The sequence below is a fragment of the Phascolarctos cinereus genome, unplaced genomic scaffold (assembly GCF_003287225.1).
Source record: "Phascolarctos cinereus isolate Bilbo 61053 unplaced genomic scaffold, phaCin_HiC Scaffold_726;HRSCAF=1367, whole genome shotgun sequence".
NCBI lineage: Eukaryota > Metazoa > Chordata > Mammalia > Diprotodontia > Phascolarctidae > Phascolarctos > Phascolarctos cinereus.
The window spans coordinates 401,897,779-402,019,674 of record NW_027556098.1 but is presented as its reverse complement, the minus strand read 5'-3'; the positions used below and the strand labels follow the sequence as shown (position 1 = coordinate 402,019,674).

Genomic DNA, 121,896 nt, shown 5'->3' with positions numbered 1-121,896 from the left:
TCTCAGTTCCACTCTCTCAGTCTCCCCTCCTTGTCACTTGTTATCCTCTAAGAATATTCAGGCAAGGGGCAGCTAGGTGGTGCAGTGGATAGAGCAGCAGCTCTGGGGTCAGGAGGACTTGAGTTCAAATCCAGCCTCAGACACTTGACACTAGTTGTGACCCTGGGCAAGTCACTTAACTCCATTGCCTAGCTCCCCCCCCCCAAAAAAAATAAAAGAATATTTAGGCAGAAGTTAGATGACCGCTTCTCCAAGTGTTGCAGAGGAGAAGCTATATTTAAGGTTGGTGTTGAGACCTAGCATTCTACATTTCCATTATTCCATGTTCTACTGTTTCTTCTCTTCAAATATAAAAATGATCTTGTCCTATCTCCCCATCTCCCACTCTCTTTCCTTTGGCAGAATCTGGTTGAACCAACCCAGTCCTGGGGAACACCAGGTCAAGTTAAAAAACAGTCACTTCCAACTTTGAGCTCTAACTGGGCTACTGAGTCCAAAGTTCTCATGGAATGAGATGTTCTAGGAAAATAAAAAGCCAATTGTGACTGCTAAAATTGACAAGGGATCTCCAGTGAGAGAAGAGACTTGTCTCTGACTTTTCTTGCCTTACTTAACGTCAGTTGATCCACCCTATACTTTAACAGGAATCCCCCCTAATAATAATAACAAGCAACACTTACACGGTATGTAAAAAGGTTTCAAAGGTTTAATATGCATTATCTCATTGGATTTTCATAATAACTCTTTGTGTGTGTGTATGTGTGTAAGTGCTATTAGTGTTCCCATTTTACAGATGAAGGAACTGAGTCTGAGAGATTCAGTGACTTGCCCAGAGTCACGCAGCCAATCTGGTGGTGGTGATGATTTGAACTCAGGTCTTACCTGATTCTAGGTTTGTTGCTTTATCCACTGTGTAACCCGGCTGTCCTCAACCACACACCCAAGAAGTGGTCTCTCAGCCTTTGTCTGAAGACCTCTGCTGAGGTAGAACCTGCAATTATCCCCTAAGGCAGCCCATTCACCTTTGCATAGCTCTAATTATTTAGAAGCTCTTCCTTATAGCAAACCTAAATTTATCTTCCCCATTGCTCTGGGGTCAAGTAGAACACCTTGGTTGCCTTTTCCTCAGTGTGGCAGCCCTTCAAATACTTTAAGATGGTCAGCCTTGGTGTCCACTGAAGAAATTGGCAATTCTGACATTTGCCTGGGCCCCAGAGGCATCTTCAGTCATTGCTCTGGGTTGCTTGGCCTGGTTATTGCCAGGAGAAGGAAGGCTGGCTTTCAGGGAGCAGGGGAGGTGAGGTCTACTAGACTATCTAACCTAGGTTATTTAATCCATCACTCACCTGGAGCTATGCCTTTCTATCATGCTCCAACCCCAGACTTGGATATTGGATTCTTCCAGTGGAAGGGATTGAGTTAGAGGCAGACACCTCTGAGGTCTGGGCTAGTGAACTGAAAGGCTCTCACCTCCAAAGAGTGTCTAGAGGATGTCAGGAGGATAAACAGGGCCAGCCCTGGCCTGTTAAACTGAAATGTCACGAACAGCGGAGATGTCAAAAGAAAAGAGCAAATCCTGTTATAACTAGTCCCACTTCAAGCCCCCCAGGGATGGGTCCTAGAGGTTCTGGGTAACATGGCAGTGGCCTGAGGTTCAGGGTCACTAGTTGACTCAGGGCAAAGCTCTGGAATGTCTTTATTTAGCTTGTCCCCATATGCTGACTTCACTTCATTGGGGCTTTTCCTTCTGTTTTTATATTCCCTGCCTATCTCCCAAACTCACGTCTCCTGAAGTCTGCCCCCGTCTGGCAGTTAAGTGAATGATAAGCCATACTGAGACATCTTTCATCAATAGAGGGTATTCCACCGCGAAGAAAATGTGGCACTGAAGAATGAGCGTGGGTTTAGGAGCCAGAGAGAGCTGGGTTCAAATGTTGCCTCTTATTCTTGTGACTTATATAACCTTAGGCAAATCATTTCACTTTTTAGTTTCCTTTCAAAATGGAGGTGGAGTAGATGACCTCTGAGATCCTGTTCAGCTGTAGATCTATGATCTTCTGTCTTAATGTCCTAGCAGAAGGGAAGTAGGGCAGTCCTAGGCTTTTAGTTAACTGCATAAAAGATTTTGGTGTTAGAGAGGGATCTCAGCAGTCAGCTTGCAGGAAGGCCTTCAGCATTATTCCTGTTGGGGTTCTTTCAGATTCTGTTTGAATAGAGCTAGTGACAGGGAACTTACTTCCTCTCAGCTTCAGTTTCCTCATCTGTAAAATGGATCTAAATAATAGCACAGACCTCAGTGTCATTGTAGAAGAACAAATGAGATGTGTTGATGCATGTACAGCCATTGGCAAACTTTAAATCACCATATAGAGAAAGACAACCTTGAAGTAGTGGAGAGAAGGCTAATTTTAGAGTCAGGTTCAAATCTCGCCTATTATAAATACTGCCTATGTGATCCTAGGCAATCCGCTTAATCTATTAGCGTTTCAGAGAACTGTAAGACATTAAGTTGCCCAGAAGGAGCCAACTTGTAGTGGTAGAGGGAATTCCCTTAGTAGGAGATCCCTAGGCTAATAAAATAATAAATATAGTAAAAAGAAGCAACAACTTAAAAAAAAAGCTGCCTACCAGGTGCTATCCAAATCTTTTTTTTCTATCTAAAGGGAAATAATCCATCCCAATTTTAGATGGTGATAATTATGAGAAAGCTCTTCTCCTTATTGAGCCCAAACCTGTCTCTTTATGAACCTTCCCAACCTCCTCCATACACCTTGCTGGTCTCGGTTCTATCCTTGGGGCCACCTAAAGACATTTATTCCCTTTTCTCCTTGACAGCATATCAGATATTTGAAGGCAGCTCTCATGCCTCCCACCAGAGACGCCTCTTCTCCATACTAAACAGTGCAGGGATCCAGGCTGTCTGGGAAGGGAGGAAATGAAATGAAAAACTACATGCAGTCATTTTCACCCTAAAATTTTGTTATGAGTTTGTAATGGAGTTTTGCAATCTAATCACACCACCTCTTCTTTCCTGCAAACCAGGGATTTTGTCAGGCATTTTCATACCTTGGAGAACAGTTGGGGGAGGAAAATTTAGGCTTGATATAGAAGAAAATATAACCATGCAAGCTGACCCAAAGTGGGATGGACTGCCTTGAGAGAGAGGGAGTGAGCTCCCCCTCCCTTGAGATGCTCAGACAAAGGCTGGATGGTCATTTATTGGGGATATTGCAAATAAAGAATTCATTTTTGCATCAGATACCCCTTTGGCAGTTTGGAGAAGCTTATGGACCTCCTTCTCAGAATCATGTTTTTAAATAATTTAAGGATAATTTCAGTTAAAGGTTCATGAAAATAAAGATGCATTTTTTTCCATTTAAGTTCACAGAGCACCTAAAACCAGACCTTTTGGGGAGTCCATGGTCCCCAGGTGAAGAACTCCTGCTGTAGAGGAGGTGTCTTGCTCAGATATAGTTTGAACTAGTTGACCATGAGGTTCCTTTAAGCTATTAAATTCAATGATGGAGCAGAAATGATAAAGACCAAACATGAATTTTGGTTAAAATATGGATCGTGAATAGGCAACCAGGTGCTTTTTGAATCTTTAAGGAACCTTGAAAGAGGAGGATGGGCACAGCATCTCAGAGTTACAAGAGGTTTCTGGTACAACCCACATCTATACAAGAATCTCTACCACATCCTTGATAAGAGGTCATCCATCTTCTGCTTTACCATTCTAGGGAGAAGGGAGGGGGCAGTCTGTTCCACATTTGGACAACTCCCACCATTAGGAGCTGGTTCTCATTGCATTCTAATGATGGAAGAAAATAGTTTCAAGTGCTGATCATAGGTCAACTGTGGTGGGATTTGCCATGGAATCTATTCTGAGACTGGCAGAGCCAATGAAGGGCTGCTTGTATGATCATTGAGCTGGAAGACACCTCAGAGATCATTTGGTTTAATATCTTGATTTTATAGTTGAGAAAACCAAGACCTAGGAAGATTAAAAGACTTAGTCAGGGTCATACAGTAGTAAGTAACAGAGCTGAAATGAACATGCTGTTTTCTGACTCAAAATCTCTCTAGTTCATGGAGGAGAGTCCTCATGTTTAAATTGGATTGTGCAGTCCACCTGTGCTGATGAAGGTATGTGTGAGGTAGTGGATAGACTAGGACTTAGGAAAATTTGAATTCAAATTCCACTTGACTCATGGACATGGCAGCTCTCAAAGTCTCAGTTTCCTCCTTTAAAATGGGATTAATAATATTTTCCCTACCTACCTCAGATATTTGTCATGAGGATAGGTGTTTTGCTAGCTCAACAAGTGTGAGTTTTGAAATTTATCTCCTTTAATTCTGATCTTTCTAATCTGAAATTACTCAAGTAGGACATGGAGTTGGGCTTCCTTTTGTTTTAACTGCAAATATTTTCTAAGAAAATATTTCAATAAGATTACTCGCAGGAGAAATGTTTAAACTACTTTGGAGGTGTGTGGGAATCACCTGTTTTTATAAGTTCTTTGCAGTTTAGTGTTTACATTCCAACAGTGGACATAGTAAGTTCATGCCATTCTCTATTCATTAAAGCAGGTCCTCTAGGGATTTGTGATGGGCAATGCTTCCTCAGGCTAGGTCAAGCTACTATGTATATTTCAAGCTAAGAAGCCAACATTAAAAAGCTTGACAAATGAGATTGAAATGCAATGCTAAAGAATTCCACTAATGTATGATTTAGGAATAAAAGATGCGTTAGTCACATAGCAAGATGGAAGGATAACTAATTTGCTATTTGCCTGCTTGTTCCATAGGTAATTACATCATGTCAAGAGGGCCCCTAGCATGTTGGGAGGACTTCCTGTGGTCTACTTAGGGGATGACTTTGATAAAATTGGAGCAGGGTGGCTCAGATGAGTTGAGATACTCACCACTGGAGGGAGCTCCCCTTTAGATGAGATCACAAATCTCCCGGATCACTGGAGTAATTCACACTGGCTTTTGTCATTGCTTCTCTTAATTACATATTTTAAATTATATTTTGAACAAAGGCAGATAGGCTGGTGACCGCAGGCAGCAGAGATTGGGTTCCTCAGCAGAGAAGTAAAATAACCCAAGAGGTTATAAACTGTAGCAAGGCATAAATGGAGTCCATGTTAAACTAGAACTGATAGTAAGTAGTAAGTAGATACTAACTGGTTTGGAAGTTCTCCACACAGACAGATCCAGATTTCATAGGAAGCTGGACTTTAGGCATATCCCTGACTCCTGTGACCAAAGACAATTTCATGCTTGGTGAGATCCTGCTTGTGAAGATGCCCTTTTATCTCCTGTGACCACTTGTAGTCCTTAAGTCCAGTTGAAACCTAGTCAACCTTGAAAGAGCAAAATTACATACACGAGAAGTTCCCCTTGGGCTCTTGCTCTTCGGTACCTGAGTTTAAGGTGACACCAAGAGACACTGATGACTCCAGCAGCAATCTGGGATTTTGGACTAGGCTGTGCCTCTGAGGAGTCCTAGTATCTCCTGTTCCTATGGAAACTCTCTCTCTTCCCTTACCAATAGCACCTTTAACTTTAGGTCTTAAGGCCAACTACAAGTTATTATGTGCCCTTAATATGTATTTATTTAAAATTTTAAAACGTCTTATTTTTCTCCCTCCCACCTTTCATCCCCCACTGGGTGTGGGAAACAACCTTATAACAAGTATGTGTATCCGTTAATCAGTCAATGAACATATTTTTATTAAGCACCTACTATGTGTCATGCACTAACCCTTAAGGGACTATAAGCCCCAGGAGGGCAGCAGCTCTATCTTATCTAAATTTTGTCTTTCTAGCTAGGTGGTGAAATGGATAGAGTATTGGTCTTGGAGTTGGGATGAACTGAATTTCAATCCTGTCTCAGACACTTAACCAGCCATGTGATTAACCTTGGGCAAATCATTTAACCTTTCTCAGCCTACTGTCCTCATCTAAAAGCATCTGTCTTACAGGGTTGTTGCAATAATCAAATGAGATAACATGTGGAAAGTGCATCACAAGCCTTAATGTGCCATGTAAATATTATTATTTAGGCTAATTTTGGATATCTCAATTTCCTCCTCAAAGAAGTTGACAGTCTGTCAGGAAGAGAAAAAATGGATAACCACTATGATTAAGTGTCATGTTAAAGGACCACCTCTCCTTGCTCACCCTGAACAAAGAAGGATGGATTCTTCTTGGGGGGGAGTGGCTGAGTTGCCTTTAAAGGCCCCCCTCTTGCTGTAGGTCAGTGAATACTGCAGCCCCATGAGACCTCTCTCTTGATTCTCCCTCGAAGCTTCTTCAAATCACTGCTATTTTCATCTAGAAGGAGGCCATACTGGACCACCTTCCATGAATCCTCATAGCGCTGTTCCTCCAAGCAGTGCTGACCCGCCAGGTGAAACATCTGGGCCAGTGGTTTGGGTCCTGGCTGAGCAGACACACTGTGCAGGGCCAGGGATGGAGAGAGCTGGAAGGCTCGGATGAACTCTTCCACAGCACTGGCCTCATCTAAGAGGCCCAAAAACAAACGGCCTCTGGAGCAAAAATCTTCCACCTGTGTCTGGAGGTCATTGGCTGTGTGCTTCTGGATCACTTTGTCCAAGTCTCTGAGGGCCTGGCTGAAGTCCTGAAGGTGGGACAGGCACGATGCCCTCATCCGGAGGTAACTGGGGTTCCCATTGCTGGCCAGGACAGCCAAGGTGTAGTAGCCAAGAGCCTTCTCTGGGCACTGATCCTTCTCTAGGACATTTCCTTCCTCAGCTGCTGCCTGGACAGAGGTAGAGAAAGGGACACATATAGGTTATCTCACTCTTACTTAGCAACCCAAAGGACACTGAAGAATTATAGATACTAAGATTTGAAAGGGATCTCCAAGGCCAACTAGTCTGACATGGAACTGAAGCAGAATCCTTTCTACTTCATACCCTACAAATATGAATGAAGTTCAACTTGTGCTTGACCACCTCTAGTAATGGGGAACTCACTACCTCCTAAAGTGGCTCATTTCAGTTTCAGATAATTTTCCAGTTTCTATTTTTCAGAAATTTTTTTCCCCTGACTTTGGGCCTAATTTTGCTTCTTTGCAATACTCCATTCACCCTCCATCCAAATTACTTCTAGTTCTGGACCCTGGGGCCAGGCAGAGTAAGTCTTTTTCCCATGATGACCCTTCAAATAAGCCCCTCTTCCTTGCTATACTTCACATCTTTCCTCCTTCAGGCTAAACGTTTCATTTTCTCATGTGGCATGAGCTCAAAGTCCTTCATTATTTAGGTTGCCCTCTTCTGGCCACTCTCCAGCTTATCAGTTGTTCAGTTATTTCAATCATGTCCAACTCTTCATGACCCCATTTGGGGTTTCCTTGGCAAAGACACTGGAGTGGTTTTCCATTTTCTTCCTAGCCCATTCTACAGATGAGGGAACTGAAGGTTAAGGTACTTGCCCAGGGTCACACAGCTAGGGAGGGTCTGAGGCCAGATTTGAATTCATGAAGATAAATCTTTCCTGACTCCAGGCCCAGACCTTTATCCACAGCGCCACCTAGCTGCCCTTGCTAAAATGTGGCACTCAGAACTGGACACCATACTCTTTTCTCGGTCTTGGTCTTTTGTTCATTTTTTTCCCATCCTTCTGAGTGTGCACACAGCATAAACTCTGATTGAATTGGGTTGAGGAAATTAGGAGAATTTTTAAGTGAATTGAACCAGATGATGTCTAAGGACCCTTCCAACTCTTAATCTATGAACCACAGTGGAAGACACCAAGGACGTTGGGGGTCAAAGGGCTTGGCCATGGTCACATGGGAAGTGAGTACACACAGTACAATCTGAATCCAGATCCTCTGTTTCCAGGGTCTCCTCCACCAGCCTGTTTCCCCATTACCTCTCCTCCTATGCTTCCTGGTGAAGACATTGACTTTAGTTGAGATGCCTTGGTCTAGAGCTGGGGGTATGGATAAGAACTTGTATAATTTCATTCAGGTGCATCTTAAATTGAGACACATTGAGATCTGGGTACGGGCTTGGATCATAGGATCACAGGAAAGATCTGAAAGTTTATTATTATTAGTAGTATTATTATTATTTTTTGGCTAGGCAATGGGGTTAAGTGACTTGCCCAGGGTCACACAGCTTATGAAGTATTATGTGTCTGAGGCCAGATTTGAACTCACGTCCTCCAGAATCCAGAGCCAGTGCTCCATCCACTGCGCCACCTAGCTGCCCCCAAAGATATGGAAGTTTAGTCAATATAATAGAAGCCTACATTATAATACGATGGATAAGAAAACTGATGGACTTCTAACCTGCACTATAAGAGAAGCACAATGTCCATGAAGAAGGCAGTTATAGTCTTCTGCTGTGGTCTAACTGCCTCTAGAATACTGTGCTAGTTTTAGATGGACATTTAAATTTTTTTTCCCAAGTCATCCTTTTATTTTTATAATTATCACTTGTCTCATTTGAAGCTAGATGATGCTGTGGGTAGTGCACCAGACCTGGAGTTAGGAAGACCTGAATTTAAATCTGGAGTCAGACACATACTAGCTATGGCCAAGTCACTCAATTCTGTGCGCCTCAGTTTCCTCATCTGTAAAATGAGCTAGAGAAGGGCATGTCAAACCACTCCAGTATCTTTGCCAAGAAAACCCCATAAAGAGTTGGACACAACTGAAGTGTCGGAGCAACGATAGTCTCAGTCTCTCATTTCCTCCAACAGAATTTTTTTTCATTCTTTTTAAAAATGTTGAGCTCCCAATTCTCTCTCCCTCCAATCCCTTCCCCACTTATTGAGAAGGCAAGCAATGCTACCCATTATACATGTGAAGTCTTGTAAAACATATTTCCATATCAATCATGCTGCATGAATTTTTTAAAAAGGAAAATAAAGTGCCTATAACAAACATGCACAGCTAAGAACAAATTTCCCTATTGTCCATGTTGAAAGATTTATGCCTCACCATACATCTTCAGTCCTTCATCTCTCCAGCAGTAAGCCAGTAGCATATTTCATCTTTGGTCCTCTAGAATCATGGTTGGTTAAGGCATTGACTGGATGGATATTTTAGCGAGCACATTAAAAAGTTGGAGGGATGAGGACAACCAGAATAATGATCAGACTAGAGATCATGCCATAGTAGGATTAATTGAAGAAACAAGGATTGTTTAGCCTGGAGAAGAGAAGATTTGGTGCTGGGGGAAGGGAAGCCAACATGCTAGCGGTCTCCAAAGTATGTGAAGGACTGCCACATGTAAGAGGGATCAGACTTACTTGGCCCATAGGCTAAGAACTAGGAGGTGGGAATTATAGAGAGGCAGATTTAGACTTCATGTAAGGAAGATCTTCCTTGCTATAAATGTAATGAGTTGCTTTGGGAGGCAATGGCTTCTCCATCCTTGAGGGATTTTTAGCCCAGGCTGGGTGATCATCTGTCAAGTATGTTGGAGAAGGGATTTGTGTTCAGGTACCATTCAGAGCAGATGACCTCTGAGGCTCCAACTCTGACATTCTCCAACTTAGTGTTGATCTAAAAGGGCATCTTAGAGATCAGCTAATCCAAAACTGTGCTTTAAAAAAATTAAGATATTTTATGGATGTCTGTTGTCTTTGCATTATTGCTCATTCATCACTTCCCACTGATCCTTCCCATGTGACAAAGAACAATAATTAGGGGGCAGCTAGGTGGTGCAATGGATAGAGCACCAGCCCTGAAATCAGGAGGACCTGAGTTCAAATCTGGTCTCAGAACAAACACTTGACACTTACTAGCTGTGTGACCCTGGACAAGTCACTTAACCCCAAATGCCTTAAAAAAAAAGAACAATAATTAGACAAACACGTCAAATACAAAGACATTCTCACAAGGAATACAACATAATCCAATGTGTTAGCTATCCCTTCAAATGATCAAATGAGATAATACTTATAAGGCATTCAGCATAGTGCCTGGCACACAGTAGGCACTTAATGAATGCTTATTTCCTTTCTTCCCTTCCAACTTTAGGGCATATGAAAATTTGATAAGCAGTATGCCTGTCTGCCCATAGCCCCTCCAACATTGATCGCTTTCATTTTTTTAAATCTCTGCCAAATTGTGGGGCATCAGATATTTTAATTTGCATATCTATTATTATTAATGTTTTGGAGCATTTTCCCATGTAGACATTTATAGTTTGCAATTCTGTCTTTTTCCAACCTGTCCTTCACAGCTGTCAAAGTGATATTCTTAAAGAACAAGTCTGACCATGTCACTCCTGGATTCAACACATCTCTAGTATCTAATGTATACCCCTTTATTTGGTCCTTCAAAACCCTTCACAGTCAAGGTCCAACCTATTGAAGGAGCGTGTTCTAGAATTAGAGAACCTTGATTCAAATCCCACTGCTGTTTACTATGTGTGACCTTGGCTTACATCCATTGGCCTCAGTTTCCCTCTCTGTAAAATTAGGGAATTGGACTGGATAGCCTCTGAGGTTCCTCCTTAGGATCCTGTGTTGTTTTTCCCAATAGAATACAAGCTCCCTGAGGACAGGGACCCATTAGTTTTTGTCTTTCTATCTCTGGAGCTTAGCGCCATGCCTGGACCCTTAATACATGTTTTGATTGATGGATAAGCATAAGACTAGCATTGGCCAGATGCTAGTTCCCTTCTAGTTGTCCTGCTGCAGATCCCACTGAAATCTTTCCCTCCCAGTAATGTCTTATGCTCCCACAAGGGATAGCCATCCTCATGGGCCCAGAGCTTCCCCTGGAACACCACCTCCTCCAAGACAAAAATACTCCAACCTCTGCTCTAGCCTCCCTTTCCACCTGCTCATCAGTGGCTGTTATAATAAGGTACAGACTTGTTTATTGCCTGGGTTAATCCAAGAACATGCCATTAGAAAAGCATTCTGCAACATTAATGTTGGCTCATTTGTTTTTATAGCCTCAGCAATAGAAAACTGGTTCCAAAATATTAAAGTGTGTTTCCCACAATTGACAGCAAGAACTCAGGCAGAGAACAAGGGGAGAGGGTACTCTGCAGAGGAGGAAAGTGGGCTGCAGGAAAAAAGATGCTCAGTCCTTGTGGGTTCAGAAGAGGAAGGGGCAGCTCCCCATCAATCTGAAAGGCCAGACAGCTTATTGGCCCTTGGCCAATAGCTCTCACCTCCCGATGGCCAAATGCTCCTTCACGAAGGTCGGTGAGGAAAACAGCCCAGACCCTCAGCTCACTAATGGATTTTTCATTACTCCTAACAAGCAGATTGTGCTTTCTCCATGACTTAACCTACAGAAAATGTGTGAGCTGCCAAGAGAACCCCACCAGGGCTCAGTCCCACTCAGCAAGGGAAAATGAGTCCTTGGAGCTGTGGGGGTGGAAGGAGGCAGGGAGGAGGGGAAGGAGTATGTGCATATGGGGCCCCCATCTCCCAGCATTCTGCAGGATGGAAAGTGGTCCCACACACCTTAGCTTTCCCTGCTCAAAACCCAGGTGAAAAAAATATGATTATTATCCATAAAATCCCCAGTCAACATAAAATTAGGAATAAAAGCAAACATAAATCTTTGATATACGGGAGGCAGGATACTGCAGAGTAAAGAGGACTTGACTCATTTCCTTCCTCTAATTCTTATGACCTGTGTGGCCTTAGGAAAGTCACTTCTTTCCCTGGGCCTCAGTTTCCTCATCTGAGAAATGAGGCGGTTGGATTAAGTTTAGACTGGTGACTCTGTGAATATCGTACCAACGTGCTATCTGAACAGAGCAGAAAGGAACAAATAAATAACATGGGCATGCTCTGTTTGAACATTTTGGAATTTGTATTTTATCCTAGAAGCAAAATAGGACATTTGCTCAAGTTTGAATCTGTTTGAAATTCTTTTGCCTTTAGAAAACTATACTTTTTAAAAAGTACCCTACTAACCCTAAAAATCCAACCATATTTGATTACATAAGAGGCCCAGGTCATGCAATAGGTATTACTCTAATGATCTTGATATTTCCTCCCCATCTCATCTAGCTCCCTAGACAGACATTGCTAAGGACCCATTTCTAACTAGAGAAAAACAAGGTACTTATTTCTCTGCAACCCAACCCAAACAGAGACATTTCAAAAGAGGGCTATGTTCAGAAAGATGGAGAGGAGATTATAGTATTTAAGGGGTTGAGATAAAAGTCCCTCCCTCTCCTTTTTTCCTCCACTTGGGGGGGGGGGTTTCAAGACTAGTAGGTTAAGCTTTTCTTATAGATTTTCCAGTAGATTAGGAGTTTGGGCTGTGGCAGGAAGCTTTCCTCAATCCCTCTTAAATCCAGTGCCTTTCCTCTCTTAATTATTTTCTATTTATATATATATGTATAATATATATATATATCTTGCTTTGTATGTGTTTGTTGGCAAATAATTACATAAATTTATACATATAACATACATATATATATACATGAACATGCATCTATCTTTACCTATCCATCCATTAATCCATATCTCTCTCTCTCTCTCTCTCCCTCCCCCTCTCTCCCTTTCTTTCTCTCCCTTCTATTGGACTAGATGCTCCTTGAGGGCAGGGACTACTTTTTGCCTCTTTTTGGATCCCCAGTGACTGACACATTAATAAATGCCAATTTATTGATTAATTGAGCTGGTTATCCAAAAGCTAATACAATTGTTAGCTGTGTGACTAGAGTCCAAAACACAGGAGGTAAGAACTCTATTTTCCTCTCTCTTGGTCAAAACACACCTGGAAGATTACCTTCAGCTTTAAAATGGGCACCCCATTTTAGGAAGGGTATTGATAAGCTAGAGTGTGTCCAGAGGAAGATGACCATGACAGTGAATTGACTGGAGACCGTGTCACATGTAATTCTGTTAAAGAAGATACTTAGCCTGTAGAGGAGAAAAAATGGAAGGGGAGTGGAGATGGTGGTTGCCTTCAAATATCCACTGTCTTAAGGGCTCTCACAAAGAAGACAGTTAGCCTGGCTCAGCTTGACCCCATAGGGTGGAACTAGAAGCAAATGGTGAATATTGTAGGAAAACCAGAACGTAAGGGGAAAAAACTCCCTACCATTTACAACTCTCCTAAAGCAGGATGGTCTGCTTTGGGGACTTGTGAGTGTCCCTCCCTTTGGCCAACAGCCGAATAAGCCCTTGGTAGGGATGTGGTGGAGAGCCTACTTGCTCCAGAATAGGTCCCACTAGATGACCAGCTCTGACATTTTGGGATCCTGTAAATTTTAGCTGGAGACAGTCTCTTTTCGGTAGATTTCTTCAAGCCCTATCTGCCAAGAACCCCATAGCTTTCCCATGAATATGTTAATTCCTCAGCCTGAGCACTACAGAGAGTCGATGTTCTGGAGCTGGCTTTTCCTCACCAATTTTTAATCTCCACGAAGATACCACAGTTTGTGAATGGGCAGCATTTTCTCTCTTTCATCTGCTGGTGTATCTTAGGCCTTTGTCTTCTAATTCCCCAAAGGACTGCACTGTGAAGCAATGTCATTGCCACACCACAAAAAAAAAAATTTCTGCATAATCATGTGAAGGCCTCTTATCTCGTACAACAGATGTGTTCCTGCAAAGTTATACACGTGCCTTATTTTGTTAAAGTGAATCCTAACTCTGATGCATGCTGGGCCATGGGCTTTGTAAAGGAACACAGAGATAACTCCTTTTGTGATGTCGACAATCACCCTCTAATTGGTTGGTTTCATAAGCTGGGATTTTGGTATATTGGATTTTCTTAAAATGGGGCACATAGACCCTAGTGCCTCTCTCTCTTCCTGACTGAAAGATAGCCTGAAAATCAATCACTGCTTCGGTATCCCTTAAAAAAAAGATCTTTTCAATTTGGAATTAAGTAGAGTAGCAAAGATGCCTATACCCTTTGACCGAGAGCATCCATTTACTTGAAATAGACACCCAAGAAGGTCCATGAGAAAACAAAAGGCCCAAATCTACCAACATGTTTATAGAAGCTGTTTTTTTTTTTTGTAAGAGTAGAGAAATGGAAAGGAAGTTGATGCGCATTGATTGGGGAATAGCTGAGTAATTGCAGTACGTGAATATCATGGAATATTGTTGAATTGTAGGAAATGATGAATATGGTAATTACAGAGAAGCCCAGAAAGATTGCAACCTGAGCAGAAACAGGAAACAATGTGACTGCAACAATGGAGCTGGAAAGGATAATGAGAAAACAACACAGTCTGAAGGCTGTGAAATTATAATGGCCAACACGGTGCTGGGAGAACAGACATCAGAAGGCATCTCCATGCCAGCCCACTCCTGGGCAGAGAGAGGGGACTGGGGCTGTAGAATATGGAGTGGTTGACATTATTGGTTAGTTTTACTGAACTGTACCGCCCCACCCCCCAACCTCTTTTTGTTCTTTGTTATAAGGTATGGCTTTCTGGGTTGGAAAGTACGGAGACATACTCGGAGCTGACATAAATATGAAAGATGACAATGCAAATGTATTTAAAAGCAAAATTTTTGTGTGACTGTGTTATATATACATACATATATGTGTCTATACATACAAACATATATGTGTGTGTATGCTTTTATGATCTAAGGAGGTTTTTACATTAGTAAAATTGAATTTAATTGAACCAAACAATTCAGGCAGCTTCCTGCAGGCATCCATCCTTTGCCAAAGTGGAGCTCGCAGTGGGGCATCATCCATTTGTTTTCCTGCCTGAGATAATGTGCAGGACTGGAAAGCTCAAGCCAAGGAAAAGCTTCAGCCCAAATGGCTTTCAGAAGAACCTTGAAGATGTTAAATGTGAGGCCTGTGATGGGTACAGGCAGATTAAATCCCCACAGCCCAGCCTCCTTTCCTCTGCCCCCAGGGCCTGTCTCCAAGAAATGCTTAGCCCGGTCCTGACTCATTACCCCTTCAAGGGGGGAGGCATTTTTTTTTAAAGTTTATTCAGAACATGACTCAGGGTTATCTGAGTGAATTCTGTCTGTGTTCTGATTAATCCACTCTTGTCTTCAGAGGATGGAGGGAGAAAGGGGAGAGAAAGCCAGGGCAGCAAATAAACATTCTTATGATCCTCAAAGATCATGGACCTAAGAACGGGAAGGGACCTCCAAGGCCATCCAAGCTAACTCTCTCCTTTGACTGATGAAGAAACTGAGGCCTGGAGGAAGTGAAATCACCTGTCCAAGATCACCCAGGTCAAATGGTTGAGAGGTCACCTCCAAAAGTCATCTAGCCCGACCCACAGCTGAATGAGAAGCCCCTGCACAGAATGGCTATCCACCCCCTTGACCAAAGACTGATAGAGAGGAAGGAGCTCCCTACCTCCCATGGTAGCCCACTGCACGCTGGGGGAAGTTTCTCATTGTTGGGAGGTTCTTTTTATTCAAAGCTTCAATCTGCCTCTTTGTCAGTTGTAAGCTCTGTCCCTGATTGTGCCCTCTGGGGCATATAATAGGACAAGTCTAGAATTTCCTCCACAGGACAGCTGCTCAAATACTAGAACACCGCTGTCCTGTCTTCTCCTGACCCAAGACTTCTTTTCTCCAGGAGCAACCTTCCCAGTTCCTCCAACTGATCCTCATATGGGCTGGACTCAAGGTCCAGCCTGGTTACTTTCCTTTGGCCAATCTCTATATTATGAGGTTTCTTCCCCAAATTTGGCACCTGAGGCTGAACACAATGCACCAGATGTGGTCTGACCAGCTCCAGGGCCACGCCTGATCCTTCAATTCCTCCTGTTTGCTTCTATTAGGAAGGTAGGTGCAGTGATTGAGTGCTGGGCCTGGAGTCACGAGGACCCAAGGTCAAATCCCACCTCAGACACTTCCTAGATGTGTGACCCTGAGCAAGTCACTTTCAGGGTCCCAGTTTCCTCATCTGTAAAGTGGGCATAATTATAGAAAGTATCTCTTAGGGTGTTTGTGAGGATTAAATAATTAAACGAATTAAATTCATTAAATGATTAAATGTTAATATGTAACATACTTTGTTGCTTAGCCCTTTTCAGTTGTGCTCGACTCTCTGTGACCTCATTTGGGACTTTCTGGGAAAAGATACTCGAGTGGTTTGCCATTTCCTTCTCTAGCTCATTTTACAGATGAGGAAACTGAGATAAACAGGGTGAAGTGACTTGCCCAGGGTCACACAGCTAGGAATCGTCTGAGGCCAGATTTGAACTCATGAAACTGATTCTTCCTGACTTCAGGCCCAGTGCTCTGTGCACTATGGTGCCTCCAAGCTGCCCCTCCTTTGAATATTACCTTCCACTTACCCCATATATATCTTCTGCATATGTAATTGATTTCTTGTTATCTCCTCCTTGAGGGCAGAGACTCTTTTGTCTTGCTTTGCATCCCCAATTAAGCAGCCTCTAAATGTCTAAGGCAGGATTTGAACATGGGAAAATCTGTATAAGGAAAGGATCTTGAAAGTAAAGCCCAAGGACCTGGGTTCAAAGGTCTCACTGCCTGAGGCAGATTTAGGCTTCAGTAAGGAAAAGATGCCTGACAATCAGAGTCTTTGAAACGTGGAACCGAGCTGCCTTGGGAAGGAGTGAGTTCTCTGTCAGTAGGGATCTCCAAGCAGAGGCTGGAAAGCCACTCTTGGGAATGTTGTAGAGTCTTGTTCAAGGGCAAGTGGGATGCATTGTCCTCAACTCTCTTCCATCTCTTGCCATGGGCGTTGGCAAGAGCAAAGGACAAACAACAGCAATGAACTTTACCCAGAGGCAAATGTTGGCTCCTTATTCAAAATTTGGGCACTAGGTGTCAGGAAGACTCATCCTCACGAGTTCAAATGTGGCCTCAGACACTTACTAGCTATGTGACCCTGGGCAAGTCACTCAACCCTGTTTGCCTCAGTTTCCTCATCTGTAAAATGAGCTGGAAAAGGAAATGGCAAACCACTCGAGTATCTTTGCCAAGAAAACTCCAAAGAGGGCCACAAAGAGTTAGGCATGACTAAACAACAATCTTAGAAGGAAGGCTGGGAGTGGGGGGGCAGTGCGGGGGAGTTGGAAAAGGCCTCTTAAAGAAGATGGATTTGGGGCTGAGTCTTGAAGAAGCCAGGGAAGTAAGGAGGTATAATTCCAGGCATGGGGGGACATCCAAGAGGAAATCTCCCAGACCATTTGGTGAGTTCCCTCTGGAAGACTCATGGAAAGGCATGGACAAGCGTCATGCAGAGTAGGTAGGGAGTGAGGAGCTGAAATCTGCATTGGAAGGGATGATACCCACATGGATGAGATTTTGTGTTCACTGAAGTTTCCAAGTGAGTGGTCCCTTTGTTTAAGACTGTTATAGTTCCGAGGCTGCAGACTTGAAGCATGGCCTGAATTATAGCACTTTGGTGGGTTCAAGATCTCGACTCATGAAGGCGGGATGTCAAATGAGACAATGCAGGTAAAAACAATTTTCATTTCTATATCACCTACTATATGCCAGCACTGTGCTAAGTGTACTTACAATTAATTATCTCCTTTGAGCCCCACAACTCTGAGAAGTAGGTGTTATTATGACCACCCATTTTACAGATGAGGAAACTAAGGCAAACAGAGATGATACAACTCGCCCAGGGTCACACAGCTAGGAAAGTGTCAGAGGGTGAGTTTGAACTCAGGTCTTCTTGATTCCAGGCCCAGCGCCCTGGCCACTGTGCCACCTAGCTGCCAACCTCGGAGTTTCCCCTTGGCAAGCCAAGAATGGCTATACAGCCTGAGGCAAAAGTGTGTCTCTGGGATTCAGGTGTCACTGAGCAGGTCACTACTCCAACCTTCACTACAGAGACTTGGCAAAGGGTAGCATCTTCTATCATCTTCACAAGAGTACAGGGGAGAGGGGAAGAGGGACTACTTTCTCGTGGAGGCGTCTGGGGAAAGGGCAGGCTTGGTCATTTGGAAAAAAAAGCTGCATCTGTGGAGAGGATGTGATGGATACCAAATTAATAATGACAGCCCAACTGGAGGAGGCCCCTCCTTGACTGGAGGTCCCTCTCCAGTTACTGGTCTGCCCTTTAGCAGGGTGAGGACCTTTTCTGCATTTCTGGCCAAGCCTGAAGTCATGCAATAGTGGACGGGGGAGGATGGCTAGATTCAGGGCAGGCTTCCTCCTTTCAAGTCTGTGTCTCTAGTCCATAGGAGGAGGGAGTAGAGGTGGGCTGCCTATCAGCAGATCCTGGCCCAGGGCCATCCCACGGAGCCTGCAAGCTCCTTTGGGTTTCTTATTTCCCAGAAGAACACATCAAAGCCTTTAGCTCTAATTTAAATGCTACCCACCCTCGGCCTCTTTTTAAGCCAGGTAGGGATCCTGAGTCCCTAAACCTTTCAAAAGAAAGGCCGATGGCTTAGAGAAGGGGGGAGGGCTTTTACTGTCATCCTTTTTTCCAAAGCGGCCAAACAAAGTAGAGATAAAACCAGAGTCTTCATCTGTCTCATGCAGCTAATCCCGAAAACAGATTTTTTTCCCTTAAAATGTCAGTCAGTAAGGTAGAAAAGCAGCATTTTTAAAAATGTCTCAAGGGTTATATACTAAACTCTAGCACCAGTCGGTCTTGTTCTTGGTTTGATACCAAGTTAGAATGACAAGGATGGGGAAGTTTTAGGATTGTAAGCTCCTTGAGGGCAGGGGCTGTCTTTTTCCTCTTTTTGTATCCCCAGTGCTGAGCCTAATGTCTGACACAGAGCAGGTGCTTAATAATTGTTTCTTAATTGATGATGACACAGCTGGATTCAATCAATGACCAATAAGCATTTATTAAGTGCTAACTACGTTCCAAGCACTGTGCTGGAAATACAAAGACAAAAGCAACACAGTCTTGTCCTCATAGAGCTTCCATTCTAGCTGGAAGGGCTTATTGGCCCCTTGATTTTACAGGTGAAGGGACTGAGGCCCAGAAAGGTAAAATAACCCTCTGAGGGGACACACACCGTAAATAGCAGAACAAGGATTCGGACCCAGATCCTCTAACTAAATCTAACACTTTTTAGGAAGAGTTCCAAGGTTTAGGAGAATCAGTCAATCAACAAACATTTATTAAGCACCTATTTGCCAGGCACTGTGCCAAGCTCTGGGGACACAAAGACACTTGTCAAATTGATGACAGCCTGGGCAAACCTATAATTGCCCAAGGGTAACTCAGAGTCTACAACGGAGGGGGGGGGGCTTGCCCTAAGGTTCAGGGCAGGCCAGACACCTTGGGAAGGTTGATTTCAATGGACATCTGACCTAATCTCTACTCTAATACTTGAAGTGAAGGATATAAAACTCTGTTCTTGAAAGCATATGGAACATATACATATATACACACACAGATATATACACATAACACGTGTATACATAACAATGCACATATACACATAATATATGTTGTTGTTCAATTGTTTGTAGTCATTGTGACTCTTCATGACCCCATTTGGGGTTTTCTTGGCAAAGATATTGGAATGGTTTGCCATTTCCTTCTCCAGCTCATTTTACAGATGAGGAAACTGAGGCAAACAGAAGTTAAGTGATTTGCCCAGAGTCACACAGCTAGGATGCATCTGAGGCCACATTTGAACTCAGATCCTCTTGACTCTAGGTCTAGTGCCACCTAGCTGCTTCAGCTGACAGCTTCCCAGCTGACCTCTCTGCCTCCAGTCTTTCCCCTTTCCAAACCATCCTCTGTCCTGCCACTTAAGTGACATTTATAAAACAAACATCTGACCATGCCACCTCCTTGACTCAACATTTTCAACGGCTCCCTATTGCCTCTAAGCTAAAATACAAAATCCTCACTTAAAACTTTCTGTTCTCTCCCACTTGCCTTTCCACTCTTATTTCATAGTATCCTTCCTCAGGCCCATCTGTTTCCATCAACGGGCAGATGAGCTGGCCCTTGTACATGACCCTCTATCTCTTCCTTCTGCTTAAGATGGTCCCTGTGTCTGGAATACCTTCCTTCCTCATCTCTGCTCATTGGAATCCTTAGCTTCTTTCTAGGCATGTATGTGAAGCCTATTCTGATATCTAACATGCCCCCATTACCTTGTAGCTACTTTGCATATATTTCATATCTACTTAAATCTATATATGCTGTTTCATCCTATAGAGTATAAGCTTCTGGAGGGAGGGATTATTTCATGTTTGTATTTGCATCCTCCATATTCCTAGCACAGGTACACAGTAGGCACTTACTAGATGCTTTTTTGATTCTCTGACATTCCCCCCCCCATACACACACACACTCCCTGAAGTTATTAGGACTCTCCATCTTGAAATCACTTTGTATAAACTGCATATTTATTTATTCATGTATACTTTGTATCCCCTTCCTTCCTTCCAGTAGAATTTTAGCTCCTTGAGGGCAGGGGTTATTTAATTTTTGTCATTTTATTCCCAGGGCTTAACTTGGTGCTTGGCACATAGTAGGAGCTTAATAGGATTGGAGATCTGTAAGTGGAAGGGAACATAAACACCACAAAGTATAAACTCCTCATTTTACAGAAGAAGAAACTGAGGCCCAGGGACCTTGACTTGCCCAAGGTCACACAGATAGTAAATGTTGGAGGCAGGATTTGAACCTCCATCCTCTGACCAGAAAAATGCTGGTTTCATTGAATTGAACCAGAGCCTGACCTCCATTCCCAGTCCTCATCTTTCAACCTCCTCTGGGATGGCTTTCAAGCCTCTTCCTTGGGGAGGAGGAGACATAATCCATGGTTCAATGAGTCCCAGACAGTCAGATGAGATTCCACTGGCTTTTTCCTGGTACAGGGTGTCTCACCCCGCTTCACGGGTACAGAGGCTTCTCTCAGACAAGCTAAGTAAGAAACTTTTACAAGCTGATAAATTAAATCTTGTTTACCAAGCTGTCTTCTCCCCATCAGCTAAAGCCATAACTGTAAATTGCATGCCTATGCTTGCCTCAGAGATGCACTCAGATAATCAGACAGCCGCCATGGCCTTAATAGGGGCTGATGAAGAGCAGGAGTGAATTTCCAAAGGGTTAAGGAAACACAGAGGGGGCTTTTAGTCTTCTGTGTCTGCCTGGGTGAGCAACAGGATGGGGGTGGGGTGGGGGTGGGAACAGGGGAGGCCATCCCCCCTCCCCCGCTCACCTCTCCCACAAAATCATACACAGACAGCAGCACCTGAATTCCTGTTGTTATCCTATAGCACTCTGAGTCATTGTCTTGTCTCCCCTCTTAGACGGTGAGCTCACTGAGGACAGGGCCATCTTTTTTTTTCTCTTTTTCTATCTAGAACACATTGAAAAGTGCTTTGAATGTACATAATTTCATCTGAGTCCAACAAATGCCCTGTATAGAGTAGCTATAATTTGCCCCATCTTGTAGGTGTGGTAGTAAGAAAACAAAACAAAACAAAAAAACACCTCATATTCGTGAGGTCTTTTGGAGATCTGTTGAATCCAATGCAATGTAATGCAATTCAATGTGAGATCAAAAAGATCTAGATTTTGCTCCAAAGGCTTGCCCCTTGGAAAGACAGCAGAAGCAGTGGGGTACAGAGTAATGAGTACTGACTTTGGAGTCAGAGGGTCTGGGTTCAAATCCTTCATCTGTCATTTATAACCTTTGTGACCTTGGTCAAATTATTTCCCTTCTCTGGGCCTCAGTTTCCTCATTTGTAAAAGCAGGAGGTTGGGCTGGATGACCTCTGAGGTCCTTTTTAGCTCTAAGTAGGATCACAGATTTAGAGCTAGGACTCAGAGATCATCCATCTTAACCTTTATATTTTACAGACAGGGAAACTGAGGTCTGTGAAGGTAAAATGATTTGTCTAAGGTCACACAGATGGCAGGCATCAGAAGTGAAATTTGAACCCAGATTCTCCCACCCAGAACCAGTGCTCTTTTCACTGTTTCTCTCCAGCTGGGTAGCCTGTTGGAAAGAGTACTTCATTTGAGATCAGATCTGGGTTCAAATGTTGGCTCTGCCATTTCCTACCTGGATGTCTTTAAGAAAGTTCTTCTCTGGGCCTGTTTCCTCATCTGTAAAATGGGGCTCATAATAGCACCTAGATGCCAGGGTTGATGTGAGGATCAAATGTGATAATATTTATAAGTACTTAGCATGATGCTTGGTACAGAGTAGGCACTATATAAATGCTTGTTCCCTTCCCCTCCCTTCCCTTAACTCTTGGGAGATCCTAAGCAAGATGGCGCCAGCCCCTACTGTACCTGTGAGAGGCTATGCCGCAGCTTGGCATCCAACAGATACAAGAGGAACCCCAGATCCTTGGGGTCTTTTCCAGCCAGGGGCTGCAAATTATGAATGGCAGCTTCAGTGTCTCTCTTCTTCAACTGGAGGAATCCCAGACGGGCCTGGGCAGGCTCAGACCTGGGAGTAGGGCCAAGGACTTCTTGTAGGTGTTCAAGAGCCTTTTCATAGTGACCTGTTTGAGGGGAAATATAGAAATAAAGGTCAGAAGGACTGCTGTACCATTCATGGCAAACTCAGCAACAAGAAGATAGATCAGCTTTAAATTTGGAGTCAGAAATTTGGGTTCAAATCCTCACTCCACTGCTAGGTGACCTCCAGCAAATCACTTAACTTCTACAGCCTCAGTTTACTCATCTGTAGAATGGGGGTTGGATCAGGCAGCTTCTCAGATCCATCCTAGCTCTAAATCTAGGTATTCATCATATGATAACAGTAACAATTGCCATGTTGACACATTTTACATATTACTTTTAAGATGCTTTAAGGTCTGCAAAGCTCTTTATGTGTTATCTCATTTGACCACGTGCATGTTATCCCATTGGATGACAGACATAATCTCATCTGATCTCCAAAACAATACCCTGAGATAAAAATTACAAGCATAATTATTGCTATTTTATAGATGAGGAAACTGAGGCTCAGATGGTGTCAGCAACTTGTCCAGAGTTATATAGCTAGTTAAGTGTTTGACATTTGAACCCAGGTCTTCTCAACTCCATTCAAGGGATTTCCTCTCTCCAACGTAAACTGACTAACAGATTTATTACTATATTGTATATATTGGAAAACTGTCTCAAAATAATGTGTCCTTCACCCTCAGCTGCACCTAGTACTCTATCTCTACTTTTCTTATGCACTTATCCCTTTCTGGTTTTGTCTTTTCCCCCTTTGAGTAGTTATTTTGTCTCTCCTGCTAGACTGTGAGCTCTCTGAGAGTAGAGGACATCTTTTTTTTCTCTTTTCCTTCTAGTATACAGTGTAATGTGCTTTGAATGTACATGATTTCATTTGAGTCTCACAACAGTCCTGGGCAACGCAGCTATAACTTGCCCTATTTTATACATGTGGCATTCAGGAAAAACAAATTTTTTCAAAAAAACCTAATTTTTTGGGTCTCTTTGAGATCTGTTGAATTCAATGCAAGGCAATTCAATGTCCACTATGTTTCCCAAGAATCAACACGGAGAATAAAATGAGGGACTTGAGATCAGGGAGAGAAGACTGGAGGGAGACATCATAGCTGCTTTCAAGTACCTACTGGTTGTCACATAGAAGAGGGATTAGTCTTGTTCTTCTTGGCCCCCAGAGACCAGGACCAGAAGCAATGGGTACAGAGACACAGTGTTGGGTTGCAGGTCAGGGCAAACTTCCTAACAATGACAGCCATCCAGAAGAGAACTGAGAGGTGGTGAGCTCACTCCTTGAAGGTCTTCAAGCAGAGCCAAAATGAGGACCCAGAGCTCCTGATGCTCAGTCCATGGATCATTCCTCTGTACTCTGCTGCCCCTGGTTTCACCTTTCAAGTTTTGTCAAAGGGAAATGCCTCCTACTTAGATCCCACCAGGATCTTCCCTTCCCAAAGTCTGCTGGTCCAAGTCTCTTCAGGCTCTTGCCTCTGAGAGTGGACATTTCTGCTCGCACCCATTGCATCAGCTCTGCTGGACTTTGCCATCTGTCAGTTAGTCAATAAACATTTATTAAGCACCTACTCTGTGCCAGGCACTGTTCTAAGTGCTAGGGATACAAACAGGGGTAAAAGACCATCCCTGACCTCAAGGAGTTTCCAATCTAATAGAGGAGATAACATGCAAACAAATAAATACAAACAAGCTATATCCAGGCTAAATGGGAAATAATTAACAGGAAGATAGCACTGGCATTAAGGGTAGTTAAAGAAAGCATCCTGTAGAAGATGGGATTTTAGCTGGGACTTTAGCTGCCTGCTGCTTCACCCTAACAACCACTGCACATGTCTCTCCACCCTGTAACTGACCTCTCCTTTGTGGGATGTAGCCCACAATTAGAATGTGATCTCTTTGAGAGCAGGGACTCTCTGGTTTGTCCATTATATTCTTAGCACTTAGCATGATGCTTGGCACACAGTAAGCACTTAATAAATGCTTTTCCATCCCATGCCATTCCACATAGAACACTGATAACAAATTCCCCAGGAAAGCATCATTCTCACCTGTCAAAATCAAAACATCAGCAAGAAGGATGCGCCAGCTAGAGTTTGTGGCGTCTATTTTAACGAGCGCTTCCCCGATGGCCAGCAGTTTCTCGAAGGTCTCTTCCCTAGGAAGGCTCCTGTCTGAAGCCAGCTGGTTCAGACCAGCTCTGCAGTGGGAGTAGAGGCCTTGAGTGATGAAGACCTGGGCTTCTTGCTTCAGTGACAAGATCTCGGGGACCACTCCCGCCATGTCCAGGGTAAGAGCAGAAACAATGTTGTCCACTGCTTCCTATGATGACAATCAACAGTGAGGAGTTAGTCACAGGGTTGGGGAGCTCATGCTTGGGCCCCAAATTCTCCCTCCCAGAAAGTTGTGGAATATTGGTAGAATTTCTGCTTTCATTCGTATTCTCGGTGCTTATACAATGCCTGGCACACATCAAGCACTTAATAAATGCTTGTTTACTTGACTTGATATGTATATATGAGGCAGTTAGGTGGCACTGTGGATAGCTTGGCCACCATATTACACTTGACACAGTACTTCAAGATTCACCCAATGTCTTTTTGCTCAACAGTCCCACAAGTCTAGAGGTGTGAGAGCTGTGAGCGCTGTTATCTTCACTGTACAGAAAAGAAAATAGAAGCATAGAGAAGTACACAGACTTGTCCAAAGTCACACAGTGACAAGCATTTATTAAATTCTTACTATGTATTAGACACTGTGCTATGTACTAGGGATACAAAGAGAGGCAAAAGTCAATCCCTTCCTTGAAGGAGTGCACTTTGTAATGGGATGGACCATGTAATGTTCAAATAAGATGTATACTGGGTAAATTGGAGGTAATCTCAGAGATTAACATTCAGAGCTTCAGGGGCCAAGACTGATATTTTCCTTTTATGCCATGCTTGTCTCTACTTCAGAACCAGCCATCATTCATCCATCCCTACTTAGGTATTTTGTTCCCAAATTTGTCAGAGCCTGCTTTCTCCTACTCGGCCATGGCTAGTAATCCATCTCTAAATAAAACATCCATTCTGTGGCATTCCTGACCAAACAAGATTATCTTTAAATAATGAGTTTCTATAGGAAGGATTCCTGCCCTAGGTGATATGGGGAGAGGGTAGAAATATAAGAAACGATCTCTGTCCCATATGAGGTTGTGGGGATCTAATTGTTCTGGTGAAGAATAGTTACATTACCGGCTTTCAGTCTCATCTGACTCTTTTTGTCCACATTTGGGGTTTTCTTGGCAGAGATACTGGTGTGGTTTGCCATTTCCTTCTCCAGCTCATTTTAAAGATAAGGGAACTGAGGCAAACAAGGTTAAGTGACTTGCCTAGGGTCACACAGCTAGTCAGCGTCAGAGGCCATAGTTCAACTGGAGTCTTCCTGACTCCAGGCCCAACGTTCTATCCATTGTGCTACCTAGCTGATCTGTAGTCTCCTGTTAAGTATCTGCAATGAAGATCCCATCTATTTCACCTAACAATAGCAACAATAGCAATAATAATGGTAATAGCTAATTTTTATATGGTGATTTAAGACTTAGAAAATGCTTTACACATGCCTGGCCTTGACCCCTGAAATGAAAAACAAGATTTCCCAAAAACCTTGGGAACAAAAGCAACTTACCTTGGAGAGAGGAGACAGATAATCCTGCCAAACACAGGGATGACCAGGGTTCTAAATATTCTATTCTTAACCTTATTTTTATTGTTTCCCTCCTCTCTTCCATAGAACTTCAACTGCTAACTGAATCAGGAAACCAAAAAAGCTGCATGAAGGGCCTGCTTTTATTTAGAGAGTAGTCAGGTTGGGAAGCCACACACACTGACTTTTTTGCTGATAAACATATTTCTTTCTGCCAGAAAAGGGCAGTTGGTTGGAAGTGCAAATAGGAAACCATATGGTCCTGAAGTAGGATACCAGTCTTGTCCTGCCCTGAAATATCACATCACTTCACATCATGTCATGCCATGTCACATGACATGACATGACATGACATCCCATCTCATCCCATCTCTTCTTGAGCCCATGGAAATGGGAGGTGAAGATGAATAACATATCATCTCTGTCCTCAAAGAGCCTATGGTCAAACTGGAGGAACAGGATACAGATAGTGATAGCTGCAATATACAGAAAACCAAAACAGGAGATGTGAGCTCAAATGAGAGTCTTTTTATGATTCTTTGGAAGGGAGTGGGGAACTCTCAGCTCTTTACTTTGGGTCTTCTTCCAAAGAGAAGCAAGGAGGTGGAGAGGATTTCTTTTTAGCTACTTTCCCCTATTCCCAAACTTATCACCAAGAGTAGAAACCAACTTTCCTTCCTTCCTTCCTTCCTTCCTTCCTTCCTTCCTTCCTTCCTTCCTTCCTTCCTTCCTTCTTCCTTCCTTCCCTCCTTCCTTCTTCCTTCCTTCCTTCCTTCCTTCCTTCCTTCCTTCCTTCCTTCCTTCCTTCCTTCCTTCCTTCCTTCCTTCCTTCCTCCTTCCTTCCTTCCTTCCTTCTTCCTTCCTTTTCCTTCCTTCCTTCCTTCCTCCTTCCCTCCTTCCCTCCTTCCCTCCTTCCCTCCTTCCCTCCTTCCCTCCTTCCCTCCCTCCTTCCTTCCCTCCTTCCCTCCTTCCTTCCCTCTTTCCCTCCTTCCTTCCCTTCCTTCCTTCCTTCCTTCCCTCCTTCCTTCCTTCCTTCCTTCCTTCCTTCCTTCCTTCCTTCCTTCCTTCCTTCCCTCCTTCCTCCTTCCCTCCTCCCTTCCCCTCCTTCCCTCCTTCCCTCCTTCCCTCCTTCCCTCCTTCCCTCCTTCCTTCCTTCCTTCCTTCCTTCCTTCCTTCCTTCCTTCCCTCCTTCCTTCCTTCCCTCCTTCCCTCCTTCCCTCCTTCCTTCCCTCCCTCCTTCCCTCCCTCCTTCCTTCCCTCCTTCCCTCCCTCCTTCCTTCCCTCCTTCCCTCCTTCCTTCCCTCCTTCCCTCCTTCCTTCCTTCCTTCCTTCCTTCCTTCCTTCCTTCCTTCCTTCCTTCCTTCCTTCCTTCCTTCCTTCCTTCCTTCCTTCCTTCCTTCCTTCCTTCCTTCCTTCTCCTTCCTTCCTTCCTTCCTTCCTTCCTTCCTTCCTTCCTTCTTTCCTTCCTTCCTTCCTTCCTTCTTTCCATTGGTAGATTACAGCCTCTATGCTCTTTGTGGCCCCATTTCTGTAGATAATTGAGGACTGATCTTACAATAGGTAAAACACATTTTGTTCATCAGTTAAAATTTTCCAAAATTCCAAAGATCTTTTTATTCATTTCTGGGGAGACTAAGACATAAACTCTATTTAAGCAGTTTTTGGAAATTTCCCAGAGGTACTTCTGTGTGAGGGCAAAATAAATCAAAGAAATCTGAATGGGGGGGCTGCCCTTGAGATAGGACAACCTGAAATATTGGGACACTGGTTGCATCTAAGTCCCCTATGATCCTATGATCTCTGAGGTCCTTTTCTGCTCTAAAAAACTATAATCAATCTATTCACTGAACGGTGTCTTCAAAATGAGGAGCTTCCCTCATGTATTTAAGCTATTTGTTCACAGACCATTAATTGCTTGGTGGGGAGGAAATAAAGGCTCAAACAGCTCTGATGCCAGAATATGAACCATTAGGAAAACAGGACTCAATTATGACAATCTGGTTTGTATTCAAATTTTTAGTAAATTTTTTTAGAGGTTGAAGTCTTCCATAAATTTAAACAGCCCATTTTGATCTTTGGTCAGAGAAGGCCAAGCTTTAGGGTACATCCTGCCCAGTCCAAAGAACTTTGATCCTAATTATCCAAGGAATGAAGAAGTTATCTTTGTAGGTCTTTCCCTAGCTGCCTGCCACCCAAAGCTCCTTACTTCCCCACGGATAGTCATACCTTCTGCTGATTCAGAACCAGATGCATAAATGCCCGACCACATAGAGCCTGCACATTGGTAGGGTCAGTCCTGAGAATAGTGTTGAAGTCATAAATGGCTGTTTTCTTCTGGCCTAGGTGGCCATAGCATCGGGCCCTGGCCAGGAGGGATTCCCTGGCCTGGCTTCCTGGAGAAGAGAAGAGAAAGACAGATTAGACTACACTATGCACTGGAAACTGTCCATCAATGGGAAGTGGCTGAACAAATTACTATATATGAATGCAATAGAACAGAATATTATAGTGTTATAAGAAATTGTGGGGGTAGGTAGGTCACACAGTGGATAGAGCACCAGCCCTGCAGTCAGGAGGACGTGAGTTCAAATCCGGCCTCAGACCAAACACTTCACATTTACTAGCTCTGTGACCCTGGGCAAGTCACTTAACCTCAATTGCCTAAGAAAATAAAATAAAATAGAATAAAAAGAAATTATGAAGGTGAAGTTTTGGAGAAGTTTGGGAAGAATTGTATGAACTGATGCAGAATAGAATGAGCAGAATCAGGAGACCAATTTATACAATAACAACAAAATAGATTTAAGAACTTTGATCAGCACAAGGACCAATCATGATTCTAGAAGCCTGATGATAAAACATGCTACCTGCCTCCTGAAAGAGAGGGATGATTCAGGGAGAAGAACAGAAGATACGTTTTTGGTATAATTAACAAGGAAATGTATTTTGTTTACCTAGGTGTATTTGCTATGAGAGTTTTATGATTTTTTTCTGTTTCAAGAGGGTCACAGTTAGAGAGAAAGAGATGTTAAAAATAGGCCACCTTTCCCTTTCTATCTCACACACTGCCCCACCCCCCCAAGAAAAGAAAGAGAACAAAAGGAAGGCCAAAAAGGAATCACAGACAGGAGAGCTTTGAAAATTACATGATGAATTTATTCAATACTTTAAAATAAAATCAAGCTCTACAGAATAGAGATTTCTTGTCTTGTGTAAGAGGCTTTCCTTCTGTTCTAAATGCTCTGTTTATTTGGTGTTTGCAAAATTCAGAATTTAAAAATAAGGGAACAAAAAACAGGCCAGAGTTGATCCAATGCCTACTAAGAGAATTATGGATTCGTAGGTCTAGATGGGGAAGGGAACTCTGCTAACCTTTGCTTGAAGTTTTCCAATGAGACAGCCCATTTCACTTTGGGAGCACTCTAATGGTTAGGAAACTTGTTCTGTTCTGTTAAGTCCTAGCTCTTCCCTCTGGGGCCAAACAGAACAAAGCTAGTCCCTCTTTCAACGTGGCAGCCCATCCTATCCTTCCTGAGCCCTCTCTTCAGCTTCCTGACTCCAAGTCTAGCATTCTGTCCACCACAGGGAGGACATGAATTGTTGGAGAGAGTAGGCAGGGAAGGTACCTATCCAGACAGAACATCAGCAAAGATATGGAGGGAGGGATAAGCCAGGTAAGTATGAGAAAGAACAGAAATGAAGCCTCAGTCTTCTCTAGACTACTTCTTCCTCTACCAAAGGGACCCACATCACCCTTCATCAACCCATTAACAAACTAATGAGTATTTATAAAGTACCTACTCTATGCGAAACCCTGTGGTAGGGATACAGATACAAAAGCAAAGTCAATTCCTGCCCTCAAGGAGCTTACATTTTATTGGTATTCATAATTGGATGTGTCAGATACACCATCCACAATACTCTCAAGTGTCCCCTGAACCAGATTAAAATATAAATGGGAAATATTTAACAAAATAGATAAAAATCCAACAAAATATAGATAAGATTTTAAAACTAAGTTAATATACACAGAGGGATTTTTATGTACACTTTAGTGAGCCTTGTTCCTATTTGAGTTTGAGACTGATCTTCATAATGGCCAGCCCACTTCTCTATTTCTCCATACCACCTGACTCTATTTCCAGAAATGAGAATTCCTATTTGTCTATGGCCTCATTGGCTAATTTTTTGTTCAGTCATTTTTCAGTCATGTCTGACTCTCTGTGACCCCATTTGGGGTTTTCTTGGCAAAGATACTGGAGTGGTTGACCATTTCCTTCTCCAGCTCATTTACAGATATGAAAACTGAGGCAAACAAGGTGAAGTGACTTGCCCAAGGTCACACAGCTAGTAAGTGTTTGAGGCCAGATTTGAACTCAGGAAGATGAGTGTTCCTGGCTCCAGGCCTGGTGCTCCATCCACCATGCCCCCCTTACTCACCTATGATAATCTTTAAATCTTGAATTCTGTGGTTCTGAGACCCATAGGACACATTTGTAGCAGACCATCTCTGGGCTTCATCTCCTCTCCCAACACCCTTGTCCTGACCTTTTCCACAAATTTCCCATACCCCAGAATTATTTTTTCCTTATTATATTCAGCTGGAAACTGTCCTACGAACAACTAGTATCTCCCTGCCTCTGCTATGAGATCATAGGATCATTGATTAAGGGTAGGAAGGAACCTTAGAGGCCATGAGTCCAAGACCTTCATTTTGCAGATGAGGAAACTGAGGTGCAGAGAGGTTAAATGAATTGCCCAGGGTCACCTAGCTAGTACTTATCTGAAGTAGCATTTAAACCCAGGTTCTCCCTGACTTTATCTCTTGTTCCCTATGAAAAATCAATCAGACGCAACCCTGAGTTAATTTAACTTATGATGGGAGTCCAGATGATGAGATGGTTGCTATGAGTTTGGAAGATTGCATGGTCCCTGGGGAGAAGGTAGAATTCACTGGGGGAAGAAGAGGAATCATATGGGCTATTTCTGAGCTACTTTGATTTCTGTATGTGTTTTCCATACTTTTGGTGTGCACCCAGGGAATTATAGTAAATTACTTTCTAAAGGCGAACCTTTATTAAATACACAGTCCTGAAGAATACTGTTTTTATTCACCAAGCTAAAGAAACAAACAGTTAACTAAATTTTAAGCATAATTTATATAAAGCAGCAATTTATGCATCAAAATGAAAGTAATTAACTAATTAATGCACAAAGCTACCCTCTTTTTGAAGGCATTAGCATGCACCTGGGCATAACAAGCACAATTTACATGCACACCTATGTTTGACATCCATTATAGTTTTCAGTGCTTGTATGGGAACTGGAGATCTTGTTACTTACATCTAATATAAGCTATAGTCGAGATTTCCCAGGATGACCTATGAGTGGGGGTAAAAACAAGCCACAGGCATATAATTTAGGGGCTATCTACAAGATAGGAGCCAATCTCTTTAAACCCAAAGCCTGGGATAGTGGGTTACATCAGAAACCTCCTCCAAGTTCCATTACTACTAGTGAAGACTGACACACCGTCCATTATGTAGGTTATCACCGTCTTTTTTTTTAGTTTAATTCACAGAAGGCATCAGGCATGATTGCAGTTAATCTGGCAGGCAGAAAGGAAGGAAATAAGGAAGGAAGGAAGGAAGGAGGGAAGGAAGGAAGGAAGGAAGGAAGGAAGGAAGGAAGGAAGGAAGGAAGGAAGGAGGGAAGGAAGGAAGAGGAGGGATGAATAAAGGGAAGGGATAAGGAAGAGTGAGGGGAATGAAGGAAAGGAGGGAAGAAGAAGGAGGGAGGGAGAGAGGAAAGAAGGAGGGAAGGAAGGAAGGAAGGAAGGAAAGAAGGAAGAAAGAAAGAAAGAAAGAGGAGGGATGAAGAAAGGGAAGGGATAAGGAAGAGTGAGAGGAATGAAGGAAAGGAGGGAAGAAGGAGGGAGGGAGAGAGGAAAGAAGGAAGGAAGGAAGGAAGGAAGAGGAAGGAAGGAAGGAAGGAAGGAAGGAAAAAGTTGGTAGGAAAGGAAAAGAAGGGGAGGGAGGGAGGAAGGAAGGTAGGGCATGGTTTTGAATTCCAGAAATTCAGAAACATGACTGAGAGGGGAATTGAGCCAGACTTCCTTGGACCCCTCCATGAAATGGGGGCTTCAGGAGGAACTCACTAATGGGAGAAGCGGGTGGGTGGGCCTCACAGAGGAACATTCCAGGATGAGCAGGCTGCAGGGATGATGGACTATTCAAAGGCAAAGCATGTTACTTACTTGAGAGAATGGCTAATTTGAAATGGTAACAAGAATAAATTGTATTATACAATCACACACACACACACACACACACACACACAAACACATACACACATGTTTAAAAATGCAGTTCTAAGGTATTGAAGCCAAAAATTACAAACTTGGACCATAAAGTTACCTAGTAAAGTTCTTACCTGCTTTGATGAATAAAAATGTTTTGTAATTAGAATAGCCAGTGTTCACATGCAAGTAAGTAAATTGTTTTAAAGCTCTGGAAAAATGCATCTGTTAAATAGGTTAGAGATTTCCACTGAAATTATTGGCATTAGTGAAATATTTGGTAAAACTTTTGCCTCCAAGACAGCAAACAAAGTAAACTTTCACCCAGCTTTATTACTAGAAACAAATTAGAGGGTTCTAAGTTAATGAATTGTGCTGTAAGCATTCCCCTTGATCGTGTTCACTATGCACCCTGGCAAAGACATTTTTTATGTATTCATTTTAAATTATTATTGATTTTTGGCTTTGTTTTTATATCACCTTCATTTCAAATCCCTCTCTCCCCTGTCCCCTACCCAGAGAAGAATTTTTTACCAACCAAGTATAAGAAAGAGAAAATGTGTCTCAATAAAATTAACCTGACACATCACCCAAGTCTGATGGTACCTGTATTGTGCACGTGTAGTCCCCAACCTCTGCAAGAAAGAGAGAGGATGCATGCATTTTGTCCTCTCTTCTTTGGGAAAAAGCTTGGCCATCACAATGTCAATGTTCATGCTCAGTGGGTATTTTTACCTCTTTGTTATTGTTATTGGGATTTCCATTGTCATAGTCACTGTATATATTGTTTTCTTTGTCTTTCTTATTTCTCTCTGCATCAGCTAATGTAAATTTTCTAACACTTCTCTGTGTTCTTAATATCCATCATTTCTCATGGAATGATGAATATACACAGTTTGTTTAGCCATTCTCAATTCTGTGGACATCCACTTATCTCTAGTTTTTTTTTTTTCAGGAAAAGTGCTATTATGAATATTTTGGTAGATGTAGGGGCCTTCTTTCTGTCTTTGATCTCCTTGGTGTATCTACACCTAGACAGTAGGATTTCTGAGTCAAGGGATATAATAATAACAACAATATTTTTTTCTGTTGTGTCTGACTCTTTGTGACCCCAATTGGGATTTTCTTTGCAAAGATAACTGGAGTAGTTTGCCATTTCCTTCTCCAGCTCATATGACAGATGAGAAAACTGAAGCAAACAAGGTAAAGTGACTTGGCCAGAGTCACACAGCTAGTAAATGTCTGAGGTTGGATTTGAACTTAGGAAGATGAGTCTTTGACTTCAGGCCTGTTACTCTATCCACTATGGCTCCATTTAGCGGCCTATGTTTAATGATAGTTCTCTGGCTTAAGGGAATCCCTCTAGGGAGGATGTAGGGATCACCTATTGACCCTTGCTCTCTACACCCGGACTCACAGTGCCATTCTCCGCTAGCCATGAACAGGTTAAGTCCATATCCTAGGTCCAAGTTTTAAGGGAAGGCTTGTGGGCCCTCCAGGGATTATCGGAAAACAACTTGTTAATGAGTTTGGGTGTCAAGAATAATAGGTAAACCAATGAGAATCAGTTCAGTACCAAGTTTTATTGGCAAACAACAGGTAAGAGAGGGAGAAGGGGACCCAGCATACAACTCAGAGACACATACAACTCAAACTCAATTAAGGTTTCTGCTATGTTGGGGAGGACGGAGACATGGGTCCCTTGAGCTGGGACATTGTACTCCAATGGGAGCATGATGCTTCTGCAGGAAGAGAGGGCGGGTGCCAAGTGCTTTTCAGGAAGTGGAATATGTATACACTGATTTTGGGTGGCCACCTGGAGCTGGCCTAACTGCATGTCAGGGATTGGGGTACACAGGATTTTGGGGGGTACACAGGTGCAGGGAAAAAAAACAAGTTGTTGGAAAGATCTTACTTTTTGACATGCACACACTAACCTCAAAAATATTATAGCCAAGACTTTTACATGGGTAGATTCTATAAGCTCACAGTCCCTCTTAAGGGGAGACTAATGATGACCTGATGACCACCAGGGCTATTCTTATAGCAGTGGTTTCAATGCATTGATTCCACCACCTTCAGCTCCCCTTAAGAGGAGACTGTCATGGTCACCAGGACCAATCTTTGACTGAGCCTTATTAATCCTGGTTGAGAATCATCTTGGTGATTAAGGCACATTCATAGCATTCTTTGCTTCCAAGTGTGGAACCTAGCAGCTCAGAGAGCTGGGCCTGGCATGCCTCAATAGACATAGGGCAGGGCTTTGATTCAGGAAGTCTTGGATAACAAATCTTCCTAGCTGTATGACCCTGGGGGGTTGCTTTATTTCTACCAACCTCAGTTTATTCATCTGTAAACAGGGCCAATAGTTTCTTTAATATCTGCCTCACAAGGTTGTTACGTATGTACAGCTCTTTACCAACCTGAAAACACCACAGAAATTCTGGCTATTAATAGTCTGTTTCTGTCTCCCCTTTCTCCCTCTAATTAATAATGACAACACACACAGGGGAAATAGAGTCTCAGAGTTCTGAGGCTGGCCTTAAAATGCCAGTATTTGCTGCAGTTAGGATACCCAAAGGAGACGTCAGACCTTGAAAACATCTGAAAAGCAGCCCCTGCTTTGGAGGGGCCCAGCAATTTGGTCTCCGTTAGTGAAGGCCTTTGGAATTGGCCTTGACAGGCAGATCTCTAATCTCTGCAGAGCACAGATAACAAGCTACAAGGCCATTTACAAAAAGAGAGCTGAGTCTGCCATGGATGACTGTGGGGAAGCTGGCTGGCATGCTAATGGGTCTGCATCCAGCCTGTCTTCTTGCCTCCTGCCTCTCTCCAGCAGCCAGATTTCCAACACCCTGCACTCTCAGTGGGAGGAAGGGGTCTTTATCTTCAGTAAGTATTTATTAAGCACCAACCAGGTGCATGTACTTGGCCCTGGAGACACAAAGACCTTTCCTCTCAAGAGCAATGGAGTCCTTTGGGTGGAAACAACACCCATACCATAGGGTCTTTACCTTTTCTGCATGCTGGACCCCTTTGGTGGGGTGAAACCTAAGGACCCTTCTTGGAATCATGACTGATTGCCTATTTATACTGTAATTAAAGGAAGTGCTAGTTTTGCCAGTAGGGTAATGAAGATAAAGATGTAATTGTTTTTTCCTGTGTAACTTCATTATCCCACTGAAATCTACCCATGGGGATCTGTGGACCCCCCAGTTAAGACTCCAAATCTATACTGCTAAGAAAATGAATACAAAATGTATGCTGCCTATAAGCCATGTAAATTATGTGGAGAAGAAGGGTCAGCAACAGGGGCCTTGTGGACAAAGGCACACCTGGGCTGAGACTTGAAGGCAGTTAGAGGAGGTGGGAAGGAGAGAGGGCATTCTCCCTATGGGGACAGCTTGGGCAAAGGCATGGAGACAAGGCCTCTATACCATCCTTTACACCCTCCTTAGTGTCGAGGGGCCGCTAGGTGGTGCAGTGGATAGAGTGCCAGGCCTGGAATTGGGAAGACCTGAGTTCAAATCCAGCCTCAGACTAGCTGTGTGACCCTAGTCAAGTCATTTAACCCTGTTGGCCTCAGTTGCTTCATCTGTAAAATGAGATGGAGGAGGAAATGGCAAACGAACTTGACAAGACCTAATTGGGGTCAGGAAGTGTCAGACACAACAGAAACAGCTAAACAACAATACTGTGGACATACATTGCACTAGTCAGGGCAGAAAAATGCCTACTCAGTAAATGAAAGCTCTTTAAATCCTTCAACAGATTAATTCACGTTAACAAACACGTTCAGGTGACTCCTCAGTACCAGGCATTAGGCTGGGTTCACCACAGATGTGAAAACAAAACCTCTCTAGTGCTTTTGCCTTGCCTGTATGCAAAGGACTGTACTAGAGCTCATGGAATCACAGGGTCATCAATGAAGGGACGGAAGAGGCCTTAGACACCGTCAAGCCCAATTCCCTTGCTTTACAGAGGAGAGAAACGAGGCCCAGAGAGCTTTAGCTAGTGTGTGCCTGAGGTTGAATCTGAACCTAAGGACTCCAGGACTGGTGCTCTGCCTACTGCTATACTCTGCCCCAGTGAGGTCATGGCTAGAGTATTATACCACATTGTTGGGAGGGTCACTGCTTAGCTGGAGGGAGGAGGACAGCCAGGATGATAGGGGAGAATATGCTGTGTTATGATTGGTTGAAGGAGCTGGGGAATGCTTAGCTCTGAGAATAGAAGATGAGAGGGGAGAGGAAGAGAAAGGAGGAAAAAGGAGAGAAAGAAGAGACAAGGAGAGGAGAGGAGAGGAGGGGAGGGGAGAAGAGGAGAGGGAAGAGGAGAGAGGAGAAGAGAGGAGAGGAGGGGAGAGGGCAGTCAGGGTGCTAATGGGCCATGAAATCATGACATATTAAGATTGGTTAGAGGACCTGGGAATGCTTACCTTTGAGGGCAGAAGAGGAGAGAGGAGAAAGAGGGGGAGGGAAAGGGAGAGGCAGAGAGGACAGGAGGAGGAGCAGAAGAGAAGAAAGCAACCAAGATGAAGAGGGGCCATGAAATCACGCCATATCAAGAAATGCCTAGCCTGGAGAAGAGGAAGTGGTGGTGGTGGTGTGAGAAGTGGGAAGAGATAACTGACTCCCATCTTTTCCAGGGCTGTGATGTGGAAGAAGAATCAGCCTTGTCCTTCTTTGTCCCAGAAGGCAGAACCAGGAATACTAGATGGAAGTTACAAAGAGGCGAATATAACCTTGACATCATGAAAAACCTTGTAATTAAATCTATCCCTAACATGGGATGGGTTGTGCCAGACGGCAGTGAGTTTCCCTCCTCCGGCAGTCTTCAAGCAAGAGCTGGAAGGGTTTATTTGACTTGATTGTTTTTCAGGGATGGGTTGTACTAGATGGCCCCTGAGGACCTTCTAGTGACAGCTTCAGTCCTTGTGGCTGGGGAAGGTTTTGTAGGAGAGATGACCATTGTTCTAGGACTTAAAAAATAACTGAGAAGATGCAGACAGGTGGGAGAGAAAAAGTGGGTTAGGCTGCAGAGGTAGGAAGATAGCAGCCATGTTGGGGAGCACGGAGAGTGGCCGGGACGGAAGGGAGGGCTCTCCTTCTAGAATCACAGAGTTTTCAAGGGAAGAGGGGTCTTAGCACTCCCTGAGCCGACCGCTTCCTTTGGGAGGAGAAGAAGAAGACATAGGAAAGGAGAAATACAAGGAGAGAAGGCTACTTTCAGCTGTTCTCTGCCTGGGTCAGAAACACATCTGGCATCCTATGCCCCATGCTGAGCACTGACCTTCAGGAAGGTCATTCACAAGCCGGAGGGGTCTCCAGCCTGGGGAGAACATGGAAATAATGCCACATTCTACGGGAGCTTCAAAACCACTAGAAAACAAAATAAGATGAAATGATAGTGTAAAGTGTCTGATAATTGCTTTCAGGCAGATAATGGCTCATCTAATGTTTGACAGGAAGCTGCTAATTGCCAGAGGAGGCTGAGCAAGCAGTCTAAGATCTTGTCTTTAGGGGGAAAAAAAGATTGGAAGACTTCTCTTTATAAATAAAACCATACCCAGGAGCCCCTTATAAGGCAACTAAAAGTGACTTTGCTACACTGGCTGGCAAGAGTGTGTTGGAGACAAGCTATTGTTAATTTTTTTCATGTGAACATTTATACCTCAAAAAACATCAAAGGTTATGAACCAGGGCTTTATTTATTGTTTCAATGATTGCTTAGACTTAAAGAAGAGATTGAGAAAATATTAACAATGCATGTAACTTAAAAGTGTATTGTGCACACATTTTTTACTCTGGAGAGGTGGTTGTTAAACATATATTAGTACATCACTAAAAACTGGCCAGAAGTACTACCCACAAAATGACAAAGGATGGAGGGTCTCACATCCAGCAGGTATGGAATTCAAAAACTGACTTTAATGGAAGTGTCTGAATGCAATCGCTGAACCACTGTCAGCAATATTTGAAAGACTGTGGAGAAAGAAAGAGGCACAGAAGGAAGAGAAAGGGTCAGATGTTGTCCTGATTTTCCAAAAAAGGGAAGAGAATGAAGTCTGGAAAGTACAGGCCAGTGCCTAGAAGGCTGTGATGTGACAAATACTTCTTAACTCTAGAGCAGAGGCTCCCAAACTTATTTGGCTTACTGCCCCCTTTAAAAAAAAATTACTCAGTGCCCCTCTGGAAATCTACTTTCTTTAACCCTTTAAGATTTTTTAAATTTGCATCATTTTGAAAAATACTATATATATATATATATATATAATACATATATATACACACACACACACACACACATATATATATATATATATATATATATACATATATATATATATATATATATAAAATGACACATCTTAAATTGAATAATTTATTGTAAATTTGTGGGGTTTTTCCTGTATTGAAATTCTGATGACACAATATTGTGTCATGTAACCATATAGTATTATATTGTAAACAAGTCGTTACATGCACATGTTCCTGCCAATGCATGCTGGACTTCCCTATAATGCATGACAGGCTCACCTGCCAACATTTGCTTGTTCAAACCTGTTGGCAGACTTGACCACTGATTGGTTACAACTTGCATTTTGTGTGTTTATTTGGAAAATAATGTAATCACTATGACTTTAATGCTGTTATACAACAGATTAAACATGTACAACTGTTTCAAAATTTTCTTCTCCTCTTCTTTCCTTATGCTCCCTTATTTTTATTCAACGCCCCGCAATTGCAACTATCACGCTCCTGGATCATTCCAGCACCCTACAGGGGGAGGTATTGCCCACTTTGGGAACCTATGCCTAGAGGTTAAAACTAGGAAGGAAAGGCGAACGCTTAGAGTGAAGTAACAGGGTAGAGGCAGAGCCAATTGAAACCCAAGAGAAGGGAAAGGACAGAAAAAAAGAGAAGCCACCAACTGAGATGAACAACATCATTGGGCCATGACAGAGCTGGCGAGGAGGAGTAGTTAGCCAGAATTTGGGTGGGGGGGGGGAAGGGAGGGGAGAATAGGAGAGGGGTCTAAGACCTGGAGATAGAAAAACAGCAATGACAGCCCAGGCGACCTGTGAGATCTGCTCCAGTACATATTAAAATGCAAGGGACTGGCATTCTCAGGACTCATGTCCCTGGTGCCTGGAATATAGTAAGTGTTTTTCTAATTTGTTAATTGATTGATTCACTAATTAATTCACTCACATAGCTGCCATCTTGATGCAGGGCTTCATCCCCAAGCCCCCAGACTATTACAGGAGACTCCTACTTGGTCCTCCTGCTTCCACTTCTCCCCTCTCTCTAAGTTATCACCACATATAGCTACTTAAACACACACACACACACACACATACATGTAGGATATATACATATACATATATTTAGAGAACAAATCTGAGCACATCACTGTCGTACTCAAGAATCTTCAAAGATTCCCTCTCATCTCCAGGGAAAAATACAAGCTCATCAGTCTGACATTTAAAGCCCTTCGAAGTCTGGCTCCAGCTGAGATTTTCAAATTTATTTCATGCCCTCTTCACACACTCTTGCTTTTAGCCAAAGTGCTCCCTATCTTGTTCCTCTGTGCTCTTTCAAAGGCTGCCCTCACCTCCAATCCTGGAATGCATTGGCTCCCCATGTCTTTCTTTTGGAAGCCTACTTCAAGGCTCAGCTTAGATGCTCGCCGTTTTCAGAAGCATTTCCTGATCTGTGCATGAGTTGGATTTTGGCTTCCCCTCCCCCTACCATGCCACAGGCACACACCTGGTAGAAAGGAAGCCTAGTGTGGGCAGGGACTGTTTAGTTTTGTCTTTGGATCCTCAGTGCCTTATACAGTAGGAACTTAATAAAAATCTACTGACCTGAATCTAAAATTCTCACAGTAGTGTTTCCTAAGGGGATTGACGAGGATAGACAGCTACTACCACTATCCCTATGGCCATCGATACAGAACTCCAAGGCTTTCAAAGCACCTTACATACTTATCCCATTTGATCTTACAATCTCCCTTTGAGGGAGGTGTTATTATTCTCCCCTTTTTACAGATGAGGAAATTGAAGTCCATAAAGGTTAAGTGATTTACCTAAAGTCACCCAGCTAGCAAATGTCTGTGGCAGAATTTGAATTCCAAACTTCCTGACTCCAATGCCAAAATTTAATCCCTACCATACCACACTCCTTTACATAAAAGAAAATTGCAGAAATGAACTGGGATGTCCAGCCTACAGAAAGGACTTTGTGAGGAGAGGGGCCTGACAGCTGCCTTTGAGTGTCTGAAAGACATTTATGTTGAACTATATTAGCCTTGTTTGTTTGGTCGCAGAAGGCATAATCAACAGCAAAGCAGAGCATTTCAGAGAGGGAGATTTGGAGTTGATAGAAAGAAAAAACAGAGTAGATGGGGACGCCTCAGGAAGCAGTGAGTTCCCCATCCCTGGGGATCTTCAAGTGGCAGTTAGGTGGCCACTTTTGGGAAGCGTTGTAGAGGGGATTTCTGTTTACATACAGGTTGCTCTAGAATCTTCTAAGGTCTCTTCCCAATCCTAAGGTTCTGTGGTACTATGAGATTTAGTTTGGGACCAGATTGTGGAGAGCTAGGATCAAGGAAAAATTAAACAAAACAAACTCTTCCCTGTAGGTGAACAATTCTCAAAATTACTGTTCTCAGGATTACTTCATACTCTTAAAAATTATGGAGAATCTCTCCCCTAGAAGCCCCAAAAGATTTTATATGTATAGATTTGGGTCAGAAGACCCAACTCAAGAAGTGGACTCAAATCCTACTTCTGTGACCTTGAGCATGTCACTTAACTTCCCTGGGCCTCAGTTTCCCTATCTGTAAAATGAAGGCATTGGATTCAGTGGCCTCTGAAGTCCCTTTCTCTGTTGAGACCTATTATCCCTTATAATGAAGAATATAAACAAACACCTAAACTAGTACTGCAAAATGAACCAACACTGAGGTCCCTTCCAACTCTGAGATATGAATATTCTCCAAAGGAGAATGGTGGAGACACCAGCTTCTTGGTATGACACTAAGGCAAGATGGAGACTGAAGATGGAAACAGACCTAATGAACAAAGCAATCTTCCCATGTCTAGATGACCATGGATCTACCTTCCACAGCTAAATCCCATGATTCAAAAAAGGTTCCTGGAACATAGTAAGTGCTTAATAAATGCTTGCTGACTTGACTGTCCTATGGGAATAATGAGGATAGGATCTGGACCCCAAAAAGGAAAAACCCTGGACTTTCCCACATGGACAAATCTCTGGCGTTCACCTGAGGCTACAATCCCACCATGACCTTTCATTGTGGCTATGCCCTATCTCCCAATTCTCCATTAACTTTAACCTAGCCTAGCCCTCCATTATCTTACCTCCCTGGGGCCCCTGGCCACTTCCCACCCTTAATCCTAGCTAGGCTCCATTCTCCTTTGGCCACATGGTCCAGGTTCCTGGCATTCTATTACCTCACAATCCCCTGAAGACTGCTTGGCCACTCCTAGATCCTTCCCACAGTCTTTCTGTATACAAAGTCCATCTTGTCTGCATTAAGGTGATCAGATTCTTAAAATCTAGCCAATAGCTCACTAATGTTCAGAGTCCTTAAGATTCTGACCAATATGGTGGATGATCACTAATGTTCAGAGTCATTAAGAGTCTGGCCAATATGGCGGATGTTCTAATAAGCCATATCTTTGGCTGAAAGAAGGCTTGGGTTGAATTCTTTTGGTCAGGACAAGTGTGTTGTGATTTTGTGGTCCCAGCACCCCTAAACCCTTTAACTTCAACAAGAAGTCAAAGCATCATCTACTTTTGGAAGAGTGTTAACATATTGTGTTGACTATGAGTATATGATGAAATAATTATAATTAAATGAAAGACATCATTGGTTTAAAGTCAGAAATGTCAGCAGACATAATATATTACAAACTTTTATAGTTAGAAAGACCCCAGCATAAAGCCTGGAATTTAACCTCAAAGGATCAACCAAATTTAAGCATCAATTGAGGCTTCTTGGACCTTCTGGTGATAAAGGACTTGGTCAAATTCAAACCCAGTTCTTATGATTCCAAATCTACTGATCCTTCCACTATCCCAGGCTGCCTCTAAGAAATGGTACTCAACAGTTCTAGACATGTTTTATTTCTTCAAAATTTTTTTTTACAATGTTTTATTTCTTGTTTATTTTTTGAAACCACACAATGCAAAAATTGAAATAGAATGGTAGAATTAGAGTTAGAAAGTTCTGGGTTTTGATGAAATGGAGTGAGAACCAGTTACAAAATAGAATTGGTTTGTTGCAGTCTAGGGGTGCTAGGAACCCCAAAATGCAAGTGTACATGGGGGTCTGCCTCAAAAGAATTTGACCACTTAAGCCTTCTTTCAGTCCAAGTAGTTTATTAAGACACCCATTGGGTAGGTAAGATTCCTGGTGAGTCTGTGCTTAATGGGGTTGAGAATGAAACTTTTATACAGAGAAAGGGAAAATGGGCCAGTGAAAAGATCTTGATGGGATTAAGGAGTGGCAAGTAGCCAGAGAATAAAGCACTGGGTCTGTAAGGGTGGGGAGAAAGGCACAAAGAAAGGACAGTTGAAAGTATTATACTGGGATGGTGTGGAATGGATACCTCAGGTGAATGCCTGGGATCTGGGCTGCTGAAATTTGTCGGAAAGTTTAAGGACCCTTTCTAGAGGTTCAGGTCCCAAAGCCGATCAGGTTAGGTGTGGGAATGGAGAGAACCAATCGGATTCTAGCTCATGAACACTGACTCCATCTTGTTCTGCCACATGTATTATCTTCCATCTTGTTTTTTTCTGCAAATCATCTGTGAAAATCTAGATGGTATAAGCCATCTATTGTTTCATAAACGTCAGCGGATACAATTAGTCAGCAGCTCTTGATTCTGGGAAAAGAAAGACCCTGAAACCTACTTGCCCCACTCCTCACTCAACTGAAACTCATTCTTCTCTCTTCCCAGATTGGAAAGCCCCTCATCTTTCCTCCAATAGAAATCAGATTACCTACTTTTGTATCCTGGTTTATATCTTGTTAATTGCTTTCTCTTAATTAATTGGTCTTATTTGATTAGTTGTTTTTAATACATAAAAATCTGTCTCATTTTATATTCAGGGTCTATGGACTGACTGGGGAGTCTATTGACCTGTTTATTTAGTCTGTTTTTTTTTTAAATCTGGCTTCAGACCCTTGCTAGTGGTGTGGTCTTGGACAAGTCACTTAACTTCTGTATTCCTCAGCTTTTTTCTCTGTCAGATAGCAGCATGGCTTTACAGGCCACATGTTACAAAAATCAAAAGAAGTATAGCAGGAATGAGATGAGAAGGAAACTTTCAGATATGTCCAAAGGGGAGTGCTAAAATGTGTAAATAGTTAATTAAATGCAAAAGAATTTCAGCAGGGTGGAAGGCCCCCATAAAGGATTGGGGAAATAGGGATAACAGCTGGGTGCTGGTATCTTGGGTGGTGATTCTAAGATGCAGAGGGGAGAAGACAGCCTTCGGGACCTGGTGATGGCAGCAGGGAGAGAAGGAGAAGAAATGCCAAGCTCCTCATGTAAGACACCGAGCCAGTTTGGCCAGGAGCAAAAGCGAAAGCCCGGGAAGGTGGAATGAAGAGGAGATCTCTCTGAACAGCAGGATACAACCAGACTGTACAGTGCTGCTCATTTTCATAATCTCATTTGTTTCTCCTGTGAAGCTGCTGTCATAACATTTGCTCTACAAAAGACAATATTTTCAAGAGAATAAAATTCAGCTGTACAGCCTGTGTAAGATGTTTTCCAATCAGCCCAGCAGGTGAGCTCTTCTGTATTTTGGGCATGTGGATTTAATAAGTAGACTCAGAAGTGATGAGGAGACACTCAAGGCAATTTAAACACATGTATTAAGCACCTATTATATACAAGGCACAGTTCCAGGTGCAGGGGAGACAAAGCAAAAAAAGGGAAAAAAATCCTTGCTCTCAAGAGGCTTATATTCTATGGGGGGGGGGGAAACAATTTAATATGCAAAACATGGAAGTATGGAGCCAAAACCTATCTTCAGACTTCATTCTACTTAGACCTTGAATGGCCCAGAGGAGAGATGGAGAGTTTGAAAATAAAGGAAATAATCTTCTAGGGAGTGGAGTCAAGTAAATTAATTGGTCAAAGGGGAGAGAGCCTGCCATCTTGGGCCAAGAGATGAAAGGCTTCAGAGCTGAGAACCAGAGGAAACAGAGCAAAGGAGGAGCCTGCTGATTTCAGGGTGAGAGTTCTGACTATTATAAAGCCATGAGATTTGCAGAGGGGCAGACGATCCTGACAGCTAAGTCAGTTGTACAGCCAAATGTAAGGGGACTGCTGTGTCCTAATATGTCAACTGTAAGGCTGCAGAGCCTCCAAGAGAATACTAAAATACCAAAGAAAGAGGGGTCCAAGCGAACTTGGTACCAAATTCAGGTTTATTATGTTTTGTTAGATTAATTGGGTTGTTTGGGGGAGTTTACTCACAAGACCCAGTCCTTGGCAGTGGGAGAACAGAACTATGGGATGGATCCCCACAGCAACCCTAGGCCAGGTCAGGTATTATGTAGAAATATAACAAAGGAGGCATAGTTCCAGAGATGGCCTGGGGTCATCTGCAAGTGTTCCCATGGGATGGTGGGAGCTTCTTATGCTGTTTACTTAAGGTAGTTTACATTCTCTGTGACACCTGAGGTTACATTCCTAAGCTCTGGTCTACCTCCGGACAACTCTCTAAAAAAAAAAAATCATTGCAGGACCTTCACCAAAGTTTCAGCTGAGCTGGAAGCCAGAGACTGGAGGTGATGGTGAGTATGACACAGGCCCTTGGCCTCAAATAGATGCTTGAGCATGAGGTCATCAGAGAGGGTCTTACTGAAAGCATGCCACTTCAAAGATACAAGGGCCAACTGAAGGTCAGTGCATTGTGGACATTTGCAAATGACCATTTTTCAGGGTTTTTTTTTTTGACATGACTAATATAGAACTTTTTTTATTTTTAATTTTTTTTTTGCTTTTTGGTGAGGCAATCAGGGTTAAGTGACTTGCCCAGGGTCACACAGTTAGTAAGTGTCAAATGTCTGAGGCTGGATTTGAACTTAGGTCCTCCTGACTCTAAGGCCAGAGCTCTATCAACTGCACCACCTAGCTGCCCCCATTTTTCAGGGTTTTGAAGGAAAGAAATGGTGGAAAAATTATTAATCAAAGAACAGTTTGTGCATAATATGACTATTGCGCTCTAGAAAATTATGTCTAGGGGCAGCAAGATGGCGCAGTGGATAGAACACTGGCCCTGGATTCAGGAGGACCTGAGTTCAAATCTGGACTCAGACACACAACACTTACTAGCTGTGTGACTCTGGGCAAGTCACTTAACCCCATTGCCTAGCTCAAGAAAATTAAGTCTAGAAATGACGATTTGGAGTTTCTCAACTTAAGCTGTTGTTGTTTGTCCTTTGTTCTTAAAGAGGACCATGATATCAAGAAGGTGATGCCATGACTTACAAGTGAAGTGGATTTAAGTGAGGCAGGGCTGTGCAAGGTCACCAGCCTCACTCTCTCCTCCAGAGCCATCTAGGTCCAGTGGTGAGATACAGATCAGAATGACTGGAGATGGCCCCAACTTAGGTTAGAGGTGACAGGTCAGTACTCACAATGAGAGTCCTGATTTGAGGGGTAAGAAACCATATCAGGAAGGGGTGAAGGTGGGGGAGAGAAATATCAGAGATCAGAAGAGGAGATATGAAAGCCTTCAAGAGTGAGATGGGAACAGCAGAGGCAGAAGAAGATCAGAGTGTCTCCTGACGCTCCAAAGGAGCAGAGCAGAGGATGCTTAGAGGAGAGGAACAGCTCCTTAGGGCGAGGCCCCGAAGAGAAGATGACTGAAATCAGGTGAGTTCTGTAGTTGCTGCTGAAAGCCCATTGGAGGAGAGCTTTGGAGTTGCTTGGAGACAAGAGAACCCTGGTGGGACAAGAGTGGCTGGGATAAGCTGGATTGCTCTTTCACACCGTCTACAATTTGAGAGCTGAATAAGGTCAGACAAGACCTCCAGTGGCTCTGGGAGGACAGACAGCACCTTAGCTGCTGGGAGCTCACAGAAGAAAGCAGAATCCAGATCTGAGGAGTTTTGCAATTCTCTGACTTGAGGGAATTATTTGTTATCAAAATAACTTAATATTCTTCAGAGCTTTGCCAAGGCACAGGTGTGGAAAACTACAAACCCCAGAAGCAGAGCGGCTATTTCACTGAAAGAGTATAAGGTTGCTGTTTATTGAAAGAAACTAACACTACTTCTAAGCCCTAAGAGTAGCTGCTTTGTCCAGCAGGACAGTGGGAACACAGAGGATGAACAGGTTAGGCATGGTTCAGACAATTCCCCAAAGGGCCCATAGACATTCAGGCCTGTAGTAAATAGAGGCATGAATTGCTTGCAGGCACATGGGTTTCTCTCTTCGTGGACTTCACTGTTGTTTCTGTGTGCACCCAACGACACCATGTATATAGGTAGGAAAGCGTGGGCCAGGCTTGTGGGTGGACTGAACCATTTGGGAACCATTTACAAGAGAGATGTTAAGTGGAATTTTATTCCCATGGAAATAGAACCCAAAGCATCAGCACCTTAGGGATAGGGTCCAGACCTCCCAGATGAGGACCCTCAGTATGGTGCCCACTCTGCCATTTATAGACTTCTAAAGCTGCCTAGAGAGCTGAGAGGTTAGCTTGCCCAGGGTAAGTCAGAGGCAGAATTTGAACCCAGGTCTTCCTGGTTCCATGACTGACTCAAGTCATGCTATAACTTAATATATTAATCAACAATAATACTGAACTCATTGATGGAGAGTGGGTATGAATAGACTGCAGTGTTACTGATAATGACTGATGTGCAAGATGGGGCATGAAAATAGCACTTGGGAAATAAGGAAGTGACCATCAATGGTCAAGGGCCCAAGGGCTACACTGGAACCCATGGAACCATTCATGACCTTGAGTAATCCCTCCAGCTCACTGGGTGTGTCTTCTCTGGGGAATTTATGGGAGGGCCATAGCTAAGTAGCTAAGTGTCTATGGCAGCTAGGTAGCAGAGCAGATAAAGTGTTTGAGTTGAAGTCAGGAAGTCCTGAATTCAAATCTTGGCATAGATACGTATTAGCTATGTGACCTTGGCCCAAACTCAGTTTCCTCATCTGTAAAATGGAAGATGATAATAGTGCTGTCCTCACAGGACCATTGTGAGGATCAAACTAGATTGTTCAGCAAACCTACAGACCTATATGAATGCTATTGTTAAGTGTTCCAGAGGATGAGAAAGCATGGATGGGTTATGGTTTGTACCCATGGAGGCAGCATTCACATCCTTAGAGATTTGGAAGTGGAAAAGAATTCAGCAGTCACCTATCCAACTCCTATATTTCCTAGATGAGGAAACTGAGACAGAGAGAGAATTGAGTTACCCAAGGTCACACAGATTTGCCATCCATTGAAAACACTGAAAGAAATGATGTATATACTTCCCAGATTTGCTGTGATAAAGTCACATTAGAACCCATGAAATGCTTCACGGAGTACTGTCCCCTTGTATCTAGCCCTTATCAGACTGAATCTATTATGTATAGCTCTGGGTGCTGCATTTTAGATGATGATGATGATTATGATTAATCATTATTATGAATAATAAATAATTCTGGGCAGCTTGATGGCGAAATGGATAGAGTGCTGGGCCTGAAATCAAGAAGACCTGAGTTCAAATCTGGCCTCAGATGCTTATTAGCTATGTGATCCTGGGCAAGTCACATCACCCTGTTTGCCTCAGTTTCCTCACCTGTAAAATGAGCTGGAGAAGAAAATGGCAAACCACACTAATATCTTTGCCCAGAAAACCCCAAAAGAGGTCACAGAGAGTCAGATATGACTGAAAACAACTGAACAACAGCAAAGGAATAGTAATGGTATTACTCAGCATCAGGGGAAGGTCATCTGGCCCAGCCCCTTCACTTTATAGCTCATAGGATAACTGGATCAGAGAGGCCAAAACGGACCCAAGAACTTATCTACCCCTTCATTGTACAGATGAGAGTAATTACTGAAGCTCAGAATCTTGCCCGAGGTCACACAGGCAGTGAGAGGATAGCTTGGATTCACATCTAGTCTCTGACTTGAAACCCAGATCTCTTCCATTCCCACCAGGGAGAAAGCTCTTTGGCCACACTCTGAATCCTTTGATCAGCCAGCCCTTCATGTGCTCGGGGCAGGTGTCATTAAGAGATCAGAGACAGGAAATGGATTCAGCTTTCAGAAATACTGCACCCTGGACTCTGGCAAATATGGTAAATGCCAGCCAAGGCATCAGCACATTAAGAAGTAATCATAAGAAAAATTGAGAACTCTGACCAATGTGATGATAGATCTTAAGTCCAGAGGATTGAAGATGAAATAGCACTCATCTCCTGCCAGAGAGGTGATAAGCTTCAAATACTGGACATTTTCATGCATGGCCAAATGGGGGAATTTGTTTTGCTGACCTAGGGATGAATGTTTATGATGGGAGTTTAATTATTATTTCTTGTTGTTGTTTAATTGGAGTACTGGAAATAGGAAAGGGAGATTATAAATGCATGTGAAAATAAATTTGTTTTTTAAGACCTAATAATATTCATCCCAGGAATGCATGGTAAGTTCATTTAGAGAGCTTGCAATATGCTCCTTAGACACAAGACAGCGCAAAAATATTAGTCAGGAAATATATGATTGGGAACATGCGACCTGATTGTTGAATGACAAGCCTAGCCTCTTTCTAACTTCTTGCTTACTGAGCCCGGAAGGTAAAGGGTAAAGCAGAGAAATGTCAAAGTCTTGTGTGCTTGCATTCATAGGGGTGTGTGTGTGTGTGTGTGTGTCTGTGTGTGTGTGTGTCTGTGTGCATGTGTTGGTTTGAAGAACAGTTTGCTCCATTCTGGGATTTCATCCTCTATCCCAACAAGAGGGGATGAATTTTATTTTGTGCTCAGTTTCCATCATTTAAAAAAAAGGAGTGTTCAAAAGTAAGAGATGCAGAAGGTCCTAATTCTTCTTACAACATTACTAATGTGAAAATAGGTTCAATATGAATGTATATGGAGAGCCTATACCTGATCGCACACCTTCTTAGGGTGGGTGGGAAGGGTGAAAATTTGGAACTCAAAATTTTATGGGAGTGAATGTTGAAAACTAGAAATAAATAAATAAACAAACAAACAGATAAATGAATGAATGAATGAATGAATACATAAATGAATAGATAGATAAATACAAAAAATAATAATCAGAAAAAAGTAGGAGATAGCTATCCTAGCTGTACTAGAGGCATCTCTTGTGGAATCCTGGGTCCCAGCTGGCTTTTGGGAGGGTGGAAGAGGGGTTGGGAAGTGAACAACTGGGAACAACTGGGAATGGTGAACACAGGGAAGCTTTACCATCCCTGGGCTTTCTTTGCATCACACTCTCGCCCTCTGCTGGTTAGTCTTATAGCTGCACACTCATAATAAGGAAATGGATTTATGGATCTGAAACAGATCCTATTTTTTACAGATGTAAAGATAAAAGGGAACCCTCTGTAATGTCTCTCACAAGTGGTCTTCTAGAGGTAACCCATTCCAATTTTTGACAGCCTTAATTGTTAGGAAGTTTTTCTTTCTTTCTATTAGATTTATTTTCAATTAATAAGCATTTATTTTCTCTTTTTCACACCTCCTTCCCCTTCCCCTGAAAACAAAATTAGGAAAAACAATATCTTTGCAACAAATATGCAGAGTTGAGTAAAACAAATCCCCACATTGGCCATGTCCAAAATAGTATGTTCAATTCTACATCTTGAGCGTTAAGAAGTTTCCCTTGACCTCAAGCCTAGATCTTCCTCAAAACACTGCTTCTGATTCTGCCCTATGGGGCCAGGCAAACCAAGTCAAACCATTCCTCTATATGATAATCCTTCAAATACTTGAACACCATGATCATGGCTCCCCTTAATCTTTCCTTCTCCAGGCCAAATGTGCCCAATTCCTCTGATGGACCCTTACATGACATGGATTTTTTATCATGCTGGGTGTCTCCTTTGGACACTTTCCAGATTACTAATGTTCTTCCTCAAGCGTGACCCTCAGAATCACAGTTGAGGTCCAACCAGGGTAGAGCAAATGGGATTATTGCATCCTTCCTCCAGAAAGCCTTGTCCCTCTCAAGGCAGCCCTTCATCACCCAATGGGTAGATGATCCATTCCACTACTGTCTCATACTGGACTTGCCTTCCACAATGGTGCAGCGGAAAGAAGGAGCCCTAAGTCTAGACGTCTGAGGAACTAGATTCAGTCCACCTATGATGCTTACTTGGACAAGTCACTTAATCTCATTTGTCATCATGGATGTGTGGCATGATGGAAAGATGGACACACTTGGAGTCCAAAGACCTGGGTTTGAATCCTGGCTCTGATATCAACTAGAATGACCCTAGACAAACCATCTAACTTCTCTGAGCCTCAGTTTCCTCATCTGTAGAATAAGAGGGCTTGGAGAGATGCTCTTTCAGGGCCCTTGCAGCTCTAAGCCTGGGATCTCATCTTCCTCCAAACATACCTGAGGCAATGATGGCGAGAGAGAGGTAGGCAATGGCCTCTTTGGTGTACGTGTCCCCCTGCTTATTCTTCAGGATTGTCACAGCCCTCGAGTGGCAGTGGTTTTGCAGCAGCTTCCGGTCCTCTTCCCTGAAGATCTCCATGATTAGCTGGAGGCAGGAGGTGTCCCCAATCTGGATAACTTTCTTTATCAGCTGAGCAAGGTAGGGAAGCAAAGGGAGAGTTATCCTCAAAGGAATAGGTTGGGGAGCCTGATACACAATCTTCTATAGCTCCCTATTTCTTACTGCAGAAAATCTCATTTGTCATCCAAGGTCCTCTAGGCTGGTCTCCTCCCACCAACCCCAATCTCTACATTGCACAGGATACCAGCTGGAGATTGATGGGGTGGGAAATTATGATGGATATGTTGCAGCCCTCACTCAAATGAAACATTTAAGCAAAGGCTAAATGAACATTTTTTTTGAGGGGGGCATGTGTTTGATGCAGGAATTCTTGTCCATGTCTGGGTTAGCCAAGATGGATCAAAGGACCATAGATCTACATCCAGAAGGACCCTCAGAGGCCAAGTGGTCCAAACCCTTCCCCATTTTATATATGGGTAAACTAAGCCCTAGGGAAGTTAAGGGACTCGACTAAAGTCACATGGATAGCATAACAGGAGCATAAAACTAGAATTGGAAGGAACCTGAGAAGTCCTCTAGCCCAACCTTGCCCTACTTTACAGAGAAGGAAACTGAGGCCTAGAGCAGCCAAGGGACTTACTTGAAGACATCCAGACTGCATTAAGTAGCAGAGACAGTATTTGAACCCTGGTCTTCAGACTTCAGAACCAGTGACTTCTCCCTTCCAACTTTGATTGAGCTAAGTGGCTCAGCAGTTAGAAGCACCAGGCCTGGAGTCAGGAAGACCCAAGTCCATATCGGGCCTCACACATGTATTATGTCACCCATATTAGGTTGAAAGTGATGGATTCGCTGCACCTCATAATTGGCAAAAGACATTTACTAGCTGCGGAGCCCTGGCTAAGTCACTTAACCTCTGCTTGCCTCATTTTCCTCATCTCTAAAATGGAGATAATAATAGTACCTACCTCCCAGAGTTGTTGTGAGGATGGAGTGAGATAATATTTGGGATGCACCTAGCCCATAGGAGGAACTTAATAAATCTTTCCTTCCTTCCTTGCTACTCAGCTTCCTCTCTATCCTACTCCCATTTTCCCTTCCCTACATGGACCCAACTAGAACTATGGAAAGTATGTTTCCAAAATGAAAACTTACAGAACCAAAAAAATTCCAGTTTACAAAATGGTTTTGTCTCAGGATTCCTGAACAGCCATTTCCTCCAGAATGACTAAATTCACTAATATCTGATTGACATGCAGCTTTTCAGGCATCTTGAGACTTGAGTTCTAATCTTGACTCTGGTGGAAGTCTAATGTGTGACCTTGGATGAATCACATAACCTCCTTGGACCTCAGGTTTCTGTTCTCTATGGTTGGAGCTAAGGGTGGGGCTCCAGGTAGGACTAGACTTCCCCTAAGCATGGCCAACTCTGAGTCTAACTGCGTGGTCCTAAAGCTTCCCATTGTCTCCATAAAGAGGCATACCTGGACACAACTTCTGGTCCTAATGTCAGCCTCAAGCTGTAGGCTGGAAACCTGGGGGAAGAGGATTCCTCTCCTCTGATGGATTCTCAAATGGATTCCCTTCATTTCATCCACATAGGACCATCCCTTCCCATCTTTAGAGAAAGCTCAGGTGCAGGATCCTCTAAGGCTTCCAACCCTCAATTCAGGAGGTCAGAAACTTCTGGTAGCATCAGGAGATTTAGATAATGATGATAACAATGATGATTAACAACAATAATGATAACACCAATAATAATAATAATAACAGCTAGCACTTATATATCAGTTTGAGGTTTGCAGAATACTTTAATACATTAATTATCTCATTTTATCCACACAAACAGCCATTTTGAAGTTGAGGAAAATGAGGCAGAAAGAGGTTCTGTGACTAGTCTAGGGTCTCACAGCTAATAAGTATTACAGGCTAGATTTGAACTCAGGTCTTTCTGACTCCAAATCTGGCACTCTGCTCAGTGCGCCACCTTGAGGCCGAGACTAAGTTAGTGGCAGGAATAGTCACTGGTTTGATTTAGCCCACCAGCCAGGTTTCCTGAATCATGTTCCAGGTTCTTTATCCCTCATCATTCTGCTATCCTAAAATTGTGCTTTCTGGGACAAGGGGCATAGTTTGTGAGCCAGAGTGGGATCTGGGAATATGGGCACCATAGCTCATATTGAGTGATTCTCCAAGTGTCGTCCACAGACCCTAAGACTCAGGTCAATATTATTTTTTATGATAATACTAAAACATTTGCCTATTAAAATGCTCCTCTCTTTTCTAATCGTATATCTGTATTAATCAGGATTGTCATCATGTACTTTAACCAAAACAACATATCACAACAGATGGGATACAGAAGCAGATAGCAGAATCCAGTTGTCTTTTATTAAGACAGATGTCAAAAGGATTTACAAGAAGGTAGAAAACAATGACCCTCTTTGCCCTCTATTTTTTTTTGGGAGAAAGTATAACTACTTTTCATAAATACATATTATTTATGTTAACATGTTTATCACTGTTACGTGAAATAAATTAGTAAATAAATATTTTAAAACTATCCATTTTAATTCCAAATATAGTAAATATCAATAGATAGAAAGTTCATGATCAAAAGCTCTTTTAGGTCCTCAATAATCTTTAATAACATAAAGGGGTGCTGATTTGCAAAGACATGTTAAACAATGACACTTCTCACTAATTATTTTTTGTTTTAGAAAATATAGTTATTTTCCACAAAATATATTATTCATGTTAACATGTTTATTATTGTTATTTTAAATCATTTAGTAAATAATTTTTTAGCTATTAGTTTTAATTTTGACTAGAATAAATATTGATAGATATTACTCATATAAACAAAGCTCTTTGGGAATCTTCAATAATTTTTAAGAGTGTAAAGGGTTCTGAGACCAACAAGCCTGAGAATCACTGGTCTAGTAGGAAGAGTCCCAAAGCGATGGACAACAGGAATTGGTGCATCTTTTTTTTTTTTTGGTAAGGCAACCAGGGTTAAGTGACTTGCCCAAGGTCACACAGCTAGTAAGTGTCAAGTGTCTGAGGCTGGATTTGAACTCAGGTCCTCCTGTTTCCAAGGCCACTGTGCCACCTAGCTGCCTCAAAATTGGTGCATCTTTGTAGAAGGGATATGATACCATACTGTGCATAAAATCAGTCCAGTATCTTTGCCAAGAAAACCCCAAATGGGGTCATGAAGAATGGAACACAACTGAAAAACAGTTAAACACACAAAAAACCACAGAACGTTTGTGCCCTGGGACACTTTTCTCCAGCATCTGTTCAGTTCTGGGCACCACACTGTAAGAAGGACATTGAAATTTGGGAGAGGATTCAGAGGAGGGAAATCAGGATAACGAAGGGCCTGGAGTCCACGGACATTCAGTCTGGGGAGGTTTAGACTGAAGAAAAGCCTTGGGGGAGGGGGTGGTGGCTGGGAGCTATCTTGGAGCATCTGAAGGGCTGTCAGGTGTAGAAATGATTAGCCTAGCTCTGCTTGGCCCCAGAGGATAAGCCAGGATCCACAGGTTTGTAGAAGCTGGCAAAGATACCAGTTTAAGTCAGAGCCTCCCCAAAGTGGAAAGGGCAGCATGGAGGAGGCAGCTGGGTTCCCCTTTCTCGGAGGTCTTGGACAAAAGAAGGTGCAGTATTCTTGGAGATGTTGGAAGTAGATTCTAAGTCAGGTATGGGTTGGGCTAGATGGATTCTGAGGCCCTTCCAGCTCTGAGGTTTGGTGAGGACAGTTTTGCCAGGCTTGCATTGGCTCCCTGGGTAGAATGTAAGCCCCTTGAGGGCAAGGATGTGTCTCTTTTATCTTCAAGTCCCTAACACTTAGCAGAGTGTGAGCAATAGGCTCTTAGTAAAAGATTGTCAATCCACTAATTAAATGTGAATTTACATACTTTTCAAAAACAAACAACTCCTAATGAAAATTAGCTGTTTTCTGTTCTTTTTCCTTTTTTTTTCTTTTTTTTTTTTAGGCAATTGGTATTAAGCGACTTGTCTAGGATCACACAGTTAGTGTCAAGTGTTTGGTCTGAGGCCGGATTTGAACTCAGGTTCTCCTAATTTCAGGGCCGGTGCTCTATCCACTGCACCACCTAGCGGCCCCTGTTTTCTGTTCTTTTTGTGGTTGCTGCTGTAGTCCTTGTCTATGTAACTGCATTCTTGGCATTTGCTCGTTTTTGTTAAATTTACAATAGAACAAAAAAGAAAGAGAGCAGATGAGGCCTCGGGGACACTTTTTTTTTCTGCCATGTTTGATCCTGAGTCCTCCCCAGCTCTGTCAATGAAGCCAAGCACTACTACCATGCTGCCTCTGGAGAAATGGATCACAGGTAATTATAGCTAATAACAATAATAACTAGTATTCATGTAGTGCTTTAAAGATTACATAGCACTTTATGATTTACAAATACTATGGCATTTTGTCCTCACAACAACTCTAGGGGACAGAAGCTGTTATTATTCTTATTTTACAGGTGAGGAAACTGAGGCAGATGAAGGTGAAGTGACTTGGCCAGGGTTACACAGCTAGTAAATGTCTGAGGCCAAATATGAACTCAGGCTTTCCTGATTCCAGGCCCAGTGTTTGTATACACACACACACACACACACACACACACACACACACACAGATGCATATATGCAGTACAGTGTATATGTATATGTGCACACATGTGTATGTATTTATGGTATGGGGATATACAATGCATGTGTATGTACGCATGTGATGTACATGCACACATTTATATACACAAATGCATGTATATATACACATATTTGTGTGCATGTGTATATATACACATCTATGTATATAGCTATACATCTATCTCTCTATATATACATATACATACATACACACATACATGCATGCATACATACACAGATACTGGGGCCCTGAGTCAGTAAAGACCTAAATTCAAATCTGACCTTAGACACTTACTAACTGTGTGACACTTATTTCTGTCTGTCTGTCTGTCTATCTATCTATCCATCTATCTATCTATCTATCTATCTATCTATCTATCTATCTATCTATCTATCTATCCATCCATCCATCTCTCCAACTATCTATCTATCTATCTATCTATCTATCTATCTATCTATCTATCTATCTATCTATCTATCTATCTGCCTATCTGTCTGCCTATCTACCTACCTATCTATCTATCTATCTATCTATCTATCTATCTATCTATCTATCTATCTATCTATCTAAACACACACAAATATGTACATGCATATATAAATTATATACATATATAAATATATTCACACATATGTTATATATGTAGACCATATAGACATCCTATATACATTTGGGGGATAGTTTGGGGCAGATGGAACAGGGAAAAATAACTTAAACAATGTAAGTCCCGTTGTGGGACCTTCTCTGTGCTGGTAAGACCTGAATATGCCCTCTGCTGGTTAATTGAATTCCTGCACCCAGCCTTTCACCTGGACTGTGGCCACCATCAGCAAACCTTTCTAGCTGATGGATCACACACTTTAGAGCTAAAAGGGACCTTAGGGTGGACCTCGTCCAGTCCCCTCATTTTACCAAGGAGAAAACTGAGGCCCAGGGGTGTTCAGAGTCCTTACACCAGGTCACAGGGTTGGAATCTGTACCAGGGATAAAGTAGGCTGTACATTTTGGGGACATGCCAAAGAAGACCAGAGCTCAATGGCTTTTGGTCTCTGGAGGGCCTGGCCTAAGACACGAGAGATGATTCAATGACCCTGGCTCAAAGTTTGACTCTTTCCTAGTCGAGTTACTATATGGGCTTTCACCCCATGCCTCCATCTTCCCCCTCTGAAGATGATGTTGGATACAAAGAACACTGAATTTTAAACCAGAATCAGTCAGTGAACTAACATTTATTAAGTGCTTGCTGTATGCCAGGCACTGTGGTAAGTTCTGAAGACATAAAGAAAGACAAAAACAGTCCTCGCCTAGAACTCACAGTCTAACAGGGGAGACAAACTGTAAACATCTAAGTACCTAAAAGATAAAGGTGGAGTAGACAGAAGGTGATCAGAGAGGGGAGGCACCAGTGGATAGGACCAAGACAGTCCTTCTGGGAGAGGTGGTGCCTTGAAGGAGGTCAAGGAAGCTAGGAGGTGGAGGGGAGGAGGCAGAGCATTCTAGGCATGGGAAAAGGCACAGAGACTGATACCTCTGAGGTCCCTTCTACCCCTGAAGCTATGGCCCTGTGATCCCTTGACTCCAAATCCAGGGCTATTTCCCCTGACCCTCCCTCCTCCCTAAATACCAAAGCTAGAAGAAATTCATCTAGTCCCATTTTACTGATGGGAAAACTGAGGCACATGTAGATGCTCAGCCTCTTCTATGTGAACCTTGCTATCTGATTTCTCTTACTCCTGATGCCCTATTTCCTTACGCCTTTTCCCCCCTCTACCTTACCAGGTTGGCATCATAGAAAAAGCCTTTCCGTAGCTGCAGCAGGGCCAGGCGGGCCAGGATGGGGGCCGTGTGGGGGCTCTTGGAGAGTGCCACCAAGAGGGTCTTGTGGGCGTCTTCGATACGGCCCATTTGGTAGAGGGCATCCGCACTCAGAAGCCTGGATATCTCATCACTTGCATCCAGCTCCATCAGCAGGGCTGCCAGCTGATGAACCCCACAGGCATCCCTTGGAAAAGGGGAATGAGAAGTCTAGGTCAGCTGCAGATGGGCCGGGACATCCATCTTGGGCTCCCTACTCACCAGTGAGGCTCCTCTGCTCTCCTCCCCACCCCCCTCCTGCCTGACGATGGCCTCCTCTGGCACATACTGATTGGGTGACCCTAGGAAAGTCATTTAACCTCTATAGTTAATAAATATTTATATGCTTAAGTATTTATTTATATATTTAAACTATAGGCAAGTCTCTAAATCTTTAGGCTATAGATGACATGCTAATCTTCATGAGAGAGAGAGAGAGAGAGAGAGAGAGAGAGAGAGAGAGAGAGAGAGAGACAGAGAGAGACAGAGAGAGACAGAGAGAGACAGAGAGAGACAGAGAGAGACAGAGAGACAGAGAGACAGAGAGCGAGACAGAGACAGAGCCAGAGACAGAGAGAGAGAGAGGGAGAGAAAGAAACAGAGAGACAGAGACAGAGAGATAGAGAGACAGAGAGAGAGACAGAGAGATAGAGAGAGAGAGACAGAGAGAGAGAGAGAGAGAGAGAGAGAGAGAGAGAGAGAGAGAGAGAGAGAGAGAAAGAGAGAGAGAGAGAGAGAGAGAGAGAGAGTATGTTGGAGCTCCCTAACCCAATGAAACCACAGGTCTGTACTTTTTGAAGAGAAAGTTTGCCTTACAATACTATTAAAGCAGAATGAGAAAATGATAGCTGGTTATTTTTTTAAATGAGATTTACAAGTTGCAAATCACTTTGTCTCCATTTTCTCCTCTGACCTTCACAAAAGTTTTGTGAGGTTGGTAATCCAAGCATAATCACCCATATTTTAAATATGAGAAATTTCGTGATTTGCCTAAAGCCCCACGGCAGGAATTGAGATCTCAGGCCTCTCGACTTATCATTTCACAGGGTTATAGATTTGGACCTGAGAGAGAGACTCTCATCTAATTGTTAGTTTACAGATGAGGTAAGAGTCCTAGTGAGGCTCAGGGACTTGCCCAGCTCCCCTAGTGAAGATGAGGTTTGAACCTAAGCCCTCGGACTTCCGGTGTGCCTTGTAACTGTGCCACAGTCTCCTTGATAATTTTGTAGGATTTAGAGTTTGAAGGAACTGAAAAGGTCATGTAAGGGCTGGACCCTATGACATCCACGGTCCCTTCCAACTCCAGCTCCAGAGCCCTGTGGTTCTATCATCCCACCTTTTCATTTTATGGAAGAGGAAAGTGAGGTCCAAAGAGGAAATGACTTGCCCAGCGTCATAAGGGTAACGACAATTAAAAAGAAACATTGTTAAGGGCTTCTAAGGTTTGTAAAGCATTTTACCTATGTGTTCTCACTTAATCCTCACAATAAGCTAGAGAGACAGCCGTTGCCATTATCCTCATCTTACAGAGGAGGAAACAGAGTCTAAGAGACGTTAAAGTAGCTGGCCCAATACATGGTCACACATGTAGCAAATGACTGCAGAAGGATTTGAACTAGGGTCTTCTTGACTCAAAGTGTGGCACTATGCTACCTCACTAGGATTTGAACCCAGGTCCTCTAACTACAAATCCAGTATGCTTTCCATGATATCCCATCTGCCTGAGATTACAGAAGAATCAGCCTGTTGTACAAATGCAGGGTAGTAAAAAACAGAAGATTTACATCCGATTCTTAGGACATTAGATTGGATGCTCCTTGAGGGCAGGGACTATCTTTTACCTGTTTTTGTATCCCTAGCACTCTGCTGGGCACATAGTAGGTGCTTAATAAATGTTTATTTACTATCTCTTAGTCCTGCCTTTATTCTGTTCTCTGGCTATAGGGAAGTCACTTAACTCCTTTGCCTCATTTTTGTTGTTGTTGTTGTTCAGCCATTTCAGTAGTGTCTGATTCTCTGTGACCCCATTGGGGGTTTTTCTTAGCAAAGATACTGGAGTGGTTTGCTATTTCCTTCTCCAGCTCATTTTACAGGTGAGGAAACTGAGGCAGACAGGGTTAAGTGACTTGCCCAGGGTCACACAGCTACTAAGTGTCTGAGGCCAGATTTGAATTCAGGAAGAGGATTCTTCCAGGCCAGGCACCCCCCAGTTGCCCCCAATGGTTGGGAAAATACCTGCACAGACTTCAAATAAAAGGTGAGGGATGTTAGGGCGTCCTTTGAAAGGGTCTTCATTCTCTACCTCGTTGTACATTACTTTAAAGGTTAAGGATGAGAATCGGGATTACCCCTCTTTCGCAGGCAGGGTGCCCTCTTCCTCGGTTGCCTTCTTGCAGCAGGTGCTGGTACCTCCCGAGGCCGGCTCCGCCCTCCTCTGCAGCATCTTCTGCCCTTCCTCCTGCAGCACCTTCAGCAGCAGCCCCCGCTGATTCCAGGGGATATAGGACTTGACGGTGAAGACGGCTTCCTGCAGCCTCAGCCTAGAGGCGGTGATGTAGTCCAGAGTGGCCAGGTACGGACTGCCGGCCAGCAGCCGCAGCAGCCCGCGCCCGCACAGGGCTCTCACGCAGCTCCCAGGGTGGGGGGCTTCGTGTTCCACCACTGCCTGGAAATCTTCCAGGGCTTGCCCGGCCTTGCCTGCACGGAGGGTGCAGAATCCCCGAAGTGTGAGCAAGGTGCTGAGGTAGGTAGGGTGCTTGGACCCAAGAAGGCGATCGCAGAGCCCCAGGGCCGAGTGGCTGTCACCGGACAGCAACAGGCAGTCAATAAGCCGGATGGTCAGCTCCCGCTGGGCCCCGAGGGGAGCCACACATAGGAGGAAGCGCAGGGTGTGGACGATGGGAGGCAGTAGCTCTGTGCCCCCATCAGCTCGGAGCTCTACTCGAGCTCTCACTGCCTCTCTGAAAAGGGAAAAGTCCCTCTCCAGTATCTCCTGGGCCTGCGCCAGGATCTGATCCATGTCCCTGGGTGAGAACACCTCTTCCAGCTGCCTCTTGGCGCGGTCTGGGTTCAGCCGGAAGGCTTCCTGGAGGTCCTGAAGCATCTCCCGGCTCCGGCAACGAAGGCAGAAAGAGGCTGCTGCACGGATAACCAGCAGGATGGATGCACACTCTCCTTGGGGAAGAGCAAGGTGTGCAGAAGGGGAAAAGACAAATCAGCCTCGGGTGACTGTACTTACAGCTAAATGAATCATCTGGGTCTTTATTTAATTCACTACCTCCAGTTATTAGTGGGGCAAGATGGCCTCATACAGAGCACAAGGCCATAACCTCTGAGCTCAGCCTCATTATTTTACAGATGAGGAAACTGAGGTTCAGGAAAGATAAGGGAGGGACTTGCCTTCGGTCACCTGAGTACCAATGATCAGGGGTAGACTTTGAACTCCAGTCCTCTGACCCCAAAGCTGAGTATTTTTCTACTGCACCCATGTTGTCTCTCTGACAGACTAGGATTCCCAGCCTCTGATATTGTATGAGAAAAAGGGGCTCAGCCACTCCATTTGCTTTCTATTGTCCCATTTTCATGGTCTTTGGAAGCCTTTATCAGGCACTAGTTAGACCAGATGGTCCCTAGGGGGCCTTTCCTACTCTGACATCCTGTGATTCTATGAATCAAACCCTCTACCCAGGGAGATAATTTTTGGCAGATATGGAAAATAATCAGCTATAGGGCTCTGGTTTCAAAACTAGAGATCAAGACTGGCTCATATGAGGGAAGCTGGGCATCACTTTCACTATCCTTAAGCCATTCTATCCTAGACTCTTTGTTGTCTGACTCTCCATGACCTCATTTGGATTTTCTTGGCAAAGATACTGGAGTGGTTTGCCATTTCCTTCTCCAGCTCATTTTACAGATAAGAAAAGTGAGGCAAACAGCATGAAGTGACTTGCCCAGGGTCCCACAGCTAGGAAGTGTCTGATGCTGGATCTGAACTCAGGTCTTCCTGACTCCAGATCTGGCTCTCTGTGCACTCTGGCACCACCTAGCTACCTTTCAGTCCTATCCAATGAAGGCCAACAATATACCCTATTGAGGCTATAATGATCTGAATCACTGACTGATCCCTTAGATAATGATAATTAATTAGATAATGATAATGAATCCATAGATACAGTTGGAAGAGTCCACCCACTCCCTGATACAGATGGGGAAACTGAGGCAATGGAAGGGTAAATGATTTCCCCAAGGTCACAACAAAGATGGGATTGGGACCCATAGATCTATAACTGGAAGGTCATTGAGTCCAACTTGCTTCTTGTACAGATGGGGAAATTGAGGACCAAGGAGGTTAGATAACTTGTCCAAGGTCACACTGTTAAGTGTATTTACCTTTCATCTATAGGGGGAAGAGGAATGAACTTTATACGGCACCTACTATGTGCCTGACACTGAGTGTTAAGCGCTTTGTAATTGTCTCATTTGATCCTCACAACAACCCTTGGAGGTGGGTGCTCTCATGATCCCCATTTTATAATTAAGGAAACTGAGGGGAAGTGACTTGCCCAGGGTCACACAGGTAGTCAGTGTTTGAGGCTGGATTTGAACTTTATATCTGGGACTTAATAAATGCTTGACTGACTGACTGACTCCCCTTGAATAAGACACTCAATCTCCCACCCCCATGCCTTTGTACTGGTGGTCCTCCATGTCTGGAATGTTCTGCCTCCTAACCTCCAACTCCTGACTCCTCTGGCCTCCTTCCGGACTCAACTCAAATCCCACCTTTTTCAGAAGACCTTCCCCAGCTGGTATCTGGCCATTAACCACCCACTTAGGCAGCTGATGTTAAGATTTTTCTTTTATCTTCATGGTTAATACTTAAAAAATTGTCTGCTAGTACCTTGGAGTTTGCCATCAGTTGGGGTTGATTCAAGCATGCGGCTGCACATGGTCACACACTCCTCCCATCTGCCTGTCCTGAGCAGAGACGCAGCCTGTGTGGAGGATCCCTGGGTCTCTCTGGGGGCCAGGGCAGCTAGGAAGCAGTGACAATCACTGGCCCACTGGCTTCCAGCTGCCTCTGCCTTGTGCTGCTCCAGGAGGTAATCCTGGCAGGCACGAATGAGCAGGGGGAGGTGGTCCCGTTGGTGAGAGAGGATAAAGCCCAGAGTCTGGTTGGCATAGGTGACGAAGGCCTGGAGATACTCAATGACGCCATCACCCACTTTGGCCCCAGACATGATCCAGGCCAGAGCTCGCACGAGCCGCAGCTCCAGGGATCCTGGGACGTGGACCTCCAGAAGAGCGTTACATCGACTGGCCACTTCCTCATGCCGTCCCTGCCCCATCAGGGTGGTCAGTCTATAGAGGGAGGCAGCCAGGTTGTTGGGGTGGAGGGCGCTGAGGAAGGCGGCAGCCAGGGCCACAGTGAGGGAGACCACGGCCATGCCATCCCAGTGGATAGAGGGGATCTGGGCCTCTCCCCGGCACCAGGCCTCGAGTATGGAGACCACCTGCCCCGTCTGCTCCTGGCTCAGCGACTGCTGTGCCCTCTGCACCACTGAGGATGGGTGGCAGCTGAAGGCAGCCAGGTAGAAGGCAGTGGCCAGGGGCAGCTCATCCAGGGTCAGGTGGCGGTCTCCCTCCTGCCACAGATGGACAGTGAGCTCCTGGGCTGACATCCCTTGTGGGCCTCTTACGGTCACATCTCCTGCTCCTTACCCTAGAGGAGTGCCTGTAGAATGGAGAATACAGTGGTCAGTGATGAAAGGGAGATGTTAGTCCTTCAGCAGGGCTGTGTTCCTCAGTGCTGACCCACCACAATACCCTCTGCCAATGTTCCCCCACTAACACTCCCCTGTAAAGCCTCATCATTGCACAAAAGTGACTCCAGGCTCATGAAGGCACTGGTCCCTGACTGGCTGCATGGTGTAGTGGTGATCACATCTGCTCTACACATAGAAAGTCTTAGGTTTGGACCCAAATGGGGATATATATATTTTAAGGGGTACCCTCAAACTTGCAGTCTGGAAGACCTGGTTTGAATTGTCCCAGACACTTACCAGCTGTGTGACCTCAGGTAAATTGCTTAACCTTTCTGGGCCTCAGTCTACTTTTCTGTAAAATGAAAGAGTTGGATGCAATGGCCTTGGAGGTCCCTTCTACCTGTAGGTGTATGATTCAATCATCCCATGGGCCTTCCCTGGGCCTCAGTTTCCTCTTCTGTAAAACAAGAGGGTTGGATACCATGACCCCCGAGGCCACTTCCAGCTCTAGGCCTAGGATGCTATGAGAAGAAATAGGCTTAGGGGCAGCTAGGTGGCACAGTGGATAGAGCACTGGCCCTGGATTCAGGAGGACCTGAGTTCAAATCTGGCCTTAGACACATAATGCTTACTAGCTGTGTGACCCTGAAGTCACTTAACCCCATTGCCTAGGAAGAAGAAGAAGAAGAAGAAGAAGAAGAAGAAGAAGAAGAAGAAGAAGAAGAAGAAGAAGAAGGAGAAGAGGAAATAGGCTTGTTCTGCTTGGCTCCAAAGTGGAATTGACACCCCTTCCCCCAAGGAGGTTAGTGGGATCCTCTTCATTACAGGTTTTCAGGAAGAAGCCAGATGACCACTTGTCTGGGACCTTAAAGGCCACTACGTCCAATCCCCTCATTTTACAGATGAGGAAACTGAGGCCCAAGGAGGCTGAGGCACAAGGTCACATGAGGGACATGGTCACATCAGAGACAGGCTGGACGCAGCGGCCTCTGAGGCCCCATCCATCTCTGAGGTTTGGTGAGCACAGGCCTGGTGACCACTGCCTGCACAAAGCTCTTGTCTGAGGGCCAGCCTAGCTTATGAAAGTGACTCATCCCCACCTCGGTGGTGGGACTGTGGGCATTTCCGCCGTAGAAACTCTAAATAGATGGTGCTGTAATCCTATCATCCTGCCCTGGCATTTTACAGGAAAGAGTTGGAAAACTGTACGCTAACAGGCGGGAGGAAGCTGCAAACATCTCCCAGAGTTATTGTGAGAATCAAATGAGGTAATACTTGTAAAGTGCTCAGCAGGCGCTGTATAAATGCTCATTCCCTTCTCTTTCCATCCTCCTTTGAAATTCAGAACTTCTGAGCTCAAGAGATTCACCAGCCTCAGTACCTCCACTAGCACATGGCACAGGTATGTGTCATTGTGCTGGTCTCCCACAGCTAGTATCAGAAGGAGAATTTGGACTCTAGTCTATGGGTCTTTCTGCCACCTTTCAATTTTTTAAATGACTACCTTCCTGAGTACAAATTGAATGACCGTGAGCTGAAGGAGACATAGGCTAATTGGAGGGGCAGGGAGGGAAATTTCAGGAAGTCCCCTAGCTAGAGAGGAGGGAGAATTTTATCTTCTTGCTATGGGGCATTCATAGGATCACCGGAGGGTCTAGGGAGAGACTGGTGATTTCACTGATATACTCCCTCTACTAAGGAATGAATTAATGAACAAAAAATCATTTATTAAATGCTTATTATGTTCCAGGCACTGTGCTATGTGCTGAGGACATAATTACAAAAAATAAGGCAGTCTCCGCCCTCAAAGAATTTATATTCTAATAAGAGAAGACAACACATATAAGCAACTCTTCTATAACTTAGAATCAGAGAATTGTCTAAGACATTAAGTGGTATGGCCATGGTCCCACAACTAATATGCCAGGGCTTTGATGACCCACTATCTATTGCACCACACTGCCTTGCTCGTAGAGTCATAGAAGCAGTGCTGGAAGAGACCATCTGTTCCAGCCCCTTCCTCAAGGAAAGAAAAGAAGAAAAAAAAAGAAAGTCACATGATAACTTTACTATATATTTAAAAGTAATAGCAAGCTGTACATAAGAGATTTGCAGTTTCATGTACAATCATCTTTTTTTTTCTATTCTACTATGTTATGGAAATGCTTGCTTTATTTCTTAAGTTCAGATAAAAATAAAGATTCTTTTAAAAAGGAAATAGATTCAAATAAAACTTTCAGATCCACAAAAAAAAAAAAGTCAGGCCCAGCGAGTTGGGTGGCTGGCCCAAGGACACACAGCTAATAAGGCTCGAATTTGGGCTTTTCCACTTTCTGCCTCTGTGACTGTGAGCTGATCATTTAATCTCCCTGGGTTCAGTCCCTGACCTGTTAAGTGAGGAGGTCGTGCTAGCTGACCTCTAAGGTCCCTTTAATATCTAAATCCATTCTTGCCATGGACCTACTCTCCCCATAGGAAATTAGGACCCCAATCCTGGCTCCTCCCTGACACTGCTTGGGTTGAACCTCGTCTTATCATCCCCAGGAAGCAGGCTTACATTGCTCTGCTAGGACTCCTCCCTATTCCTTTCTCTCCCCCTTTTTCTAGTGCAATTTATAGGTTGCCTTCCTCATCAGACTATAAGCTCCTTGTGGGCAAGCAGTCTTGCTTGCTTGTATTTGTATCCCCGGTGCTCTGCCCACTACCTGCCACATAAGAAACACTTAATAATTACCTAATCCATCCTACTCTCTTATTCCTTTGCTCACAATACACACCTAGTAAGTCTTTATTGAACTGAAATGATCAAAACGAATCATTAAACAATGATTACTCACGGTTCCTCATTGTTGTTCTTGTTGCATGTATTTTAAAAGAGATTCTGGGAGGTTAGGTCCCAGCTCCCAACCAGCTCCCAGCTCCCAGGTCTGATAGGAAAAGTACTGGCCCAGACCAATGACCCCCACGCCACACCCTTCAAACGAGCCCTGCCCAAGGCAGGACCATGGAAACTGTGACTCCCACCCCCATTAGCAGGTTGTGTTAGCTTTGGAGTGGGAGACTGGCTTGAGCTTCTGTATGCCGATTGGCTTGGGTTCTGGTCTCTTGGGGCTGGGGCTGGGGCTGGAAAGTTGGTGGAGCAGGGATGGATGGAGGGAACCACTGCAGAACCATTGATGGGAATCACAGAGTGCCTGAGGTAGAAGGGAGTTCAGAGGTCATTGTCCCCCGTCCCCCCTTTCCTCTTAGCTGAGCTAGACTCTTCTCTGTACTAGCTCCAACAAGCCATTAGACAGCTTCTGCCCATGGCTCCCAGGAAGTGGGGCAAGGTAGGGGAGTCCTCAGTCCTTACGGTAGAGAAGAAGACTGGGCAGGCTCACTTGGGAAGGAGTTTTGCTTTCTGAATGAAGGAAGGAAAAGGGATAGGAAGAAAGGCAGTTGGAGAGAGAGTGAGAGAATGGTCTCTGAGGGGCAAGGGAAATAGATGTCAGAAAGATTCATGGAGTTTTGGGCTATCTACAGAACTTAGAGATTTGGAGAGGCAGTGAAGTCGATGGTTTCCCAGGCCATGCCTCTCTGTGGCTCTCTTCCTGCTGTCTCCTTTTGCCCTAGCCCAGCCTACCGCACTGAAGCCCAGGCCAGACCAGTGTATCGCAGTCTAGTGTACCCCGGTCCAGCCTAGCTCTGTGTAACCCAGTCCAGCTCAGCCCTCCCAGGCAGAGAGCATCTCAGCTCAGCCATACTACAACTCAGCCCAGTGCTCTCCAGTTCAGAGCACCCCAGCCCAACCCACAGTGCAGTACCTGTGCTTCCTAAGCACTCAAGTCTGGAGGGGGGGGGGGGCTTCCTGTGGCCCCTGTGCCGAGAAGTAGGACGCACGCAGCCTGCGCGCCTTGGGGGCAGAGGGGCAGGAGGAAGGCGGCACTCGCTTACCTGCGGGTCTGCCAGCCCAGGATCTGTCCCTCCACGTGGGATGTTTCCCGGGAGATCATCAACAGTGTCCTGGTAGTTGCTCCCTAGCTTAGCCCAGCCCTTATTGGCTGCAAGCCCAGCCCCAACCCTTGCTCCGCCCAGAGCACCCTATCCACTCCATCCACACCCAAGGCGTCCAAAAGAGGGCTTCAGAGCCTCCGCAGTTCCTCCCCTCCTAGGACTTTTCAGCCCCAGTGACCCCGCCCCTGAAAGGAGCCAGAGAAGCTCCAGGTGACTAAGGAAATATCCAAGCAACCCCAGGATTTGCAAAGATTCCTGCCTGCCGGTGCTTTCACCCACAAGAGGACCCAGCAGAGCAGCATTCCGGGAGAGAGATGTCTAGCCTGCTGGGAAGAGTACTTCACTAAATGGGAATCCTGTCCCTGCCGCTAGACACCTCAGCTAGTTACTAACTCTCTAGCCTCAGCTTTCTCATCTGTAAAAAGGGAGTGGTGTGGCTTATGTTGATGGCTGAAGTCCCTTTAGAATTTTAAATCTATGTATGGCCTCATGAAACTGCACCTGGACCAAATTCTGGTCCGTCAAACCTTCATCATCCCCAGGCAATGGCCATTGGCTTAAACTAAGCCTACAGGGAAGGGGACCCTACTCAATGTGAAGGCTGCCCATACCACCCTGGGACAACTTCAGCCTTTAGTGAGTTTGTCTTCTGTCAAGCCTAGATTTGTCTCTGCTCCCACCTGCTGCTCCTAGTGCTGCTTTGGGGGCCAAGAACAAATTGAATACTTCTACGTATTCCACAACCCTTCAGACACTGGAAGCTAGTTATGATGTCCCCCCACTAGGTTTTCTCTTCTCTCTTTAAACAATTCTCATGTGACATGGACTCAAGGATTTTCATCATCCTGCTCACCCTCTGGGGAGAATCTCTAGTTGATTGTGGGACCTTCCTAAAACACAGTGGTTGGGAAGGGGCAAATGGCAGAGGGTAGTGGGGTCTATAGTCACTATAGCCCTGTATGCTCTGCCTCTCAACAGAATGGACAATCCTCTTGCCTTCCTGGGCTGCCATATCTAACCTTGAGCTTGCAGTTCACTAAGACCCTCAGATTTCTCCCCCTCGACTGATTTTCCTTTTCCTTTTTATTTGTGAAATGAATTTTTTCAATTAAATTTTTTTTCAATCAAAGAAAATCCATCTTCTTTTCTTTCCACCCCAGCCCCTGCCATCCTGTTGAGAAAGCAAAACAAAACCCTTGTTACATTGTCAGGCAAAATAAATTCCTGAATTAACTATGTCCCCCCCAAAAAATACATCTCATTCTGCCCTGAGTTAATCTCTATCAGAAGGTTGGTGGCACATTTCATCAGTGTTTGGAACAGTGTTTGGTTACTGCATTGATCTGAGACGCTAAGTCTTTCAGAGTTGTTTGTCTTTACACTGTTGTTATTGTATAAATTGTTTTCCTGGTTCTGCTGACTTCATTCTGCATCAGTTCATATGCCTTCCCAGGTTTCTTTAAAATCATCCCCTTTATCACTATTTTTTTTTTACAGCACAACACTATTCCATCAAATTCATATCATAACTTGTCCAGACATTCCCCAATTGATGGACACCCCCTTAGTTTCCAATTCTTTGCTATCACAAAAAGAGCTGCTATAAATATTTTTGTACATATGGGTCCTTTTCCTCTTTCTCTGAATTCTTTGAGGTTATAGACTTGGTAGTGGCATCTCTGGGTCAAGGGATATAAGCAGTTTAATAACTTTTGGGTTGTAATTCCAACTTGCTTTCCAGAATGGCTGGGCCAGTTCATAGCTTCACCAATAATGCATTAATGTATTTGTTTTTCCATCGCTCCTGCAGCATTTGTCATTTGTCACTATTTTTTTTTTGCCAGTTCTGTACATCTGTGGATATGGGGATTTTTAAAAAGTGCATTTTTCTAATTATAAGTGACTAAGAACATTTTTTTATGGATAACTGTGGTATCCATTTCTTCCTCTGAAAGCTACCTGTTCACATCCTGTGACCATTTATCAATTGGTGGTAGCTATTGTAGTCATTTCAGTCATGTCTAACTCTTTGTGACCTCATTCATTTTTATTTTGTTGAGGTTTTTTGTTGTTTTGTTTTGGCAAAGATACTGTAGTTGCTTGCCATTTTCTTCTGTGGCTTATTTTACAGATGTGGAACTGAGGCAGACAGGGTTAAGCGGCTTACCCAGGGTCATACAGCTAGTAAATGTATAATGCACACAGCTAGATTTGAACTCGGGAAAATTAGTCTTCCTGACTTCAGGCCAAGCACTCTATCCATTGTGCCAAGAACAGTTCCTATCCTTATAAATTTTAGTCCCTTCCCTATAAGTCTTAGAAGTGATATCTTTATCAGAGAAGCTTACTTCAAGGATTTCCCTACCCTCTTCCGCCATTTACCTTCTCTTCTAATTTTAGCTGTATTGGTTCTATTTGTGCAAAAACTTTTACATTTTATGTTAGAAAATTATCCATTTTACATTCTGTATTCCTTCCTATCCCTTATTTGGTCATGGACTCTTGCCTTATGCATAAATCTAAAAAGTAAATTTCTCCCTTGCCCTTCTAATTTGTTTATGTTGCTACCTTTCATGTCTAAATCATGTACTCATTTGAAGTCTGTCTAGGTACATGGTGTCAGTTGCTGGTCTATACCTAGTTTCTGCAAACTGATTTCAAGCTTTCCCATAAGTTGTTGAATAGTGAATTCTCAACCAAACAGATCTTTGGGTTCCTCAAACACTTGGTGACTGCTATTTTGTTAAACTGTTTTTAAAAATTCCTCTTTATGAGCGGTGTTTCACTGGGCTGGTGGAAAATCCCTGGGAATGGGCTCGTACCAGAGCCAGCCCAGCTAAGTTCAGGGAAGCTAATTGCCAAAAGGATGGCCACTTGTGAAGAACATCGATTATACCCTGGAGAATCACTATCTATGGAGGAACAGCCACAGAAATTTGAAATATTTATATTATCTCAAAGATGCTCAGAGCACTGGGGCAAAGCTTGGGGGTGAAGAGTGAACAGAGTCATCGATGAGCAGCTGCCCCATCTTATTCTACCATTTTAGGGGATTGTGGATGAGATCCTACTGGCCTCATTGATGGTGTATTTTCAGATTCAACCATCTCTTTCTACTAGGGGTCATGTGGACTACAGAGTTCACTCAATCCCAGAACCACAGAATTTCAGGGCTGGAAGAGATCTCAGAAATCATCTGGTCCAAGCAATAACTGGATAAGAATCTTTTCAACACCATGCCAGAAAAGTGATCGTCCATCCATCCATCCATTCATCTATCCATCCAGTTATCCATCCATCAAATCGTAGCTTAAACACCACTGCCTCCAGAAACAGTCTATGCCATGCGGAGATGGTTCTGTTAGTGGTCCTCCACTCACTGAAACAAACACAGCAGCCCAAATGCAGTCTGACTAACCTGTTCGTTCAGTGCTTAGCTGAGCAGCACAGTGGATAGAATAGCAGGCCTAGAGTCATCTTCCTGAATTCAAATCTGGACTCAGAGACTTACTAGCTGTGTGACCCTGGGCAAGTCACTTAACCCTACTTGCCTCAGTTTCTTCATCTATAAAATGGGCTGGAGAAGGAAATGGCAAACCAGTCTAGGATCTCTGCCAAGAAAACCCCAAATGAAAAATGACTGGACAACAACAACAATAAATGTTTGCTGATTGATTGACCCAGGTAGAGGAGGTAGGACTAGATATTTGCTCTAACCTTGGGGCTCAAATATAACAGTGGAGGTAGTGTGGTTCAGTGGAGAGTGTCCTGACTCCTGGGTCAGAGAACTTGGGCTAAAATCCTGTCCTTGGTACTTGGTGCCTGTGTGACCTTGCAGCCACCTCACCTACATCAGCCTCTATTTTCTCAACTGAAAAATGAGTAGAAGAAAGGAACAAAAATTTATTAAGTACCTGCTATGAGTCAGGAACTTTAAAACCATTCTACCATTTGGTCTTCACAGTAACCCGGTAGTATCATGACCCCCATTTTATAGCCGAGGAAATTGAGGCAGACAGAAGTAAAATGACATGCCTAGGGATATGTCAGTAAGTATCTGAGGTAGGATTTGAACTCAGGTCTTCCTGATCTAAGCACAATATTCAATCTGCTGAACCATCTGGCTGCTTTGAGAGTAGGGACCATAGTTGATGACTTCCTTTGCATGTCTCACACTTAGTACAGTGCCTGGCACATAGTAGGTGCTTAATAAATACTTGTTGACTCGACTTATATGGCACTCATGATCTTCTACAACTCCTAGGACTGGTAAGAATGCAATAGCTGAAGTCAAGTGAACTGGACTGAATCATGGCTCTCCTACTTACTAGATGTGTGACCTTGGACAAATTGTCACAGCTTCCTCATCTATAAAATGAAAGTGTAAGACTAGTTTGTCTCTGAGGACCCTCTTAGCTCTCCATTGAGGGTCCTATTATGATTTGCTGGCTGACCAGAACACCTCACAGGCTCAGAAGGCAGTCCCCAGAGCACAAGCTCAAGTGTGACTCATGGCCATGTCATCTGTCACCCACAGAGCTGTAACTAGGGTGGAGTGGCTGGGATCTTTCCCCAGGGACTGGCTTTCTCCTCCCAGGGGCTCTACCCTTGTGCCTCACGGTCTTTTACTACCCCTAGCAGAAATGGCAGGAAAGTAATGGTGATGGGTTGTTGGATTTCAGAAGAAAAGGGAAAGAGGTTGGGTTATTCCCTCTCATTGCTATGGGTAGGATTGTTTTGCACAATTTAACCCAAAGAACCGAGATTCCTAGTCATCGCTCTGACCATCAGGTTTCATCGTAAACCAAGCATCATAGATTTGTAAATGGAAGGGACCATGGAGGTTATCTTTTATTTTATTGATTAAGAAACAAATACAGGGTGAGGTAAAGAAACTTTATCAAGGTCACATGGCAAGTGGCAAACCAAGCTTCAATGACATCTGATTCTAAATCAAATAAATATTCCTTTCTCTCCCCTCCCTCCCCTTCTCATGGGTCCTCATCCCCTCCCACCTGGACTATAGCAACAGTATCAGTCTCCATGCTTCTTGTCTCTTTAATTCATCCTTCGCGCAGCTGCCAGAATATTCTCCTTAATTAGTTCCAGTGTGACCACGTTATTCTCCAGCTCAAGAAGTTTCAGGGGCTCTGTTACCCCAAGGATAAAATCCACATTCCTTAAAGACTTTCACATTCTATAGGGAAATGTGATTTTTGAGTCCCTTCCTGACATAATCCCACCTTGCCTCAGTATTAGGGTGGGGCTACTCCTAAGGAATAATCTGCACCTTTTTCCCTCCCAAGGCAGGGGATGCTTTCAAGGTAAAGAGCAATGAGCCCTGCTTATGGAGTCAGAGGACCTGGGTTTGAATCCCACCTTGGCCACTTACTACCTGTGTGACCTTGGACAAGTCCTTTCCCTTATGGAGGGAATCTCTGTAAAATAAAAAATAGAGCTGAGATAATTTCTGAGCTTCTGTCTAGCTCTAAAGAGGAATGGGGATGGGGGAAGAGAGTATAATATTTGTCTGGCCCTCTGGAGGGTCTTCTAAGTAGCCTGGACATCCTCTGGGTAGCTAGGAGGCACAGTGGACAGAGTGCTAGACTTGGAGTCGGGAAGACCTGAGTTCAAGTCCAGTCTCAGACAATTACTGATTCTGTGACTACAGGCCCTCTGGGACAAATTAGTGGTGCAGTGGTTTAGAGTGCTGGCTTGGAGTCAGGAAGGCTCATCTTCTTAAGTTCAAATCTGCCCCTAGACACTTACTGGCTGTGTAAGCCTGGGTAAGTCACTTAACCCTCTTTGCCTCAGTTTTCTCATCTGCAAAATGAGCTGGAAAAGGAAATGGCAAGCCAGTCCATTATCTCTACCAAGAAAACCCCATACGGGGCCATGGAGAGTCAGACACAGCTGAAACAACTGAACCACAACACAGGTCCCTAGAACTTAGCTTGGTGCCTGACACATAGTAGGAGCTTAATCAAGGTTTATTGATTGATTGATGGACTTTGGTAAGTCATTTTACCTCTGTCTCCCTCAGTTTCAACTGTAAAATGGGGACCATTAAAACATTACATTTCAAGATTCTTGTCAGAGTCAAATGAAATATATATATATATATATATATTTGGCAAGGCAATTGGGTTAAATGACTTGCCCAGGGTCACACAGCTAGTAAGTGTCAAGTATCTGATGTGAGAACATATTTGAACTCAGGTCCTCCTGAAAAATCTAGGGCCAATGCTGTATGCACTGTGCCACCTAGCTGCCCCATGAAATAATAATTGTAAAGAGCTTAGCGCAGTATCTGCACATAGTGGGTGTTTAATCAATGCTCATTCTCTTCCCCTTTCCCCTTCCCTTTCTAGCTATGTGGATGACCTTGTTAGTAATGGGACCGTGGCCTCAGGAGCTTGCATGCCAGCAGCATGAATGATGAGCCTACCCCTGACAGAAGCACAGACTTCTCTCTGGCCCTCAGACTCTTGGGTTATATAGCCTGACCCTTTTTCTCAGCTCTGTTGCCACAACTAGGGTTGTCTCTCTCCCTCCGCCCTTCCCCTCTGCGCCTCAGTACGATTGATGAAGTTTGTGACAGTTTATTAAGAGATTTCCCATTACTTTGCTTTGATTACTTTCATTTTAATTACCCTAATTAGCCACCAGGCTATAATTGAGAGGGGCTGTCACTGCCAACCATAGATGATATTGTCAGGAAAGGGGGGCTCAGCTCAGAGCAGGGCCATTCCACATTAGAAATCACATTAGGCAGAGCCGAGCTGATCACACATCGCATGCCTGGCCTCCGGGGCTGCAGTGCCAGGAGGGCCCGAGGGTGCCAGCCAAATGAGCCTGGCAGTCTCAGTGGATCCTAAGCGTGTGACACAGATGCATTACCCCTCCCTTGCCACGAGTCTGCCAAGCGGCCCTGTCACAGAAGCCCGAAGGACATGGAAATATGATGCTTTTTGAGAATGTGTACAAGTCCTCACAAAGTCCTTTGAAACTTTCATCACATCAGGTGAAAGGATTGAAAAGAACAGGCAGACAGAGGACCCATGTTTGAAGCCTACCTCTCATTGACTGGTTGGCACAGTGAATAGAATACTAGGCCTGGAGTTAGGAAGACCTGAGTTCAAATCCAGCCTCAGAGACTTATTGGCTGTGTGACTCTGACAAATCACTTAATCGCTGTCTGCCTTAGTTTCCTCATCTGTAAAATGGAATTGGACTAGGTGATAGGTTCATTGATTCAGAGTGGAAGGGTGCTAAAGGCCACTTTTTCCTCATTCTATAGATGAAGAATGAGGACTATGGAGGTGACTTGGCCAAAGAGATAGTACTCATCACAGGTAATATTTAACTTAGGTCTTTTGACCACATAACCACTGTAGATGGTCAGTATAATCTGTGACCAGCATCTCAAAATAGACTTATTAAAGTCCAGGATTACCATGTGTGAGGCAGCATGGTGTCATGGACTGAATACTACATATTCATTTTGTGGGTCATTTCCTGGCCAAGTATTTGCTCTCGTGACCCACATGGAGCCTCCCAGAGTGGACAGAGAACCAATCCCGGAATCAGAGAACTCGAGGTCAAGTCTTCCTTCTGCTATCTATTACCTACATGACCTTGATCAAGTTGCTCACCCTTCTAGGCTTCAGTTTCCTCATATGTTAAATGAGAGCATTGGTCTAGACAAGACTTCTATCTCCAAAGTTATGATCCTATGAAGTAACTTCTCCTCTCCAGGACTCAGTTTCTTCATTTGCAAAATGAAAGAGTTGAATTAGATGACCGCTGAAATCCCTTCTGCTCTAGATCGAGGACCCCATAGTCCTCAAAAAGAAGCCCCAGATGTCACTAGTCCGCTCTTGAAATCTTTTCAGGCGTACCCCACCAGCTCATCCTCTACTGGCAAAGCCATTGGGAACCCAGGCTCACTCCAGGCTGTGGTGAGGCATCAGAGAAGGTCTTTTAAGATGGAACTCGACTGACCAAGATTCAATCTACACACACTTATCTCGTGAGTACAAGATGAGGAAGGCTCTAACTGCTTCTGATTTTCTCCCCCTCCAATCCAACCCACCTCTTTCCTGCTGCCTTGAACACTACTATCCAATCAGCATTGCTAGCTTTTGTCCTATTTCTCTCTTTCTCTTTTTGACTAAATCCTTTGAGAAGGCCATAATAGACACCTCTGTTTTTCCTCTTACTCTTTTTGAGACTTTCTGAAGTCTGATTTCTAGCTTCATCAATTACTTGAAGCAGCTCCAAAGTTACCAGTGATCTCCTAATGGCCACATCCCACAGCCTTTTCTGGGTCCTCATCCTTCTTGACTCCTTTGCAACCTTTGACCCTACTGGTCATGCTCTTCTCTTGGGCACCCTGTTCTCTCTAGGTTCCTGTGATGTCACTCTCTTTTGGGTCTCCTACCATCACTTGTTGATCTCCTTTGGCCCTGAAGGCTCTATCCTAAGACCGTTTTTCTTCTCTCTTTTTACTATTTTGCTTTGTGATCTCATCCGGTCCCATGGATTCAGTTCTCACTTCTATGTAGACCATTCATACATCTATTTGTCCAGTGGTAACCTCTTTGTCTTACATCTTCAACTTTCCAGTAGCCTCTTAACTGCTCCCCCTTCCCTGCCTCTCTCCTCTTTCCCATCCATCCTCCACTCAGCTACCAAAGTGATTTTTCTGATGAGTTCTAGTGGCTCCCTATTATCTCCAGGAGTGAATAGGAAGTCATCTGTTTGGTTTCTGAAGCCCTTTCCAACCTGCCCCCTCCTACCTTCCCAGTTTTCGTATACCTTACTTTCCTCCATATACTCAACCATCCAACCACAATGGCCTCAGGGCTGCTCATCACACTTGATGCTCCATCTCCTGACTCCAGGTATTTGTCTTGGCCGTCCCCTGTGGTCACCTCCATTTCCTGGCTTCCTTCAAGACTTGGCTCAAATTCTGCTTTCTGCCAAGAGGTCCCTCCCACTGTTAGTGCCTCCTCTCTCAGATTACATCCCACTTACACAGCATATATCACGTATCACATATCAAGTCCATAGTTATTAGCATGTTTTCTCCATTAGCATATACGCTCCTTGGGAGTAGGAACTACTAGGAATAGTCTTGCTTTTCTATTTATCTTTTCAGTGCTTAGCACATAACACATATTTAATACAGGAGTTATTAATGTGAATTTATGAATTTAAAAATATTTTTATAACCATGTTTCAATCTACTTGGTTTTCTTTGAAATCTTATGTGTGGTATTTTATGAATTTAAAAATATTATTTTGAGAATGGGTCCTTCGGCTTCCACAGAATGCCAAAAGGGTCTGTGATGGTTTAAAAAAAGTTAAGACCCCTGGCTTAAAAAAGGCTTGTTGACTGACTTCCAAAACACTCATTTCTTTCAAAGGGGATAGAGCAGCCTGAGATGGAGGGTAAGGGTGTTGCGATGATCTGGTGCATGAAGGATGGGCAGGAGAGACGGTGGTCAGCCCAGGAGCAGAGCCAATGCACCAACGGTCCATAAGGAAGGACACAAATGACACAGGCCCCCCCCCCCACTAGGTGGGACTCCTGAGCTGTGAATCTTCAGAGACCACTTCTAGTTTGAACTTGGAACTTGTAGCTCATGACATAGATTCTTGGGTCCATTGCTATGAAAGAAACACTATTACATAGTGGGAAGAATCTCAGGGACAGATCTCTAAGTTAGAAAAGACCTCAGCATTCATTTGGTCTAACATATTTGAACAAAATTCCCCTTTACAATATCCGCCAAGGGCCAATCCAGCCTTTGTTCAAAGACCTTCAGGGGTTGTTTTTCAGTCATGTCTGATTCTCTGTGACCCCATTTGGGGTTTTCTTGGCAGAGATAATGGAGAGGTTCTCCATTTCCTACTCTAGCTCATTTTACAGATGAGGAAACTGAGGCAGACAGGATGAAGTGACTTGTCCAGGGTCATGCATCTTGTAAGTGTCTGATGCCAGATTTGAACTTGAGGAGAGGAGTCTTCCTGATTTTAGGCCTGGTACTTTACCCACTGTGCCACTTAGCTACTTTTGAAGACCTCCAGTGGGGTCCAGTGCATCTGCCACAAATTTGACCAAAAAGAAACAAACAGAGAAGCAAACACAAACTTCTGGAAGCATAAGCCTACCCGTGTCATCCACAGCTCAAGAACCTGCCTCCTGCCTCTAGGGTACAAGGCCACCTTCTCGGCTTGGTATTTAAAGCTTCTCATCCTGGCTCCAGCTAAACTTTGCAGACTTATTTCTCATTACTCCTCTTTAAGCATTATTCCACATTCAATCAATCAATCAATCAATCAATCAACATTTATTAATCACCTACTGTGTGCTGGGCACTGTGCTGGCTATTGGAAAGAAAAAGACAAAACTGAAACTGTTCCCAAAAAGAGGTTCCTTTGTATTTTATTTGTGTCCCAGCCTATATGGCTTACTCATTATTTCCTGAACTCCCAGTCCATCTCCTGCCTCCATGTATTTTCCTAGGCTGTCCCCCCTGCCCGGAATAGCCTCCCTTATCGCACCTACCTCTCAGAATCCCTAGATTCCTTCAAAGTATACTCAGGTGTTGTCTCCTCCCGAAAGTCTTTCCCAATCTCATTGTAAAGGAGCTGAACAAAATGCTTAACAGTTCTTATTTTTACTGAAAAGCACTGTAGCATAGTGGAGAGAGTGCTGGAGTTGTAAGAGACAGAGAGACCTGAGGGTGAAGTAGGAAGCACCTTGGCATGACTCAGAAAGTGCCTGATTTTGAGTCAAAGGATCTGGGTTTGAATCTCAGCTCCACTACCTGTTTTATTCTGGGTGAGTTAAAGATCTCCCTGGGCCTCAGCTTCCCTCTCTGTTAAATGAAGGTCTTGGGCTAAACAGCCTTTGAAATGTCTTCCAGAACTAAATTTTGGATCCTCTGTTGGACCTTGGACAAGTGTATTGACCTGTCAGGGCCTCAGTTTCCTCACCTGTAAAGTGAGGGAGTTGGATTAGATGGTGTCTGAGAATCCTTCTAGCTCCGAATCTGTATACTACACTTGACCTCAAGCAAGTCAATTAACCTTTCTTCAGTTTCTTCATCTGTAAAAAGGGATCATAATACTCACTTAGGCTATTTCCCTCCTAGGGGTGTTAGGGGGAAGATGCATTATTAACCTTAAAGCCTTGTGGAAAGTGGAATTAGGCTTTTGCATAACTTGGTTACATCCTTTGAATTGTCATCTGTCCCCACTCATGTCTCCCCTGAATACATCAGGGTATGGTTTGTATCTAGGGCTCTACAGAAGAAGTAACTGGGACCTCAGCTCCCCTGCAAGCATTCAGGCTCACCATGCATCACACAGAGGACAGGCTTCTTAGTTGGCACCTTTGCCTACAAAATCCCGAATACCTTTCTGAGAGGCAATCAGTGCTTCTAATACTGTCTAAAACTTAAGGCCCAAAGAGGAGAAATGACTTGCTCAAGGTCACAAAAGTAGTCAGTGACCACTGCTAGATTCATATCTGGCCATATCTTTTGACTCTCAATCTGGTGCTCCTTCCATATTCTATGCAAGCTCTCTCACTCCATCTTTCTCTTTCTCTCTCTCTCCCCCTCCTTTTCTCTATCTCTGTCTCTATCTTATTCCTTTCCCCTCTGTCTCTCTCCCTTTTCTCTCTGTCTCTGTGTGCGTCTCTGTCTCTGTCTCCCTCCATTTCTTTCTGTCTCTGCCTGAGTGAGGAGATCTCTCTTTGTCTCTGCCACTCATCTTCTGTCCGATTTCTTCTCTCTCTCCTTGCCCCCTCTTTCTCTCTCTTCTCCTCCTTTCCCCTTCCTTCTCTCTCTCTCTCTCTCTCTCTCTCTCTCTCTCTCTCTCTCTCTCTCTCTCTCTCTCTCTCTCTCCCCCTCTCTTTCCTTCCCCTTTGCTTTCTCTTTCTTGCCCTCTCTCCCTTCCTTCTTTCCTTTCTTCCTGCCCTCTCTCTCTTCTTCTCCTTCTCCTCTGCCTTCCCCTCCCTCTCTCTCCCCCTTTCTCTCCTACTTGGTTTTTGTTTTTTATCATCATCAGCCATGCATATGTGAGCATGTGCTCAGGGACCTCAGGTTCAGTTTGATATTAATGTACATAAAGACAGCACATCAATTTAAAAAAATCATATAATTCATTTCTAGACCTAATTAAAACACTTATTTATGTGTTCCCTGTTGCCATGCACCTTTAGAAGCACTGATAATTGAGACTTATGTTTCTGAATTTCATGAGAAAATGCAAAGAATCACATGAAAATTGCTGAAATGTAAGGTGACCCTGATTCACATGGGCCTTTCTATGGGCCTGAGAGATCAAGCCAGCTTTCTGGGCACACCTGAGATTGTCATGCTAGAAGTCTAGAGGCCTTTATAAGTCACTAGTGGAGGTGAGGTTCACTAAATAGGGAAGAAAGATTTATTTTGACTTTTTGGAGGCTTGGGTTCAAGTCTTGGATGCTCTGTGGGTTTTTTTTTTCTGGGTAAAATAAAGTCTGCCTTTCATTTTAGCTTGAATGTTTGCAGGGGAGCTGAGGTCTTTTTCATATTTTCTGTACAGGCTTAGATACAAGCCAGATTCTAATGTTCCCAGGGGAGATTCTAGATGGGATCCAGCCTCCAGAGAGATGGATCCAGCCTCCAGAGGGATAAATCCAGCGGGATTTGTCAGGAACTCCCCCTGAACTCTGTCTGAGCTGGGTTGGGCCACCAGTTACCTCTGTGGAACACTAATAATCCTCCTCTCCTTTTCCTCTCTCTGTGTTTGTGGAATGATGGAATAGTAGGAAGCTGAGTTACCTCGGCTGTGAAGGTCCAGCGTAATTAAGATGTCGGTCTGCAGGTCAGTTTCCAGGCAGTGTCTCCAGGCTGCTACTCCAAAGACCCAATTGCTGTCCTTATTTCTGGGCTGTAGTTTTCTCGGAGACACAGATCGACACTCAGGGGGTCTGAGGTCTGGTGAAGCATCCCACTTCCTTGATTACATCTGCCAGGAAGCTGAAGATGAAATTTCACCCTTTGTCACCAGCTCCTCTCATAGCAAGTTCGATGATTAGGAAGATAACTGGGATGGAAGAGGAGAAGGGGAATCTCCTTCTTGGAAGGAAGCCGAGGCTCTTAAGCCTCTGCTCTTTTTCAATCATTCTTTCTTTCTTCCTTTTTTCTTCTTCATGGAGCTTTTTGCTCAGAATGGATTTTCAGGCTGCTCCCCTCCCCCCCATGCCAAGGCTGCTGTCCTTGAAAGCCTGACCTGTAGGGGCAGCAATGGCCACAGACACCCCCCACCCCCACACACACACCACCACCCACCCACCTGCTCCTTTGCTAACCCACCTGTTTACTGGGCTTCTCTTCTCTGTGAGCACGAGGCTTCCCTTTCCCCACAAATGTTCAATAATGGATGGCTAAAGTATAAAAGGAGGAACCTGGAGATCTCATGCCTCCCCACCTCCCATTGTCCATACCTGCCCACAGCCTCCCTCCCCTGGCTGGCTTTTTCATCTCAATTACATTAGAGTTTTGCTTGTGGTTCATGAGTGGGATTAGAGAGTATTATGGTCCATAAAAGAGGGATTAGACTGTTTTGAAGGAGGAGCAGGGCCGAGGGGAAAATCAGCATCATCTCCACAACAGGAAAATTGCCCTCTTGCTCAGGAGGGAAAACAAAGTTGAATTCCCCTGGGGCTGCTCTGCTGACTCAGTTGGAATAATTATATGCTTTTGGAGAGGGGTTCATCTGCTGCCTTTATAGGTGGTGGAAAGACACCTGGAAGTTTAGGAGATTATAGGATCATAGCTTAAGGGCTGGAATGGATCTTAGAGATGACCTAGTTCAACTTGTCCATTTGATGTAGGAAGAAAATGAAGTCCAGAGTTGGGAAGCATCTTGCCTAAAGTCACACAGCTGAAAAATGAGAAAGTTCCCATTCATTGATTGCTTTGTGGTGAGCCAAGGGCCACATATATTTATCCTTGAAACAACATTATGAGGCTTGTTATTTATATATAAATATAAAACAATGTATATAATAATATATAATTATATGTATTCCCATTTTACAGATGAGGAAACTGAGACTGAGAGAGATTAAGAGACCTGCTAGGGTCACATGGTTCTTAGGTACCTAAGACTCAATCTGAACCCACAAAGCCAATGAATGCTATGTCCATTATACTATGTCACAGTACCTCTGTTAACTAGCACAGCTGGTGTTTGAACTCCACATCCAGGGACCTCTCTACCATACCATGATCTGTGACCCCAAAGAGATAAAGGTGCTTTCTCTCAGTTGCTTAGACATTGATGTCAAAACTAAAAGAACTAATATTTTTCATTCTGTTATTACTTTGGACTTCCCAAAGCATTTTTTGCATATTTTCTAAAATTTTCTACCTAGCCTAAAGGCAGATAGGTGGTATAGTGGATAGAGCATTGGACCTGGAGTCGGGAAGACCTGAGTTCAAATTCAGCCTCAGACACTTACTAGCTGTGTGACTCTGGACAAGTCACTTAACTGCTGTCTACCTCAGTTTCCTTAAATGCAAAATGGCGATGATAATGACACCGGCCTCCCAAGGTTGTCATGAGCATCAAATGACATCCTAATTATAAATCATTTAGCATATAGCCTGGCAAATAGTAAATGCTATATAAATGTTGGTCATTATGGTTATGATTATGTTAAAATTGTGAGTTCTCTTCCAGGTTGTGCTAATTTGGACCAATGCAAGCTGTTCCATGGCTTGGGAACACAGTTTGTTATAGTGGAAAGGGCACTGGGTTTGAAGTCAGAAGAAATCTAACAGGGTGAAATTTAAAAGAGATAAATATAAAGTCGGTTGAATTCAAAAAATCAGCTTCACAAACACAAGATGAAGGAGGTATACTGCTATGTAGACAGAAGTTTATCCGAAAAAAAGGGCTGATTCACATAATGCCTTAAAGTTTACAAAATGCTTTATAGATGTTATCTCATTTTAGCTTTGCAACAAGCCCGGGAGAGCACTATTTATTAGCCCCATTTTACAGATAAAGGGCAGTTAGGTGTCACAGTGAATAGAGTGCCAGACCTGGAGTCAGGAAGATCTGAGTTCAAATTCGGCCTCAGACACTTACTAGCTGTGTGACTCTGGGCAAGTCATTTAACCTCATTTGCTTCGGTTTCCTCATCTGTAAAATGAGCTGGAGGAGGAAATGGCAAACCACTCCAAGATCTTTGCTACAAAAACCCCAAAGGAGGTCATGAAGAGTCAGACACAACTGAAAAGTAACAGATGAGGAAACTGAGGAACAGAGGAATTGAGTGATTTGCCTAGGGTCACACAGCTAATGAGTACCTTAGGCTAGATTTGAACTCAGGATTGTCCTGACTCTAATTCCAAGGCTGTGTCCACAGTGCTACCTCACTATGAATCATACATATGGGCACATCTATCCCTCTTGGTCACCGGGAGACCAAGCAAGGTAGTGGCTTATTGTCAACTAATCCCTACTGCTAGAAAACCACCACCACCGCCCACCACCACTACTGCTACAACCAAAATAAAATTTAGAAGCTCAAACCCTGCCAGAGATGAGCCATCTTCTCTACAGCGCTCCAGGCACTGGAAATACAAATATGATTCAGCTCCTGCCCTCGAGAAGCTTATATTCTACTTGGGGAGGTAATACATACAAAAAAAAAAAGGACCTGTGATTTCACTGCTGTAAGGAGATCCCACCCAGAAATTCCCTCTTCCAATGCAGGTTGGCACCTTTTCCCCAGTTTCATGGTAGGCATAAAGACACACAGTCAGTATGCATCAAAGATTGGATTTGAATTCCGGTCTTCTGGGCTCCCAAGCTGGTTCTCTATTCACCCCCCCCCCAAGGCTGCCTGTCATATACAATAAACAAAGCATCTTCTAAATAAATATGTAGTATTTTGGGGGTGTGTGTGTGTGTGTGTGTGTGTGTGTGTGTGTGTGAGAGAGAGAGAGAGAGAGAGAGAGAGAGAGAGAGAGAGAGAGAGAGAGAGAGACAGAGACAGAGAGAGAGAGACAGAGACAGAGAGAGAGACAGAGACAGAGACAGAGACAGACAGACAGACACACATACACAGGCACAGATGGAGATAAGAGGGAAGCCATTATGAGCTGGGCGAATCAGGAGAGGTAAGAGGTGACATTTGAGCTTAGCCTGAGTTTGCATGTAAGCCTCCCAACTTTTCTCTTTTTCTTTCCTCTGAAACTTTGAAGCCAAGAGGGGATAGAGAAGGAGATTAATATTAGATGGGGACCCATTTGCCACTTTGTATACAGAACTTAGATTGGCTTGAACTAACTAAGTTTATCAACCAGGCACAGAAACATTAATCACTCAGAAAAATAACAGAGTGAAATGACTTTTTCAAATGTCGTCAGTATAATTATCATCTTGCCCGTTACATTAAATGCCACCATTTATAACTGTGATGTTTAAGTATGCAAACAGTAATTAACTTGGTAATGAACTGAGGACCCCTGTGCCTCCCCTCCCTGAGCTAATTTGCATGTTAATTATCATTAGCGACCAGGGAAACAAGTTATAAACAGCCTAATTAGCAGCTTAATCATTTTTACAAGAAATCACGGGTGCACTTTGATACATGAGCAAGAGTTAGATTAATGAAGTCAGAGAAGAACGGTTTCCTGAGCGAGCTGGGACCATAGAGCCGTGCCTCCATCGAACAGCCTTAAATACCACATCTCTGGATGAGGCAAGAGTTTAATTTGAGGAAAAGTAATTGTGCACATAAAACATTCCCCCCATAGCCGCCGCCGATGTTTAGAGGCCAGTTCTCTGCAGACGGTCCAAGGCAGGCTGTGGCACAATTATCCAGCGAGCTTCGGGGTAGCGTACATGCCATCAAGGCTAAAGTGTGGTTTCTCCTTGAGACGTCCGGGTCCTGTTGCTCAGACCAGGGCCCATTTCAGGGGCTGCCCTCCATGACCCCCATGCATCCCTTCTCCGATTTCTCTTAGCTTAGCTATTTGCTGAGAACTCTTTTCTTGCCCTCATCTTGCTCATTGAAGAACCAGAGTGATTCATTAGATTGCAAGGTAATGCTGTATGAGGATTAGTCAATTTAACAAGCATTACTTAGTGTTGGTTGAAGGAGACTGGGCACGTTTAGCCTTGAAAACAGAAAAAAGGACCTGAGGGGTTTTTTTTAGTATACTGTAAGCTCCATCTGAGTGGTTAATGTGGTGGGGCAACCAAAAAAATTAATGGCACGAGGGGCTGCTAGGTGGCACCGTAGATAGAGCACTGGCCCTGGAGTCAGGAGGACCTGAGTTCAAATGTGATCTCAAAACAGACGCTTGATACTTACTAGCTGTGTGACCCTGGGCAAGTCACTTAACCCTGATTACCTTGCCATTTTGGGCTGCATTCTGAGAACAAGAAAGACAACAGTTCTACTGCCCTGATTAGACCTCCTTTGGAGTACTGCATTCAGTTCTAGGTGCTGCAGTTTAAGAAGGAGATCAAAAAACTGGAAAGTATTCCAAGGAGTGCAACCAGGACTGTAAAGGGCCTTGATTCCATATTCTATAACATCTAAGGGCAGCTGGGTGGTGCAATGGATGGAGAGCTGGACCTGGAGTCAGGAAGACTCACCTTCATGGGTTCAAATCCAGCCTCAGACACTGACTAGCTGTGTGACCCCTAACAGGTTACTTTCACCCTGTTTGCCTCAGTTTCCTCATCTGTAAAATGAACTTGAGAAGGAAATGGCAAACCACTCCAGTATCTTTACCAAGAAAACCCTAAATGGGGTCATGAAGAGTCAGACATGACGGAAAAATGACTGAAAATAATATTAGGACCTAATGAGAGAGCTAGCAATGTCCAGCCTTGAGGAGAGCAGATAGGGAAGGAGGGAATGGATATCCTGTGGAAGATGGAGATTCTGTTTTTTTTTTTCCTTGCTTGGCCCTAGAGGACAGAACTTGGAACAAGGGATGGGAGCTGACATTTAGGAAAAACTTCTTAACAGAATTGTCCTATAGCAGAATGAATGGGCTGCCTCTGTGGGTTTGGATTCAAGCAATATTCGGATGATCACCTGTGAGGTGTGATATTGGGATGATTCATATTTAGGTAGGGTGCTACTGGATGGAGAGCTTGCCTTGGAGCCAGGAAGACTTGGGTTCAAGTACTGTCTCTGATACCTATCAGGTATGTGATTCCAGGTGAGTCACTTAAACTCTCAGCTGCCTAGATAGGTCTCTAAGCATGTTAGTGGAAGAGGAGGTGCTGACCTGCATTAGTAAAGGTATTTTTTTCACCTGGGAGTTCCTTATACCAATGAAATCACAAGTCTAGCCCCTATCCTCACTTTGTTCGGGTATTGTTATTGTCAAACCTTTCGTTATAACTAAGAAAAACAGTTGAGCAAAACCAACCCACCCAGAAACCATCAAGTGTGATGGCACACACCTTCTATAATACCTGCAGATGCCAGCCTCTCTGCTCAGAGGAAGGCGTCGTCATCATCCTGTGTTCTCAGGAGCAAGATTGGGCATTAAAAGTAATCCGAGTTCAACCGTCTCTTACTGTTCTTTCCATTTACGTCATCAGAGTTGGGGGTATTTTTTCCTGGCTCTGTTTTCATTTCTCTGTATCTGTTCATACCTATATTTTGTTCTGGCTTCATTTTTTTTTATAGCAGTATGGTATTCTATTGAATTTATGTACCACATTTAATTTCAGATATCCATCCAGATGAAAAGCATCCACTTTATTTCCATTTTTTTCCTACCCTAAAAAGTGCTTACGAATATTTAGTGTATAGAGGCAGCTAGGGGGTCTCAGAACACTGGACTTAGAATCAGCAAGACGTTGGTCAGTTGTGTCTAACTCCTCATCACCCCATTTGGGGTTTTCTTGACAGAGGCACTGGAGGGGTTTGCCATTTCCTTCTCTAGGTCACTTGACAGTCGAGGAAACTGAGACAAAGAGGGTCATGTATCTAGTAAGTGTCTGAGGCCAGATTTGAACTCACAAAGATGGGTCTTCCTTACTCTAGGCCAGGCACTCTATCCGCCATGTCACCTAGCTGCCGAGAAGTCAGCAAGATCTGAATTCATATCCAGCCTCAGATAATTTCTAAGCAAATCATTTAACCACTGGCTGCCTCAGTATCCTCATGTGTAAAATCAAGATAATAATAGAACCTACCTCCTAGGGCTGTTGTGAGGACCAAATAAGATAAATCATGCTTTGTAAACCTTAAAGCCCTGTGTAAGTACTCTGTTATTATTATTACTAATAGTAGAAGTAGGAGTAGTCATTGTCATAAGTAGTAGTTGCAGTAGTGGTCACTGTCATTATCAGTAATAGTAGTAGTAGTAGTAGCAGTAGTAGTAGTAGTAGTAGTAGTAGTAGTAGTAGTAGTAGTAGTAGTAGTAGTAGTAGTAGTAGCAGTAGTAGTAGTATGAATTGGGCCTTTCTAACTTTGGCCTTTGGGAGTATCAGATTACTAGATCAAAGGCTAGGAACACTTTCATGCCTTTTTGTCCTATAATTCCAAGGTGCTTTTTAAAACGAGAGGACCATTTCAGAGCTCTTGCCTGTCTTTCCACAATCCCTCTATCGTTGGTAATTTGGGTCTTTTCTTGTACCTCAGAGTCAACCCCTTTGCTGGCTCTGAAGTGAAACTCTAGATGGTTTTGATTGGCTTTTCTATCATGTTTAGTGATTGGGAGCCATATTTCATGTAATTATTCATAGTTTGAAATTCTTCTCTGGGCTCTAGTAATAGATTGCTGACGTCCATGATAAAAGCAGGTAAGTGAAACAAGGACATCCATGTGTAATGTTTCATTGGGGTAGAAGGGCCACAAGTTGTATACCTTTACAGTCTCCCAAGAATTTAAGTTTGGGGTCACTAATAGGGCAATGGGAATGCTATGGGAAGGACCAACAGAAAGTCCACGTGCTCCACTTGTATTCATACAAATGTCAAATTCTAAAGGAAGACCTTCATCATGTCGGGTGGACCCTCAGTGGAATAGCTATGGGAGGACACAGACAAGAGTCAACACAGGATGGATTCTGATCTGCAGCTGCCAAAGTGATTTCCCTAAAGCACAGGTCTGACTATGTCAATCCCCTATTACACCACCAATATTTATATAGCCCTTAAATATTTGCAAAGAGCTTTAAAAACCATCTCATTTTATCTTTGCAACAATTCTGGGAGGTAGGTATTATTATTTTTCCCATTTTACAGATGAAGAAAATAAGGCAGACAGATTTCCATGGGGGTCACATAGCTAGTTAAGTGACTGTGGCAGTATTTGAACTCAGGTCTTCCTCATTCCAGGACCAATGTCCTATCCACAGTGCCACCTAGTGGCCCGCTTGATGAACTCCAGTGGTTCTCTATTGCCACTAGGATTAAATACAAATTCTATTTGGAATTTAAAACTCCTTAAAATTTGACCCAAATCTACATTTTCAGGCTCATTCTATGTAACACATTATCCCTGAGCTTATTATCTTGATATACCTTGGGACTAGCAGGTTGCCTTCCATTTGCTGGACCTCTGATGGTTCTTCCAACAGCTCTTCCAACCTTTCAGAACTCACAAAGTCATAAACTCTCTCACCTGTGCACCTCTGATACTCATTCAACTAGATCAAGAAAGAAAAACACAGCAAAGACTGGAACAGCTGCACCATGTGTTCACAGCCACATGGGACCTGGGTATGAGAGATAAAGTTTGAGGTAATTCTTCCTTTTCTTGATGAGAATAGAAATTCTTCCCTTTATCTGAGACTCAGTTCTAACTTAGCTGGCAGTTAAATGGAATTTAATTATCTTAGTGGAAACAAGTGAACAGACATTTATTAAGGGCCTACTATGTGCCAGGCACTGTGCTAAGCGCTGGGGATACAAAGGAAGACAAAAACAATCCCTGCCCTCAAGGGGCTCACAGTCTAGAGGGAGAGACAGCATGAAAACAACTATATACAAACAGGACGCATACAGGATGAATTGGAAGCAATCTCAAAGGGAAGGCTCGAGCATTCAACAGTCATAGAATACTTGTGCATGCCCTGGATTGTGCATGCCTCTCCTCCACACATGCCCAGAATAAGCTCGCCAAGCCTCTGAGTGAATTGGTACCAGGCAGCATATTGTTCACTCTCTAAGGACTCTCATTGCATACCTAGTATTCCTTTTGTATGGTATGGTATAGTCATACCGGTCTTCTTGCTATTCCTGACACATGATGTCTCCTCTTGCTGCCCTTCCTTCTCATCTCCACCTTTTGGAATCCCTAGGTGCTTTTGGATTTAGGTCAAATACCACCTTCTATATGAAGTCTTTCCAAATGCCCCCAGATTTAGCAACAGGAGGGCAAGGCATGTTTCATTTCTGCCTTTGAATCTTCAGTGCCTCGTACGTTGCCAGGTGCAAAGAAGGGCTTACCAAATGCTTGTGGATTGATTGCATTGTTGGCGAGAGGATCCACCCTCATACACCACAGATCTATCCAAATGTGAGTATGTTTCTGGATGAGAAGAGAAGGAAAGGAAATAAACATTTATGGAACACCTACTATGTGCCTGGTACTGTGCTTCACATTTTACAAATATTATCTCATATGATCCTCACAATCCCTGGGAGACAGGTTTTTTGTTTTTGTTTTTGTTTTTGTTTTTTTGGCTAGGCAATGGGGTTAAGTGACTTGCCCAGGGTCGCACAGCTACATAAGTGTTATATGTCTGAGGTTGGATTTTAACTCAGGTCCTCCTGACTCCAGGGCTGGTGCTCTATCCACTGTGCCACCTAGCTGCCCCAAAAGGTATTATTGTTAGCCTTATTTTATAACTGTGGAAATTGAGGCAAAGAGAGAAGAAAGGACTTGCCCAGAGTCACACAGTCAGTAAGTGTCTGGGGCTAGATTTGAACTTATGTCTTCCTGACTCTGGATGCAGTGCTCTGTGTACCACACACCCTAGCTGCCTAATGAGAGATGAGAGGTAATCAACTTTCTCCTTCGTGGTATGCTGACATCGGCTTCCCAGTCAGTGAAGGGAGTGACAATAATGCCATTTCCACTGGCATGGTGGACAGACCTCATATGAGGAAACTGAGGCAGGCATAAAGTGATTTACCCAGAGTCACACAGCTAGTAAGTGTCTGAGGCAGGGTTTGAACTGTTGCCAAGCCCAGCATGCTATTCCCTGCACCACCTAGCTTCCTGGGTGCAAAGCACAGTAAATGGTGGAGATACAAATAGGCAAGCAAGACAGTCTCTGTTGCTCACATTCTCAAGAGTAGGGACCACCTGTGTAGGGAGCAAGCCTGATAGACTGAAGAGTATTCAGATGAGGGCAACCAGGGTGGTCAGAGAATTGTAGATTAGTCTAGTCTGCATGGGTTGAAAGAACTGAGGGTATTCAGCCTGGAAAGAGTTGCAGATTTAGAGCTGGAAGGGATTGTTGAGGATAGATAGTCCATTTTACAGATTGGGAAACTGAGGTCCAGAAAAGTTAAAGGTCAATCAGGTAGCAAAGGTGCAGAGCTGAGACCTCTAACTCCAGATTTAGTGTTCTTTCCATCATACCATAGGGACAGGATAACATAGGAAGGGCTATCGTGGAATCCAGGAAGGTAATATTTACCCTGGCCACAGAGAACAGAGCCAGGAGCAATGATTAGAGATTAGAGAGGGGCAGATTTAGGCTTGATGCCAGGAGAATACTTTTGACAAGAAGTATTCCAAAGTGTCATGGAGGGAATGGGCTTAGCACAGTGTCTGGTACACAGTAGGTGTCTAATAGGTGCTTAGTGATTTGACATCAGTGGGCTGCCTCAGGAAGGAGCGGACCCCTCTTCAAAATCTGTCTCCATTTTACATAGGAGGAAACTGAGGCAAACCGGGTGAAGTGACTTGCCCAGGATGACACAGCTAGAATGTATCTGAAGCTGGATTTGAACTCGGGTCTTCTTGACTGCAGGGCTGGCACTCTATGCACTGTATCGCCTAGCTGCCCTCTTTCACGCACCTCCTAGGAGGCTTCCTGGTACAGCGGAAAGAGTATGAGATTTGGGGTCAGAAGACTTGGAACCTCAGATACCTACTAGCTGTGTAACCCTGAGCAAGTCTCCCTATTTACCTCAATTTCCTCAACTTTAAAGTGGGGATCATGGCACCTACCTCCCAGGGCTGCTGTGAGGATCACGTGAAATACTATTTGAGATAAAAGTGCTGAGCACAGGGCCTGGCACATAATAGGGTTTCAATGAATCTCTGTTTCCTCCTTTCCTCTTTCCTTGTGAACTCCAGCCTCAGTTTAAATTAAGGAAGGTGGACTCAGTGGCTCTTTCAATCCTAGATCTATGATCACGTAACACAAAGCCTTGCATTTGGGTCACAAGGCTGTGGCCACTGTTTACCTGGTGGCGGCTTGTTGGAATTGCTGGTGCCTCAGCTAGAGGACAAAGCAACCTTTGATAGGCACGCGGACCCACGGGCAAGCTTAAAAACAAAAATCAGTCTGGCAGTCAGTCAGTCGGTCAACGTTAATTTTGTACCTACTGTATACCAGGCGCTGTGCTAAGCAGTGGGGATACAAAGAAAGGCAAAAGATGGGTCTCTGCCCTCAAGGAGCTGACTGTCCGATGGGGGAGATAGTATGCAAGCAACTGTGTACAAACAAGATAGATAAGGCTTAAATTGGGGGAAGTGATGGAGGCAAGGAACTCAGAAATAAACTGAATGAGCAGCGGAAATAATAGCTAGCATTTAAATAGCACTTCACGGTTTACATAGCTTTTTGTATGGGCAGCTAGGCGGTACCGTAGTTCATAGAGCGCCTGGCCTGAAGTCAGGAAGATCTGAGTTCAAATTTGATCTGGGACATTTACTAGTTATTTAACTGAATTAAGAAAAACTCTGTTAGGGGTAGCTAGGTGGCGCCATAGGGCACACTGTGCTGGGTCTGGAGTCAAGGAAGACTCATCATCTTCCTGAGTTCAAATGTGGCCTCAGACACTTCTTAGCTATGTGACCCTGGGCAAGTCACTTCACCCTGTTTGCCTCAGTTTCCTCATCTGTGTAATAAACTAAAGAAGGGAATGGCAAACCAACTCCAGTATCTTTGCCAAGAAGCTCCCATAATGGGGCCATGAAGAGCTGGACATGACTGAAAAATGACTCAGCGATAAGCTCTTTGTATATATTATCTCATCTGATCTTCTCAGCAACTTGTGAAGCAGGTGCTATGTTTATCCTCATTTTCCAGATGAGGCAACTGAGAGTTACACATCTGGTAATTGTCGGAGTCAGGATTTGAACTCAGGTCTCCCTGACTCCACCTCCAGTGTTCTCTACACTTTCCCACCTAACTGCCTCTGGATTATTTCAGAGGCTGGTGAAAGCCGGGGCCTCCACCTGGCTTCTTCTCTCTTTGGAGAGCCTCAGGGCAGCCATCTGGAGCTGCCATCTTCCATGCTGGCTACCTTTCTGGGCTTGGCTCGACTTGACTCCCATTCTCCCTGGGCAGAGGAGGCCCAGCTGTGGGGATAGGGGAGGAGGATATGGCTCACTTCAGGTTCAGAGCTGAAGGCTCCCTTTTGTTCTCCCTCACACTGGGAACAGAGACATTAAATCATGGACCAAAACTTGCCTGAGCCTCAGGAGCAGAAGAGGTGCCTGCCAACATCCTGCGTGCTCCACCCGCTGGCGGGCACAGGGGAGTGGTGACGCTCATGGCCCTTTATTGACCTACCTGCCCAGGGGGCTGGCATCAGAGGGTGGTTAGAGCTGATTGCCCAGGGTACCCATGGCGGTGCCAGCTGGAGTCAGAGAGGTTGGCATAGCTTTTGAAGAAGGGTGGAGATGCAGAAAAGAAAGTAAATCATAGGATCATAGACTTTAGAACTGGGAGGGACTTTAGAGATTACCTAGTTCAGTTCTATCACTTGACAGATGAGAAAAATGAGGCATTCAGAGAGGAAGACAACCCAATAAGACAGCCAATAATTAATCAGTACAGTAGAGTCACTTTTGTGTTCCACATCCTACACTTTCTGCAAGTTCCCATATTGGATGGGTTGGTAGGTGGAGCCATACCGCATAGAGCGCCAGGCCTGGAGTCAGGAAGACTCATCTTCATGAGTTCAAATCTTGTCTCACTTACCAGCTGTGTGACTGTGGGCAAGTCCCTTAACCCTGTTTGCCTCAGTTTCCTCATCTTTAAAATGAGCAGAAGGGAATGGCAAATTACTTCATTATCTTCGCCAAAAAAAACCCAAATGGGGTCACAAAGAGTAGATACGACTGAAACAACAGAGCAATCACGTTGGATATTGAGATAGAAAATGAACTATGATCCTTAGCCTCCAGAAGCTTATTGATAATACCATCAATTACGTAGTATTTTAAGGTTTGCAAATAAATTTATCTATATTATCTCATTTGATGCTTGTAATAACCATGGGAGGTAGGTGCTATTATTATCTAACTCTTACAGATGAAGTAACTAAGATTGAAATAGTTGAAATGACTTACCCAGGGTCACACCGCTAAGTTGTGTCTGAAGTAGGATTTGAATGCAGGTCTTTCTGATCCGCAGGTCAATGCTCTGTTCTCTCTACCAAGGAGCTGCCTCTCTCTGAGTTAGAAAAGTAAGATATATACACGTGAAAACATGAGGATGATGACCATGATGTGATGGTGAGGATGACAGTAATGATGACGATGACGATGACAATGGTGATGACAATGATGGTGATGGTGACAATGATGAAAATGAAGATGTGAGGAGGAGGATGGTAAGATGAAGATGATGGCAATGATGATGATGATGATGATGAAGGTGACAATGATGGTTATGGTGATGATGACTATGATGGTGATGATGAAAATGATGATGGTGAGGAGGAGGAGGATGACAATGATGGTAAGATGAAGGTGATGGCAATGATGATGATGATGATGATGATGGCAGTGATGCAATAACAATGATGGTTATGGTGATGATAATGATGGTGTTTGAGAGGTGCTAATTTACACCCAGGGTCACTCAGCTCATAAGTATCAGAGGTTTGAATTCAAACCCAGGTCTCTATGACTCCACATCCTATGTTCTGTTACTGTGCATGGTAAATGGTATGTGACTATTTGCCTAATGAATGATACAATTAGTGCTCTACAGTAACTTAGTCAATCAATCCATCAATCAATATGTATTTGTCAAGTACCAACACAGACTGGGCATTGGGCTAGATGCAGGGATCCAGAGGCAGAAATGAAACAATCCTTGTCCTGGATAAGTGTATATTCTATAAGAGAAGATGGCATATACACATTTAGGTATACACCAAATAAATAATTTTTCAAAAGAAGATATTAGCAGCTGGGGATGGGGATAAGGGACTCATGACAGGCCTTATGTAGGAGGTGACAGTTCAGCTGAACTTTTAAAAAACAAACTAGGGATTCTAAGAGGCAGAAGTGAGGAGAGAGGGCACTTCAGGTATGAGGCACAGCTTGGGCAAAGGTTAGAAGAGGGGAGATGGAAAATAATTTTTGAGGAAAAACAAGAAAGCCTGTTGGGCTGAGTTGCAGAGTTTTTGAAGGGGAGTGTGTGTTGTAAAGCTGGAAAGGTGGATTGGAGCCAAGTTGTAAAGGGCTCTAAATGTCCAACAGAAAGAAGTTTATATTTGACCCTAGAGAGGTCACTGAGGAGCTGTAATGGTCAGGGAGGTCTTCATGGAGAAGGTGGGACTTGAGCTGGTATATATAGGATTAGAGATGAGGGAAGGACCTTTCATGTGGGGCAGTGGGATGAACAAAGGTGGGGGTATGTAAGCTATGTTTAGCAGATGGTCAGGAGGCCAGCTGGGCTGAAGGTAAAAGGTCCCTTAAGGGCAAGAGACATGTGACATGGAAGGGCAGATTGGGTCTGGGTTGTGGAGGGCCACACGTGACAGGCTAAGAAGTTTAGACTGTCTGGTAGGCAACAGTGAACGGCCAAAAGGTCAAGTCTTGCCAGAACGATAGATGAGATAAGGCTGACCATTAAGAAAAGTGCTGACTGTGTTTTTTTAAAAATCCCACTCAAACTTCTGCAGATGGAGCCTGGTCAGCTTCTTTTGGACCTGTCTTTATGCCCAGAGCTATTCCATGGCAAGAGACACCTCCAAGCTTTGGCTGTTAGAATGGATAAACAGCTGGCCCAGATGTTTATTCCACATGGACCAGCCAAGTCTACTTAGCTTCCTGAGCCAATGAAATCACTCTGCACTAGGGTGATGAGAGAGATGGTTCATCTGTAGCATAATTGAGCAGACAGCAATGGAGACATGGCCAAGTGGGCCTCCCTCTTGGGAACCAGGGAGGGGAGGAACCTTCTGAGTCTTGGGGAGCTGCAGCATGAGGCAGGGGGTAGGCAGCATTCAGACTCCCTGGACATGCTTCTCTGACCCTGGCAGCACTGAGATTTCAGACTGTCAGGAACCAGGCCCCCAAGGCATCAAGAGACTTGGTGCCCAGAGGTAGAGAAGGTTATAATAAGCAACCTGTCTCTGGATGCAAGATTCCCTGGACTATAGGCTAATGGGGGTTGATGGGAGGGAGGGATGGTGGGTGGACCAGGCAGGAGAGGCAGGAAAGGAAACAGCCTTCCTGTGGCAGGCACGGCTAACAGAACATGCAGTAGGCCCCTTTATCACTTGGTTTCTGTTGGAACAAGGTGTCTGCTTTTGGCTGGTGACCATCCTGCCCATGCTAGAGAAGCTTAAGGCTTAGATCAACTGCCTGCCCTGGCAGCACCACATCTCCAAGACATCTCTCCTCCCTCAGACTGGAAAGAATCCTGGATTCCAGCTCCAGGCCTCCCGAAGACTTCCTGCCTAGCCTTTCTGGGACTTACTTTCTCCAGCTGCAAAATGCAGAGATTGGATCTGCAAGCTCCGTTTAAGCCTGAGTCAGCCCCAGGGATTACATTGGACTCCCCAGGCTGAAGGTGATGGGCTCTGCTAGACCCTGAAACTGGCAAAGATTCTGGAATTGTTGAATGGGTCAGAACTTGCCACCCAATCAGATCCTAGGATCATGGATCTAGAAACAGAGACAGCATTTTTGTGGTTGTTGTTAAGTCCTGGCCCCATGTGGGGTTTTCTTGGCAAAGATCCTGGAGCGGTTTGCCATTTCCTCCTCCAGCTCATTTTACAGATGAGGAAACTGAGGCAAACTGGGTGAAGTGACTTGCAGTTCATCTTGACTCCAGGGGTGGCATTCTATCCTCTGCCATAGATAGACTGCTGAACTTAGAGTTAGGAAGATCAGAATTCAAATCTGTTTTCAGCCACTTTCTAGCTGTGTGCCCCTGGGCAAGTCACTGAGCTGCTGTTTGCCTCAGTTCCCTCAACTGTAAAATGGGTTAATAATAGCATCTACCTCCCAGGGTTGTTATGAGGATCAAGGAACATACTATTTGTAAGGTGCTTCAGGAACCTTAAAGCTCTTTGTAAATTATGGCTTTATTATTATTATTATTATTAATCTAGAGCTGGAAGGAACTTTGGAGGCCATCTCTCTCCCATGACTAGAAAACATTCTGTCCTCCCCTGCACCTCTTACAATTCCCTTCAAACTCCACTCAAGCGCCATCTCTTACATGAGGCTTTCCCTGATTCTCCCATTCCTAGCTCCTTCCTTCCCAACAAATTACCCGATATTTATTTTGTATATGTGTGTGTACACAATTCACATACATGTATGTGTGTATGTGCACATATGCATACCAAAACACACATGTTCGTGTGTGTGCGCATATACATATATTTGTATGCATATATTCAATTCAATAAATATTTACTAAGTACCCATTGTGTGTCAGGCACCTTGCTAAGCACTGGGGATACAAAAAGGGCAAAAGATAGCCCCTGCCCTCAAGGAGTTTATATTCGAATGTTTATACATGTATGTGAGTATATGTGTGTGTGTGTGTGTGTGTGTATATACACACATACATGTGCACATATGCATACATACCCACATGACCCATGTATATATGTGCATATGCGTATGTGAGTACAGTTGAGTACATGTGTGTATGTGCACACATATGCACACATGTATATATGTATATGCCTGTATATATGTATTGTGTATCTAGGCATGGGTGCGTATGTGTATATGTATGCATACAAGTATATATATATATGTCTGTATATATGTATTGTGTCTCTAGGTATGGGTGTGTATGTGTACATATATGCATATATGTGTGTATACATACATATGCCTGTATATATGTATTGTGTATCTAGGCATGGGTGTGTATGTGTATATATATGCATACAAGTATATATGTATATGCCTGTATATATGTATTGTGTATCTAGGCATGGGTGTGTATATGTGTGTATATATATGCATACATGTATATATGTATATGCCTGTATATATGTATTGTGTCTCTAGGTACGGCTGCATATATGCATTATATACACACATATACATGCAGATGGTGCACGCACATTTCTGCAATGCACACATTTTTCTATTGTGTATGTATGTATGATTGACTATGAGCTCCTTGAGGGCAGGAATTATGACATTTTTGTCTATATTTAGCATTACTGCAGTGCTCCGAAACAAGGGCCTAATAAATGCTTTTTGACTTTTTGCTTGATCTAAACCCATCCCTCCTTTTCGCGGAGGGGGAAGCCGAGGCTTGGGGAGGGTTAAGGGGCTTGGAGGTAACCACTTAGAGCTATTCCAAAGTGATAGCCCTTCATTGGAAGTCTCTAAGCCCAGGCTGGACAGCTTCTTGTCAGTGATGTTGTCGAAGGGGTTCTTGTTCTCTGGAGGGATGACCTCTGAGGTTCCCTCCAAGGCATCAATTCTTGAATTCCGCCTCACCCATAGAATTTCTTCCCCTTCGTTTCAGCGCGCGGCCAGCAGAGGGCGCCAAGACTCCACGCATCGGCCCTAGCTTGGCTTTGCGTGAGCGGAGAAAAGCTGGGTCCAATCCGCGGATTCAGTGGCTAGAACTTCGGAGCTAGGAAGGGCCTTAGGAAAAGTCTACTCATTTTACAGGAAACTGAGGCCCAAAGATGGATCAGTGACATTGGTAGTTAAGAAACGCAAGGAGGATATGAACTCAGGTCTTCTGGCTCTGGGTCCTTTCCAACACAGCCACAGTACCTTTTATGGGATAGGAAGCTGTGGGGTGCAACTTTGGTATGCCCTGGAAAATGAAAAAGGTGGAGAGCACTGGGGTGGGGTAATGCCAGGCCGTATGGAACCACAGTGTTGATGGAGGGCTATCTCCCTCTTTCACCCACTCAGAGAGAGAGAATTTTCTCTTTACGCCCAGCACTGGTCTTTGTTGCATGAGAAAGCTAACCAAGGCGTGTGTGCTCTGAATGTAACTGAGGAAGCTTGCCCAGATTTGGGACTCCAGCCCATCCTCTCATTTGCTGGAAGAGCTACCTCATACCCAAAGTTCATCACAAATGGATCTTCCCTGTGGGCAGGCTGGCAAGATGGCATTGGGAGATTGTAGGACCATAGGGAATTGGAACAGGAGTGGGAGTTTGCTAAATTATTAAGAGGCTAAATTATTATTTTATGATTCCACATTGTGAACTAGTGTGGAATTTGGAGTTTTAGTGGATAGTAAACTCAACATGAGTCAATAAGGTGATATCATAGCTCATAAAACCAGTATAAACTTAGGTTTCTTTGAGAGAGGCAGTGTCCAGGGCAAGGGAGGTGAGAGTCCCTCTATATTCTACCCTGGTGAGCAAACAAACTCATTTTCCAGATGGGGAAACTGAGACCAAGAGAGAGAAAGTGATTTGCCCAGATGAGGGAGAAGTACTAGACAAGAATGCGACCCGCTAGAGTTTCTTTTTCGATAAGACTGGAATTCACCCCTCTGTATCTACTATTTCTGCCTGTATAGGTCAATACTACTCACCTGGCATTCCAAGTTTAAAAACTCTTTATGATTTTTTATTTCACTGTCTCTATGACTCCACGACTGTCTGATTGATCAGTTCCTGTTTTTTGCCATTCCCAAATCCATAATATCCATCCTATGTGCTCCTGCCCTCTTTATCGGCTCTGTTGATGCCCTCCTGGTGACCCTCATTTCTACCTGTTTGGACTGCTGCAGTTAGCTCCATACAGGTCCTAGCATCATAGATACAGCTAGAAGAGACTTCAGAGGGCATTGAGTCCAACTCCAGTTTACAGAGGATGAAACTGGGGCTAAGAGAATTGAATTGTACAAGGTCACACAGACAGGAACTGTCCGAGGTGGGTATCTGAACTTAGGTATTTTGACTACAGAGCTAGTGCTTTGTATCACACTGCCTCTATTCTCTGCCCCCCTCCAATCCAGCTTTGAAGAGAAAGGAATAAGCCCTTATTAAGCACCTACTATGTGCCAAGCACCATGGTAAGTACTTTACAAATGCACCATTTGATCCAACCTTAGGAATATGATCTCTTTGACACAGGTGTCATAATAACCCTTTCCATGCTTAGATTTGATTCTGGCAATCAAAAATTCTCCAGCTTCTCTGTCTTGCCCTCAGAAGAAAGTTCAAACTCCCTTGCATGGCATTAAAGCTCTCTGTGATCAAGTCTCCACCATACCCTTCCAGTCTTGTGCCATTTTGTTCCCTTTGATGTATTCCAGATTCTAGTCAAATAGTCCCTTCACTCTCCTACCTATGTTCCTTCACTCATTTGAGTACCTACACCTGGAATCTCTTCCTTCCTACTTACTTATTCAATTTTTACCCATCCTTTATAGCCAACCTCAACAATTCCCTTTACTAGGAAGCCTTCTCATCTCCATGGCTGGTAATGACTTTCTCCCTTGGACCTCAAATATAATTTTGTTCTATACCCCTCAAATACACTTTACCATCTAATATTGTATATTATAGTAATCTTATTCCATGTACTGGGGACTACCAATCTTTCCTTCCCAGAGGAGTGCAGCTCCATCTTCTACACCTATATGTTTTACCTAATCAAACTTGGGTAATTTCAGTAGTCCTGCACATCTGCCCGAAGGAAATATTGGTGGACTGAAAGATATTTGGAAGAAAGTGAGGTGCTTTCTTCCATCTCTACAAGTGGGAAGTGCTAATATGCCTGGCAGTTGTACTGATTGGGCACTAGGGGAGAGAAGGGGCTAAATTATTATTTTATGACTCCACACTATGAACTGGTGTGGAATTTGGGGTTTTAATGGATAGTGAACTCATTATGAGTCAATAAGGTGATATCATAGCCCACAAAACTGGTATAAACTTAGGTTTCTTTGAGAGAGGCAGAATGTCCAGAACACTGAAGTTCCCCTATCATGTAGATGGAGCCAATGAGTTGGAGAAGGAAAAAGTCCCCAAGACGGTCCTGGGGTCTTTGTGTAAAAAGGGCACCTCTGATGCAGTGGTTACTCTCTTACTTGCTAGACTGCAAGCTGGGAATGGGGGTGGGGAGAAGGGATTGGGGGACAAGAATGGTGTCTCATCTAAACTTTGTACTTAGCGTATACCAGCAATAATAAATAATGATGATGGTGGTGGTGGTGATGATGGTGATGGTGATGACTGATGACAGCTAACATTTAAATAGCACCTCCTATGTGCTAGCAACTGTGCTAAGTGCTTTCCAATTATCATCTCATTTGATCCTCACAAAAACCCTGGGAGGTAGATGTTATTATTATCCCCATTTTCAGATGAGGAAACTGAGGCAAACAGAAGTTAGGTGACTTGTTCAAAGTCATACAGCTTTTGTCTGAGGCTAGATTTGCAAATGCAAAGAGCAACTCTAATTCAAAAGCTCTTCTTTCTCCAGATGAAGAAACTGAGATGAAGGCAAGGGAAGGGAAGTATTCAAGGTGGGATTTGAACCCATTTCCTCCAAGTTCTTTCCTCTGTGCCAACACATTACCTCTAAGAGGGAGCCTCAGAGGCCATCTTGTCTCATTTTACAAAGAAGGAAACTGAGTCCTAGAAAGGGAGAGTGACCACTCAAGATGTCACACCTAGAAACTGGCAAAACCAGAACTAAGTCGCAGAATGGTGTAGCGGAGCAAGCCTGGGCCTTAGAGGGACAAAGACCTGGGCCTGTCTCTTACTAGCTATGTGATCTGAGAAAAGTTGCTTGACCCTTCTGATCCTCAGTTTACCCATCTGTAAAAGAAGAGATAACTAAGCTAGAGCATCCCTAAGGTCCTTTCCTATGAAAAGTTTTCTATGAGTTTATAGGCACTGGTTGCTTCTTACTAGAAAGTAATAGTAGTAGTCATTACCACAAAGTTTCTTAGTCACTTCGGAGGAATCACTCATATTTTCCCATTCATTCATTCAGGTATGCCTGTATGTGAACATTCATTCATTTGCATATAAGAAATAACTAATAAATGCCTTTTCATTAATTCATTTATTTGTTTGCACATAGTAAGTAATTGATAAATGCTTTTTTTCATTCATTCATTCATTCATTCATTCATTCAACAAATAGTAATCTAATGCCTTCAGTGTGCCCAACTCCCTACTAGACATTAAAGATACAAAGATAAAAAAATGATGTAATTCTTGTCTTCAAAGAGTTTACAGCCTGCTAATGTAGATATAGCAATTACACATACTACTTGGGTAGAGGAAGGAAACTTGGTCTTAGAGATAGAAGTCCTACTTCCATCTAATCAACCAGCAAGAATTTATTAAATGCCTACCATAGCTATGTACCTATCGTGTAATGCCAGACCCTTGGAATACAAAGACAAAAAAAAAAGTTGGAAGGTGTCTTAGAGACTGTTTAGTCTAATCCCCTTATTTTGCTGATGGGGAAACCTGAGGACAAGAAAGGGGGGTCTTATCCAAGTTTATACAAGTAGTAAGTGGCAGACCCAGGATTTGAAACCAAGTCACCTGCCTACCATATTATTGCCTGGCAATAGAACCATGAATAGGAATTTTTACATCTGGGGGTAAATTCCTACTTGGATCAAAGCTCTGGTAAGTATGCCCCAGTTTTAGTTTTTCATTATATAGGGCTTTATGTGTTATAGTAACTAAAACAAACAAATAAACAAACAAACCAAGGAATAGTTGTTGAATACATAAGAGGGGGTCTTCCTCTTAGAGGGAGAACACTCTTGCCCTATCTGTGGTCCTTTATGCCCCCAAAGTTTGACGGCAAAAATGTACGCGGGATAGTCAGTTGAGAGCCTGTCCCCAGAATGTGTTCATTAAAATTGCATGCTCAAAAAAAAGCCTACAAGTTTGAGACAGCTAAAGATGGAGAATGTCGGATGGGAGGTAGGTCCTCCAGGGCTGCATAAGCAGAGGAGGGGCAGCCTTCTGTGATGTCTCAGTACACAGCGTGGGTTGTTTTCTCTCTCAGTGGCCCACAACATCTCGGGCTGTGAAGGGCACCTCACTTAAGAGCCATTTCCATTAAGAACGCCCTTCCTGTCCTATGTTCCATAAATCCCGTATCAGTGCCTGTAATCAGATAGGGACCCTGACTGTTGACTTTGTTACGGTACCTGGAGCAAGTCTCTATCTGCTAATTTAAAGCTATAAAACCATAGCTCAGGGTTCCAGTGCCCTAATTCAGACTTCCTCTTCTCGGGGGCATTCATGCCAAAGTGAATAGGGAAGAAGGGAGGGGGTGAGGGAGGGGAGGAGGGGAACTCTGGCTAATGAAGTTAAGGAAGGCAGGACATCCTCTCCAACATCCAACAAGCTTTTCCAAAGTCAAACACTCTCTCTGTACTGCCTAGGGACAGACTGGCTTTTCTCCCACAGTTTTTTTTCTCTTTTATTAAAAATATAGATATCTTTTGTTTTTATATCACCTTAATTTCTGAATGTATCCTTTCCCATTCTCTACCAAGTGAGCCATCCTTTCTAACAAAGATTTAAAAGGGAGATGGGGAAGGGAGGGGGCAAAATAGTTCAGCAAAACCATCAGACACATTAGCTGAGTCTGAAAGTGTATGTAGTACTCCCCGCTCGCAGTTTCCCACCTTTGCAAAGAAGGGAGGGAGGAGATGCATTTTCTGACCCTCTCCAGCCAGGGTCAGGTTTCTTAGTCAGCATAATTATGCATAATTCTGTTTATTTGGTTAATCTTTTCTTTTTCATTGTTGTGATTACTGGGTAGATTTCTTTCCTCATTTTGGTGACTTTATTTCATACTTCTCTGAATTCTTCATCTTCCTCATCTCTTAATTACGGTCTCTGAGAGGACCCAATGAGACGGTAAATGTAAAGCACTTTGCAAACTAGTAAATGTCATATAAATGGGAGCTATGATGATGATGATGGTTTTAATAGTCCGTGTGCCACATTCATGCCACACAATTTGTTTAGTCATTCCCCTGATCAATGAGTCTCTGTTTCCAATTCTTTGCTGTCACAAAAAGTTCAGTTATTAATATCTTAGTGCATGTGGACCTCTCTTTGGGTGAAAGGTTATGAATATTCTACTCACTTTCTTAGCATTATGACTATAAGATTATAAATTAAGAGTTGGAAGGGATTTTCCAGGCCATCTAATCCAACCCTGATAAGAAGGGAATAAAGGAGAACATTAAGTAATTTAAAATCACTTCCAGAATGGCTGGACCAATTCACAACTCCACCAACCATGTATTAGTGTGCCTGTTTTTCAATAACCCCTCCAACTTAGGATTTTCCATCTTTTGTTAACTTTTTTTTTAAACTAATTTGGTACATGAGGTGAAACCTCAGAGTTTGGGTTTTTTTTTTTCATTTCTCTCATTATTTGTGATATGGGGCATTCTTTCATGTAGTTGATAATAGCTTGCAATCCTGTCTGGTTATATTTTTTGACCATTTATCAATTGGGGAATAGCTCTTGGTCTCATAAAATCATGGTAATTCCCCATAGATCCCTAAATCTTTAGTCAGAGATATTTGTTGCAAAGTTTTTCTTTTCCTCATTTGGCAGCTTAATTTCTTATCCTAGCTACACTAATTTTATTTGTGCAAAAGATGTTCAATTTCATATCCCCTATAATTCTGGGGCAGCTAGGTGGCATAGTGGATAGAGTGTTGGGATTAGAGTCATGAAGACCTGAGTTTGACTATAGCCTCAGACACTTACTAGCTGTGTGACCCTGGGCAGGTCACTTCACCCTATTTGCCTCAGTTTCCTTACCTGTAAAATGAGCTGGAAAAGGTAATGGCAAACCACTCCAGTATCTTTGCCAAGAAAACCCTAAATTGGGTCATGAAGAGTTGGACATGACTGAAACAACTCCACAGCAACAAATAATTCTGGGGCCAGCATTTTATCTCTTCCTCTCACCTCCCTGTTTTATAGAATCCCATCATTTTAGAATGTCATAGTTGGGTGGGCCCTCAGAATACTGAATGTCAGAACTAGGATGAAGTTTAGAATATGAAATATAAAAGCTGGAAAAGATCTTAGAAATCACATAGGGCAACCCTCAATCTCTCTCCACAGATGGGAAAATGGAGGTTCAGAAAAGTTGAATAAGTTGTTCAAGGTCACATGGAAAATAATAATTTATATTTAAATCATGTTTTGAATTTTACCGAACAATTTACATGTATTATTTTCCCGTATGAAGTGGGTACCAAATGTATCATTTACTTCACTTTACAGACAAGAGAAAGTACCCTCAGAGACTGGAAATCCACATTTACATAGTAGAGAAGATAGGATTTGAACTCGGGTCTACCTAGATTATTACCTGTCATGCTGGTAAGCAACAGAACCAGGATTCAAGTTTAGATCCTGGTTTAGTACTAAAAGGGAGCTTTAGGTCTTCAAGTCCAAGCACATCTTTGTACACATAAGGAAACTGAGTATCAGAGAAATGAATTCATTTTTTCAGACCGACAGTTAACAAGTAGGCAGAAATGGGATTCAAACCCAGGTCATTGGACTCCAAATTCAGTCCTCTCCCATGGTTCCACACTGCCTCCAGGTATAACTCTTAATTGGAAGAACAGCTGGATAGAAACTTACACCTTTGTTCCAGTCTCTCTGTCTTACCAGAAAGGGAAACCAAGGTCCAGAGGGGAAAAGTGGAGACAATGAGGTATAGTGGAGAGGGCACTCATTTTGGAATCACAGGGCCAGGGTTCAAATTTCTGTCTTTTGCCTCTTTTTGTAACCCCAACACAGCATCCTAGGAAAGTCCCTTCTTTCCTCATCTATCCAATAAGGAGATTAGTGTAGACCATCTCTCAAGCCCCCTTCCCATATAAATGTTAAGCAGTCAGCATTTAACCGAAGATCCTATGAAGGGACTTACTCAAGATTCCAAAGCTACCCAGCAACAGAAAGGGAAATGGAAGCCAGGTTTTCTGATTCTCACTCTCATGCTCTTTCCACTGAATTCCTTCCCCTAGACCCCTCTACTTCACCCTGCCCCCCTTCTCCACTTCTACCTCCATCCCAGGAGCCCAGAATGGAGATAGCTCTGTCTTTGGTTATGTTCCAAGTTGCAGCCTGAGCTCAAGTGGGAAAAGGAATAGGCAGGAAGATTAAGTCAGCTAAGCAACACGGGTCCTTGTTCATGCTTGGGTGTCTGTTAATTTTGTAGAAAAACAAGTTGGGAACCCAAGGAGGATGGAATGGAGCCTCAACTGAATGCCTTTTTTTGAATCCATCAAGGGACTGTTTAACAACTATCATGAAGGGATTCAGCCAGTTCAGGGGAATGTACATTAATGTAATTATGGTATATTATTACTCAGTGGTTATGGGTAATGCAGTTGAATTACCTGAACCGAAGCTCAGCTCAAGGCAGACTTCTGCAGTTTCTTTACCTCCCTTTATCAGATAGAGGTGATTAGATGAGTCCCAGTATCTAGTTCCAGTATCTATAATTCAAATTTTAAAAAAAGAAAAAAATGACATGAAAGAATACACCGACCATTTTTCTCCTTAACTACTCGAGTTTGATTTAGATATAATAAAAAATGACATTTACATATTGCTTTAAAATTTATGAAAGCACCTTTAAAATCATAAAATCATAGACTTGGCACTAGAAGGAGCCTTAGAGGTGATCTAGTTCAAGGTTCTTCTTTTACAGAGAAGGAAATTGAGGCTTGAATGCCTTGTTCACTAACCTGCGCAGGGTAATTTCCCCTCTTCACCCTGGAATGTAAGTTTTTGGGGGGTAGGGTCCATTTTTCATTCTTGTCTTTATATCTCCGACATCTAGCTCAGTCCCTGACACACAGAGAGCACTTAAAATGCTTGTTGGATTGGACTGGATGGAAGACATTGTGAGGGATAACCAAAAAAGCTTTTGGTCTTGAATCATCTCTGTGAGCTCTCTAGACTGATTGGATTCACTGGATAATTGCCAACGCCTCCTTTCACTTTATGCTATATAGATCTGAGCTGTGGATTCCTGTTTCTTAACCCCTTGGCATCTTTAACCAGTCACAGGAGAATGGGGCACCTCTACTACGTGACTTTCCGAACCCAAGCTGTGTATATGGACAGGGAAATATAAAAGTGAGTAACTCAGGAGTTTTGTTTTTTGACTTCATTTCTGTCAGGTACCCAGATACTTTTCATCAGTGGTTAGAGCCCAGGGTTATTGAGGCTAAGTTACCAGGTGGTGCTTTTCTTAAGACCACAGAACTTCTTATGGAGTAAGGCTGTTCTGTGACCTACAGGCAGGTTCTCCTGACCCTGGACAGTGCCTTCAGGTAATCAGCCCGGTCAATCCATCTCCCCTCTCCATGCATGAAAGTCTTAAATCCCACTTGAGATATTTACTAGCTGGGTGACTCACTTTAAGTCATCTAACCTCTTCATGCCTCAGTTTCCTCCTGTAAAATATTGGTTCTTAAAAGGACTGATAGTTCTTCTAGTCCTCAGATTTCTTTTATGGTATCAATGTTAGCTTTTCTAAGAAGCATAGTTCTGTTCTGAAACAGCTGCCTCAGAAGCTTGGAGGTTCCTCTGAGGAATAAATCTCTTGTAGATTCTGTGATTCATTTTTTCTTTCTTTCTTTCTTTCTTTCTTTCTTTCTTTCTTTCTTTCTTTCTTTCTTTCTTTCTTTCTTTCTTTCTTTCTTTCTTTCTTTCTTTCTTCCTTCCTTCCTTCCTTCCTTCCTTCCTTCCTTCCTTCCTTTCTTTCTTTCTTTCCTCTCTCCCTCTTTCCCCTTCCCATATGTCTCCCTCTTCTTTTACCTCCCCTACTTCTCTCCCTTCTTCTCTATCTCTTCTTTGTGTCACTCACTCTCTCTTTGTGTCTGTTTCTCTCTCCCTCTTATCCCTCTTTCCCTCTTCCCCTCTCTCCTTTCCTTTTCTTCTCATTAAAGAACTTGAGTGTAGCCTAGAATGGTGATTTTCCAGGAATAATTATGGGCTGAGTCTAGTTTCCAGGCAAATTCAAGTCAAGCCAACACTTATTAAGCACCTACTATATGTCAGGCACTAGAGATAAAAAGAAAGAACAATAAAACAGTATCTGTCCTCAAGGATCTTATTTTCCACTAGGGAGATACAACATGTAGCCAGATAAGTATGCAAGTGATCATTTGAGGACCAAGGAGAAAGGGCTAACCATTAGAGAGCTTAGGTAAAGTTTCTTACTACATGGAGTGCAAGGACTTTTCAGGGGTAAACTGGGGGAGGGAAGATGGTCAGAGGGACATGCCACTTGTGTATGTAACTAGGAGATAAAATTCCATAGCAGTCAGCCATGCCTGTCTTCATCCAGCTGAGGAAGCTGAGGTTCAGATGATATGACTTAGCTGAGCTCATGAAGTCAGAATCATAAGACTGGGGAGCTAGAAGGGGCCTCAAGAGGTCATGTAGGTCAACTCCCTTGTTTTCTAAATAACAAAACTGAGGCTCAGGGACATTAATTGACTTGCCCAACATTACACAGGTAGCAAGCATCAGAGCTAGGAATTGACCCCTGGCCCTTGGATTCCGAAGTCAGGACTTTTCCCCCCAGACCACACTATTGTGGCCAAAGCAGAACTGAACCTGGGTCTCCAGTCTCCTGACTCCCACTTCATCCCTCCCTTCTTTTCCATTACACAATACAAAGTATATTCCTTTCATTCATTTATTTATTTATTTATCTAATCATTCATTCATTTAATTATTTATTTATTCATTCATTCATCTATTCATTCATTCATTCATTCATTCATTCATTCATTCATTTATCTATCTATCTATTTATTTATTTATTTACTTATTCATTCATTCATTCATTAATCCATTTATTTGTTTGTTTATTTATTTACTTATTTATTCATTCATTCATTCATTTATTTATTTACTTATCTATCTACCTACCTACCTACCTATTTATTAATTTATTTATTTACTTACTCATTCATTTATTTATTTATTTATTTATTCATTCATTCATTTATTTATTCATTCATTCATTTATCTATCTATCTATTTATTTATTTATTTACTTATTCATTCATTCATTCATTAATCCATTTATTTGTTTGTTTATTTATTTACTTATTTATTCATTCATTCATTCATTTATTTATTTACTTATCTATCTACCTACCTACCTATTTATTAATTTATTTATTTACTTACTCATTCATTCATTTATTTATTTATTTATTCATTCATTCATTTATTTATTCATTCATTCATTCATTTATTTATTTATTCATTTATTTATTTATTTACTTATCTACCTACCTATTTATTTATTTATTCATTCATTCATTCATTCATTTATTTATTTATTCAATCATTCATTTATTTATTCATTCATTCATTTATTTATTTATTTGTTTGTTTATTTATTTATTTACTTATTCATTCATTAATCCATTTATTTGTTTGTTTATTTATTTACTTATTTATTCATTCATTCATTTATTTATTTACTTATCTATCTACCTACCTATTTATTAATTCATTTATTTATTTATTCATTCATTCATTTATTTATTTATTTATCCATTCATTCATTTGTTTATTTATTCATTCATCCATTTATTTATTTATTTATTTATTCATTCATTCATTTATTTATTTACTTATCTATCTATCTACCTATTTATTTATTTATTTATTCATTCATTCATTTATTTATTTATTCAGTCATTCATTCATTTATTCATTCATTCATTCATTCATTTATTTGTTCATTTATTTATTTATTTGTTTGTTTGTTTATTGTGGGGGGCCAATGTAAATGAGTATACTTCTCTCTTTGGTTCCAGTATCTTTCCCTGTCTCTCTATCTGTCCCTCTGTCCTTCTTGCCGCTCCCTCCATCCCCCACCCTGTTAGGTGGTTCTGATAGAGATAAGCAACCCACAGACTTAGGGTCCTGTCACCAGGCCTTTGAGGCCAGCTGCCCTGAACCATCACAAGGCAGTAGTGGTGGCGCTTGGGGCAGGGGAGGGGGAGAGGGATTCTCTTTAACCAATAGCACATGTATTTTCCCAACTTGCCTTTCCTTTGCATTTTGTGGGCACCCACATTCAGAAAAGCCCACATTGTTCTGGAGACACAAGGATTTGGCATCCTCCCCTTTCCTGGGGACTCCTACTATGCAAGGTCTGTCTACCCTTATCTCTCTCCCTGGGGGCTGGGAAGCTCTCCCAAGAGGGGAGGACCAGAATATACAGGGCAGCCGGTCGACTTAGCTATGGACCAGCCAGGGAGAAAGGGAGTGGACAGGAGAGAGTATTCTGTAGAATTGATAGATGCCTGTAGTTTATAAGTTATTAACCACCAGGTAACAGATTTGATTAATTTTGTGCCTGGAGGTTTTTTTTTTCTTTCTTTCCCCTCCTCCTCCCTAAGAATCAGAGAAAACAAAATATTTTTCTAATTAAATAAATCCACGGTGCCCGCTAATGGAGCCCGTCTGTGAGCTCGTGACAAGGCAGGGGTAGAAGTGGAATAATGATTTTATTTTTTCATTAAATAGAATTATAGGCAGTTACTCAAAGCAACCCTGAGCCTAATTGAAAGAAAACCATTTCTTCTTAATTTACTTTCACGGTTTGGAATGATAAAAGAGCGCGTTCACTGGGAAATTAAATACAAAACACAGCACAAGTAAAGGACTTTTTTCTTTTTCTTTTAGGTGAGTTTTCTACCCCCACCCTTCCCTAAATCTGAAGCATTGATCTCCAGGCACAGGTGAGAGAGAGCCAGGAGAAAGGAGACCCCCATCCCCCTCCTGCTCTTGGCCTGCCTGAATTTTTGATCCCCTTCGAAAGAAGATAAGACGATCAATTGATTCATGGCTTCACAGACCATCTCATTTTACAATGAATAGCTAGTATTTGTACAACACTTTAAAATTTGCAAAGCCCTTGACCTGTATCAGCTCATTTGATCCTTACAACCCTGTGAAGTAGGTAATATTATGATGCCTATTTTAGAGATGAGGAAACTAAGGCAAACAGAGGTTAAGTGACTCCTCTAGGTTCACATAGATAGTTGTGTGTGAGGCTGGATTTGAACTCTTGTCTTTCTGAATCTGTCCTTCACTCTAGCCAACTAGGTAGCCCCCCCCCAACCACCCAGATGAGGGAACTAAGACCCAGAGTGGCAAAAAAACAAAAACAAACCCCCAAAATCAACCAACCAAAAAAAAAACCCCTTTGCTTCAGTTCCCATAGGTAGTAGAGTATAGAGATGCTAGGGAACACGGAGATAAAAACCAAATAACCCTTGCCCTCAGGAAGCTTACACTTCAGGGAATGATGCAGAGCAACAATGTATACATGAACAATGTCCACAGCTGATATAAAATGCATATGTGATATGAGCACAATGTGATATAATTATTAGCTAGGGTGGCACAGTGGATAAGTCTGGAATCAGGAGGACCTGAGTTTAAATATGACCTCAGACAGTTACTAGCTGTATGACCCTGGGCAAGTCACTTAACCCTGTTTGCCTCAGTTTCCTCATCTATAAAATGAGCTGGAGAAGGAAATGTCAAACTACTCCAATACATTTGCCAAGAAAACCCCAAATCAGGTCACAGACAGTTGGACATGACTGTACTACCTTAGAGCTCAACAAACCACCACTCTCATTTTACACATGAAGAAGCTCAAGTCCAGAGAGGTTTAAATGACTTTTCCAGGGTCACACAGCAAGTATGTGTCTGAGAGTCCAAACACTGGACTCTTAATGTTAGGTCCCCAAATGAAGCTCCATTCTCTTGGTGCCCTCCTTCGCCTTCCAACAGAGTTGGGAGTTGGTTTGGTCTTTCCTTTATGACTGGTGACTTTGGCCTTATCCTGAGCGGGTAGAGGGAGGATGTGATGGGAGCCAGTGAGGGTATGGACTGCCAAGTCCCTGTATAACTGTGTCATTCCTAAGTTGGTTAACGGGTTACTATGATTTGTTTTTATCATATGTAGTCAATATTTAATATTTATTATAATATAATCACTATTTAAACCTGGCCTAACCCAATCCAATCCAACCTGACAAACATTTATTAAGTGTCTATAGCATGCAAGGCGCTGTCTTCTATCCTAGATCTTTTTGCTCTTACTCTCCCCCCTGCTTGGAATACTCCGCACCACCAACTCCTTAGATTAACTCCATCCTTCAAGGCCCAGCTGCAGTCCTATCTCCTCTATGGAGCCTTCAGGGATCACACCAACTTGCAGCAATCTCTTTCTCCTCTGAGTTCACAACACCCTCCCTAGGATGCAGCTGGATTGGAGGATCATAGGCAGGTAGGTGTCCCAGTGGAAAGAGTGCTTGCCCTGGAGTCAGGATAATCCTGAATTCAAAGCTCATGTGCTTACTAGCTGTATGACCTTGGGCAAATTACTTAAACATCCCTTGCCTCAGTTTGTCTCATCAGTAAAAAGGGGGGTGACAATAGCACCTACCTTCCAGGCAGTTGTGAGGATCAAATAAGATACCATTTTAAAGGGCTTTGCAAACCTTGAAGTACTATATAAATGACAGCTATTACTACTAGATTTAGATTTGGAAGGGATCTTAGAGACCCTTTAGTCCAAATCCCTCTTTAGATTCATAAGGAACCAAGGTGGCGGTGAGGTGGGGGATGGGGGTGGTGGTAGAGTGACTTCTCCAAGGTCACAGAGGCAGCACACAGCAGAACCAGGATCTGAACCCTCTCCTTGATGCCAGAGCCCAGCTTTGTACGCCCTCTTCTACCAGTGCACCAGAGGATTAAAAACTGGGTTGTCTGGGGACAGGAACAGGAAAAGGGAGGGGAAGGAGAGGTTTCAGAGATGGTGATCCCACATGCCAGAAATTGTTCAGGCAAGATCTGTTTTCACTAAGCATTTCTGCTACTTTTTACACTAAGTGTTTCCTTAAGAAGGTTGGAGCTGCTCAGATAAGTTTCAGCTACGGCTGGGACTCTTCTGGGAAGCTCCCTCTTGTGCCTCTGTGGGACTCACAGGGCCAGCTTCCCCTTCCTCTCTCTCAGCAGATGGAAACTCAGCCCCCGAGGGGATCACAGAAGCTCTTCTCCATCCAGGCATCTTCTTTTTGTTGTTGTCATTTTTCAGTCATGTCTGAGTCTCTGTGGCCCCATTTGGGGTTTTCTTGGTAAAGATATTGGTTTGTCATTTCCTTCTCCAGCTCACCCCTTCCCTAAAAAAGGTTAAAAAAAGAATAGGGGATAAGGAACATTTTACTTATATCATTTATTCCACTGGGGAATGGCAGCAGATATCGTCATGGGAATCTAGGAATTCTATTTCTATTGTTTACTAGTTAGTCAGCAAGCAAGTATTAATGCTTACTATGTACCTCGCACTGTACTAAGCACTGGTGAGACAAAGAAAGTCAAAAATAGTCTTGGCCCTCAAAAAGTTCATTTCTTCTAATGCAGGAGACAACAAGCAGAGAACTAGGTATGATATGAGGTATAGTTTGGTGTAAATGGAAGGTAATTTCAGCAGGAGGCATGAAGGGGCAGGGAGGTCAGAAATGGACTCCGGGGGAAGGCAGGATTAGAATGGTTTTGTAGAATTCCAGAGGATGGAAGTGAGGAGAGAGAACATTCCAGGTGCAGGGAACAGCCAGTACAAAGGCACACTGTTTGAAGACTCACTCTTGCCATTTATCACCGTATACGATCAATTTAATTCAATTTGAAGAGCATGTGTTAAGTCCAAATTATTTTCCTGACATTGCTAGTTGCTGAGATTTGAAGGAAAAAAAAATAAAAATAGCCCTTGTCTTCAAGGAGCTGATGTCCTACTATGGAGATAGAATAAGAATACAGATACTTACATACTGTGTTTGTATAAAGTAACAATAAAAGAAGCTTGGCTTTAGGGGGAGACAACATTAATGATATGAGGAATCAGGGAAGGTTTCTTGTAGGAGGTGACATTTGATATGAGCCTTACAAAGGGGCTAAGGATGCTAGTAGGCAGAAGTAAAGAGGGAGAATACTCTGGCCTAGCTGCCACCCAGGAAAGTGAGGGATGGAGGACAAATAAGAGACCAGGGGCCTCCTCTAAGACTAGAGGTCCTCCTCCTCTGAGACTAGGGTCCTTCTCACACAAGCACATCTACTGGTTAGGCACTGCAGGACAGAGGGTGCAAATAGCAAAAAGCCCTAATGGGAAAATATAATGTGTGGGAAATAGATCCATTCATGAGATGCAAAGAGAGGAGATACCAGCAGCTTCTGAAAGACCCTTTGTGGAGACTGGTGTGTAAAGGGAGCCTGGAAAAAATGGAAACACTCTGTTCTAGAGGTGGATTTTTAAGCACCACCTGGGCCAGAGAATGGTATGTCCCCTGAAAAAGGGAACAAGCACCATCTGCTGGTGACTGAGGAGAATAGCAGAAAAAGAGGGGCTTGCAACAAGATAATCCCATGCTAGATGATGCTAAAAGACTTAGAAAGTAAAAAAAAAAAAGAAAATGGGCTCTTTGATGAAACCATTAACACCTGCGGGCAGCTGAGGAGGGTTGAAAGAACCCAGAAGTGCAGAGTATGGAAATAGGGGGCAGAGGTCAGGGGTGCCTGATGAGATCTTTGTGAAGCAATTGATACAGTCCCAATAGGGACTGTAGTCATCCATCATCTATGAAGCACTATCTATGTTTTATTGTATTTTGTTAAATATTTCCTAGTTACATTTTAATCTGTTTGGGCAGCACACGGGCAGTGTCTTTGATGCTTCTGCTTTAGAGAATTTCTCATTTTTTTCCTGATGATTTCCTTCACCCAGATGATCTGAGTATTTCAACTTCTGACCTCATCCTCCAGGTTGGTCACCAGCTCCCCTTATAAGCACACAGGTTCACAAAACTTAAAACACAAACCTTTGTTTTAAAAGTAGCCAAAACACTTATTTGCAGCCATATGAAGAAGTAGTTTGGTTTGGACCATGATTCCTTGCTGTCTCTGTAAGCACAGCCTTCAAAGAGTGTCCTTTGTTCATATTGGGAGCAGAGATCTAGAGCTCACAGGGACCTCAGAGATTATCTAAGCCCAGCTCCCTCATTTTACAGATGAGAAAATCAAGGTTAGATTAGTTAAGTTACCTGCTCAACCTCACACAGGTAATGAGAGGTGGGCTGGGATTCTAGGTCCTTAGATGCCAGGGCCACTGCACACAATGCCTCCCACTTCAGTCTCTGTAGGCATATTCCTCTCAGAACCCTTCTTTGGAGGGCAGTAGCCATGCCTGAATAATTAGAGCATTAATAGACACTTTATAAAGGTCTTTTGAGGATGATTCATTTCCTTTCAGCACTGTGCAATTCAACAAACATTTATTAAAAACTATGTGCCAGGAATATATTAAGCACTGGCTGTTCAAAGAAAGTCTCTGATCTCCATAAGCTTCTATTCTCCTGGGGAGTACAGCATCCACCCAATTAAGTACAGCAGGTCCCCATCAATGCAAGGAATGAATCCCCCCAAAGTGGTCGCACTATGAGAGTTCCTTCCTTCCTCCTTTCCTTCCTTCCTCCTTTCCTTCCTCTCTTCCTTCCTCCCTTTCCTCCCCTCTCTCGCTTTCTTCTTTCTCTTCTTCTCCCCTTCCTTCCTTCCTTCCCTTCTTCTTTTTCTTCCTTCCTCCCCTTCTTCCCTTCTCTTACTCTCTTTTTTCTTTCTCTTCTATCCTTCTTTCCCTCCCTCCTCCTCCTCCTCTCCCCTCCCTCCTTCCTTCCTTCCTACCTTCCTTCCTTCCTTCCTGCCCTCCTTCCTTCCTCCCCTTCCTTTCCCTGTGATTTTAACTTCCCTTGCCTTCTTTTGAAAGACATTGAGAGAGATTAAGCACAATGCAGAAAATAATAACAACAATAATAACGAGCATTTGCATAGTGTTTTAAGGTTTGCAAAGCACTTTACATATTATTTGATCTTCATACAACCCTGAAGAATAGTTGCTATTATTATTTCCAATTTACAGATGAAGAAGCTGAGGCTGATAGAGGGTAAGTGATTTGCTCAGGGTCACACAGATAAGTGGCTGAGGCAGGATTTGAACTCAGATCTTCTGGAATCCAAGGTCAGTACTCCATTCACTGAACCATACAGCTGCTTAGAATAGGAGTGTTCTTGTTGAGTCATTTCAGTCATTTCTGACTCTTTGTGACCCCTTGTGTGGTTTTCTTGGCAAAGAGACTAGAATAGTTTGCTATTTCCTCCTCCAGCTCATTTTACAGATAAGGAACAGAGGCAAACAGGGTTAAATGACTTGCCCAGAGTCACACAGCTAGTAAGGGTCTGAAGGCCAGCGTTCTATCCACTGCCCCACTGAGGTGCCCATTAGAATAGAAGAGTTAGTAAAGCTGGGGTTCTGAACCTTTTTTTGTGTCAGGGAACCAATTCCTTGGGTCATTGGACCTCTCTTCAGAATAATGTTTTTAAACACATTAAATAAAATACATTGGATTACAAAGGAAATGAACTGAATTGAAATAGTTATCAAAAATTATTTTTTAAAGTTTATGAACTCCAGGTTCAGAAATCCTAAGAGTAAGTAGAGTGAAGAGATGTTATTTAGCATTCAAAAAAGCTTATTGCTAGTGAAGTAAGCATGATAAAATAACAAAATGGAAAAACAAAACAAAACACTAAATTTTACCGACAAGATTTGACTTTTGTCTCTTCTCTCAATACTATCAATCCATCTACTAACAAGCACTTATTAGGCACCTACCGTGTGCCAGGCAAAAAACAGTCCCCGCTCTCAAGGAGGTACCACTGAGGGAGAAAACCTATAAATAATTAGGTACATACAGAGTATGTATACCTCTGTAGATGGTGCAGTGGACAGAGCACCAACCCTGGAGTCAGGAGGACCTAAGTCCAAATCTGGCCTCACACACTTACTAGTTGTGTGACCCTGGGCAAGTCACTAAAGCCTGTTTGCCTCAGTTTCCTCATCTGTAAAATGAATTGGAGGAGGAAATGGCAAACCACCCCGGTATCTTCACCAAGAAACCCCAAATGGGGTCATGAAGAGTCAGACACAACTGATAAATACCAGAACATAACATAGAGAGTAGCTTGAAGAAAATGGGGGTTGGGGGGGGAGAGACACTGATTCGCTGCCTGACTGTTTTATAATTTCCAGGCCCCAAATTTTAGGAAGTTCATCCATGAGCTGGAGAAATCCAGAGGAGGGCAGACAGTATGGTCAAGGGTCCAGAGGTCATGACAGAGGAGGATCAGCCAAAGTGACTGGGCACATTTAGTTCAGAAAAGAGAAGACTTGGGAGGGGCTGTGATAGCTGCCTTGAAGCTGGGAAGGGCTGTCTCAGTTAGGAGGGATCAGCCTTGTTCTGCTAGGCCCTAATCTGAAGAACCAAGAGCACTGGGGCTATAGGAACGAGTAGGGGAGTTGCAAAGAGGCATATTTAAGCTTAGTATGAAAACTCGGAAACAAAGAAAGGATCCCATTCGTTAGCTCCATCTCAAAGTGGTAAAGGCTATGGTGAGAAGTACAGAGTCCCCTCTCTTTAGGCAGAGGCTAAATCAACCTATGTTAAACATGCTCAGCTTCTCAGAGGGAGGGATTACTTCATTTTTTGTCTATACCCTGCACCCAACATAACTCTTGGAATGGAACAGGCACTTTAAAAAATGCTTATTGAATGAATAAATTCTATAGAGGAATTTTCCTGAGGTCCAGATCCCAACTCTGAGATTTTATGAAGGCTCTCAACCTTTCAGACCTCAGTTTCCTTTTCTGTAATGTGCAGGGGTTGCTAAGAATGACCTGTAGGGCCCCTTTCAACTTCAACACCATTGGATGCTGTGTGCCTGGGGCTTAGCTTCATTCTTGAGCTTGCTATTGGGAAGACTCGGTCCCTACTCCCTGAGGCCCTCACCATCTAGTTATGGAGACAAGAGTCAGTGGCAAATCATGCGAGACAGCATGTAATTAATTTAGTGTTTGTTATGGGGTGCAGACTATGTGCTGGAGCAATTCAGAGGAGAGGAAAATCAATGAGATCTGGCAGAATCTTCATGCAGAAGGTAAGAGTGGAATTTGATCTTCAAGGCTCAGAAAGATTTGGCAGAGAGAGAGAGAGAGACAGAGACAGACAGAGAGAAAGAGAGAGACAGAGACAGACAGAGAGAAAAGAGAGAGAGAGAGAGAGAGAGAGAGAGAGAGAGAGAGAATCCCTAATTAACATCTTATTGCATTGAAATGATTACAGGATGTCCAGGTGAAGTGATAAGAAATGAAAACTCCACCCCTCCTCCATTTACTGGGAAAAGCAAATGAAAAATAACTTCTCTTATATACCCCATAGGTTGTGATTAGAGTGTCTTAGGAACATTAACTTTTAACCGGCAGGGAGCTGAGATAGACGTGGAGAGAACTGGGCAAGGGTTGTATTTGGGAGGCACTAATGCATTCAGAACTTTCCTTCCAACCCCATCCGGTGCCCCAGTGTTTCCCTTCACCCACCTATTGTTGTCTAATCAAATTGGCTTTCTCACTCCTCTCTACTCTATCTCTGGCCTTGGATGCCTTTGCAAAGATTGTCTCCCACCCCTGGAATGCCTATCCTCCTCACTGTCCTCTGTTAGACTAGTTTCTTTCAAAGCTCAGCTCAAATCTTTCTTAACCCACCCAACTTCTAATGTCTCTCCTTAAAATTACTTGGTATATTGACATGAATGAATCTCATTAGAGGGTGCTCCCACACCCAGGAACTGACAGAACCATTTGCATATGAAAATATTTTGTATTTATGCATGTGTTTACATTTTGTTTCCCTCTGGTAGAATGTAAACTTCTTGAAGGTAGGGATGGTTCTGTTTTTGTTTTTGTACCCTTAGTATCTAGGAATATACCTGGTAGACTGTTCATAAACATTTGATGGATTTTTCTTTTCCCTGCTTGTTTCTGAAGAGTCTAGCACAATGGCTGACTCACCGAAAGCCCTTCATAAATGCCTAGTGATTGCTTTGAAGTAGAAACAGCAATGAAGAGAATGAAGAGAAAGAGAAGATGCTGACACAGACCTTGAATTGGTCGGCTCCATGTTCACAAGCACAGGATTTGCAAAAGCTGTGATGGATGGCTGGGGGTGGAATTGTCCTGTGAGCCAGTGACAAATGTCCCCCTTGCTCACAGAATTTCGAAAAACCTCTAATACTCCTGGAATTTGAAGTCCCATTTTTCCCCCCGTAATCACACTATTAAACTTTAATACCAAATATTAATAAAACATAGACTCTTTAATAGGAGCCAGCCGAGGTGGGAAATAGTGCTGCCTGGCTGGCTACAGACATTTCTGCCACTTCGTGATGGGTGTTAACTCTTTCCATGATTGCGAAAATGTGGGGGAAGGGGTGGGGGTGCCTTGGCTGTATCAAGGTGAAAACAGCAGAGAAGGGGAGGAAAGACTACCATTTGGAAGTCCGTGCTGTTGATATCTGGGTCCAGAGCTGCTTGCTTCAGGGAGTAGGGGGAGAATACTGAGTTCAAACAGTCTCTAGGAGCATTTTCAAAGGCTGGTGAACTTGTCAATCCCCTGGTTTGGGGAATGGTGCCTACCTTGGAGTATGGACAAAGCCATAACTAGGTGGGCACGGAGCTTTGTATAAAGGGCCTGAAATTTAAACAGGGCACCCATAAAATGAAGAACAGATAATGAAACACAGTTCAATTCTCACCGCGGAAAGGTGGGCAACCAATAGGGCAGAATATTATATACAGTATCAGACATAGCCACTGCATAGGATGTGGTTACTTAATTATTTTTCTTTGTCAAAAGAAAATATTCAATGCAGGTGGGGTGGGAGAAGGGTTTCCCCTACCCAGAAATGAATTTGATGTAAAGTCAAATGAGATCAATAAAATATATTAAAAGTAATTAAATAGATCTACTCCCTGTCCTGGCAGTCATACAGCCCTCTCTCCCATTTCTTGTGGTTATACAGGGTCTTATCTAGGCAGCTACAAGGGATTTCGGAGGCCATGTTATTTAACCTTCTCTTTTTACAGATGAGGAAATGTTAAATGTGCCCAGAGTCACCCAGCTAATAGGTGCCCAAGGCAACCTTTGAACTTCAAGTATGTCACCTAGGTGTTTTACATAACAGACCCTCATGGCAGAAGAAAGGTAAAGATGAAGGCTTGGGCCAAACGTGGGCAGTCCCAGGTAAGCTCCGCAATTGCAGCTTTGAAGTCTCTCCCTAGCTTCTTCCCTGGAGAGCTCTTTCCCTCCTACTCTCCTCCCCCTCTCTTCCCCTCCCCTTCCCCCTTTCCCTTCTCTCTCTTCCCCCTCCCCTCCCCCTCTCTGCCCTTCCCCTTCCCCCTTTTCCTTGTTTTTCTTCCCCTCCACTCCCCTGCTCTCCCTCTCCTCCCTTCCATCTCTCTCTCCTTCCCCCTTTCCCTTCTCTCTCTTCCCCCTCCTCTTCCCTTCCCTCCCCCTCTTCCCTTCCCCTTCCCCTTTTTCCTCCTTTTTCTTCCCCTCACCTCCCCTTCTTTCTCTCTCCCCCTCCCCTCTCCTCCCCTCCCTCTCTCTCCTCCTCCCCTTCCCTCCCCTCCTTCTCTCCTCCCCTCTCTTTCCCTATCCTCCCCAAATTGTTCTAGTCTCCAGAATTCTTAGTTATGGCTCTGGATCTGGGCCCAGCTACAGCGCACCTTTTCCAATCCAGGAAACAATTAACATTGAAATATCTGGTTAGTTCAGTCCCAATGTCAGTCATTTATCTGTGTGTTTTGTCTGCTTTTCTTTTCCTCTCCGACCCAATAAAATCAGACCCCGGATTTTATTGGCATGGAATATTCCAATTAAGGAAATCCCTTCTGCTAATGAAGATTGTGGCCTGTTCTGTAATTCCTCTCAAAATGATGTCTAGGGCACTGAGAAATTAAGCCACTTATCATTAGAGAGCTGGTGTATGCAGGATGAGACTTGAACCCAGATCTTTCTGATTTCAAGGCCAGCTCTCTCTCTCAACTATGCCAAGGCTTTCTCTCTTTCAAACTTTGATTTAGAATGGACTTTAAAGGACATCTATGCCAACTCTCCCAGTTGAGAAAGCAAGATCCAGGGCAGTTAATTGACTTAATCCAGGAGATCAATTTATCAATCAACTAGCATTTAGGGTCTTCTTCAAAAATGAAGTATGGACAACATTAAACACTTACTGTATGCTAAGCGCTAGAGATACAAAGAGAGGCAAAAACAAGGTCCCTTAAGGAGCTTACAATCTAATAGGAGTGACAAATTTTAAAAAAATTGTACATACAAGACACATACAGCCTTGATCTTCTACCTCCCCTTTACAAACATTTAAGCCTAGTGCTTCAGATGCCTACAGTTAAGGGGAATGTGATCCTAAAAGTATCCTATTCTCATATACATTCAAATGGAAAGCTTAACCTAAGCTTCTATTTCTTTTTATCTATCTATCTATCTATCTATCTATCTATCTATCTATCTATCATCTATCTATCTATCTATCTATTCATTCATTCATCTGTTTATTTGTTCATTATTTATTTATTTATTTATTCACTCATTCACTTATTTATTTATCTATCGATTTATTTTTTGGAGGGGGATTCGGGGAGATGGTAGTACAGATTGGTAATTGGTTTGGGGAAATTCCCTCCACCAACAAATATGGGCAACTCATCCATAACACAGTGATTTTTTTTGGGGGGGGGAGCGGATTAGGCAATGGGGTTAAGTGACTTTCCCAGGATCACACAGCTAGTAAGTGTTATTTGTCTGAGGCTGGATTTGAACTCAGGTCCTCATGAATACAGGGCTGATGCTGTATCTACTGCACCACCTAGCTGTCCCTAACATAGTGATTTTTAGTGTGCTATGGAGACCCTATGAGGGTACAAGATCTTTCAGGGAGTCTTGGGGTTTTTTTTCCATCTATTTCCTACAAACAACTATCAGAATGAGAAAGAGACTAATCCCCTCCCCAGGGTTCTTGGGGACAGATGCTGCCTTCCTTGGCTTCCTTCAGATCCTATCTAAAATCCCATTTTTCTAATCCCCTTTAATTTTGTTTGTTTGTTTTGGTTTTGGCTAGGCAATGGCGTTAAGTGACTTGCCCAGGGTCACACAACTAGTGTTATGTGTCTGAGGTTGGATTTGAACTCAGGTCCTCCTGAATCCAGGGCCGGTGCTCTATCCACTGAGCCACCTAGCTGCCCCAATATTCCCCTTTAATTTTAATGTGTTCTCTCTCTCTCTCTCTCTCTCTCTCTCTCTCTCTCTCTCTCTCTCTCTCTTCTCTCTCTCTCTCTCTTCTCTCTCTTTCTCTCTCTCCCTCCTCATCTGTACATATTTGTACAGCTAGGTGATGCCATAGTGCATAGAGCACTGGGCTAGGAATCAGGAAGACTTATCTTCATGGGTTGAAATCCAGCCTCAGATACTTACTAGCTGGGTGACCCCGGCCAAGCCACTTAACCCTGTTGGCCATGGAGAGTCAGACGTGACTGAAAAATGACTGGACTGAACTACGTAGTTGGAAGCTTGTTGTCTCCCCCCCTTCTTAGACTGTGAGTTCCTTGAGAGACAGTAATTTTCTTCAGTCCTGTGCTTAGCAGAGTGGCTGACACATAGTGAGTGTTTAATAAATGCCTGTCCATCAGAATTCTTAGGTCTTTCAGGGTTGCCCTCTTTGCCATGCCGCTGCTATTGTGTGAGCTTTTCCCTCCTGGTTTGGCTTGTTCCACTCTCTAACCGGTCAGCCCAGGTTTCTCTGGGACCATTCCTTCATCATTTCTTGTGGTACAGTGTCTTCTACTACATTCACATACTATCATTTGTCTAGCTGTTCCTCAATTACAGGCATCCCCTTAGTTTCCAGTTTGGGGTTTTGGCTTTTGCCACCCCCAAAATAGCTGCCCAAAATATATTCTTTTCTCTCTAGGCTGCACTCCCAGACCTTCTTTCCTTTAGGCACCTTCATCTTCCACTCCTTCCCCACCCCCTTTCCTTTTCAGT

General features: G+C 43.4%; 1 protein-coding gene across 1 annotated transcript; it reads right to left on the bottom strand.

Moving 5' to 3' along the window:
• Positions 1-757: 757 nt before the first annotated feature.
• TTC34 (tetratricopeptide repeat domain 34) lies at positions 758-63,352 on the bottom strand. Its single transcript, XM_020975651.2, has 8 exons — positions 62,522-63,352; positions 59,970-60,795; positions 57,544-57,769; positions 50,972-51,164; positions 28,259-28,425; positions 24,397-24,667; positions 22,166-22,380; positions 758-6,790 (listed from the first exon to the last, which is right to left on the bottom strand). Exons 1-8 carry the CDS (start codon positions 63,300-63,302, stop codon positions 6,266-6,268), a joined length of 3,204 nt encoding a protein of 1,067 aa, XP_020831310.1. The 5' UTR covers positions 63,303-63,352; the 3' UTR covers positions 758-6,265.
• Between the last annotated feature and the right edge of the window lie 58,544 nt (positions 63,353-121,896).

Excerpts from the sequence above, each read along its gene's own strand:
- TTC34 (XM_020975651.2), bottom strand. The coding sequence starts at position 63,302 with ATGTCAGCCCAGGAGCTCACTGTCCATCTGTGGCAGGAGGGAGACCGC. Across the intron at positions 57,770-59,969 it reads ACCCTGCCTGCGAAAGAGGG|GGATGCCTGTGGGGTTCATC; the intron begins GTAATCCCGATT and ends CCCTTTTCCAAG. Across the intron at positions 28,426-50,971 it reads TCTCGCCATCATTGCCTCAG|GAAGCCAGGCCAGGGAATCC; the intron begins GTATGTTTGGAG and ends TCTCTTCTCCAG.